Source organism: Loxodonta africana, chromosome 4, assembly GCF_030014295.1.
Source record: "Loxodonta africana isolate mLoxAfr1 chromosome 4, mLoxAfr1.hap2, whole genome shotgun sequence".
In the NCBI taxonomy this organism is placed as follows: Eukaryota; Metazoa; Chordata; class Mammalia; order Proboscidea; family Elephantidae; genus Loxodonta; species Loxodonta africana.
Genome location: NC_087345.1, coordinates 96,089,325 through 96,211,220, shown reverse-complemented (window position 1 = coordinate 96,211,220; position 121,896 = coordinate 96,089,325). Strand labels below are relative to the sequence as shown.

Sequence of the window (121,896 nt, the reverse complement as noted above, 5' to 3'; positions counted from 1 at the left end):
TCAACTTTTTATATTGAAAAATTTTAGCCTTATAGAAGAGTTAGAAAAATACTATAAAACACACACCCACATACCTTTTACTCGGATTCACCAATTGCTAACATTTTGTCGCACTCATCTGCTCTGTGTGTGTGTATGTGGTACCACTTAAAAGCAAGTTGCAGACCTGGTGACACTTCTACCCCTCAGTTGTTCAGCAGGCATGATCATACCCATGAAAAGTTAAGTCGAATGGCCAGGTTAACTTCTATATGTATACATTTTTGAACAAAGCTTCTTTGGCTTATTGCTTAACTGAAAAGCAATATAAGCTGTTAAGTACAAACACACAAAATAAAACAAAACCACAGCTGCTACAAAAACCAAACCAAACAAACGAAAACTGTTCTCATATTCAGTTATCTATGAATCAGACTTGTCTCAATTTAGTGAAAACAAAACAATGAAGTAAATTGAGGACTGAAGTTATTTTAAGATTTGCATAACTGTCATGAATAGCCTCCTATTTCAAATTTTTTGTTTCTTAAAACTCATTGTTTGCATGGATTAATCTTATAATAAATGCACATTATAAATTTAAACTAAAATAATCTAATAAGAGAGATTTTTTACAATCTGTTTTCATGTTGTAGATCCACAGATGATTGGATTTGAAAACCACATTCAGTTGACAATCAAAAAAGATTGAAAACCATTGGTTAACACTCTTGCCCTTTTGCGTCTCATTTTCCAGCCATAGAACTTGTCATTGTAAACTCAGTGTCAAATAATTCCTGTCCTTTGTGCTGGAAATATCTGCAGAGAAGAATTGTAGACTCATATAAGTGAAATTCTAAACAATACTAATTATTTGCTTACATGCAATGCAGGGGTTATTAAGATAAAGCAGGGTGGGGACCTAACCTACCCAGGCCAGGCATATCGTTCATGTGAATATGAAGGAAATGATTCATTGACAACGAACCTGAAGGATTCATGGCTCAGTATTACACAATCAAGCATTCGAAAACAAAGTTCCTGTGGAAACAGTTTGGTAATCAGTGCCTTTCATTTTCTCTTATTAGTTAATCACTTGCTTGTGTTAGCAATAGTAACCACCACTTGTATTTTGTTTTGCAGTTTCGTAAGCATTTCGCAGACACCTTATGAAGTGCTGAGGTAGGTAGCATCACTCTCATTTTATGGTGAGGAAAGTGAGGCTGCGAGTGGTTGAGTAACTTGCCCAATGTTGCCCAGTCAGAAAGTGGTAGAGCCAGAATTCTAAATCCAGGCCTGCCTAGGAAGTGGGAGGATATAGATTATATAACTTGGTTTCTTAGAAGCTCAATTTTCTGATCTGTACAATTAGGATAATACCTATTTTGCAGTATTGTTATGAAGATGAAATGAAATAATGTAAGAAAAATGTCTCTATCAGCATTTAATATATAGGTGGAGTTCAATAAATAGTTATTTCACTGCCCTTTTAGCTCTCTCCTTCCCAGTACCATGTTCATAGTCCTATAGTAGTGGCCTTAATCACTACTTTGAAATTTTCACTGCCAAATTCCTTGTACACCACAGTAATAAATTATGGTACGACTATATGGAATCCTCAATATATTACTTTTCCTGAGACTAATTTACAAGAAATTTCTTTGGTATATTAGTTAGTAATACCTTCCCCCACTTTTGGGCAAAAGGCCAAGAGTATTTTGAGGGGATTGTGATGAACCTACAATTTATTGAATCATACCATTGGTAAATAGGGTTAAAGAAGAGTTCTAACACACTTACAAGGTGACATACCTGAAGGGGCCATAAGCAGCAGGCATAAGCAAAATCATAAAAATCCATTTATCTGTCAACACATTTATGTTAAGAGATTACAGGACCGGCCAGGAATTTCCTGCTGTATGTCATTTCCCCCCCCCATGGAACTTTTCAATAGCTTGTAATGGGCTCTTGTGCTTCCTCTTCAGGCTTGGCTGTTATCAGTTCCACTCAGATATTCCTTCCTATTCAGTTTGGAGTACTTTGTGACACTTATGAATGAGTGTACCTATTTATTTTAACTATTAGAATGTTGATTTATATCATAGTACAGTCATCATTTCTGCTTCCTAACACATAGGACTTCTACAAGAATTTACTCCTTTGAAAGCTACATTAATTATTAGAACCTCTAGGAAAGGGTGCCATAAAATCGAAAGCTATATACGAATTTTATAAGAAATAATTTCCTACTAAAATAATATGCACAGGTCACAACTGAGGAAACTTTCTAGGAGGGAAATGTGTTAGTTTCCCAGGGCTGTGAGAACAAAGTACCACAAACTGGATGGCTTGAAACCACAGAAATTTATTGCCTCACAGTTCTGGAGGCTATACGTCTGAATTCAGGGAGTCAGCAGGGCCATGATCTCTCTGAAGGCTCTATTGGAGGATCCTTCCTTGTCTCCTCCAGCTTCTGGTGGTCCGAGGCAGTTCTTGGCTTGTGGATGCATCACTCCAATCTCTGCTTCTGTCTTCACATGGCCATATTCCCTCTATGTGTCTGTCTGTGTCTCTTTTCCTCTTTTTGTACAGACACCAGTCATGTTGGAGTAGGGACAGCTTACTCTGGTATGACTTCATGTTAACTACTTACATCTGGAAAGACCTTATTACCAAATAATGTCACATTCACTGGTACTGGGGTAAGGACTTCAACATATCTTTTTTTAGGGGACACAATTCAACCCATCATAGTGAGAAAACAAATTTGAGTGTTTTCAGTTGAGATAACTCCAAATGAAAGGAAGCACTGTGGAAAGAATACTTGATGTGTGGTAGAAAACCAGAGTTTGAGTCAAGGCTCTGCTGCCTACTATGCAAGAATAGGCAAGATACTTGGGTCTTTGGAGTCTTATTTTATTTAGCTGTAGAAATGAGCACTACATGATTGTTCTTAATCTCTGTTTTATTTTATTAGGACAAATGTAATACCCCGGAAAAATCCTGGTTTATAGACATGGTATAAAACTTCACTTATGTAGCCCTATTTCAATGTGCTTGAATATGCGAGTTGAATATTTAGCTATTGAAATGTTTCTACAGGTAAGTGACAAATGAAAGGTATTTCTAAAAAGATACAGGCAGACTTAATGTTTTCTCGTTTTTTTTTTAATTTTTATTAAGCTTCAAGTGAACATTTACCATTCCAATCAGTCTGTCACATGTAGGTTTACATACATCTTACTCCCTTCTCCCACTTGCTCTCCCTCTATTGAGTCAGCCCTTACAGTCTCTCGTTTCGTGCCAATTTTGCCATCTTCCCTCTCTCTCTATCTTCCCATCCCCCCTCCAGTCAAGAGTTGCCAACACACTCTCCAGTGTCCACCTGAGTTAATTAGCTCACTCTTCATCAGCATCTCTCCCCCCCCCACTGACCAGTGCTTTTCATGCCTGATGATTTGTCTTCGGGGATGGTTCCTGTCCTGTGCCATCAGAAGTTCTGGGGAGCATTGTCTCTGGGATTCCTCTAGTCGCAATCATACCATTAGGTATAGTCTTTTCATGAGAATTTGGGGTCTGTATCCCATTGGTCTCCTGCTCCCTCAGGAGATGTCTGTTGTGCTCCCTGACAGGGCAGACATCGATTGTGGCCGGGTACCAACTAGTTCTTCTGGTCTCAGGATGATGTAGGTCTCTGGTTCATGTGGCCCTTTCTGTCTCTTGGGTTCTTAGTTGTCGTGTGACCTTGGTGTTCTTCCTTTGCCTTTGCTCCAGGTGGGTTGAGACCAATTGATGTATCTTAGATGGCCTGTTTTCTCGTTTTTGTTGGAGAATCATAACTTTATGTATAAAAAAATTAGATTCATCAGTAGCTGATTCACTGAATTACTTAGCTTCCTAAACATAAACCAACTTAAACTTCTTTTCTTTTTTATCAGTTTTACACCAACAAACTGCCAAGAAAGAATGACTTTGTATCAGTTGCATCATATCAGATATTTTGGTTCACATAAATTAAAATTTCTGGTATATTATACAGATCTAAGGATTTTTAAATTTATTTTCTTTATATAACTTCCTCCCTGATTATAAAAATGGAGTTAATTTCCAGAAATGCAACTATGGGTAAATACAGGAACTCTCTTGATATATTTCATTGTGCTAATGGATCCAAGGAGAAAATAACTAGAGATGTATACCTTTGGAAAGGATTTTGCTTTATCCAAGATGTTTCAGGAACAATTCTGTGGCCTAGAGTGAGGTTATTCTATAGGTTTGTTGGTTGTATGACACCAAGAAGTTAGACAAACCACTGATATAATAACAAAAATATTTCCTATTTATATAATATTTTACAAAATCCTTTTCTAGGCATAATTTCATTCAAGTATCCCAACCTCCTGAAATAAGGGATGGATTATTTATTTCAATTTTAATGGCTCAGAGAGAGGTTAAATGATTTGTTCAAGGCTTCCCTTTCCTAATGGGTTCTCACCAGGACTCAAATCCCAGTTTTCTGATTTTACATCTAATTCTCTTTCTCTTCCTCTCTAATGGACCACCTTAACTCCTCAGGATTTGAGTTCTCTAGAAATTAGTAAAATGGCATTTCATTGGGCCTTTGTGGTCTTAGATTGCGGTGTCACTGCAGCACAATATTCTAGTCTGTACAGAACAGATTGATGTTTGCTGATAATAACAGTAAACTTCATTTAGCAATGCCCTCTGGTGTTGTTAAATACTATCATTACTTTACTTACACAACTCTACATGAAGTCAGGATTTTGGCAATTTCTGGTTAACTTGATTGATTCTGACTCATGGCAATCCCATGTGTGTCAGAATAGAACTGTGTTCCATAGGGTTTTCAATAGCTGAATTTTTGGAAGTAGATCATCAGGCCTTCCTTCTGACGTGCCTCTGGGTAGACTGGAACCTCCAGGAACTTCAGCTTAATCAAGACAAACCAAACCTGTCACCATCAAGTCGATTCTGACTCATAGCAACCGTGTAGAACAGAGCAGAGCTTCCCCATAGCGTTCTAAGGCCATAAAATTTCACAGAAGCAGACTGCCACATCTTTCTCCCACAGAGCGGCTGGTGGGTTTGAACCACAGACCTTTCAGTTAGCAGCTGAGAGCTTAGCTGCTGCACCGCCAGGGCTCCTTAATCAGGTAATTCATGCTTTAAAACATTTTTCTTTTTCTCTCTGAATTATCAAAGAAATCATGGAAAATTAAACATAGCAGCAAAGATGCACAGCTTTGAAGTTTTTTTTTTTTTTTTTTTAACAGTTTTACCATCCAAATTTTTTTCTTGTCAATATTATTTATGGAGAACATTAAGGACAACTGAAGAGGAAAAAAGTCCCAGAGAACAATTTCCTTGGGCTGAGCCTTAGGAGTTCCTGTGATACATAAGATGCCATTTCTTTATCCAGTAAAGCAAAGCAAGACTTCTTTTTACGCACTTGACCTCTTTGAGTTACTTATTGATATCGAGGGTATCTGCAATGTATGTTTATTCATATCTTTTCAAGATCCACAAAGTTCTCAGTTACCAAGGGAATTGTTCCGTAGAAATCTATAACCAAGGCTTGAGGTATTCCTTATCCTCGATCTTTTACCGACTGAGGTGGACTGGGGATTAACCTAATCTATAACTAGAGATTGATTGGAGGAGGGCAAGAGGAGATAGAACACGACTGGAGTCGGAGGAGAGGTGGGGAATGTTGGACTGTTTGGGAATCAAAGCATTGTAGCCGTCTGAAGGCTGTGGATGCTGCTCCCTGACGCTTCCTGTGTTGCCGGCTCTGCTGAGGGCTCTACATGCATCTTCTTGCTACTCTTCTTAACGATCCTGTGAGGTGGCAGATATTTTTATCCACATTTTAAAAGCGAGGAAACATGCTTAGTTTCTTAGTGCTGCTATAACAGAAAATAACACAAGTGGGTGGCTTTAACAAACAGAAATTTATCTTCTCACATTTTAGGAGGCCAGCAGTTGGAATTCAGGGTGCTGGCTCTAGGGGAAGGCGCTCTCTGTATTCTCTGGAGAAAACCTTTGTCTCTTTCAGCTTCCTTGGTTCCTTGATGATCTCCACGTGGCATCAGCCTTTCTCCATTTGTGCTTCCTTGCTGTTGTGCCAAATCTGCTCTTTTTACATCTCAAAAGTGATTGGTTTAAGACACGCCCTACACGGGTATGGTCTCATTAACACAGCAAAGAAAATCCTATTCCCAAAGGGGATTACATCAGCAACTTTAAGGGTTAGGATTTACAACATATATTTTTGGGAACATAATTCAATCCATAACACTGGCTCAGAGAGGTTTAGATTAATGACCCAAGGTCAAATAGCTAGTAAACAGCAGAATCAGGATTTGAACACAGGAATGTGTGGACCCTAAGCTTTCCCACGATGAATACTATCACCTGAACAATGCTGACATCACAGTAATTTCTCCCAATTTGGCTTTTGGTTAACTGCCCAGAATTTTTCTTTTTTTTTAAACACAGTGGCACATGGTTTGGTTTATTTTTATTTAAAGATAAGATTATGTAGAGAGATGTGGGTCCTTTTATGGTTTGTTGAAATTTATTCTGAATTTAGTCCTTGTTGTACATCAGAACTACTTTCTTATTTGCAAAATAAAACTCATACTCATTGTCATCGAGTCTATTCCGACTTATGGAGACCCAACAGGACAGAGTAGAACCACCCGATAGGGTTTCCGAGGAGCAGCTGGTGGATTCAAACTGTCGACCTTTTGGTTAGCAGCCAAAAGCTTAATTCCTATGTGGGATCTGAAAAACATACTCTGTGTAGATTACTAGTTTTTCCTTTGGAGTGTGGTAATTTGCATTTGTCTCTGCTCCTATGGTTTGGGAGGAGACCTGGTGGTACAATGGTTAGGCTGCTAACCGAAAGGTCAGCAGTTCAAACCCACCAGCAGCTCTGCAGGAGAAAAGACCCGGCAATCTGATCCCGTTCTACTCTGTCACTTGGGGCTGATATGAGTTGGAATCAACTCCACTGCACCCAACAACAACCTGTGCTTTGGGCAATAGCCAGAGACTTCAACTATTAACGAGCTATCGCATATGATTTTCTGTGTTGTACAGAAGAGACTATAGGGTCTCTATGAGTCGGAACCGACTAGACGGCACTGGGTTTAGTTATTTTTTTGGCATAGAAGAGAAAAGTGAATCTAGGGGGTGGATCCGAGTGATGTGAGATTCCAGCTGGAGTCTCATGCCCTTCCGGAGAAAGTTCATAGCACTCTGAAGGTATATAAGATGGCACTCTGTTGCTATTGGATTGCTTGGCAATCTCTGGCAAATAACACAGGGAAAACATGATTGCATGCTTGAGCAGTTTTTCTTCTGCAGGAGAAAAAAAATCCCAAGTTTGAAAAAGCATTTGGCTTTCACCACTTATGAAAGTGTCTCATGTCTGATTATCATTTATTCAACAAATATTTGTTGGATAGTAGGCGCTGTTCCTGCTTTCAAGAAACCCACAGGCCAGAGGGGCAGGCAGTATGTAAATAAATTCTACCCTGGGTGTCAAGGGCCATAATTATAGGGCCTTTTTTGAAGGCCAGGAGACCCTGGGTGGTACAGATGGTTATGGCACTTGGCTGCTAACCGAAAGATTGGAGGTTGAGTCCACCCAGAGGCGCCTTGGAAGAAAGCCATGTTGATCTACTTCGAAAAAATCAGCTATTGAAAACCATATGGAGCACAGTTCTACTCTGATACACATGGGGTTGCCATGAGTCAGAATCCACTCAAGGGCAACAACAGTTGTTTTTTTTTTTTTTTTTTGAGGGCACCTAGGAAAAGCTTCACTGGAGGGATCAGGTACAACGTCACAGGGGATGGAACATCTATTCTGAGCAAGACTGGCTATATTATTTGCAGAATATAGTGGAAAACTGAAATGTGAACCACTTGTTCAAAAGCTATTAAAAATTTCAAGATGATGACAGGATGGCATTAAATCGAGCATGAGATACTTCTAATTGAATTTCCTTCCACTTAGGCAGTAACACCCACAATGGAAAAATTCCAAACCTTTGTTTAACAAAATGAACCCAGTCTCAGCATTTATGCCATTTGTTTCCTTGGAAGGAATTATTATTACATAAGTAATGCCTGCGGCTCTAAGAAAATATATTCAAATCATTTTGGCCATAAAATTTTGGTAGAAACCTAGGGTACATAAAAAAAAAAGGGTATAGAATGGGTCATTTATTGCATTTATGTCAGAAAAGAACAGTTTCTGGAAACTTCAGGGAATATTTTGATACTTTCTCCAGCAGCTTGTACCCCTGAAAGAAATAATTTATGTAGATGATAAAAGGCAAGTGTTAGTATATTTGTTGAAACTACAACAAGCCTTACCTGTTATTACAGAGGTCAGAGTACATTGTATCTGTGGAGTGTGTATTGTTCCTAATCACTCACTGCACTTGAAGAGTGTTTTACAGGCCTGCCCATAGTGTAGGATTTATACTGCCTCCCTGAGGGAGGAGTCTACCTACCCTCACCATTGACACTAGCCTTGGCCATGTGACTTGCTTTGGTCAATGGAGTGAGAGGAAGTGTTGTATGCCACATCTGAGCAGAAGTCCTGGGCAAACATTTCAAAGGCCATTGCACAATTTGGCTCTTTTTTTACCCTCTGCTATGAGTCCAACATGCTCCCTAAAGGAGATGCTCCTTCTGCCTGGATCCTAAACAAAGAAGCCACATGGAGCAGAGCTATAGCCTACACAGGAACTGTGAATGAGAAATAAACCTTTGCTGTTGAAAATCTACTAAGATTTTGGTATTTAGTGAGAGCTGGCTAATACAGTGTCATATATATAATGGGGCAACAATTTATAAATATGCTATTTGGCCAAAGGGCATTCAGATCCCATTCCTCCAGGGCATGACGTCACTCTAATAATGATGATTATTTTGCTAATGTCCTGTGTCCTAAATTCTTCCAGAGCCAGATACACTGGGGATTACATTGGTGGTAATCTGATCTGCTGGGAAATCAAGCTGAATCCTAGAGGCAGAAGCAACGTCTGATGTCTAACAACTCCAGCCCTTACTTCCCCTCCTGGCCCAGAAGTCTGTTGCCTACATGACCTTAGACAAATTGCTTAGCCTCTCAGTTTCCCCAGCTGTAAACTCAAAATAGGAATGCTGCATAAGGTTGTTAGGACAGTGTCAGTTTCTGTTATTTATTTCATATCAATGCCTCTTCTTCAGTTTTTTATCTCTGGTTCAATTGTTGTTAGGTGCCATCGAGTCAGTTCCAACTCACAGCAAACCTATGTACAGCAAAACAAAACACTTCCCAGTCTTGTACCATCTTCACAATCATTGTTATGTTTGAGGCTGTTGTTGCAGCCGCTGTGTTAATCCATCTCGTTGCAGGTCTTCCTCTTTTTCGCTGACTCTCCTTTACCAAGCATGGTGTCTTTCTCTAGGGGTAGTCCCTCCTGATAACATCTTCAAAGTACTTGAGATGAAGTCTCACTATCCTTGCTTCTAGGGAGCATTCTGGCTGTACTTCTTCTGAGACAGATTTGTTCATTCTTCTGGCAGTCCATGATATACTCAATATTCTTTGCCAACACCATAATTCAAAGGCATCAATTCTTCTTCAGTCTTCCTTATTCACCGTCCAGTTTTTCTCATGGAAATGAGGTGATTGAAAATACCATGGCTTGGGTCAGACACACTTTGGTGCTCAAAGTGACATATTTGCTTTTTAACACTTTAAAGAGGTCTTTTGCAGCAGATTTGCCCCATGCAATACACCGTTTGATTTCTTGACTGCTGCTTCCATAGGCATTGATTGTGGATCCAAGTAAAATGAAATTCTTGACAACTTCAATCTTTTCTCTGTTTATTACTATGTTGCTTATTGGCAGAGTGAGAATTCTTGTTTTCTTTATGTTGAGGTATAATCCATATTGAAGGCTGTGGTCTTTGATCTTCACCAGTGAGTGCTTCAAGTCCTCTTCACTTTCAGGAAGTAAGGTTGTGTTATCTGTGTATCACAGGTTGTTAATAAGTCTTCCTCCAATCCTAATGCTCTGTTCTTCTTCATATAGTCCAGCTTCTCGTATTATTTGTTCAGCATATGGATTGAATAGGTATGGTGAAAGGATACAGCCCTGACGCACGCCTTTCCTGATTTTAAACCATGTAGTATCCCTGTGTTCTGTTTCAATGCCTGCCTCTTGGTCTATGTACAGGTTCCACGTGGGCACAGTTAAGTGTTCTGGAATTCCCATTCTTTGCAATGCTATCCGTAATTTGTTATGATCCACAGAGTCAAATGCCTCTGCATAGTCAATAAAACACAAGTAAACATCTTTTTGCTATTCTGTTTTCAGCCAAGATCCATCTGACATCAGCATTGATGTTCGTTGTTCTTTGTCCTTTTCTTAATCCAGCTTGAATTTCTGGCAGTTCCCTGTCGATGTACTGCTGCGACCACTTTTGAATTATCTCCAGCAAAATTTTAGTTGAGTGCAATACTTAATAATATTATTGATAATTTCTGCATTCTTTTGGATCACCTTTCTTTGGAATGGGCACAAATATGGTTGGTTGGTCAGGTAGCTGTCTTCCAAAGTTCTTGGCATAGACCAGAGAGCATTTCCAGTGTTGGATCTGTTTGTTGAAATATCTCAGTTGGAATTCTGTAAATTCCTGGAGCCTTGTTTTTCGCCAACACCTTCGGTGCAACTTGGACTTCTTCCTTCAATACCATCAGTTCTGGATTATATGCTACTGAAATGGCTGAATGTCAACCAATTCTTTTTGGTACAGTGTATTTGCATATTCATTCCATCTTCTTTTGATGCTTCCTGTGTTGTTCGATACTTTGCCCATAGAATCCTTTAATATTGTAACTTGAGGCTTAAATTTTTTCTTCAGTTCTTTTAGCTTGAGAAATGCCCAGTGTAGTTTTCCTCAGTGGTGTCACTAGGGGGGAGTGCAAGGGTGTGACACCAAAATGACTATCTATAGTCATTTGTGTGGTGTTTTGGCAGAAATTTTTTTTTTTAATAAAAATGTTCCAACCTTACGTGTATCGATATACCTACAAGACTAACATTCTATGCTAATTTACTTTTTCATCATTCTAATGCACTCTGATCAGAGGTGTCATTATTACCTAATTACAGTGCTTCTTTGAATCACATGATTTTGTCTGCAAGTGCTGTAAGCATGCGCTGTTGTTTATGTTGCTGCCGGTGCTTTTATGTCACTGATGTTGTCAAATTTTCTGGTGTTTTAGCTACAATATTGTGGTGATTAGCATGGGGGCAAGTGACATCATGAGTTACTGCACAGGGTGACACCAACCCTAGTGATGCCAGTGTTCTTCCCTTTTGGCTTTCTATCTCCAGGCATTTGAACATTTCATTGTAATACTTTACTTTGTCTTCTCAAGCTACCCTTTGAAATCGTCTGTTCAGCTCTTTTATGTCATTTCTTCCATTCATTTTAGCTACACTATGTTCTAGTGCAAGTTTCAGAGTCTGTTTTGACATTCATTTTGGTCTTTTCTTTCTTTCCTGTCTTTTCAATGACCTTTTGCTTTTTTCATTTATGATGTCCTTGATATCATCCCACAAGACTTCTGGTCTTCAGTCATTAGTGTTCAATGAGTCAAACCTATTCTTAAAATGGTCTCTAAATTCAGGTGGGACATACTCAAGTTCGTACTTTGGCTCTCGTGGACTTGTTTTAGTTTTCTTTGGCCTCGTTGCATGTGAGCAATTAACATTCTGTTCCACAGTCAGCCCTTGGCTTGTTCTGACTGATGAATATGGAGCTTCTCCATCGTCTCTTTCCACAGATGTAGTTAATTCACTCCTGTGTATTCCATCTGTCGAGATCCATGTGTATAGTCACCATTTATGTTGTTGAAAAATGGTATTTCCAATGAATAGGTCATTGGTCTTGCAAAATTCTATCATGTGATCTCCAATGTAATTTCTTTCACCAAGGCCATATTTTCCAACTACTGATCCTTCTTTGATTCCAACTTTTGAATTCCAATACCAGTACTCAGGGGCAGATTATGCAATAGGCAAGATAAGCATAGTGCTTACTTTGCTTACCAGATCATCTGTAGTGAATATTTCACATGGATTTCACCACATCATGTGAAATTTTTCACTATAGATAAGTAAGGAAGCACAAGTAATCTCGTGCTTACCGGGTTATCTGTCCCTGTCAGGGATTATAAATTTCAAGAGGCTTTGTTTCTGTAGGAAGACGCTGTCAGGTTGGGAGAGAGACAGATGTTAGTCATACCTAGAAGTAGAATCTTTGATGTGGTGAAAAAATGTGAAATTGTTCACTACAAATGATCTGGTAAGTGCTTACTGTCATGGATTGAATTGTGTCCCCTCAAAATATGTGTTAGCCTGGCTAGTCCGTGATTCCCAGTATTGTGTGGTTGTCCACCATTTTGTTCTCTGATGTGATTTTCCTGTGTATCTTAAATCCTACCTCTGTGATGTTAATGAAGCAGGATCAGAGGCAGTTATGTTAATGAGGCAGGACTCAATCTACTAGATTAGGTTGTGTCTTAATTCAATCTTTTTTGAGATATAAAAGAGAAAAGCAAGCAGAAAGACAAAGGAACCTCATACCACCAAGAGACATGAACCGGGAGAATATCATGTCCTTTGGACCTGAGGTCCCTGAGCTGAGAAGCTCCCCACCTGAGGAAGATGGATAACAAGGATCTTCTCCAAGAGCCAACAGAAAGAGAAAGCTTTCCCCTGGAGCTGGCACCGTGAATTTGGACTTCTAGCCTCCTAGAAGTAAGAGAATAAATTTCTCTTTGTTAAAGCCATCCACTTGTGGTATTTCTGTTATAGCAGCACTAGATAACTAAGACACTTAACCTTGCCTGTTAGATAATCCACCCCTGTCAGTAATTATCAATACATCTTGATTGCCTCTGATTCAATCCCCTCTTTTAACTTTGTCTATCAGTTTTAATTTTATATAGAATATTTGTGAATTAATGTTGAACTTGTATTCCTTTCCAAATACCTATTTTCCTCCCTCTCTCTAAGGGCAACCACTATCTCATATTTGGTAGGTACTTTGTTTTGATATCTAATGATAGCTTAGAGATATAGTTTATGAAATAGATAATTTATTAGTATACACTGTATTTGGTATATATATATATGCATAAATTAAAATGTACATATAACCATATTCTTCACATAGGTTAAATTTATGACAAAAGAATGAGTAAAACATTACCTTTTGTATATATAAAAAAAAAAAGGTGGGGGAAAGTAGTTTCACCTTTCCTGTGAAACTTTTAATCCTTTTATGTCATTTGCCAATTTTTTTTATTTTTTATGGATCAAACCCTATATTAGGAACTGTGTATAAAGAAGGAAACAGGAGAGAAATGGGACTGTCCTCTTTGAGCTTACCTCTTAGTGTGAGGAGGCAGATAAGAAAAAAGTAAGCAAACAGACAAAATAATAGGTCAAAAAACATTAAGTAAGGGTTCTTGGGAAACCCTGGTGGTGTAGTGGTTAAGTGCTACAGCTGCTAACCAAAGGGTCGGCAGTTCAAATCCACCAGGTGCTCCTTGGAAACTCTGTGGGGCAGCTCTACTCTGTCCTATATGGTCACTGTGAGTTGGAATCGACTCGATGGCACTGGGCTTGGTTTTTTTTTGGGGGGGGTAAGGGTTCTTGAGATGAAGAATAGGTAAGAATGATGGTTAACGTATAATTGTTTCAAGGAAGAGAAGTAAATTTTATTGAGCATCTACTCAGTTTCAGCTAGTTTATCTCTATCATTTCATTTAATTCCGTATGAGTATACCCATTTTATAGATGAAAAGATTTGAGATTCACAGCAGTAAACTAACTTTCTGAAGATTACCCAGATGATAAACTGGGTACGCTTAAAAGAATGAACCTTTAATTCTTACCTCAGTCAAAAAAAGATGTATCTTTCTGTCTACCTTCATTTCTGTACATCCTCAGTTATGCTGGAGCCCTGGAGTTGCAATGGCTAAGAGCTCGGCTGCTAACCAAAAGGTCAGCAGTTCTAATTCACCAGCCGCTCCTTGGAAACCTTATGGGGCAGTTCTACTCTGTCCTATGAGGGTTGCTATGAGTCAGAATTGACTTGATGGGAAGGGGTTTGTTTTTGGGGGGGAGGGTTTTCAGTTATGCTATTATTAGATAGCAAATTATTTTATTTTTAGAATAAAGTTAAATTTCAGCCATTCTCTCCCCTTAAGGGCAGTATTCTTTAATAAACAGTATGCTGGACTTACATTCCAGAGGCCAGTTCTGCTACTTGACAGCTGTGTGATTTCTGGTAAGTCATTTAACCTCTCTGAACCTCTGTTTCCTCTTCTATAAAAGGAGAAAGTTCCAGCTTTAAGGTTTTATGGTCTGATGTTTTGAATGAGCAGAGTTTGGTTTAATGAATTTTACTATACTTTGTACACTGATATTGCACGCTGATACATGTTCCCTGAAGGGCAGGACCAGTTCTCTCTCTCGTGATGTGCACAATGGTTTATATGAGGCTGGTCACTTCCTCAGGGCAGTGGCTTGGAGCTACTGGAGAGCTAAAGACAAGAATCCCCAAGTCTGTGGTTCGTGAGCAGGAGGGGAAATAGTCGGCCTGTGGTACATATCTGCCCTGGAGAGTAAAGGGGTTTCGGAGAAATTTTAAGGCTTCTCAATTCAGGTAGAAACACCAGGGGATTCTATGAGTTGGAATGGACTCAACGGCAATGTTTTTTTTTTTTTTTTTAACTAGGGAATGATCTTTTTCTTCAACTATCTGAATAAGTGTAGCTGGAATAGAGCACAGTTCAGGAAGGCAAATCCACTTTGGAAGAAGCCTTGAAAGTGATTCAATTTCAAGTCACAAGATCAATTATGCAAGGTTATAGAACTACTGATACTGAGCATTAAAACAGATCCATGGCACAGGTTCAGAAAGTGATTCAGGATGTCTCTTTTCTTGGACATTAAAGCTCATTACCTGAAAATTACTCAGTCTTGGCCCTCAGGGAAATCTTAAGTGCCCAGCCCAATGGCATAATCCTATTTGAAATACCAAGATCTCATGATAATGAACAATGTAGAAAGAGAAAGGGCACTTGTCTGGGTCAGACCCAATCAATTTGATAACTTCCAATGGAGGACACATCTCAAGATAAATACATGCCTGTCATGTGAGGGGTGTGTGGATTTATAACCACGTGCTCAAGAAAACCAGGCAGCGGGTAGAAAGAGAGTGGAATAAATTCTCACTTTTTAATACTACTGCCTACAAACAGTCTCTAAGGGAAGTTAACTTCATTTGATGATAAATTCTACGGTTGCCGGTAAATTGGGATGTTAATCCTACCTCACAGGGGTGTGATGCAGCCAGTATGAGATAATGTAAATAAAGGCCTCCCATGATGCTTGGCCCTGGTAGGTGTGGAGTGGATGCCAGTTCTCCCCTCAGGCTTTGCTCATCTGATGTCTGTTAGGCGCCAGGCTCTGTACCTTGCAAACCTTAGGGGGGAGTGTGGAAACTTGCCCTCAGTGAGCCTGTAGGGAGGATGATATGCGTAAATTAGACAATTACTGAAGGAGTTTCGGGGAGTCCCAGAAACAGCATGCCTTTTCCTGGCTGATTGGGAACTAGAGAATGAGAGAGAGAGAGAGACCCAAGAGTTGCTGGCTTCTGAGAACGTTATATGGATCTGTCAGCCCAGGGGACTTGCTAGTTCTTCTGCCACTGGCAGTCTGAAGAACCACAGGCCTCCTTTCGTGGGACAGCAGAACGGGTGCAGGCAGGCTGACGCCCAAAGCTTGGGTGAAGGGCTGAGTGACGCATGCTCAAAAAGAGTTGGGAGTATTCTACCTATGCGTCAAAAAGAGATGGGAGTATTCTACTGCGGATTCTTCACGTAGAAGTATGAGCAGGTGTGAGTTTTTCTTCTTTTTTAAGCGTGTATCAGAAAAACCAGCCAAACATAAAATCAGCCTAATAAAATTTATTTTAAATCTAAATTGGAGGGCTAAGAATAACTGGCACTAATACTAATGTCTCATTCGGGTTGATTTATTTTGTTCCCAAGCGTGGCTCTGCGATAGAATCAGCTGCAGAAACTTAGAAAGTTAGATACACCTGGCTCCGCCTATGAAGATTCTGATGAGGAGGATTGGAAAGGAGGCTCAGACATCTGCATTTTAAAAACCCTCCACAGGTACACCACCACCACAACTAGCACTATACCAAAAACCTGTACCGATCATTCTGACAGGCATTCAGGGTTTTGACCCATGAGGTTAAGCAATGGTGGGTTTGGTTAATCTTTAAAAATAGGTTATTCTTCGAATGGCACCAACGTTAATTGCATACTCTTCTGTGTGAACAAACCCATCAGACTGAGTTATCCTTTTTGCCAAAACAAAGATAAGAAAAGCTCAACTGAGTAGATAAAAAGGTAAGTCCTTCCACTTTCGTGTAGTTTTTTTGTATAGAAATGACCCTGAAGGTACATGTTTTTTTGCTTATCTTTGTTCTATGCTTCATATGATCAAAGTCAACATTTCAAAATGTGGTCTTCCCTAGGACAATGAACAGGCATAGAATAAATTCAGTTGCAGACTTACCTTTTAAATGGGTGCCTAAACCCTGGTGGGAAGCCCTGGTGGCGTAGTGGTTAAGGGCTATGGAGGCTGAAGTCCACTCAGAGATGCCGTGGAAGAAAGGGCTGATGGTCTGAAAAAATCAACCATTGAAAACCCTATGGAGCTCAGTTCTACTCTGACACTTCAGTGTTACTATAAGTCAGAACAGACTCCATGGCAACTGAAAAAAAAAGAATGTGTTAGGAACTGTGCTAGGCAATGTCATGTATGTTTACAGGTAGGGGAGTCTGGCCTTAAATGTAGTAGGATTAATTAGTGAAGACATGTGAACTGGTGAGACTGTGTAGGGACCATGATTTGATAAAAGTTTATCCGCACATAATACCCAGGGCTGATGAAGGTATGGTGATACTGTTGCATGTATACGCTATTGGAGACAGTGCAAATTGGAACAAATTTTTAAACACAAATTTGGTAATATATGGTAACAGCTACCAAAACCAAACCAAACCCCTTGCCGTGGAGTGGATTCCAACTCATAGCAACCCTATAAGAGAGAGTAGAACTGCCCCATAGAGTTTCCAAGGAGCACCTGGTAGATCTGAATTGCTGACGTTTTGGTTAGCAGCGTTAGCTCTTAACCACTATACCACCAGGGTTTCCGTGGTAACAACTAGATCTATGTAAATGTTCTCTTGCCATGTCACCCATTAATTCAATTTCTAGAAATTTAAGAAAATACTTTTTTTAAAAAGTAACATTCTTACAGGCAAGAAGAGAATATTTTTTATTATAACAACATCTGGAAATCACGTAAACATTAATCATTAAGGAAATGATCAGTAAATTATTGTATATTGACTTAATGAAATGCTATATAAGCATTTAAACTGATAATTATAAAGCCTATGTAGTAATGGAAACCCTGGTGGCATGGTGGTTAAGAGCTATGGCTGCTAACCAAAAGGTCAGTAGTTTGAATCTACCAGGCACTCCTTGGAAACCCTATGGGGCAGTTCTTCTCTGTCCTATGGGGTTGCTATGAGCTGGAATCCACTCGACCACAATGGTTTTTTTTTTTTTTTTTTTAATATAGCAACAGGTAAAATGCTCATGATGAATGCTTAAAATAATGAATGAAAGAATATGTGCCAGAATATTATATCAAAGTTATTCACTAGCCCTGGAAGGGAATGTGAAAACAGAAAGCGATTGGTTTGTTACAGTAGTAGAATTCAGAGTGTTTTTTCCTTTGTTGATGTGAGTGGCCATTGTTCTGGTCAACTAGCGTCTCTTCCACCCTCCTCTGATAGTATTACCCACATTGTCTTTGTGGAACTGTGTGGGCGTGTGAACCAGGTTGGGCTAATAAAAATTCTTAACTGAGATTTTCTGTATGGACTCAAGAAAGAAAAATCTTGACCACTGGCCAATGAGAGGATGACGTGTGTCCAGTGTTGTTGGTGGCCTTGCCTTTTCCCCCCTGCCAAATGGAGGCAACGTGCCTTGTAGTAAGAGAGAAGGAAAAGCTAGAGGGATAGACCAGGAGTTGGAGAGACAGATGGAGGGATATATAGATTGGGGGGAGGGGTGTTGGGAGAAATAAATAGGCAGACTCGGTTGATGACAATTTCTGGGAATTATCTTGAGGAAAGAGATAACAATTTTTAAGACCCTGAGCCAAACCTAAATTTGTCACTTGTGAGAACCCACAAAATTCCTTTCCTTTATATGAGTTAACATTGTGTGGTTTCTTGCAATTGAAAGTATTCTGACAATATAATTGATTTAATTATAAGGTGCATTTACTCTATGTTAGAATCTGCTAAGCTTTCTGTTTCTTTTGTTGTTTGTTTTTAAATAAAACCCTCTTTACTGAAGTCACTGGAACAGTTTGTACTTGTGTGTAAATACTGCATTTGTGAATCATTTCCTATTAGGCCATCAATAGACTTTTGATGCTTATTGAACTGTCACTTCCTCTCAGGCCTCTCTCTTAGCTTTTCCTGCAACAATAGCCATGTTAGCTGTTTCCCCACATCCTGTTTCTGACAATAGCCACCCAAAGAATGCTTGAAAAGAACACTGTGAATGGCATCATGAATTCAAATCTGTACAAGGCAGCAATGTATGGGGAATTCTGAAATTAGTCCACAAATATTTACTGAGCATCTACTACATGCCAGACACCATTCTAGGTACTGGGGCTACAATAGTGAAAACAAAAGTAGGCAGAGCCCCTGCCCTCAAGGTGCTTAAATCTGTGGGTGCTTCTGTGTGTGCATCCTGGGGGTGCGGGAGCAGGGGAGTTCTAGTCTAGGAATTTACTTAGCAGCTATCACTTATTTACTTAGTAGCCTTGCACAGGGTGATAATCAACATGTATTGAATATTTACCCAGTGCCACACCTATATGTATTAATTATTAATGCTTGTAGCACCCAATGAGGGAGGTACCATTGTTTTGCCATTTTATCAGATGAGGATCCACTGATCATCTATTAGTTTGTCATACTGTGGTGGCTTGCATGTTGCTGTGATGCTGGAAGCTATGCCACCGGTATTTCAAATACCAGCAGGATCACCCATGGTAGACAGGTTTCAGCAGAGCTTCCAGACTAAGACAGACTGGGAAGAAGGACCTAGTGGTCCACTTCTGAAAAATTGACCAGTGAAAACCTTATGAACAGTAGTGGAACATCAGGATTGGAGGACCAAAGAATTGATGCATTTGAATTATGGTGTTGGTGAAGAATATTGAATATACCATGGACTGTCAGAAGAATGAACAAGTCTGTCTTGGAAAAAGTACAGACAGAATGCTCCTTAGAATCGAGCATAATGAGACTTTGTCTTACAAACTTTGGACATGTTATCAGAAGAGACCAGTCCTGGAGAAGGACATCATGCTTGGCAAAGTAGAGGGTGCTCAAAAAGAGGAAGATGCTCAACGAGAGGATTTGACACAGTGGCTGCAGCAATGGGCTCATGCATGGCAATGATTGTGAGAATGGTGCAGAAGTGGACAGTGTTTTCTTCTGTTGTGCATAGGATCGCTATGAGTTGAACCAACTCGATGGTACCTAACAACAACAACCAGATGAGGATACTGAGGCATGAAGAGTGTATTTAGTGTGCCCAAGATTAGAGCTAATAAGTGGCAAAGATAGATTTGAGTCTGAAGCAGTCTGGCTCCTTATCATTAGACAATACTTCTTACATAATGTAAGCAGTCTGCTCAGAAATGCTAGATCTTGCACTTAAACTCATTTTTTCAAATTTTCAAAATTTTTTATTAAATTAAATTTTGGTGGTGAGGTGTACAGCTATCCAGCCAGGATAAGGCGAAGGGAGATTCCCTTTTCAACGTGTTATAATTTGAGCCATAGAGAAAAATCTTCTGAAAAAAATGAATGCATCCATTCATTCTATTCAAGAGATGTTCACTGAGCTGATTTTGTAGAAAGCCCTCAGTTTAACAGGGGTAAAAGGAGAATTAATACATCCTTAAAAAAAAAAAACAAAAAACAGCTTGGTAAGTCCCATAATTAAGGAATTAAAATGGTGCTTTGGGAGCATTGAGAAGTGGAGGGAGGGGAAAGAGAGAAGGAAATGTCATGAAATGGTTAACAATTCAGCTGAGCCTTGAAATAGGAGTAGAAGTCCTTTAGTGGACATGAGGGAGGGACTGGAAGAGGAAAGGCCTTCTGGGGAAGGATCTGCTTTCAAACTCACTCATGGATGTCCTGGGAATTGGAGGTGGCTCTAAGTACGGCCCTAGAAAGATAGGTAGAGACTATGTAAATTAAGAGACAGCTTTTAGACTTATCTTCAAGGTCAGATGTCTATAAACTTTTTCATCTTCTTACATATAAAAGTAAAAATAACTTGAGCATGCACTCCTCAAATATGTAGTTATTCAATAATGCATTTTGATATTTATATGCATGTACTATCATACTAATCTGTTATATCCTTTATAAAACATACAGAGATAATATTTAAATATTTATAATATTAAATATATATTAAATAAATATTTAAACATATATCTAGATTTTTGTTCCCACAAAAATGTTATTAAATATTAGAATGACCAATGCAATGAAAATGCTTATATATTTTTGAAAACATTGGCTTAACACTTTGTGATAGGATAATCTAAAGGACTGGTTCTAAGTTTAAAGGACCAGTCCTGGTTTTAATCAAAAAATCATACCTCGCAAGGAGGTGGCTTTCCAATAGAAGAAGTGTTTGTTGGCAGGACTAACTAAATCATGATGCTACTTTTTTTTTTTTTTTCCATCTCAAGCACCATACTCAGGTTTTTCTTGAAATTTAATTAGTAACTTTCCATCTTCCCTGATGTTAATCAGTCATTCCTGCAAACTCTTTGGAAGGTGCAGCATTTTTATATTTTTAGCAGTTGGTTAAACCCATGGATAGTCTTCATCTGGGATATTTTAAAACAGGCTAGAAAATGTTTTTTTTTTTTTTTTTTTATGTGCAGGTAGGAGAGTTTTTTATGTGACACATTCACATTATTTTCAGCCATCAACTCATCAATAATGGGCAACGTTTTCCCAGTTGTGTTAGTTATCTCTTGCTGGGTAACAAATTATCCCCACAATTAGTGGCTTAAAACAACAAATGTTTATTATCATAGTTTCTGTGGGTCAGGAATCCAGGAGTGGCTTAGGTGTATTCTTTTGGCTCAGGGTCTCTCACAAAGCTTCACTTGGGGTGTTGGGTGGACCTTCAGTCATCTTAAGGCTGGCCTTGGGGAGAATCTGCTTCTAAGCTCACCCACATGTCTGTTGGCAGAACTCAGGCTCTCACTGATTGTTGGCTGGAGACAGCAGTTCTTTCCAGTGGACTTCTCCATAGAGAAAGAATGAGAGAGGGAGAGCATGATGGAAGTTACAGTCTTTGTAACAAAGTCTTGGAAGCGAATTTTGCCATAGTCTATTCAATATAAGCGAGTCATTAGATCCAGCCTACACTCAAGGCGGGTGGATTACACACGAACATGAATATCAGGAAGAAGTGATCACTGGGGGCAATCTCAAGAGGCTGCCTATACCAGTTGCAGTTGAGTTGACTCCTACTCAAGGTGACCACATGCGTGTCAGAGTAGAACTGTGCTCTGTACAGTTTTCAATGGCTGATTTTTCCAGGAGATCAGCAGACCTTTCTTTGGAGGAGCCTCTAGGTTCACTTGAACTTCCAACTTTGCGGTTAGCAGCTGAGTGTTAACTGTTTGCACCACCCAGGGATGCCCAGAGACTGCCTATTACACTCACTTTCAAAACTGCAAATTAATTTTGAAAAGCGGTTACTTTCTCATTCATCATTAAAACCTCATCTTTACTTTGAAGAGACATTCTAAAAATATTTACTTTTCTGAAAATATCTGCATAATACTGATAGCCACTAGTCATCACAAGAAAGATCAGATAGTGTGGGACCCTTGTCTTTTGTAAATAAAAAAAATTAGTAAATCATTTTACGTTGGACAACTCCTTTAAGTATTTTGCAGGGCTTCAAAGTGGTTCTACCCAGTTCAGTCATGGCCAAGGAAGTGTCACTGGAACAGACCTGAAAGATAGCTGCAATAGGAAAAATTACAAGCCAAAGGCCTCCTAGACAATCTCCCTCTTAGGCAATAAGGACAGCGTATGCGTTGCATGGCAACCAAATCTCTTGCCCTTGGATTTTGAGCACAGTCTGAAGCCCCGGTGCCCCACTCAAAGATGGTGGCTCCCTGCTCAAAGATGGCGACTGACCATGCTGCTTAGAATGTGTGTGGCTCTGCTATGGTCCTGCAAACAATCCAATCTCATGCATCAGGTTCCTGAAAGGATTCACTATGCCTCTTCTGAGTCTCCTACTCCAGGGCTTCGACCTATGAAAAAATTATGGGTAAGATTATGTTTAAAAAAAAAAAAAAAGGAATTGCAAAGAATCTACTTTGTAAAGGGCTTAGTGTTATAAAACTAACCACTGATGGTGTTCTGAACTATGTAGAATGCAATATATACCTATATACTGAAAAGTGAAAAAATGGAGAAGGATGCCACTGTCACGCCTCCCTTTTATCCTTTAAGGATCATTAGATATATGAGGTGAAAGTCACAGGGTGAGGACACCAGTTTTATTCAATACATTAAATATTGCTGTTGAGTCAGCTCCAACTCATGGTGACCTTATGTATAACAGAACAAAACATATCCTAGTCTTGTACCATGATCATGATCATTGGCATGTTTGAGTCCGGTTGGATAATATTCTGTCCTGGCTAGTATTTGGAAGTAAATCACCAGCCCTTTCTTCCTAGTCTGTTTTAGTCTGGAAGCTCTGATGAAACCTGTCCATCATGGGTGAAACTGCTGGTATTTGAAATACTGTTGGCATAGCTTCCAGCATCACAGCGACATGCAAGCCATTACAGTACAAAGAACTGACAGATGGGTGGTGGACATTAAATATTAGTACATTTTAATTACTTTCTAATTATTTTCATTGTAGTTTTGTTAAAAATATGGAAACGTGGAAGTGCTAATATTGTTTTTCTGAACCACCCTGGATCATCTGGTACATCCCTGGGATGCGTGCACACTCTTTTGGAGACCTCTGCTCTAGGACAATGGCTCTTAACTCAGGATTTATTGCCTATAGATGATTCGTTTTCAAGAAGTGAAAAGAAGTGGCCAAAGCTCTAATCAGATTCCAAAAAAAACGTTAAGCACCACTGGTCTAGGCAATGAGTAACCACTGAAAGATTTTAAGGAGAACATAAAGAGGTTTACAATTTAGAATGCTCCTCTTGTAGTGACCTTATATAGGGTCACTAGGAGTCGGAATCAACACGATGGCACACAACCACAACAACAGCAACAACAATGCTTGTAGCAGAATGGAGGGTAGCTTGGAGAGGGCAAGCTGGGAGACAGAGAGAGCAGTAGAAGTCCAGGTCCTTCAGCAAGGCAAAAAGTAATGAGGGCTGGAACCAAGGCAATGGGAGTGTGGTGGGAAAGGGGGGTCTTGTGGGTGCATGAAAATCAGCATGGGCCCCAAAGAGGTGAGAGGTCACTAAACCACTGAGCACTTTAGAAAGAAATCATATCAAAATGAAATGAGAAGTCAGGTCCTCTACCCTTTTTTCTTGGGGGCAGTGGTGGTTCAGTGGTAGAGTTCTCATCTTTCATGTGGGAGACCTGGGTTCAACTTCTAGCCAGTGTACCTAATGTGTAGCCACCACCCATCTGTCATTGGAGGCTGTTGTGTTGCTATGATGCTGAACAGGCCTCAGCAGAGATTCCAAACTAAGATGGACTAGGATCTACTGGTGATCTACTTCTGAAAATCAGCCAGCGAAAACCCTGTGGGTCACAATGGTCTAATCCCCTTGTACATGAGGTTTGATGGCAGCTAACAACAGCAATATTTTTTTCATAAAATTTCCCCTCCTTTATTTTTAATTAGTTTTTGGAGATTCAAGCTGGAAAAACAAGGAGAGATTTATAAAGGTGACATCAATATTTAAAAAATCTAGTAACATTGTAATAGAAGAAGGGTGTTTGGGAGGAGGGGCTGTCGGGTGATACTGGATCCTCAAATAAATCTGTAGTCAGGTAAACATTTTCTGAGTTGGAAAATATAATTGATTTGAATTCCAAGGATGTGCTTTCTTCAAGAAGGGTGGGATAGTTTAAAATATTTTTTTTTTTTTTTTTAAGATTTTAAATTTCTTTCCATCTATAATGGTCAGACTCACTTTGGTTTTGTCTTGGTTGAGCTTCCTTTCCTGATCAGTCTCTTATCTCTCCTAAGTAATAAACTCACATTTCTGTAGTGCTTTGTACCTTATGCAATGCCTTCACATACATTTTCTTATTTAACTAGCTCCTTGGGCAAAGCTCTGAGTGTCCAATGTAGCTAAAAATACCTCCATGGCATCATTGTCACAATGGATTTTCAGAGTAGAGGTGGTTGTTTTATTGGGGTTCAAATGAGTGGGCTGTAGGGGTAGTGGGCATCACGCTTGAACTCACGTGGGAAAAGAAGACTAGCAACTCCGTTTCAACAAGGGCCTCCTTCAGTCCTTTCATGGCCTCATGTTTCCCAAGGCCCAGACTTGCTAACTGGTCCAGAAATAACAATGTGAACCACTGGCCTTCCCCACTACCTCTGTAGAGGCTGATGTCATTCCTGCGTCTCATCCAGTGCACAAATCTGTGGAACACGGAGCCAGTGTACTGTGGAAATTGAGGCTGGTGTTGAAGTTGGCTGGCTCCCCTCCATCCATAGCCACTTCCCATTAGTAGTGGAGCCCAGGCTGGGCTGGAGGATGGGTAGGGAGATGATTTGTACAAGACCCATCTCTCTGAGTGGCAAGTGTAAGCAGTACATTGTGAATTGTTCCCTATGAGATTATCTTGACTCATAAGATTTATTTCAGCCGTGAGTGGTAATGAAGTGAGACCTCATGCTGCGGTTATTTTCACCGTGGTTGGTTTTAAACTTTGACAGCAGAATTCCTGGCACATGGATAGAGATTGTTATGAATTGAATTGTGTCCCTCTAAAACACGTGTTGTGAATCCTAACCTCTATGCCTGTGGTTATAATCTCATTTGGGAATGGGACATCTTTGTTATATTAATGAGGCAGGATTAGTGTAGGATGTGTTTTAAACCAATCATTTTTTGAGATATAAAAGACCTTAAACAAGCAAGTGAAAGAAGCAGAGATGGGGGAAGAGAGATGCCAAGCCACTTGAAGATTGCCCAGGAACAGAAGCTCAGTAGAGATAAGGACCTTCCTTCAGAGTCGACAGAGAGTGAAAGCCTTCCTTTAGAGTTTGCACCCTGAATTCAGACTTCCAGCCTCCTAAACTGGGAGAAAATAAACTTCTTTTTGTTAAAGCTCTCCGCTTGTGGTGTTTCTGTTATAGCAGCACTAGATAACTAAGAGGTGTTTGGGAAGTCTGAAGAAATCTGACCCTCATTAGATCACTACTCATTGGAAACTGGAGGAAAAGGGCTCTTAGCTGGCTTTAGAATCTGATTCCAATCTTGTGTGGTGACTGTTGGGACCGCTTTCACCCCTAAAAACCTGTTGCCATCATGTCTGTTCTGGAGCCTCTTTACTGGGTACTTAATTAAATTTTCCAGGACAGTAACTAAGATATTTGAAAAATTACTATAAGAAAAAGGACTATAAAAATAGATTTTTTCCTTTTATTTCTAAAATTTTGAGACATATGCTTAAGAGATTCTTCATGAAATTCTGGCTGATCCTTGAGCAAGACTCCCGTAACTGTAGTGAGGAGTTGGACAGAGCTGGCCTACAGTTTTATTTCAGTGACTTATTAATTGCCTGAATTGAGAAAATTGCTTTACTTTTCTAAGCCCCCGTTTCCTCATAGTCATGATATTTGCTTTATCACAGATTGGGATTCCTTAATCATCAGAGGGTTGGAAATGATGAGTAACGCACTACAATATTGCCTGTTACATTGAATGCATTCATCAAATGAGAATTATTATTTTGCTGTGTAAATTATCGTCTACGTGGCCTTTAGGGACTTTGTGGAGGAAGGAATCATGGTTCTTGAAAGGGATATGTGTGTGAGTCTTATGACCTGAATAAGGAACATGGGTAGCTTAGTCAATGAATATTTATAAAAGTGTCCCCTGAAAACATGGTGCTGTTGTATTAAACATTGATGTGCAAAAATATAAACTTTCTAGTCTTAGAAAGCTTGTGAACATATGTGGCAAGACATGGTAACAAAAAATCGTTTAGAAAAATTTAGTTTTTAAGAACTGTGCATAGTCCTGTAGTTCTCTAGCTCCTTCTCTTGTACTACTTTTTAATAGTAAAAACCAAGTACTGCCATTACCCTCCAGATATCCTTCCCTTTCCGTGAGTCTATACAAGGCCAATAATTCACTTCAGGGCTTTTGAAGTTATTTGTTTGACTTTGTGTTTGCGACATTCACATTACTAGTTGTGATAAATGCGAGTAGAAAACTGATTCCATTACCTGATTAATACAGCTTCAACATGCTGGGGGAAAAAGTGCCAATAATTTACATCTGCCTTCTAATCACATTTATTCAGCCCTTTGGTCCACTTTGACTTGTAGGAGCCACAAAGTGCCTCGGAGGAGTTTGCAAATTCCCTCATTTTGCTCACCTTCTCTGCTATTCCCTGCCATCTCCTCCTTGCTCTGTTTTGTCAACTCTGAAGTCATTTCTCTGCCATCACCCACTGTCCTTCAGAACTCTTTCCTTGACGCTTTTCCAAACAGGTGCTGTCTTACTTCAGTCATGACGGTCGTTCCGCCAATCCCTGTGTCTTATAGATGTTCTCCCTCCTGAACACTGACGTGTCTGTCTTTATATAGCACTAGCTGCCTTTGCGTTTCCATGTCTGCCACTTGGTGTTTGCCAGTATTTAGCCCATCTCTTCCAGTAGAGGGGACAGGGATCCCATGTTGCTATTCGTGGACGCTCCCACATTGTTATGGATTAAATGAGTTATAGAGACAGTGGATAAAGTGTGAATATGGAGGAAAGCTCAGTATGTTGCTTCTTTCTGTTTTTTCAGTTTCACAATTCTTATCTCAGTCTGGTATCTTACTATTAACTAAAAATGTATGAGGCAAGTTTTGGAATTTTATCTTACAGGAATGTGTACAAGTTAGGACTGGTGGATGACTCATTGATCCTAAGGAATTTGAAAGTGGTGGTTTACTAAGAAAGTCAGACTCAAAGTGTGTGTGAGAGCAAGTCCTGCAGACAGAACCCATTAAGTGAGGTATTCTGATTCCAATTGGTAACTCACCAATAACTCTCCCCGTTGGTGTGGTGCAGATAGCAGGAGGTGATAGCTCTGAGCCTATCTGGTGGGAGAATGAAAAATAAAAGGGGAGGGGGAAGAGAGGTTACTTCCTGCTTCTCGTCTCCTGTGTCCCCCTCAGTAGTACTTCTCCCACTGTCAGCTTGACTCTGTCAGCGGTGGTGGCAATAGGTATCATTTATTGAGCCCCTTAGTCCAGACAAATAGTTCAGACACTGCTTTTTTTTTTTTTTAATAAATACTATCCCATTTGATCTTCACAAACAACCTCTGAGGACTTATAATTTTATAGAAGACACAGACGCCTAAGGTCGCACACTTAAGGCAGAGTCAGGCTATGTGCCCAAGTCTGCCTAATCTCCAAACTTGCGCTAAATCTTATCGTCACCTATTTATCTATTCTCTGTTCATTTTGAATTTTGATTTTTTTTTTTTTTTTGGAAGGCTAACAGTTTTTAGCCTTATACTCAGGTTTATACTCTGGGCTTAGGATACTAAGTAGGTTGTTGTTGCTAGGTCTCATCAAGCCGGTTCCGACTCATAGGAACCCTATGTAGAACAGAATGAAACAGTGCCCAGTTTTACACCTTCCTAACAGTCATTGCTGTGCTTAAGCCCATTGTTGCAGTCACTGCGTCAGTCCATCTCATTGAGGGTCGTCCTCTTTTTCGCTGACCTTGTACTTTACCAAGCATGATGTCCTTCTCAAGGGACTGGTCCCTCCTGATAACATGTTCAAAGTAAGTGAGGTAAAGTCTTGTTATGCTCATTCTAAGGACCATTCTGGCTGTATTTCTTCCAAGACAGATTCTTTCATTCTTCTGGCAGTCCATGATAACACTATAATTCAAAGGCGTCAATTCTCCTTAGATCTTCTTTATTCATGGTCCAGCTTTCACATGCGTATGAGATAGTTGAAAATACCACAGGTTGGGTCAGGCACATCTTAGTCTTCAAAGTGACATCTTTGGTTTTCAACACTTTAAAGAGGTCTTTTGCAGTAGATTTGCCCAAGTCAATGTGTCTTTTGATTTCTTGACGGCTGCTTCTATGGGTGTTGATTGTAGATCCAAGTAAAATGAAATCCTTGAGAACTTCAATCTTTTCTCTGTTTATCACGGTGTTGCTTATTGGTCCAGTTGTGAGGATTTTTGTTTTCTTTGTGTTGATGTGCACTCCATAGTGAAGACTGTAGTGTGATCTTCTTCAGTAAGTGCTTCAAGTCCTCTTCACTTTCAGCAAGCAAGGTTGTGTCCTCTCCATATCTCAGGTTGTTAATGAGTCTTCCTACAATCCCAATGCCTTGTTCTTCTTCATATCGTCCAGCTTCTTGGATTATTTGCTCAGCATACAGATTGAATAAGTATGGTAAAAGGATACAACCCTGACCCACACCTGTCATGATTTTAACCCATGCAGTATCCCCTCGTTCTGTCCGAATGACTGCTTCTTGGTCTATGTACAGGTTCCTCATGAGCATAATTAAGTGTTCTGGAATTCTCATTCTTTGCAATATTATCCATAATTTATTATGATCCACATAGTCGAGTGCCTTAGCATAGTCAATAAAACACAGGTAAATATCTTTCTGGTATTCTCTGCTTTCAGCTAGGATCCATCTGACATCAGCAGTCACATCCTCTTCTGAACCTTGCTTGAGCTTCTAGCAGTTCCCTGTCAAAGTACTGCTGCAACTGCTTTTGCATGATATTCAGCAAAATTTTACTTGTGTGCAATATTAATGATATTGCTCAATAATTTCTGCAGTTGTTGGATTACCTTTCTTTGGAATGGGCACAAACATGGATCTCTTCCAGTTGGTTGTCCAGGTAGCTATCTTCCAAATTTCTTGACATAGACGAGTGGCCACCTCCAGTGCTGCATCCATTGGTTGAAACATCTCAATTGGTATTTTATCAATTCCTGGAGCCTTGTTTTGCCAATGCCTTCTGTGTAGCTTGGACTTCTTCCTTTGGTACCATTGGTTCTTGATCGTATGCTACCTCCTGAAATGGTTAAACGTTGACCAATTCTTTTTGATACAATGTTCCTTAGTATTCCTTCCATCTTCTTTTGATCCTCCTTGCATCGGTCAATACTTTGCCCATATAATCCTTCAGTATTGCAACTTGAGTCTTGAATTTTTTCTTCAGTTCTTTCAGCTTGAGAAATGCCAAGCATGTTCTTCCCTTTTGGTTTTCTAACTCCAAGTCTTTGCACAAGTCATTATAATACTTTTCCTTGTCTTCTCAAGCCACCCTTTGAAATCTGTTCAGCTCTTTTACTTCATCATTTCTTCCATTTTCTTTAGCTATTCTATGTTCAAGAACAAGTTTCACAGTCTCTTCTGATATCCATTTTGGTCTTTTCTTTCTTTCCTGTCTTTCGATTGACCTTTTGCTTTCTTCATGTATGATGTCCTTGATGTCATTCCACAACTGGTCTGGTCTTCGGTCATTAGTGTTTAGTGTGCCAAATCAAGGTTGTATTTTGGCTCTCATGGACTTGCTCCAATTTTCTTTAGCTTCAACTTGAACTCGCATATGAGCAATTGATGGTCTGTTATACAGTCAGCCCCTGGCCCTGTTCTGACTGATGATATTGAGTTTCTCCATCATCTTTCCACAGATGGAGTCGATTTGATTCCTGTGTATTTCATCTGGTGAGGACCACGTGTGTAGTTGATGTTTATGCTGTTGAAAAAGGTATTTGCCGTGAATAAGTCGTTGGTCTTGGTTGTATGTTTGATCAATTTTAGACTGCAGAAGTTGGTAAAGTTCTTCAATTTACTCACCTTTGGTGTTAGTGGTTGGTGTGTAAATTTGAATAATAGTCGTATTAACTGGTCTTTCTTGTAGGCATACAGATATTATCTTATCACTGACAGCATTTTACTTCAGGATAGATCTTGAAATGTTCTTTTTGACAATGAATGTGATGCCATTCCTCTTCAATTTATCATTCCTGGCATAGTAGACCATATGATTGTTTGGTTCAAAATGTCCAGCGCCAGTCCATTTCAGCTCGTTAATGCCTAGGATATTGATCTTTCTGCAGTCCATTTCATTTTTGATGACTCCCAATTTTCCTAGGATCATACCTTATACATTCCATGTTCTGATTATTAATAGATGTTTACAGCTGTTTCTTCTCATTTTGAGTCATGCTCTTCAGCAAATGAAGGTCTTGAAAGCTTTACTCCATTAAGGTTGAGTCTACTTTGAGGAGGCAGCTCTTCCCCAGCCATATTCTGAGTGCCTTCCAGCCTGAGGGGCACATCTTTCAGCACTATACCAGACAATGTTCTGCTGCTTTTCATAAGGTTTTCACTAGTCAATTTTTCAGAAGTAGATGATCAGGTCCTGCTTCCTAGTTTGTCTTAGTCTGGAAGCCCTGCTGCAACCTGTCCACTGTGGGTGATCTTACCAGTATTTAAAATACTGGTTGTATAGCTTCCAGCATCACAGCAACATGCACCACAGTATGACAAACTGACAGATGAGTGGGGATTAGGTGGGTACTCAGTACATATTTGTTGAATGAATGAGTGAGTCAAGTCCCAGTTGCTTTGTGATGGAACTTGAAACTGAGCACTCCAATGTCTGGGAAAGAGGCATGTTGAGGAGGGAGGAGGGATGCCTGGGTCCTTGTTTTTTCTCTCTTACTAGGTATGTGATCTTAGGCAAGTCATTTAAACCCTTTGGGTCTCAGAGTGTTACCTCTAACATGTAAGAGGGCTGAGGGATGATCAGTGTAGTCTCTCTAATGCATGATACTTGAGGGTGGGGAAAAGACAGTTCGATCCTTTAAGGCACACATGTCACAGGAAAAGAGGAGCAATGATGGCATCTGCCTGTTCCTGGGATTTGGGAATTCTGCTCTCCATTTTTATTTTGGAAACTTGTGTTTGTGATTTATTCTAAACTCTTCAATTTTCCTGTGCCATTTCCCCCATTTTCCAAGGAGATATTTCAACACTGCATCCTTCCTTGCTTAATATCTGCCATGTTCCTCAAAGTTCCATAGAAAGCAAAAATTTAATATTAGTATGAAGGATGTTTACCTGTGTTTTATTGACTATGCAAAAGCATTCCACTGTGTGGATCAGAACAAATTATGGATAACATTGAGAAGAATGGGAATTCCAGAATATTTAATTGTGCTCACAAGGAACCTGTACATAGATCAAGAGGCAGTTGTTCAGACAGAACAAGGGGACAGCGAGTGGTTTAAAGTTAGGAAAGGTGTGCATCAGGGTTATATCCTTTCACCATACCTATTCAATCTGTATGCAGATAATCCAAGAAGCTGAGCAAATAATCCAAGAAGCTGGACTACATGAAGAAGAACATGGCATCAGGATTGGAGGAAGACTCATTAACAACCTTAGATATGCGGATAACACAACCTTGCTTGCTGAAAGTAAAGAGGACTTGAAGCACTTACTAATGAAGATCAAAGACCACAGCCTTCAGTATGGATTACAGCTCAACGTAAAGAAAACAAAAATCCTCACAACTGGACCAATAAGCAACAGTATGATAAACAGAGAAAAGATTGAAGTTGTCAAGGATTTCATTTTACTTGGATCCACAATCAACACCCATGGAAGCAGCAGTCAAGAAATCAAAAGACACATTGCATTGTGTAGATCTGCTGCAAAGGACCTGTTTAAAGTGTTGAAAAGCAGAGATGTCACCTTGAAAATTAAGGTGCGCTTTTTTTTTAGCCCAAGCCATGGTATTTTCAATTGCATCATACGCATGTGAAAGCTGGACAATGAGTAAGGAAGACTGAAGAAGAATTGACGCCTTTGAATTGTGGTGTTGGTGAAGAATATTGAATATACCATGGACTTCCAAAAGAATGAACAAATCTGCCTTGGAAGAAGTACAACCAGAATGCTCCTTAGAAGAAAGGAAGACGAGATTGTATCTTACATACTTTGGACATGCTGCCAGGAGGGATAAGTCCCCAGAGAAGGACATCATGCCTGGTAAAGTACAGGGTCATCAGAAGAGTGGAAGACCCTCAACGAGGTGGATTGACACAGTGGGTGCAACAGTGGGCTCAAGCATAGCAACGATTGTAAGGATGGTACAGGACTGGGCAGTGTTTCATTCTGTTGTGCATTGGGTTGCTATTAGAGCCGACTCGATGGCACGTAACAACAACGTGATGAGGTGTAATGATCATTAAAAAGTAAACTCTGTAAATATCATCCAATGAAGACCTAGATCTAATACCTTCCTCAATCAGTAGGGAATGCCGAATTGTGATGGCATTTAAGCACAGATATTTTAATATGTGTTGCGGATTGAATTGTATCCCCCCAAAATGTGTGTTAACTTGGCTAGGCCATGGTTCCCAGTATTGTGTGGTTGTTCAGCATTTTGTGATCTGATGTGTTTATCATGTGTGTTGTAAATCCTCTGCGATGTTAATGAGAAAGGATTAGAGGCAGTTATGTTAATAAGACAGGACTCAATCTCATTAGGTTACATCTTGAGTCAGTCTCTTTTGAGATTTAAAAGAAGGAATTCAGCAGAGAGAGAGAGAGGGGACCTGATTACCACCAAGAAAGAAGAGCCAGGAGCAGAGAATGTCCTTTGGACCTGGGATCTGTGCACTGAAAAGCCCCTATACCAGGAGAAGATTGATGACAAGGACCTTCCCCTAGAGCCAACAGAGAGAGAAAGCCTTCCCCTGAAGCTGGTGCCCTATATTTGGACTTCTAGGCTCCTAAGCTGTGAGAAAATAAATTTCTGTTTGTTGAAGCCATCCACTTATGGTATTTCTGTTATAGCAGCACGAGACCACTTAGACAATTTGAAAATATCAGTGCTTGTAACAGTTGAAAAAGGCATCAAGACAATTACAGATTATCCAGACATAGACTAATCAGATACACAGTTATCCTAAATCCACATTATAATTGAATTCATTGATAATTCCTAACTTGAAATAATCTTCAACCACAAATTGTTGTAATTCCCAAAAGTAAATTCTTTTAGGGAGAGACTAGATTTCAGAGGGAGGTGATTGTCATTAACAATATGTAAGCACTAGTGTAGGATCAACTTTAAACAAATTGTTGGTTGAACTTGGTGCCCTTGCCCATCTTGTGGTCTCTTTCTGCGTTTGTGGTAGTCAGAATACATATATCCCAGAAACAAAAATGTCCTTGGGGAGTGACATGGAAACTTTAGAGTGAGTGACCAATGGGACCAGTTGATTATATTTGCTCCCAGGTACAGGAGGAAGAGAGACTATTCAGTGCCACTCTGCTTCTGAAAAATCAGCCATTAAAAACCTGTGGAGCACAGTTCTACTCTGACACACATAAGTTGCTATGAGTTGGAACTGACTCGATTAGATGGCTATTGATTTTTCTCTTGAAGGTGCCTCATTTGGCAGGTTTGCTTACTTCTGGAGAATTCTACTATTAAAAAGGTTTATGATGGATCTTGCTTCCAGGTGTCCACTTGAGGGATCCATATAGTCTATTGTTTTTGTATGCTGTCGATTCAATGCTGACTCATAGCAATTCTATATGACAGAGTAGGACTGCCCCATAGGGTTTCTTAAGCTGTAGTGTTTAGGGGAACAGATTGCAGGTCTTTTCTCCTTTGGAGCCACTGATGGGTTCAAACCCCTGATCTTTAGGTTAGAAGCCAAGTGTTTAACCATTGTGCCACCAAGGCTCCTAGTCTATTCTTAAAACGTTCCAAAGTACAAAATTCTTTTTCCTCCTTTGTTAGCTCTAATGTGTTCAGAAGTTTATTCTTGAATATATCTGTCCTTTGTTATTTTTGGGAACCCTGGTGGCATAGTGGTTAAGAGCTACAGCTGCTAACCAAAAGGTCGGCAGTTCAATCCACCAGGTGCTCCTTGGAAACCGTATGGGGCAGTTCTACTCTGTCCTGTAGGATCACTATGAGTTGGAATTGACTCAACAGCAATGGATTTGGTTTGTTTTTTGGTATGTTCTTTCTGCTATAATTTAAGCATACTCCCTCTTCTGCTGCTGTTTAATCTGATATCTCACCGAGTGCTGGTTAAACCCAAGAAAGATCTTTAGAGAAAGGTATGTACTGGAACACCCTCTTTCGACCTAGTTCTCTTCATAATCCCTTTTGCAGGAGACTGGTTGTCTTGGTCTCTCCTACAATTGGTTTGAAAGCCTGTTCAGCTGCCCCTGTCACTCAGCTTTCAAGGGGTACTTTTGTCATTAACCAAATATTGAAACAGGTGGAACCTGCCACCAGTAATGTGACCCACAGTAGAAAGAAAGTGACTCAGTCCTGGCAGTTTGAGTCAGATTTTGAGAGTGGTGACCCCAGGAGTTCAAATGCCTCATTGTGGCTTTTGCAGGAAATGTCCTGTGAATGGTTTTATTCCCAAAGAATGCCCAGTTCCAGTGTCATCAACGTGACTGACTAGTTCAGTGCAACTGGACTTACCCGACACACTTCTGCCATCTCCTACGTAAAGGCCCATTTCCAGAACTGGCTGCTGGAGAACATGGTTTTCCAGCACCTACAAGAAAATTTCCAACAACACAAGGCAGAACTGAGTTTGCGCCAAGGCTCTGCTACAAAGTGCAAGGCCAGAGCAGGTGTTTCAAGTGAGGAATTTCAAACTGGAATTGAAGTGAGGTGTTTCAAATGAGAAAAGAAGTTTATTATGAAATGCTCATGTTTCTCACCTTTTCTTAATTTTGATGACCTGCTAATGGTCTTTTATATGTTAATTATTGAATGTCAAAAAACGTAGTTTTCCCTCAGCCTTGCTTCCCCCTTCCTCTTAAGTTTCAGAACCTCTGCTGGGTCAGGTTAACTCAACCTCGAAAAATCTTGTTAGTGTTTGCCCAGGTGGTCAGTTCTTCCTGCCTAGCTGTCTACTATGATTCCTTAAATTTACGTTAAGGAAGAATAATCTAGTGGGGAAAATATATACATACTATATTAAGAGAAAACATGAGTTCCAAGCCAAATTTTATCAAGTTAAAAGTTATGTGACTTTGGGCAAGTTGCTTCATTCTTAGTACCATCAGTTTTAATTTTGGATAAGATGCTAGTCACATGCCTACATACAGGGGTGCTATGAAAAAGAATAAAGTAATGCATGCTAAGCTCTAAGAACTCTTTTGAAGTAAATCCTACATAAAGTCCGCAAATTGAGGCTATTGTTATAATGCTGTAAGTGGATGTAAATGCTCACCAACACTTAACTACATAAACATAGGAGAGTGGAAAAGGGGTGCTTTTGTGCTAAAAAGAGTAAGTAGCCGACATTCCCACCCTTTTTTTCTTATTTTTAGGGTGTGTGTGTATTAACATTTTTTAATTGCCCAATTCCATTCCTTCTTCTGAAGGTTTTGCTAAAACTAGTAAGTTTAGACTATCTGATGAAAAACCATATCCTCTTGTTATTGATGTTTCAAAATATTTAAGTGTTTTGACCTAAATTGCTAAAGAACAAAGTCAATTGTTTAACTACAAAGGTAGAATGTAAATATTTAGCACTGGGTATTCGAAGTATCTATTGTCACAATCTCAATACTTCCTTGCAAATGTTAGAGAAAGAGTTTTAATATAGCTCTTTGAAAAGTGTGGGAAATTAAGGATGAAACAAAAACCTGACCGTGGACTTCCTTCCTCCGTGTTGAACGCAATCTCAGTGAGGTGCTCTTAGAATTGGACATGGACTATATTAGCTTTTTATGTGACTTCTTCATACTACTTATTTTTTGAAAATATTAATTGCATTTGTTTCTTTTTTTGAATTGTACTTTAGATGAAGGTTTACAGAACAAACTAGTTTCTCATCAAACAGTTAGTACACATATTATTTTATGACATTGTTTAACAACCCCATGACATGTCAACACTCTCCCTTCTCAACCTTGGGTTCCCTATTACCAGCTTTCCTGTCCCCTCCTACCTTCTAGTCCTTGACCCAGGGCTGGTATACCCCTTTAGCCTCATTTTGTTTTATGGGTCTGTCCACTCTTTGGCTGAAGGGTGAGCCTCAGGAATGACTTCATTACTGGGTTGAAAGGTTATTCAAGGGCCATACTCTCAGGGTTTCTCCAGACTCTGTCAGGCCAGCAAGTCTGGTCTTTCTTTTTGAGTTAGAATTTTGTTCTACATTTTTCTCCAGCTCTGTCTGGGACCCTCTATTGTGATCCCTGTCAGAGCAGTCAGTGGTGGTGGCTGGGCACCATCTGATTGTACTGGACTCAGTCTGGTGGAGGCTGTGGTAGATGTGGTCCATTAGTCCTTTGGACTAATCTTTCCCTTGGATCTTTAGTTTTCTTCATTTTTCCTTGCTCCTGAAGGGGTTGAAAATATTAATTGCATTTTAATAGAGACATGGTTTACAGTGACTTAAGAGAAATACTGAATCACAATTCTTGGAAAAAAAAATGTCTTTTCCATTTTATTCCACTTGGGATTTATTTATTCCCAGGTTCTGCAGATAAATTTAAATGTCGTAATTTTGTTTGGTAGTCATTCACTTTCTGGTTTGTGCTTTTGCTTGTTTATCCCTTTATTTGACCATCTGTTAATTTACTTATATGTCTATCACCAAATATTCAATGACCTCATAATATGTGCCTGTCACTGTTCTAGGTGCATTTATATTTTATAAAGGCATAGATCTTCATTTAGACATATTTCTTTTATATTTGGCAAATCAATTTGTTTTAAAGCACACACTGAACACTGAACACTGGAGAGATATATGAATATGCCTCAGTATGGTAATAAGCAAATGTCTATAACTCTGCTTTTTGAGCATGTGAGGGAAGGCAGGCCAGGGGCAATAGCAATGATGATAATAGTTTTTACCACAGAGCCCTGCCATGTGCCAGGCACTATTCCAGGTGCATTACATGCATAAACTAGTTTAATCCTCACAATTACTTCTCGTATTCTCATTCTAGAGAGAAGGAATCTGAGGCAGAAGGAGTGAAGCAATTGTTTAAGTAGTGTTCTGAACTGTGCCTATTATTAAAAAAAAAAAAAAATAGAGCTTAAGAAATGTTGGAACCAGAACAATATTGCAAATCACAAAGTATTTTTGTGAAGATTAAAGTAGAAAAGTCATGTGAAGTCCTTACATCTCAATAACCATTATAAAAACCAATGAACCAACGAACCAACGAACCAGCCAACCAGCCAACCAGCCAACCAGCCAACTAGACAACCAGCCAACCATCCAACACAGCATACCATAGAATAATTGTTTTGGTATTTGTATCAAGTAACTTATTTAAAATGTAACCTCTGGGATGGGTTTGAATCTGCCACTTATTAGCTGTGTGACCTTAGACAAGTTGTTTAGCTTCTCTATGCTTCAGGGTCCTCGTCTGTAAACTGAGAAGAGTGATTATGAGGGTTAAATGAAGTAATAAATATAAGTAACTTAGCATGTGTCTGACATGTGATGAATGCTCAATAAATGTTAATTATTATTATTTCACTCTCACTAGATTTGCATGAGAGAGATAAAGGCTGGTTAAACAGCAAATTAAATTAAGGCAAAGTCTTTGATTAAAACAGTCAGCAACTTGAACATCATACAACTAGAGCATCATATTTTGTAAAATTAAAATCCCCACAACATATCATATAAATTATTGCAGTGCCAAATTATATAATGCCAAGAAACAATCTATTATGGAAGCACAGACTAGGCTAGGTAATAACTGATTCTTTACAATTCAGTTTGTATTTAGTGAGAATCTTCTGCGTTTCAAGCACAGTGCCTGGCATTGTGGAAGTAAGGCAGAGGCTCACAAGAGAGAACCAATTCATGGTTCTTCCACCCAAAAGCTTACTGTCTTATGGACAAGGCAAGTTATATACACAAAAAAGGTTGACTAGCAAGACAAGACAGGATGCGGAAAGTGATGTAATGATTGTCTCAGAATGAAAGGGAGAGGCAACGTGTGCAGAGTTTCAGGAAATCTCTGTGCAGATGATGGGACCACGTTCAGCTGCAAAGAAGTGAGATGGGTGTCAGAGGAGGCAAACAAGCCCACAGTAAGAGTTGAGGCAATTTAGGAGACAGGTTTGATGGTGCAATTGAAGAAAGTTGGAAGTATTTCAATTCCTTGATGTGTTTGAGCTCAGTTTTATTTTTGAGAGAGACTGCTTATAAAAATAAGTGTGGGCTTTGGATTTAGACAGTGTTCACATCTCAGTCCTTGCACTGATGACCTGCATGACCACATCAATGTATGTAACCTTCCTGAGTCTCAGTTTTCTCATCTGTAAAATGAACATAATTCTTCCTCTACCTAAGCAGGCAGTTATGAGGCTCCAACGAGATGAAGGACATGACAGTACCTTATAGGCCATAAAAAACTCTGCGAGTGTAAGGGATTTTACAATCGTGTCTGTTTTTAAAGGATGTCCTTGGGTGCTGCATACAGCTAAGCACTTGACTTCTGTCTTAGTTATCTAGGAGCTTCTTAGTGCAGGGACCCCGGGTCCAAAGAATGTGCTCTGCTCTCGCTCTTCCTTCTTGCTAGTAGGAGGTCTCTCTCCTCTCTGCTCACTTCTCTCTTTTATATCTCAAGACTTAAGATACAACCTAATCCTGTAGATTGTGTCCTGCCTCATTAACATAACTGCCTCTAATCCTGCTTCATTACCATCACAGAGGTTAGGATTTACAATTAGGATAAATAGATCACAAAGTGGAGGACAACCACACAATACTGGAGTCACAGCCTAGCCAAGTTGACACACATTTCTGGGGGACACAATTCAATCCACAGCAGCTTCTAACCAAAATGTTGTCAGTCTGAGTCCACCCAGACACACCTCAGAAGAAGGGTCTTTTGATTTACTTACTTCCAAAAAATCAGCCATTGAAAACCTATGGAACACAGCTCTACTCTGACACACATGAGTTACCCTTAGTGGGAAAGGATTCAGTGGTAACTGGTTTTGGTACCCCCTTGCCAGGACCCCAACTTGAGAAACATGTGTAGCCTAAATGGTATACAGAGCAAGCTTTTCCCTGGGCAGTAACTTTTTTTTTCCATGAATACTTCTGGGTTCTTTTGTAAACCACTGCCTTCTTTGAAGTCTTGAACTAGCCTTGATGTGGAAACTGGCTGTTGGGGTAGTGGTACATAAGTCAGTTTCCAAAAATCATCTTTGGAAAACGGTGGTCTCTTCTAGTTCTTTGTCATGGGTAACAACTCCCTCCTGCCACCCCCAGCTCCTAACCCATCATAGAAACACATCCTTAAATACTTTTAATTGACCACATCTTGCTGTTCTGTAATTCTAGCTTGCAAAATAAGCCCTCCTAAATATATCATCTGATGACTACTCCAGCTTGCTATGCTCTCAATTTCTCACATCTTGGGTTATTTGAAGATGTTTATATTTACCTAACCCCCTAGGCCGTCCCAGTCCCTGGGGAAGTAGGCTGCCATCAGACTGCCTGACGAGGACTGCACTCCTTTGCCAGAAGGGCCAAGATTCACTTCTCTTTGGTTTTCACACAGATGGCCACTTCTTTGACTCAGCCACACGCCTCTTCCTTTGTTATGCTCTTATTTGAATCATTGCTGCTTTTGATAACCAAATGCTGGGTTAGTTTAATTTGCTTCTATGGTCTGGGCTACTTATTGGAAAGCATAAACCTTGCCCTTTTCTTGTCACCCACCAAGAAAAAAACAAAAAACAATATAATCTGACGTTCAGAATCTGTGACTGTGGATTTAGTTAGTAAAATTAGTATTGTTCCACAGGGCGGGTATGGAGGAGGAGGGAAAGGAGCTGTCATTGTGCAACTGTAGGATATGTACAAAAATACACTTATAATTTTCATCTTTTTCCTATTCTTTGAAGCAATATCTCTTGTACTTCAGGGCTAAAATGTAGCTTCCTCTCCTAAAATGCTAGAAATAATCCCTTGCTCCGCGTATCTTTTTTTCAGGAAATTTTTCAGCCAAAAGCAGAGGCTGCATTGACCAGGGTAGATTAGGCAAACTTTGTTGTTGAAAGAAGACATTGATGGAAGGATTTAAGCTTTAATTGTGCCATGCGTTCTGACCCACCCCCCTCTTTAAGTCCCCTCCCCTCCCCCTCTCTTCTTCCTCTTCATCCTCTTCTTCCTTGTTCTCATTCTGATTGCAGAGCAAACCAAACCTGTTGCCTTCAAGTCAGAAGTCTAGTGGATTCTAACTCATAGCAATCCTATAGGATAGAGTAGAACTGCTCCATAGGGTTTCCAAGGAATGGATGGTGGATTAGAACTGCCTACCTTTTGGTTAGCAGCCGAGCTCTTAACCACTGTGCCACTGGGGCTCTACCACATTGCAGTGCTCCTCAAACACTGTCTCACCAGTGGTCCCTGGCCTCTGTGATCTAGAACTCCATCAAGGAGCCATTCTGCTTGGCAGTGTCTTCCTCTGGGCTTCTGTCAGCCTCAGATAGTGCCATCCGGAGCCAGAGGTCTCCCTCTAAGCAGTTAAGCTGCTGTGAGTGAGTTGTTTCCATGTGTTTGCACCAGCTTCCTGTTGCAGAGTTCGGGAAGTGAATCTAGTAACTGCCTGAACTGAAACACTTCCCCTTACTCCATGAGTCAAAAAGAAGTTACCTAAAATTGTTGTCAGTTTTTAGGAGTAAAGACAAAGCACTGTGTTTTAAGGAGGCCACAATGAATAAGGCCAGTACCCCGGCTTTGCCAGCCCAGCCTGCTTACATAACTTCTCTTAGGCTCAGTTTCCTCCTGCATAAGATGAGATGGTATCTCTTTTGCAATGAGGAGGCAATGAGATAATTTAAATGAAGAGCAAGTCCTTGTGGTGGTGGTGGTGGTGGCGGGGCACTCAATAATTGGTAGCCATTTCTCTTGTAGATATATATTCTGTTTAGTTTACATGTTGTGGACAACATCTCCCAAAGTTTGTATTTTGAGTTGCAGTCCTTTGATTCATATTTCTAATATCGCCTCTGTACTCTGGTTAGGTGTTTATATCCACTTTCCCAATAGACGGAAGGGAGGCCTGGTATGCCCTGGTGCTGGGGTAGAGAGCCATAGAGGGCAGGGCCTAAGAGCTCAGACTCTGGAGCTAGGTGGGCTGTCTGGGTTCAGATGCTGTTCCTCAACTACTATCTATGTGACTTTGGACAAGTTACTCTGCTTCCCTGTGCCTCAGTTTCCTCATGTGTAGAATAGAGTTAATAGTGGTATGCTGCCTCATAGAGTAGTTGTAACAATTAAATGTAAAAGCTCACAAATAATACATTAAGGGCTCAGGACAGTGCCTGGCTCAGCGCTTGCTGTTCCTATTCACAACACACATCTGACTGCCCACTGCCTGGTCAGTGCTCCTCAAACGTGGGCTTGTGGGGGAGCAAGCAGTAGAGCCTCTCTCTGCTTCTATGGAGACCCCAAATGGGGTGGGTGGAGGTAACTTTGGAGTCCCTGGGTGATACAAATGGTTGAACCTCTTGGCTGCTAACTGAAACGTTGGAGGGTTGAGTCTACGTGGAGGCACCTTGGAAGAAAGGGGTAGGGATGTACTTCTGAAAAATCAGTCATTGAAAACCCTATGGAGCTTAGTTCTACTCTGACATACATGTCACCATAAGTTGGAGCCAATTCGAGGGCAACATGTGGGGGTAACTTTAAAAGCATGAAACTGCATGCAATGATAAGCCATCAAGACTGTTTATAGGAGAACATTCCTGGAAGGTGGGGGAGTCAACATACCAAATCTAGCTCTGGACAGTTTGCCTCAGGGCATGTACCATGGACATAATATTTAGTGGCCACACTGAATGCTTGAGTCAGCTCCCTGACCTTCAGGCTGGACCTCCGTGGTTTCCTCTGCTGGAATGTTCTGTTTTTCCTCTTCTTCCTCTCTCCCCACACATCTCTCCCCAGTGGCATACTCCTCTTTCACTTGCCTAATTCTTACTTGTCCTCCGAGTCTCAGCTTAGATGAAACTTCTGCCAGGAAGCCTTCACCGTCTTCCTATGATCTTCCGTGGAACCTGCTCTTTCTATCCCAACAGGTACCCCCTGTTTCTATCTGTTTTGGTACTCTTTTCTGTGGGGTCAGGCACTATGTCCAACTTGTTTAATGTTATATTCTTAACTCCTGGCCTCTGGCATAGCAGATTCTAAAAATATGTCTAACAAATGATACGTGGAACACTAGAATGTGCTATTGGACGTACGTAGTTTCCAAGTGACATTATCTTTGTGCTCAGTAAGGTCAGAATGCTGGGCACAGGAAGGGGTGTGGGGGGATATACGAGAACACGGCTTTAGTGGGCACATATCCGCAAATATACAAATACAGGAAAAAAACAAATGTGTAAGGTCATAAAACCTGCTTTAAAAAAATAGTCTTGTTATATATAGTGTCAACCCAAAACTTTGGTGTTCAGTTTAGGGTAGAATTTGGGAAGAGAAATTGAATGGGAGATTCAGCACATAATAACCACACAATGAGGACTGATTATATATTGTAAATTTTTCTCCAAGTAAACTTTTATGAGCTGTTTCTTTACTATTAATTGATGGTCTACGTCTAGAGGCAACAAGCCCAGGAAGGCTATCCTATCATATTTTTAGAAGTACTTAAGTGAACTCTAACCACTCTAACAACTCCTTGAGAGTTATGGCAACATCCAGGACGTTTTGTATCTTTGTCAGGCATATGATATACCCTTGCCTGCCTGACCCTCTGTCTTTTAAGGAATCCTGAAGATCAAGTGTCAGACCGTGGCAGGAGATTTTTCTAAAACAACCCTCAGCCAGGTTGAAACAATATTAAAAATATTTCTACATTTGCTAAGAGTATTGTTCACAGTGCCTCAGCCCAGAGTTCTTTTCCTTTGCAACTTGGAGTTGGTTTCAAGGAGGCAGAGGCAACGCCTGTATCATGCCTGACACCTGATAGCGGGCCTCATGTCAGGTTGAGAGGTCTGCCTGTAACCCTTTCTACTTTAATGGTCACTAAAAAAGGCAAATCCATATTGCTCTTTGATTAGATACTCATAAGATTTTTTATATGCAAAAGTATTTATATCTTCCAGATAAAATGCGAATTGCGGTACAAATGATGTGCATATCAAGTATTCAGACATGCTGGGACTTTGGAACAGTTGTGAGGCCTTATATGAAGTGTGGAGCACCTGGGTGGCCAAACGGTTAAGCGCTGGGCTACTAACCAAAAGGTTGGCGGTTCAAATCCACCCAGAGGTGCCTCGGAAGACAAGCTTGGCGATGTGCTTCTGAAAAATCACAGCTATGAAAACTCTATGGAGCAACAGTTCTGCTCTGAAACACATGGAGTCGGCATGAGTCAAAATCCATTCGAAGGCAGCTGATGATATGAAATGTACATAGTTTTATAATTTTGACAAATGACTTGAAATATTATCCTTATATATTTAACTCCCAATTCTTGTTTTCTTTCTTAACTGGAGGAAACTAGGGGGGGAAAAAAAAGGACTTTGCTTTGGAATTGGGTTTATTTTAGGTTTATTTGTTGACTTTTGGATGTGTTACAAGCCCCTGTGGGGACAGGAAAGTCCCAGAGTGGGAGGACCAGACTTTCAATCCTGCCTCTGGCACCAAGGGCCAAACATACTTGGGCAAGTGACTTTCTGTCAGTTTCCTCATCTATAAAGCAGGGATAACAGCCCTACCTCACAGGATTGGTGTCAGTGTCCAGCACATACTGGGCAACAGTAATTTTAAAATCTGAATTTATGTTGTTTATTATGTACATATCTATAGAGAGATAACAGGTTTGAGCCAGAAAAAAAAAAAAAAGAGAGTCCAGGTTCTACTACTCTTAGTTTTGTGACTTTATGAACAAGTTAGCTTAGAAACAGAAATTTAGACTTGAAGGGGTTTTGGGAGATCATCCAGTGCCCTTTTGTAGCAGTAGCCTTGACTACAAATGCTAAAACTGAGGTCCAGAAAAATGAAGTCCACGTAGCAAGGTAGTGACCCGGCATTGAACGTAAACCAGAAGTCAGAGGCTTTTCCAGCCATACCGTCCTGTCTCTGGTAAAGAGCTCTGTGAACTGTTAGGATATAAACCCCTTTTTTTCCCCCTGGTGTTGACTTAATTTCCTATTCTGCAATGCCAAAAAAGCTGTTTTAGGATAAAAGAGGAAATTGTCAATCATCACTATTTGACCAGAAGAGAATTATAGAGTGGAGAGCCTTAGAATTCAGATATGGCTGAGGAAACTGAGGGTCAGAGAGGTGAATATCAGCCTGGGCTTGCACACAGACACACAGGGCCAGAGCTGTTGGTTCCCCCGTCTTCTCCCCCACGTAATTATGTTGCATAAATAGCTAATTCTTTTATATTGTTTGAAACCCTCACAGTGGCTGGTATAGTGCTAAGTACCACATGAGGCACTCTAAATTCCTTCTAAATGGAAGGAACAGTAAAGAACAGAATTTCAAATTCTCATGGACTCCAGATTTTCTGGAGCCATGAAGGCTGGATGAACTTCTGAAAATATTGGCCAGAGATAATCTTTAAAATTAAACCAAAAATATCCCCTGAAGTCTTCTTAAAACAAACAATAGTTTAGCTTAACTAGTAAAATATGTCAGCCTTGAGCATTTTGCTTTTTTAAGAACTATCTATATGGGATCAAATTGACAATGGCAACTTGAAGGATTAGATGGGAACCTTAGGGGGCAGTGAGTTTATGTTAATGGAGGAAGAACAACTCAGAAAAGGACGGTGAGGATGGTTGCACAACTCGAAGAATGTAATCAGTGTCACTGAATTGTACATGTAGAAACTGTTGAATTGGTGTATGTTTTGCTGTGTATATTCTCAACAGCAACAACAAAATAAATAAAATTGAACAAATAAACTGCTACCAGAATTTCCAGCATAGAGTGTTGGTTGGGATTTACAAATAGAACACACCTGTGTTACCAGCACCCTGATCCAGAAACAAGGAGCCTTGATGGCACAATGGATAAGTGCTTGGCTGCTAACCTAAAGGTTGTCGGTTTGAACATACCCAGCAGCTCCTCGGGAAAAAGACCTGGCAATCTGCTCCTGTAGAAATTATAGCCTAGGAAACCCTGGGGGGAGGTTCTGCTTTGTCATAAGGGGTCACTAAGAGTTGAAATCAACTTGATGGCACCTAACAACAACAATCCAGAAACAGAACATACCAGCACTCCAAAAAGCCTCCTGCATGTCCCCTCCCAGCACACCCCCACTGAAGATTACCCTATCCTCACTTCTAAGAGCATAGATTAGCTTTTTTTCCTGTTCTGTGCTTTATGTAAATTACGTAAATATGAAAACCAAAACCAAACCCTTTGCTGTTGAGTCGATTCCGATTCATAGCGACCCTACAGGACAGAGCAGAGCTGCCCCGTAGGGTTTCCCAGGAGCACCAGTTGGATTTGAATTGTCGAACTTTTGGTTAGCAGCCATAGCTCTTAACCACTGCGCCACAATATAGCATTTGATAAATAAGAGGGAGTAGGTATAAATGGGATTGAAACTTGCCCTTATTGCCAAGATTTTTGTACCTGCAATGATTCACTACATTTTATACTGAATTTCAATTTTTAATTAGGCCAACTGAGGTAGATATACAAAATTGAGGAAAGTGAAGAAATCATTTCCCTTGAATTTATTTTTTTAAAACAAATTTTTGGTTTTTATGGTATTTTCAGGAAAGAATGATGAGTTTTCTAAATAAGGAATCCAAATAAATAGAAACTCTTGAATAATTCCATACAGTTCTGTTTTACTTGTTTGTATTCCCACTCTCTAGCCAAATGCTTGGCACATAGTAGGTATTTAATAAATGATGGTTACTAGAATAAATGAATATATGAGTGATTAAGTAAGTTACAAAAAGATGACAAAGATATCGCAACTTTCTTCTTCTGGAGAAAATGATCCACTGAGTAAGGGACAACAGTAAAAGCCTTAACAGTCTTGATAGATGTTGGAAGAGTTTTGGAAGTAGTTTTGCCTTTGGTTCCATTTACCTTTTCCAGATTTGTACTTTCTAATTATTTTTAATTACAAAAATACATGTCCATTCTCCTAATACAGAAAACTCACGAAGTACGTTATTGTTAGGTGCTGTTGAGTTGGTTCCGACTCATTGCAACCCTGTGTACAACAGAATGAAACACTGCCCGGTCCTGCACCATCCTTACAATCATTGTTATGCGTGAGCTCATTCTTGCAGCCACTGTGTCAATCCACCTCTTGAGGGTCTTCCTTTTTTCTGCTGACCCTGTACTTTGCCAAGCATGATGTCCTTCTCCAGGGACTTACCCTTCTGACGACATGTCCAAAGTATGTAGGATGCAGTCTTGCCATCCTTGCTTCTAAGGAGCATTCTGGTTGCACTTCTTCCAAGGCAGATTTGTTTGTTCTTTTTTTGGCAGTCCATGGTATATTCAATATTCTTCGCCAACACCACAATTCAAAGGCATCAATTCTTCTTCAGCCTTCCTTATTCATTGTCCAGTTTTCACATGCATATGATGTGATTGAAAATACCATGGCTTGGGTCAGGTGCACTTTAGTGTTCAAGGTGACGTCTTTGCTTTTCAACACCCTAAAGAGGTCCTTTGCAGCAGATTTACCCAATGCAGTTTTGTTTTTTTTTAATGGGTCGTTTGATTTCTTGACTGCTGTTTCCATGGGTGTTGATTGTGTATCCAAGTAAAATGAAATCCTTGACAACTTCAGTCTTTTCACCATTTATCGTGATGTTGCTTATTGGTCCAGTTGTGGGGATTTTTGTTTTCTTTATGTTGAGGTGCAATCCATACTGAAGGCTGTGGTCTTTGACCTTCATTTGTAAGTGCTTCAAGTCCTTTTCACTTTCAGCAAGCAAGGTTGTGTCATCTGCATAACACAGGTTGTTAATAAGCCTTCCTCCAATCTTGATGCCCCATTCTCCTTCATATAATCCAGCTTCTTGGATTATTTGCTCAGCATACAAATTGGATGAAGTATATAGAGTAGAAAATGCCAGATTTCTCTCACCCTGCCTCTTTCTTGAAGTTTTACTTGGGAGGTAACCACTGTTTAGAGTTTGGTGGGTAACTTTCCAGAAGCTTTTCTCCACATTTGTAAAGAATTCTATTTTTAAGGTATTACTGCAGATTGTGAAGAGAATACTGCACACCCCATCCTACTTTAGTGAGAGAGTCCCTGCAGATGAAAGAAAGAGTGGAAGGTAAAAGTAAATTTGTATTGGATTGAATAAAAGCTCCTCAGAACACTTTTTTTCAGAATTAGGGCTTTTCACAGGCTGGAATTGTTTCTCCCTGATGTCAGGGTGTTTGGATGCTCCTCAGATGCCTGCATGAGCCCTGACTCTTCTCCATGACTGGGTAAGGTAGGAAGGGGATACATAAGAGCCAGGCACAGTTTTGATGGGAGGAGGCCGGAGAGTGTGTACAAGAAGAAAGGAGAAGACTGATCTTCAAGGGAATAATATCCCAAGATTGAGAGGTAAATACAGGAGAAACAGACGCTGTTAGGAAAGAGGCCTCTGAATGTTTCCACTAGAGAGATCTTCCACTTTTTGAGGAACTATTGCCAGATGACCAGAATCCTCTTTTAGATCTTCTCAACTTGTCATGGCAGAGCCAGTACATACTTCCAGAATGAAATAGCCCCCAGTTAACTCTAATAATCTCTTAATGTTAAGAAGAAAAATATCTGTTCCCAAGTCATCTGCTTGCTCCACATCCAGAGTCCTGTTTGACAGTGAAAAAGAGTCTGGCCATCCTCCCAGCCAGCAAGGATGCAGTGGGTAGGGCAGAAGAGGCCTGTCCAGACAGCATAATTGTAACGGAGTATCAGAAGAACGGGACAACCTTATATTTCAAGTTGTTCTTTTGAGATGTTTTCATTTTTGAGAGATATTAAAAAAAATGTTTCCATAGACAAAATTCCATTCTCCAGTTTAAAAAGTAGTGGGATGGAACACACTGACAACACATAATGATATCTTGTTTAAGTATGCAGAAACTCCAATTAATTTCAAGGTAAGTCAAGCTTGTTCCTGTGTTATTTTTAAGAAGAAGGGTTATCATTTTAATGAAGTTCGTAAGTAAATTAGCATACTTAGTTTTCATATTCACTTTCATTTAATAATCTTATATTTTATTCAATTGTCATTTTATATGTAAGCTCATCTTTGGTTTTTCATTAATTTGCAAAATGTTTTATGTTTCTTAGCATAAGAAGCTGAGTTTTATCTGTTCTAGAATTTTAATGTTTTCCAATGTGTTAATTTCCAATTATGTTGATATTATTTCACTTTTATTTTCCTTTGGATGGGTTCTTTTGTTATTTCTCCCATATGAAATTCAGTGAATGTTTAATTTAATTCTTATCTCATTTTCATTCCTGATAACAAAGAAATTATATTTTCAAAAGAAACCAACACAAATAAATTGTCTCATTTGGATAATGTCTAACTCTTCTAAATTTAGCTCTTCCCATCTCTTTTCTCATTTGATCCTCAGCTTGACCCCTAAAGTTTATATTTATTATTTATCAGTACTCCAAGAGACGAGTAAGCTAATTAAATGACTTGTTGAAGGTAGAATTACTAAAATTAGTGACAGAGTAAATTTTATGACAATTTCAATTATTTTTATTTCAGTACTGTAATAAACGTAGAAAGTCTGCTTTAGGAAAGTTGGCTGAGATTATAATGGAAATAATTTTTCATTAATAGTGCCTTTAACCCACTTGCAAGACTTCATCAGCCATATGTTAATAATTCCATTTTCATTTCTGCCTCAACCTCTCCCCTAAATTCCAGACTCATATCTCTAGTTGCTTTCTTGAATCTCCTATTGGATGTCTTACAAGCAGCGTAAATGATAAAAACAAAACTGTGATTTCAAATCCAGTCCAACAAGTTCTTGTAAAGTTACCCATGACCATAAATGGCAACTTGTTTTTTCCACTTGTTCAGGATAAAGATCTTGCAGTTATTATTATCTCCCTTCTTTCTTACATGCCCTGCATCACATCCATCATCAAATCCTATTGTTGCTACCTTCATGATATATCCTGAATGTACCAATTCTGCTGTAGGTTGGAATCCTGGGAAGCAGATTCAGACAACTGTTTTTGTGTAGGAAGTTATTAGAGAGTGCTCTGGGGATCACCAACTTGTGCATGGGAAGAGGTGGAAGCAGGACTGGGCTGAGGGAAAAGTTGGGCTACAGTGTGGTGTCAGGAGAGGTCTCAGCTGATTCCACAGGGAACTCTAAGATTGAAATGACTTTTCAGAAATGCCTCATATTGTGCAGAGGGAGCTTGCCTTTATACTGCTGCATGGACCAGTTAGTGGATACAGAGTGACTGCATGAAAGGGGTGTGACCTTGGATTAGGCAGCTCCCTCCCTCCAAGGGTAGTTTCCATAGAGGGCTGACAGTACTCCCAGCAGCTGAGGAATGAGTCCTTCAGTCCTTAGAGATTTGCTGGCTCATTCCAGTGTCCTCTGCAACTTCTCTCCACCTCTGTCTAAGTTATCTAGTGCTGCTATAACAGAAATACCTCAAGTTGATGGCTTTAACAAAGAGAAATATATTCTCTCATCATTTAGAGGCTAGAAGTCCAAATTCACAGTGCCAGCTTCAGGGGAAGGCTTTCTCTCTCTGTCAGCTCTAGAAGAAGGCCCTTGTCATCAATATTACCCTGGCCTAAGAGCTTCTCAGCACAGGGACCCCAGGTCCAAAGGACATGCTCTGCTCCTGGCTCTTCTTGCTTGGTGGTAATGAAGTCCCTCTCCTCTCTCCTTGCTTCTCTCTCTTATATCTCAAAAGAGAATGACTCAAGATACAACCTAATCCTGGAGGTTGAGTCCTGCCTCATTAACATAAGTGCCTCTAATCCTGCCTCATTAACGGCATAGGAAAAACCCCCTTTGCCATTGAGTCCGTTCTATTCTGACTCACAGTGACCCCACAGGACAGAGTAGAACTGTTCCATAGGGTGTCTAAGGAGAGGCTGGTGGATTCAAACTGCCAATCTTTTGCTTAGCAGTCAGAGCCCTTAACCACTGTCCCACCAGGGCTCCATTAATATCACAGAGGTTAGGATTTACAACATATAGCATAATTACATCAGATCACAAAATGGAGGAGAACCACACAATACTGGGAATCATGGCCTAGTCAAGTTGGCACATACTGGGGAGAAGCAGTTCAATACATAACAACCCCTATCACTACAGCCTTGGTTTACGCCACGTCATCCTTCACCAGAGCAATTGGTTTCCAGCTGGCTGTCTAATTGATCTATCTGCATCCAGTCTTGCCTCTCCAGAGTCTATTCTGAACATAGTCCAAGTGATCTTTTTTGCAGGTAAGTTAGATCATGTTTAAGGAGCCCTGGTGGCACAGTGATTAAGCACTGGGCTGCTAACCAAAATGTTGACAGTTTGAACCCCCCAGCCACTCCACAGAAGATGTGGCAGTTTGCTTCTGTAAAGATTACACTCTAGGAAACCCTATGGGGCAGTTCTACTCTGTCCTGTAATGTTACTATGAATCAGAATCAAATAAATGGCAATGGGTTTGGGTTTGGGTTTGGTAGATCATGTTTGCTCATCTGCTCAACACTTCCAATGGCTTCCCACCTCATTCAGAGCAAAATCTAAAATCCAGATAGTGGCTTACAGGGTTCTCTATGATTTACTCCTTTCCTCCTTTCAGCCTCAGGAATCTGCTCAAATGTTACCTAAATAATGAGGTCTTCCAGGATCACTCTATATATATTAAAAAAAAAAAAAAAAAATCAAAACTCCTGTCCTGACGCTCTTTCTCTTCTTTGCCTTGTTTTAATTTTCTCCACAGCACTTAGCAGCATCTGACTAACTATTCATGTATTGCTTATTTGTTTATTATCTGTCTCCCATCACCAGAACACAAGCTTTAAGAGGGCAGGGGCATTGTTTATTTTGTTTATTGTTACATCTTCTGTGCTTCAGATAATGCAGGCATATTGTAGGTACTCAGTAAATGTTTGTTGAATGACTGAATGAACTTAAAGGAAGGCAGCAAGATATAATAGAATCAGATGGATTTGACTTCAAGTGCCAACTTTACCACTAGATATTTTTGGTGAGTCTCTCTGAGCCTCAGTTTGCACATCTATAAAATGACAAAAGCCTTGTAGGGTCATGTGTTCATTCATTCAAAACAGTTTTTGCTTGCCTACTGTGTTCCAGATACGATTTAGGTGCTGGGGAGAATGTGATGAATAAACAAACACTGTTTTGACCCTTACAGAGCTGACATTTTAGTGAAGGCACACAAACAATAAACAAGTAAATCAGTGAGTAAATAGAATAATTTTAAGGAGAGATTACTTCCCTGGAGGAAATAACCAAGATGGTATGATACAGGGTCTGGGATGGGGAGGCTACTTTAGAAAGAGCAGTCAGGGCATGCTTATTTTGGGGGGTTGAGACCTGGAAAACTGAATGATGAGAAGTCCAGCTCTTCCAGGAGCTGGCAAAACACAGTAGGCTGGGGATGAGCTTGGCCTGTTGAGGGTCAGAATGAAAGGCAAGGTGGCTTGAGGGCACAAAGAGAGGGAGGGTGATAGGAGACAGAGTCAGAGAGGTAGACTTGGGCTCAGTTGTGAAGGCCATGTTAAGGAGTTTGGATTTTATTCTCACTGCAAAGGAAAGTCACGAGTGGTTTAAGCTATTTGATGCTCATCCTGGTTGTTGTTGGAGAATGATCATGAGGAGGATGTAAGGGAAGCAGGGTAACAAATTTTGGAATCTATTATAGTGGTCCAGGAAAGGAATGATTTTGACTCAGACTAGGGTGGTGGCCAGGAACTGGGAAAAGGTGAAAAATATAGAATATAGTTTGAATTAAAGCTAATGGGACTTGTTGGTGAATTGGATGTGGGATTGAGGAAAAACAAGGAATCAAGAATACCTAAATTTTGAGTTTGCACATATGGAGAAGGGTGGTTTGATGAAAGGATTAGAGACTTTGTATGTAAATGTAGTTAATAGATTTATATGATATTATAAATCCAAAAAACCATACCTAATGCCATTTTGAGTCTATTCTGACTTATGGCGACCACATGTATTAGAGAGTAAGACAGTTCCACAGGGTTTTCTTGGCTGCATTTATTTTAATTAAAATAATAATTGGTGTATTTTTTTGCTGCTCCACATGTTGACTTCTATGAAACTTGAAAAAATTGGTGTGCATTATTTTATGTTAGATTTATTTCTCTAGATGTAGGGGCCAGTTCAAAGAGAATCTTGCTAACTGTTTATGTTTAGATTTCACTTATAGTGATTGTGATTGCTTGACTTCCTTGCTTTGTGTCGGGTCAAGTTCACACTTCAACATTAGCCGAACAACTCCATGGACAATTTGTTTAAATAACATGGATTAGCTGTTTTAAACATTTCAGATGTATTTACATTCCAAACTTTGTACTTCTTACTAAAATCTGTGCCTCTTAAGAGGGAGTAGGGAGTGGACACATACTCATTTACATTAGATTCCGAGAATTATGTGATTCATTGTGCATCTAGAAAAAAGGAGCCAGCTCTGTTTGCTATTTTACATGGAGGATCTTAAGAAAAGGAACAGATGTTGACATAAGCCACTGATGAAACCTCGGAAAGGGCCTATGGAAGAATTCTCTTCCCGTGATACTTCCATTGACTTTTTTGGCCACGACACTGGACACAGTCACCGTGGTTCAAAGATGTGGAAAGGTCACTTAGTATGGAAGTGTGGCTCTAAGAGACCCTGGAATGTGTCCCAAGCTTGTTCAAAGATCTGACTTAATAATGCCATGGTGATTAATGTTTATTGCAGTGCTCGTGTCGGGAGGTTTGTCTGACAGCCCGGAAGACCAAAGTCTTCTCTGTGGAAGCTATGCAACATGAGTGACTGCACTGGAAGTATCATCAAGAACAGGTCAATGAGTGTGCTCTGTGCTGATCTGTAGGGATTCAAGGGCATGTAATCAGCCATGCTCTCTTGATCTTTGGCTCCTTTGCTGAATTTAATTACCTTTGTGCTATACAGGAACAGCAATGGAAGGTAACCTGAGTAGGAGGGCTATTACACACTGGTTTGTGTTGCCAAGGTAGGCTGCACAATCCATTTTCCTGACGGTTTTGGCACAGTCCTTCCTGGCACCTCAGAGATGGGCAATGCAATGTTACGCCCCCTTTTGTGCTCTGGTTATAAACCAGGGTAATTTGGGTGGAGATAAAACATGGAGAGGGACCATTTATGCATCGGGAGGAGGGGCGTAAATCACATCTCACGGTCCCACCCGTAGTGCTTCACCAAGGGAAATGTTCATGAGGATTTCCACCCATCGGTAAAATACTTTGCCATTTCTTGCCAAATGTTCCAAATGACAAACTACCTTTATTGCCCTTGTGTCACTACTGAAATAGAACACCATATAATGCATTCAATTTCTCTATTTGAACCAATTTCTGTGAAAATTTAACAATATATAACAAAATGAAAGTGAATTTAAAAAGCTTTTATGAGATTCCACGTGGAATTTATTTGGATCTGAGTCTGATCTTTTGTAGGACTCCATTTACCTAATTTTGGGGAAGCCATTATTTCTTCTTCTTATTTTTATATACACCATGTCCAGCTCTGGACTCTCATTTGCCTGTGAATTGAGAGAGTAAGGTGGAATCAATCGTTGGAGCTTCTGGATTCTGGCTTTCTGTCTCCTTTTAGCCTTCATTCATCCCTGAGAGTTTTACTCCCATCTATTCTCTAAAGACAATGACTCACGAAGAGTCACAAAAAATAAGGACAATGATAAAGATTTCTTCCTTTCAAAAGCCATTTAGTCAGTCAACGAACATTTATGAAGGACCAGCCATATTTTGATCTAGGTACTGGAGATCCAGGCACAATCTTTTTTTTTTAGGTATCGTATTTCCATTTTCTTCTTTTTTTTTTTTTTTATTGTGCTTTAAGTGAACGTTTACAGTTCAACTCAGTTTCTCATACAGAAACTTACACACACATTGTTATTTGACACTAGTTGCTCTCCCTATATTGTGACAGCACACTCCTCCTCTACACCCTGTATTCCCTGTGTCCATCCAACCAGCTCCTGTCCCCCTCTGCCTTCTCATCTCACCTCTGGACAGGAGCTGCCCACATAGTCTCAGGTGTCTACTTGAGCTAAGAAAGAACACTCCTTACCACTATCATCTTGTGTCTTACAGTCCAGTCCAATCTTTGTCTGAAGAGTTGCAAACAGTCTTGATTGTGCAGAATCAGTTGCTACTTAACATGAGGTTATTTGTGTGCTGGCAAGGGAGACAGAATGAAAGGAGGCAGGGGATTTGCACAAGAGTGATATATTCAGTTAGATTTTTTATAAAAATATATTTGAGATTTGGGATTGAACATCTCAAATCTAGAATCAGGGACATGCAGATATCTGCCTGTTTTATTAAGATCATTGATAGAATGTTAGCATGCGTTCCTGTGGGAGGAGGGTGATGGTCGAGGGCAGAAGGAGAGGAGCAGACCAAGGGGAAGCCATGACTAAAAAAAGGAAAAGAAAAAAAAATATTGTGTATGTGTATAAATTTGTGTGTCTGTGTATGTGTCTGTGTGTGTGTTTGGTGCATATCCATATCTAGAGATAGCGTAGGAATGGTTAAAAAAACACTTCATGGTTGTTAGAGCTGGGAATGACTTTAGAGATTGCTGGATTCAGAGTTCCTCCAGCTTTGGTGTACATCAGAATCTCCTGGGGAGTTTATGAAAAAACATTGATGCTCAGATCCTACCCCAAAACTAAGACATCTGCTCTCCAAGTGATTCTAAAACACACTAAAGTCTGAGAACCACTGATTTGCCCTGTTTTCTTATTTCACAGAGCAGGAAATTGGCATCCAGAGGGATTAATGTTACTTGCTCAAGGTCATATCGGTTCCCTCCCAATTTAATCTTAGGTGGCTGTATGCCCAGGTGAGGAAAAAATGCATCCATTTTGGGAAGTGTCCAGAGATTTTTTTTTCCATTTTACGATAGAAAAGAAAGGATATATACAAGCAAGTCAGGAAAAAGTCTCTAAATATGCATTTGTGAGAAGAGTTGAATATATATATTTTATAGCTACAAAATTTTGTGATAAATAAAACTACATATTTTTACTTTTCTATCTTTGCATATAATTTTTAAAAGATATTTACTTTATGAGCTACCCAAACCAGGACTTACATGGCATTAGGCTCAGTAAACTGAATTACACCACAACCCTAATAGGTTGTTGTTAGGTACCATCAAGTTGGTTCCAATTCATAGTAACTGTGTATGCAACAGAACAAAACACTGCCTGGTCCTGCACCATCCTTAGCAATCGTTGCTGTGTTTGAGCCTGTTATTGCAGCCACCGTGACAATCCATCTCGTTGACTGTCTTTCTTTTTTTCAGTGAGCCTCTACCTTATAAAGTATGATGTCCTTCTCCAGGGACTGGTCCCTCCTGATAACATGTCCAAAATACGTGAGGCAAAGCCTCGCCATCCTCCCTTCTAAGAAACATTCTGGCTGTGCTTCTTCCAAGATAGATTTGTTTGTTCTTCTGACAGTCCATGGTATATTCAATATTCTTCGCCAATACCACAATTCAAAGGCATCAGTTTTTCTTTGGTCTTCCTTATTTATTGTCCAGCTTTCACATGCATATGATGTGATTGAAAATATCGTGTTTTAGGTCAGGTGCACCTTAGTCTTCTAGATGACATCTTTGCTTTTCATCACTTTGAAGAATCCCTTGCAACAGATTTGACCAATGGAATATGTCATTTGATTTCTTGACTGCTGCTTCCATGGGCATTGATTGTGGATCTAAGTAAAATAAAACTCTTGATGACATCAATCTTTTCTCCATTTATCATGCTGTTGCTTATTGGTCATGTTGTGAGAATTTTTGTTTTATGTTGAGGTGTAATCCATACTGAAGGCTGTAGTCTTAGGTCTTCATCCGTAAGTGCTTCAAGTCCTCTTAACTTTCAGTAAGCAAGGTTGTGCTATCTGTATATCTCAGGTTGTTAATGAGTCTCCCTCCAATCCTGATGCCATGTTCTTCATCATATAGTCCAGTTTATTGGATTATTTGCTCAGCATACAGATTGAATAAGTGTAGTGAAAAGATACAACCCTGGTGCACACCTTTCCTGATTTTATACCACATACTAAGAAAAGAAAAAAAGAAGTTGTTTTTTTCTTTTCTTAGTACCCCTTGCTGTCTTTGAAAGACTGCCTCTTGGTCTATGTACAGGTTCCACAGGAGCACAATTAAGTGTTCTGGAATTCCCATTCTTCGTAGTGTTATCCATAATTTGTTATGATCCACACAGTTGAATGCCTTTGCATAGTCAATAAAACACAGGTAAACGTCTGTCTGGTAATTTCTGCTTTCAGACATGTTCCATCTGACATCAGCAATATATCCCTGGTTCCACGTCCTCTTCTTAAGCCAGCTTGAATTTCTGGCAGTTCACTGTCAATATACTTCTGCAACTGTTTCTGAATTATCCTTAGCATAATTTTACTTGTATGTGATATTAATGATATTGTTTGGTAATTTACACATTCTGTTGGATCACCTTCCTTTGGTATGGGCATGAATGTGGATCTCATCTAGTTGGTTGGCCAGGTAGCTCTCTTCCAAATTTCTTGGCATAGATAAGTGAGTGCTTCCAGAGTTGTATCCATTTGTTGAAACATCTCAATTGATATTCTGTCAAGTCCTTGAGCTTTGTTTTTATTTTTTTTTTCACTGCAGCTTGGACTTCTTCCTTCACTACCATCGGTTCTTGATCAGATGCTACCTCCTGAAATGGTTGAACATCGGCCAATTCTTTCTGGTACAGTGACCCTGTGTATTCCTCCCATCTTCTTTTGAATAATAGTTCCTGTGTCATTCAATTTTTTGCCTTAGAATCCTTCAATATTGAAAATCAAGGCTTGAATTTTTCCTTCAGTTCTTTCAACTTGAGAAATGCCAAGTGTGTTCTTCCCTTTTGGTTTTCTAACTCCAGGTCTTTGCACATTTCATTATAATACTTTGTCTTCTCCAGCTGCCCTTTGAAATCCTCTGTTCAGCTCTTTTACCTCATCATTTCTTCCATTTGCTTTAGCTGCTCGATGTTCAAGAGCAGTATAGGTAGGCCAAACTTACTTTTTTTAGATGAGGAAACAGGGAGAAGACATGTCATATCCAGCACTATAGGATAAATTATTAGAATTCTAATGAAAATAGAAAGTTTCTGACACCCAAGTTTGTGCTGGGTGCTGAGCCCATCGCCTCATTGTCCCCTTAAGGCCTAGAGTCCAATGTACCAAATTTTACCAAAATAAATTTGGATTTAATTTAATCGATCTACCGGTATTCCACTCTTAACCTTTCTGGCAATGATTAACACTAGTGATTAACCTAGAATGTTCTTTAAACTCTCTTAGCAAACATAAGATCATTTTTTCATAATGAACCAGCTCTCTGGGTGTTTGTAGCCCAGGGAATTGCTTCCCCAGTGGTGGAGATACAGAGTACAGCTGCCAGGGTAAACAGCCCACTTCTAGTGTCGCTGCTTAGAAATGCTGGGGGAGAAAATGTAAGAAAAGAAACTGCTTCCCTGCCTTATAAACAGTCAACTGTGTTTTACAACAGTGTACCAGTGCTCCCAATCATTCATCAGCTTGAGTAATTATGGTTAAATTGCAGTGCTAGGTTTACTTAGGAATCACATTAATTTTTCTCTTTGATGTAACGTGCCAGATTTCTTTGATGACAAGCAGTACACCAAAAGGCCTAAATACAGTCTTGGGAGTGAGGTTTTAATCTGGTGCCAATTTGTCTCAGAGGCCATTTTGACTTCTCCTTGAGCAGGGCCAGAGCACATGTTTGTCTAGTTTAACTCAGGAAAATTTGGAAATTTTTCCTTTGATTGTTTTTATTTTTCTGATTATATAATTGTTGTTAGCTGTTGTTCAGTTGGCTCTGACTCATGGTGACCCCATGTATAACAGAATGAAATGTTGCCCAGTCCTGTGCCGTCTCCATGATTGCTGGCATGCTTGAGTCTGTTGTTGCGGCCACTGTGTATTTTGAGTGCCTTCCAATATAAAGGGGGTTTGTCTTCCAGTGCTGTATCAGACAATATTCTGTTGTGATCCATAGGATTTTCATTGGCTACTTTTCAGAAGTAGATTGCCAGACCTTTTGTCCTAGTCTATCTTAGTCTGGAAGATCTGCTGAACTTGTCCACCATGGGTGACCCTGCTGGTCTTTGAAATACCAGTGGAATAGCTTCCAGCATCACAGCAACACACAAGCCACCATATACGTCAAACTGACAGACAGGTGGAGGATTATATAATTACAAATTATTAAAAAATTAACTCTCATTTACGATTGGAGGTAAGCCAGAGTCACATAGTGGTGGCTTGCAAGGAGGCTTCCGTGGTTCGTACATCAGCTACTTGTTTCATTCAGCTAACCAGGGGCAATGTTGCAACTGTCATTGCGTGTGTGTATTTCTATGCCCACAAGAACGTTAAGGTCATCCAGAATTCATATTTGAAGAGGAACTTCAGGCTTTCACATTTTGATCTCTAATCTTCTAGAGGTGATTCCAAGTGATCATTGACAGGCTCTCTGTGGACTGATGCAGTTTTAAGCAAACTTTATGTTTGTGTGAATTGGCACTATCCTTGTTTAGTTTGCTGGAAGTCGATATTTTTAACTGGCTAACATCTTTTAAAAATTCAAAAGGTCTACGTAGAACATGTTAAAAAGCAAATCTCCTTCCTTGTCTTATCTTCCAGCCATCTAAGTCCTCTACTAATCACTGTTATTGGTTTCTTATATATATTTCTAGAGTTTTGCAACATATTCACACACACACAGATATATACATATACTTTTCCTATAGAGATGGCACCATAGTTTGTACATTACAGAGGAGGAAACTAGCATCCAGCTGGGGTTAACCGCACTTGCCCAAAGTCATATCAGTTGCCTCCCCAATTTAATCTTTGTTGGCTGAATCATGCTTCTTCTCCATACATTTAAAACTGTCTTAATCCACCACTGAGGAGCATTTGCTTCCAAGCTTTTGCTGTTACAAACAAAGATGCATTCCCACCAATGGGAATGTATTTGTGGGGTAAATCCCTAGGAGTCAATTGCTGGCTCCAAGAATAAGTATACTTGGAGTTTTAGTGATTATTGTCCAATTGCCTTCCAAGAGGTTATGCTAATTTATATTCCCACCAGCGATGCAGGAATGTGCTTGTTTCTATAAATACTTGCCAGCATGGTGTTCTCGAATAGTTTCATCTTTGCCAATAAGATTATTGAAAGATGGTCTCTCATTGTAGCTTAAATTTGCATCTCTTTTACTGTGAACGGGATAGTGCCTCTTTCGTAAATTTTCCTTTTCTGTGGACTGTTTCTATCCTTTGCTCTTTAAAAGTTTCTTTCTTACAGATTTATAGATATAGATAGATAGCTCCTGTTGCATTGGCTCTGAATCATGGCGACCCCACGTACAACGGAATAAAACACTGCCTGGTCCTGCATCATCCTCATGATCGCTGGCATGCTGGAGTCCATTGTTGAGGCTATCGTGCCAAACCATGTCACCAAGGGTCTCCCTCGCCCTCGCTGGTCTACCAAACATGATGTCTTCCCCCAGTGATTGATCCCTCCTGATGATGTGTCCAAAGCAAGCAAGTCAAACAATATTCTCTTTTGCGTTTTCATGGGCTAATTTTCAGAAGTAGATTGCCAGACCTTTCTTCCTAGCCTCTGTTAGTCTGGAAGTTGTGCTGAAACCTGTCCATATCATGGGTGACCCTGCTGGTATTTGAAAAACTGGCAGCATAGCTTCTAACATCACAGCAACACACAAGCCACCACAGTAAGACAGACTGAGAGTTGGGTGGCGCTATTTATGGAGGTTCTTTATTTACGGAGGAAATTATTTCCTTTGTCTGTGATGTAAAGTAGAATTTCTTTTGATCTTGCCTGTAGTGTTTCAGGATATGAAGGAATTTTTGGCTTTTATGTAGCTAGATTTACCAGTCTTTGCTTTTATGGCTTCTGGATTTTATGGCAAAGCTTACAAAGGCCTTATTCACTTTGACCTTATTTAAAAACTCTCCTATCTTTTAATCTTCTAGTGCTTTTATGGTTTCATTTTTATTATTTAAATCTTGACCTATGTGGAATTTATGTGGGTGTGTGGTATGAGGTGGGGATCTACCTTTTTTCCCCCCAAGATGAGTGTGAGGGCCCTTCACGTACTTATTGAACTCCATGTTTTGGGCAGCCCTGGGTTAGGCAGGTGGTGGCTCCAGAGTGCAAAAAGAGGTCACACTGCCTTGTGGAACTGCATTGAACCCTAGAGAGCAGAAGGTGTCATGCATTCCACTGTGAGTGTGTCTGCAATAAAGACAAGCTAGGGCTCTGCAGAGGGGATGCTAAGGGACTTATGGGAAGACAAGGGTATTGACTCATTGCAAATGAGGGAGTGGCTGTGAGGGTGGTGACGTAGGTGGAGCAGGCAAGCATTGCAGATGAAGAAAAACAGCAAGGTCTGTTTTCACCACTGGAAATGGAATTCATTTCACTATTTTGTATTCCTATTACATTATTATACAGTGATGGAGAACATTTTAAAAATTTGATTTGTGACAGCTCTGAACAGGTCTCTGAAGGCTTATGTTTATCTAACTTTGAATACACCTTGTAAAGCTAACGTCGTCTTATGCGTCTGTAAGTGCAAGAACAGGCACTTTGAATGAATGCCTAAGACAGAAAAGAGGGTGCAAAAAGGGTACAAGTTTGGTTTAGATTTTGTACACTTGAGAGTCTGAAAAGTCCCGCAAAAATGCTTACAGTTTATTATATTTTTCTTCTCCACTCAGCTGGATGTTTGTTTCTTTCAGCTTTTAGTGTTCACAGGAGGGATGAGGTCAGGTTCTTATTGCTAAAGTCCTGATGTGTTAACTAGCTCAGATGGAGCAAGAGCTTGTCCAGACATTTCCAGGAAGCATGTTGACTGTGGTGCACTGAAAGTTCACAGGCTGCAGCTTCAGGGGGACCCTGCATGCTGCCCAGGGATCCTGGCTTCCTGTCAACTCTGTCTTCCACCCTCACCTGACTGGAGTCTGCGTTGTTGTTTCCACACCTTCAGTGCACTATGATAAAGAGAAGCTTTAGCTATTGATTTAGGAACGGGCTCTTCAGGGTTATACGCATCTGAATGTAGATAAAACTCGGTTGCTTATTATTTTCTGTAATGGAGATGATTTCACACCTTTCCACTTTCCTTTCATTCACAAGATCTCTGCTACTTCCCAGAGAAAATAGAGAACACTGGAGGTGAACTACTGCAATGTCTGCTTCCTGAACCCTTCAATTTCTATATGCTTTTCTCTTTTACCCGTTTCCTCCTTGTTAAACAAGAGGAGACATTTTTCCCTTTGTCCGAAGCCAATCTCTCCATCTCTTACCTGGATTTCATCATGTCCTGTTTTCTCAGGGACTCTGTTCCTTGAATTATTGTCTCTCTTTATAGCAACTGCTCCCTTCACATCAGTACACATTTATGCTCAGAATACTCTATCATAAAACTGTTAGTGTGCTTGAGTGCTACCAAAAAGTCGTCAGTTCAAGTCTATCCAGAGGGACCTAGGAAGAAAGGCCTGGTGATCTACTTCCAAAAAATCAGCCATCGAAAACCCTATGGATGGGAGGTGGAGGGGTCTCACTCTCTAGATAGCAAACACTATTTTTGGTGATGAGAAAGGTAACACTGAATGACAGTGAAGTGTACACAGCTTGACAAAGATAAATGATTTCACTAAAAAGTACACAAGAGAAAAAGACCTGTTGGTAATTGCTATGGCTTATATAACTTTGAAACAATAGCAAAAACAACCAAAAAACGTATGTACAGGTATATATGTATGTGTGTAGGCATATATGTGTATAGGTATGTATATGCGAGTATATATGTGTGTATATATATATATAAAACAATGCACATACGTGCATGTACATATACATATTCATAACCTATATATAGGTTATGTATATGTACATGCATGTATGTGACTGTGTGCACATATATTCATATATACAATAAAGCACATGGGGGCACAGTTAAGGCTACTTCTTAGACATAACGAAACACCTCACAGGTTTGGATTTCTGGGTTTAAAGGATTAGGACCATAGTCTTGTAAGAAACCTCGGTCAATTGGCATAACGTACAGGCAGTCCCTGGGTTACAAACGAGACCTGTTCCTAAGTCTGTCTTTATGTTGAATTTGTAGGTAAGTTGGAACAGGTACATACGGTTCTGATCTAGCATCAGTTAGTCAAATGTTTGTCTTAGTATCTAGTATATATTTTACCTTTCTATGAATGTAAAGGAAACCCTGGTGGCGTAATGTTTAAGTGTTACAGCTGCTAACCAAAGGGTCAGCAGTCTGAATCCACCAGGTGCTCCTTGGAAACTCTATGGGGCAGTTCTACTCTGTCCTATAGGGTCGCTATGAGTCGGAATCAACTAGATGGCACTGGGTTTGGTTTGGCTGATGAATGTACAACACTTAAGAAACTCTTCCAAACCGTGCAATGTTTTCATGAGTGTCACAAAGTAGTGCCTGTGTTCATTACTACAAACTATTGTATTTAACTCAAATTTTTAATATAATAGGCTAGGCTTTATGGCAGTCTGTTCTTATGTACGAGTTGTCTGTAAGTTGGATGTTCGTAACCCAGGGACTGCCTGTACTTCATAAAATTATATTCTACATTCTAGTTTGGTGAGTAGTGGCCATCTAAGACACAACTATAGGTCTCTACTCATTCAGAGCAAAATAGAAAGGAGGAAACCAAAGACTCACAGAAGAAACTAGTCTTCAGGATAACTAGTCTACACAAACCATGGCTTCATCTATCCTGAGACCAGAGGAACTTGGTGCTGCCCAGCTACCACTGACGACTGTTCTAATCAAGGCCACAATAGATGCACCCTGATAGAATGGGAGAAAAATGTGGAACAGACCCTCAAATTCCTAAAAAGAAAAATAAAACCAAACAAAAACAAAAATCCCACACCTACTGGACTGATTGAGATTGGAGGGCTCCCCCAGACTATTACCCGGAGATATTCTTCAAGTCTTGAACTGAAGGTAACCCCTGAATAACAAATTGGCTCAGAAAATAATATCACCCTTCAGTACTGTCTCCTTAAAAAAAAAAATCACATCTTTTAAAGGCCAAATGGTCAACAACTACTTTAAAACAAAGATGAGAATGTAAGGGCAGAGGGAAACTAGATTAATGGAAATGGAGCACCAGAATGGAAATAATGACAATGCTCATGCATTTTGAAGAAAACAAGCAATGTCACGGAAAACTTGTGTTGAAATTGCTGAATGGGAACCTAAACTGTTGCATAAATCTTCACCAAAAACATAGAAATATATATATATATATATATATATATATTTTTTTTTTTTTTTCAAAGAAGAAGGTAAGAAAACCCTATGGAGCGTGAGTCAAAATCAACTTGATGGTAACTGGTTTAAAAACAAATAGGTAAAAGCCCTATCTTGACCACACCTTATTTTCTTCTGTTCACAGGCAAACTTCTTGGAGGGTGTCTACATTCACCTTCGATTTACCATTTGGCATTCAGTGGCTTGGTTCTATCACTTCACCGAAACTGTTCTTGCCAAGGTCTTTAACAGCCTCCTCGATGTTAAATTTATTGAAATTTTCAGTCTTTATTTTCCTTGAAGTTGCGACTATTTTGCAGTGTAGACCACTTCACTGACATCCTACCTTTACGTTCCTGAAGTTCCTCTCTGGCTGCTTCTCTCTGTCTTTGCAACTCCTCTCCTGTTGCCCCTCTTCCCATGGTGGGTTTCCTTGGTGTCTCAGTCTCTTAGTGCTGCTGTAACAGGTGACTTTAACAAACAAATTTATTTTCTCACAATTTAGGAGGCTAGAAATATGAATTCAGGGTGCTGGCCCTAGGAGAAGGCTTTCTCTTTGTTGGCTCTCGGGGAAGGTTCTTGTCTCTTTTCAGCTTCTGTTCCTTGATGATCATAGTGATCTTCACGTGGCATGACATCTGTCTTCCTCCATCTCTCCTTGCTTGCTGCTTGTTTAATCTGCTCTTTTATATCTCAGAAGAGATTGACTTAAGACACATCCTACACTAGTACTGCCTCACTGACATAACAAAAAAGCCTATTCCCAAATGGGATTATAATCACAGGTGTAGGAGTCGGGATTTACAACACATATTTTGGGGGGACATGATTCAGTCCATAACATTTGGGGTTCTGTTCAAGCTCCTTATCTCTTTTCACATGACATAGCATCTCGTAGCCATGTCTGTAGCTTCTCATTCATGCTTAATCATAGTATTCAGAATCAGCCAGACACGAATTTGACTCTTACTTCCAACCCTTACAAGTCTGGTCATTCTTATAAGTCACAGAAGGACAAATCTGTCTTGGAAGAAATACAGCCAGAATGCTCCTTAGAAGCAAGGATGGTGACATACTTTGGACTTTGTCTTATTTATCTAGTGCTGCTATAACAGAAATACCACAAGAGGATGGCTTTCACAAAAAGAAATTTATTCTGTCACAGTCTAGTAGGCCACAAGTCCAAATTCAGGGCGCCAGCTCCAGGGGAAGGCTTTCTGTCTCTGTTGGCTCTGGAGGAAGGTCCTTGTCATCAATCTTCCCCTGATCGAGGAGCTTGTCAGTGGAGGAACCCTGAGTCCAAAGGCAGTGCTAGTCTCCTGGCTCTTGTTTCTTGGTGGCACGAGGTCCCGCCCTCTCTGCTGGCTTCCCTTGCCTTTTCTCTCTTGTAAGATAAAAGGTCATACAGGCCACACCCCAGGGAAACTCCCTTTATGTTGGATCAGGGATGTGACCTGAGTAAGGGTGTTTGTTACATTCCACCCTTATCCTCTTTAACATAATTTAATCTTGCCATATTAACTACAGGCAGAGATTAAGATTTACAACACTTAGGAAAATTACAGCAATCACAAAATGGAGGACAACCACACAATACTGGGAATCATGGCCTAACCATGTTGACACATATTTTTGGGGGGCACAATTCAATCCACGACAGACATGTTATCAGGAGGGATCAGTCCCTGGAGAAGGACATCATGCTTGGTAAAGTACAGGGTCAGCAGAAAAGAGGAAGACTGTCAAGGAAATGGACTGACACAGTGACTGCAACAGTAGGCTCAAGCATAATAATGGTTGTGAGGATGGTGCAGGACCAGGCAGCGTTTCGTTCTGTTGTACTTAGAGTCGCTGTGAGTTGGAACTGACTTGATAGCACCTAACAACAACAACAACAACATAAGTCACTTAGCTCTTGTAGCTTTAATTTTCACATGTTTAAAATGGGCATAAAAATTCCCACCTCACATGCTGTAGTTGGGAATTAATTAAATCAAATAAAGACTATACAGCACTTTATTCATTCAATCTTGTACATAGTATCTGTAATATAGTACAAGTTTGAACTCATACTATATTTCAGATACTGTGTACAAACTTGTTTTTTGACTCTGACATACAATAAGAAATACAATGTATAATGCCACCTAGGACACATAGACATATAAACAAAATTTTCATGAAGTACTTACAATCACTATGTGTAATATGATGTGCGTTGTTATTTTCCCTTCTATTTCATTAAAAATTATGCTGGTCACAATCCACCACATTTCCCAATCCACCAATGAACCATTGCCTACAGTTTAGAAAACGTGATTCTAGGCTCTTGAGACATAGGAGTGTCTGCCACATGGAGCTTACTTTCTAGAGCACAGGAGTCCATGAGGATTTTCTGCAATGATGGAAATGTTCTATATCTGTGCTGCCCAATGTGGTAGCCACTAGCCACATGTGGCTACTGAGCATTTGACATATGGTTAGTGCAACTGAGGAATTGAATTTTATATTTTCATTAAAATGTTTAAGTAGCCACATGTGCTAGTGGCTACAGTATTGAGCAGCACAATTCCAGAATGGGAAAGACAGACAAGAGAAAATAAGCAAATAACAGAATAAGATAATTTCTGATAGTGGAGGGCTGTGAAGGTAATATCTAGGATGGAGTCATTGAGAGTGACTTTGGGGAGACTTTAGTCTGGATAGGCAGAGAATATCGCTTCACGGAGGTAATGTCTGAGTTGACATCTGAGTTGCTAGGAGCCACGTGCTTGGCTATCTAAGTGAAGAGGATTCAGGTGGAGGGAATAGTGGGTGTAAAGGTCTAAAGGCAGAAATGAGCTTGGTGTGGTCAAAGAACAGAAGTCCTGTGTGGCTGGGTTATAATGGCAATGAGTGAGAATGGAGGTAGCTATGGTGGTGATGCTGCTGCTGATGATGGCAAGAAAATTTTCAGGCCAGAATAATCACTTTATTGAAGAATATTGCCACCTGAGAGTCTCACAGGCATTCCAAACTCAGCATGTCCTGTAACTGAACATTCAAAAGTTGTTCCTCATTTTTGCTTCGTATCTCAATGAGTGGCATCGCCATTCAGCCTGATATTTTCTCCCTCCCCTTCCTTTTCCTCACTCTACCTTCTAATCATTTACCAAGTCTTGTCATTGTCCCGTCTAAATATCTCTAGAATATGCCCACTTGTCCATATCCTTGCAGGCTATTTCCTTAATTCATAGACTCCTTATGGTTTCTTTGCCTGATCTATTCTCACTGCAGCCAGGGTGATCATTCTAAAACACAAATACAACTATGCCATTCTTTGGCTTGAATTCTTAACCGTAATCCTGATGATTCTTAGATTAAAGTATAAACTCTTTTAACAAGGGCTTATAAGGATCCGTATTACCTTCCCAGTCTTAGGTGCCTTGCTCAAACCTGTCTTCAGCAGCTTGAAAGTGTCTTGCTCTCTTTTCTTTGGGCATCTGTGAATAGTGTTTCTTCTACATAGGATTTTCTTTGCCTTATTCTTCCCAGCCTTTGGATGACATTCTTGGGATATAGCTTAAGCATCGTTTCCTCCAAGAAACCTTTCCTAACTTCCTGGCCTGTATTCAGTGCCCCTTCTAGATACTCTCGGTGCACCCTGACCTTCCCCCTCTGTAGCACTTATTATGCTACAATGGGATTGCCTGTCTACTTATCTGTAGACTGCATGAGGGTAGGCATCACGTCTACCATGTTCATTGCTACATCCCCAGCATCTAGCACAATGCCTGGCATCAAATAGATGCCCAATAAATATTTGCTGAATGAATGAGAAATAATTTGAATTCAGATATTACTATTAATAATATTAGCTACTGATTAATGTTAATAGCTAAAGTTTATTGAGCATGCTAAAGAGCCTCGATGGCATAACAGCTAAGAGTTTGGCTGCTAACCAAGAGGTCAGCGGTTCAAACCCATCCAGTGGCTCTGCAAGAAAAAGACCTGGGTATCTGCTTTCATAAAGATTACAGCCAGGAAAACTGTACGAGGAAGTTCTACTCTGTCACATGGGTTTGCTAGCAAAGAATTGACTCTAAGGCACCCAGCGACAACACTGAGGATGGTTAGCATTTCACACTATCTCCTTTATCCTTATAACAACCTATTAAAGATAAGCATTACTGTTCTTATTTTACAAATGAAAAACCGAGGTCCAGAGAGTTTAAAATAACTTGCCTAAAGTTACAACTGTTAGGTGACAAAGCAAGAGTAAAACCTGGGGCTACCTAACTAAAAAAAGCCATTCTCTCAATCCCTGCATCAGATATAATGAGCATTCTGGCTTCTCTTGCTCTAGTAGGGACTTCACAGCAAGTGATGGGTGTTTAATTTGAGAGGGATACTGCTCAAGTCAGAGTATTCCTAAACTGGGCCATTATCTGTACATTTGCAAAGCCAGCTTCTGTTTGCTGAACTTAAACTGAAGCTCAAGCCTTAGCTCTTTTCTTCAGTTGGGCTGGATATCTCAACAAGATTTCTGAGAGCAAGCCTCCAAGGAGAGGCTGACTGAATGCTCCCACAGTGGGCTCCTGTGTAACAGAGTGGCATTGATTGATGAGGCCCACGGAGAAAGGAAGCTAGGAGCCTAGGAACCTGAGGTGTTGATCGTGCTCTGGCAGAAGGCATTTTGCATTCTCTTTGTGATCACTAACCCATTTGGGATGTGGCCTTGTTTTTCATAAAATTTCAGGAACTACCACACCTGAATTGTGATCCTGGGATTTACATTATCACTGTAGCTTGATGGAAATTCTGATAGACTATTGTTTCAGGGTCATTTGGGGACTCACAGTCCAGTGATTCGATGTGACTGTGGGGATTTTGATTATGCTGTTTTCATCCATGCCTGTCATCTTTATGGTAAGCCTAACAGTTAAGTAGAGTGTCTTCCTCTTGCAAAACTTCAGGCACTTGCCAGATTTCATCTCATTAATTCTTCACTGCATCCGCCTTCAGCCAGCATTTGGCAATTGTTGGCTCTTTTATGCTGAGAAGGACAATGGGGGCCAGAGAGGTTAATTGGCTTGCTTCAGAAACATTCAGCTTGGAGTAGCTCATCATCATAAGATCATGTTTCTGAGTCAGACTGTCCATCTTAATGGTGAAGAAATGCATGCTTTATATCTAAGGATTTGCAATGCTTTCATGTATAAACATTCATTTATCAATTCATTCAATGACTATTTATTGAGAACCTACTATATGCTAGCCACTGGGGATGTTTAGTGGGGTAACAAGACAAACATGCTGTCAAGGAATTGACATTCTAATTGGGGAGGGGGAACAGGCAAAAAACAAGTAAACCTATACATGAATTTTTCATTTCCAACAGTGTTGTTCTCTGGATAAAATAAAAACAGAGTGATGGGATAGATTGTGCTTGGGGTGGAGGAAGAAACCAAACCAAACCAAACCAAACCAAACCAAACCAAACCAAACCAAACCAAACCAAACCAAACCAAACTAAACCAAACCAAACCCAGTGCCATCTAGTCGAATCCGACTCATAGCGACCCTATAGGACAGAGGAGGAAGAAAGAATCATCAAAAAGCTTCCATGAGATGATATCATTTGAGCTAATAGCAGAGGGCTGAAAAGGAGCCAATCTGGAGAAATCTGGGGGAGAGCACCTCAGACAGGGGAACAGCAAATGCAAAGGCCCTGAGGCTAGAACTAGATTGGAATGTTCAAGGGATAGGAATGCTCGAGTCTTTATGGACTGTGGTTCAGAGGGATACCTTAAGCAGAGGAATGATGGGATCTCATTTATGTTTTAACAAGATCTCTCTGTCTGCCATGCAGAGGTGAACTGAGGGAGGCAAAGGATGAAACAGGGAGAAGAGGAAGAGATTTTGACAGTGGTCCAAAGGAGAGATACTTTTATTTGTTTTTTAAATTGTGGTGAAATCGTAACAAAACATACACCATCTCAACAATTTCTACGTGCACAATTCAGTAACATTGATTACATTCTTCAAGTTGTGCAACCAGCTGTCATTTTCCAAATTATTCCATCACCACTAACATAAACTCAGTGCACCCTAGGTAAAAACAATCCCTTACTCTCTCTCTCTCTCCCATCCCTGGTAATCAGTAATAATTTTTGGTTTCTGTATATTTTCATATTTCACGTAAGTGAGATCATAAAATATTTGTTTATTTGCAACTGATTTATTTTCTCAGCATAATGTCTGCAAGGTTGACCCATGTAGTGGCATGCATCAGGATTCAATTTCTCTTTATGGCTGTCTTAGGCTGGGTTCTCTAGAGAAGAAAAACTAATGAAATGTATGTATACATATACATACATACATATAGAGAGAGAAAGAGAGGGATTTAACTCAAGGAAATGGCTCACTTAGTTGTAGAGGCTGGCAAGTCTCAAGTCTATGGGTCAAGCTGGAGGCTTCTCGTGACTCACATAGCTGCAGGGGCTGATGAATCCAAGATTGGCAGGTAAAACAGCAGGCTGCTGGCTCACAGGCTGTGGAGGTTAATTCACCCCAAGATCGGCAGGCGATACAGCAGGCTTCTGGCTCAATTACCAAGAACTGAAGGTTGGATGATGATGAGCCAGAGGCAGGATCCAGAGCAAGCAAAAGCCAGTGAGCTTTGCCAGATGTCCATATATATTGGGTGCAGGCCACACCCCCAAGGAAATGCCCCTTACAACTGATTGACAGATCGCATTAGCTCTCATCATGGAAGTGATTACATTATATCACAAAATGGAGACTGACTACTTTATTTTATAACTGCCAAATTGAATCACTGCAGAATTGCCAAACCACTGAGAATCAAGGCCCAGCCAAGTTGACACACAACATTAACCATCACAACGGCTGAGTAGTAAGAGATACTTTCCTGAATGCTGCTTACTGTGTGTCAGACACTGTAAGTGCTTTACGTATAAGTTTCTTTTTTAATCCTTACAATAATCCTATAATGTAATTTCAGATGTGGAAACTTAATGCTCGGAAGTTTAAATATCTTATCCAAGGCTGCTTAATGTAAGTGGCAGAACCAAAATTTAATTTCAAAGTCTGCTCTTAAATGGCCTGGCAGATCTTTATGGCCTGCTGGGGTGTTCAGTAAGAAGATCTGACACTTCCAACCTGTCATATCCAAAACAAACTTGTCTTCCCCTCCCCAAACCAACTTTTCCTCTTGGTTTCTTACTTCTATTAATGGTATCACTACCAATTAAGAATCTAGGCTAGAAACTTCAGGGTTTTCTTAACCCTGTATCTACACTGTCCTTTCCTTCATTAATCTGCATCAAATCCGTTTCAAAGTTTTATCCATTTAAACTCTGTTATCTATCCCCATTTCCATTCCTATTGTCATTGCCCTGATTCAGGCCAATTCCACTAGCCTCCAATTAGTTCCCCAATTCTGGCAAATCTCTACCCTGTCCAGTCTGCACTGACCCTGCCTCTAGGTTTAGCACTCATCCCCAAATCTGCTTATATTATCCTTATCCTCACCAAAAATCATTTCAAGGCCCCCATTGCCCACAGAATGAAGTTCATTCTCTTTAATATGGCAATCAATTTACCAGTGTTAGGTAGATCATTTGTTGCTCAGCAGATTGTTATTGTAGCATTGGACTTATTTGTTTTTGCAGCTGATAACTCTTACCACATATAAGCAGTCCTGTGAAGGGGAAGGTTAGGAACACGCAGTCCAGAGGATTCCTGATTGAACTGTTTAGAAGTCCAGCATGAGCTGTGCTAACCAATGGGTGAGACACAGCATTCGAGGGCCAATAAGGTGTTTCCATAGCCTCCTGGTAGATCTTGTTGACCCAACGGCTCTGGGAAGCTACTCAGCTGGGTACATTTTTGTTGGATTGATTTGCATGGATGGTATACAAGAAGATGCAGAGAAAGTCCGAACTAGCCCACAGACCCTCTTAACCTTTTACTGGCACTCCAGAAGGAAAAGGCAGCCAAAATCTTATGGATAGAAAGAATTTAATTTTGAAAAAAGTAAACGGAAATTTCTGGACAGAGGGAAATATCCATTCAGCGTGAGACTTATTCTAACCCCAAACTCAGTGCTGTGTACGGGCAACAAATCCTTGTGGGGCAAAGCACTGAATAAACAGAGAAACAGGGGAAATTGTGTGGTTATTTTCTGAGTTGAATTTGCAGTTCTGTAATTCAGTGATTAAATCTGGCTGTCAGCACCCAGCCAGTATTCTGTCTTTAAGTGCTTTTAGTCACAGGGCTAATACATGCCAAAGCATTTTTTTTTTTTTTTTGCATAGACCTATGAAGGATTTCTCAAATGTGTGGTGGTATTTCCAGTGAGGTTCTCTGGTCTACTGGATAATCAGAAAGAAAATTTAACAAAAAATTGTTTCATTCTTTCATTTCTCTTTTTGCAGAAAAAAATTTAAATTTTTGTCAGTGATGCCAAAGGAGGCAAATGAAATTCATTTCTGTCAATTTTAAGAACTATGCTAGGAATCATTCCTTGTTTTATTTTATTGAATGGTAAGTAATAGTTTTTATGATAAGGCAAAATAGTCACAGTTTTCCATATTCAATTTTAGGTGAGGTGTAATTTTTAATGTCTGTACTTTAACGTTAGTATGGTATGTATAAAAATTATTATTTTTCGCAGTATTTTAAGCATAATATATATGTTTAGTTGATAAATTATATCACACAAATAATATTATAACAACAATAACAGAAATCAAGCAAGAAAGAAAGAAGGAAAAATACCATTCCAAATCTCACCATTCTAAAAGCCAGCTGTTCTAATGTCTACTGCTGGTTATTGTCAATATGTTATCTAATTTTTGTATAGTTACAATTGTAGCATAGAGATAACTTTACAATCAGTTTTTTGTTCATAATGTTACATAAGCCTTTTCTCCCAACCACTCTGCATTTTTAAACTCTGATGTACTTTTACAATAGAATTTCTAGGCAATAATGGATTTTTTTCAGAAAGGTTCACCAAGAGTTCTGGAAGTGAAAGATTTTTATTGCTATTCTCAACATTACCATATTGCGGTTAGTCTTTCTCTTACTCTTTCAACTAAGACAAAAGTCTGTCAGGGGCCAGACAGAGCTCCTACGAGAGACATTCCTGACTCATATTGCAGTTAGTCTTTCTCTTACTCTTTCAACTAAGACAAAAGTCTGTCAGGGGCCAGACAGAGCTCCTACGAGAGACATTCCTGACCCTTTGTGTGCCAGGAGAACTTTACATCCTCCTTAACTGTTCGAAGAGAGTACCAAAAACAAGCAAACAAACAAAAAACCCAACAAAACCCCAATCATTATATTTTACCCTCAAGGCGTTCAAATTGCTGGCTCAGTTTAATGAACAGCAGTGGGAAGGCACCTGGGGCCTGTGGTTGCCTACCTTTCATAAAAAAAAAATAGATACTCAATAAAAGAAAGTGTCTATACATTAGCAACAATACCAAACTTAATGTTCACTCATTGTCATTCCAAAGCTCCTGAGCTGTTCCACTAAGGGAAAGTACATTTCGTGACTAGAAGCAAAAAAAAAAAGGGAGGAGTTAATCAAATGGCTTATATGCTGAAGTAAAGGAGATCTATAAGGAGTTACAGGATATTTTGTCTGCTTTTCCTCATATTTGTCAAGGATTGTATAAGAATTATCTGTGGGCTTAGTATTTGCTCATGAGCAGATAAAAAAAAGCAGATATCAAGAGAATTATTCAGAAAACATTCACTGGCATCAAACGTGAACAGAGTCGGTGGTTCTCCCAGAAGAGGCCTGGAGGGATGGTGAGCTGGAGGGAAGGGACATGAGCCCTGTATGCCACAGTCTGCAGTTAGAAGACAGCAAAGGTCACATCCAAGTGAGAGGTCCAGTTAGACATCTATATATGTATCCACAACACAGAAAATAAGATGGGCTAAAGGGAGATGGCTCCCTCTCAATATTTCTCACTTGGCATATGAGATGACCTTCGGGAGCTTCTGTTCTATACTTTCCACTTACTAGACCAATGTGTTCTGCAGCTTAATGAGCTAATATTCATAAGCCTTGTTAATTACAGGATTATCACCATTGTCGTCATCGTGTTTATCAACCTCAACCTTGGATCACCAGACGTCCTTGCCCAGTGAGGCCTACATGAGTATGAATTTTACCACAGACTCATTTGGTTTCTAAAAACTAAACAGTACTATTAACAAGTTACTGGCCTTCATGGATGAGATGACACACTGCTAATCTGGCCCTCACTCAAGCAAGGATCAAATGGCTAAATGACAAAATCCTGAGTTGCTTCATGCAGGGGCACACTGGATATGCTAACACTTACATCCTCTAACTACTCTAACAGCTAGGCTCCTGCTGTTTGCCCACTCATTCATTCATTGAACAGACTGCTCTGTGCCAGGCATTGTGCAAGCAAAGCAGGCATAGTCCTGCTCTCAAGCACCTTCTACCTGGTAGAGAGTACAGTTGTACTCTAAAAATCTTGTGGATAAATGCAAAGTTACCTCTGTGATAAGTGCAGGAAAGGAGAGTGCAAAAGGGCTGACAGTGCAGACAGAAGGATCATGTCCTGGTCAAGGACAGCTTCTCTAGAAAGTGATGATTGACCCAAGGAGAGCTGGAAGGAAGAGTAACAAAAAATAGCTGACATTTACCAAGTGGCTCTTATGAGTCAGGCCCAGTTTTTAGTGCTTTATCTGAGTTATCTCTGTGAGGTATGGACCCATGTTAACATATAGGTTCAGACACAGTAAGTAACTTGCTCAGGATCACCCAGCTGGGGAGTGAGGAGTGTGGGTTAGAACTCAGTTTGACTCCAAAGCCTGGTGTCCTACCCATTTTTCTACATGGTCTCCCATCTTGCCCGAAGTCAGAATTAGCCAGAGGATGATGGGCAGAGGACTAACAGGCAGGTGGAACAGCATGTACAGAGCCCAGAGGTGGAAGAAAATTGGCAAATATGAGGACATGAAGGGGGAGCAGGAAGTCTAGGGTATGCGGGTACGGAGAGCGTGTGAAGGGAGGCTGAAAAGTGAGCAGGACCAGGCTACATGAGGTCAGCCTCTGGTCTTGCCCAAGAAGGCCCCACTGCAGGGTTTCAAGCAGGAGTGGATGACACGATCAGACTGGGGTTTTGAAAAGGTCATTGTAGCCGTAATGTAGAAGGGGGCAAAGGTGGAAATTTGGAGAAGAATTAAAACCTTTTGGGAGAGTGAGGGAGATAGAAGTGCTAGGATAAGTCCTAACTTTCTGACGTTGCAATTAGATGGGTGATGATACCATTTATTGGGAAGGGAACACTGGGAGATGACATTGTTTAGAGGAAAGGGTCATGAATTTGATTGAGCTTGAGGTGCCTTTCAGATATTCAGGCAGGTTGTCTATGAGATAGTTTTATATATAGATCAGGAGCTCAGGAAGAGGTTAGGGAAGAAGACAGAAATTTGTGAGTTATGCCAGAGAGGTGGTAATTGTGCCCATAGGTGGGGGTGAGTGAGCCCAACCAGGGAGAGAATCTTTGTATTTTCACCACCGCTCCTGCGCTTTCTTCTTCAAACTTGCCTTTAAGGAGTGCGTGTCCCTTCTTCTTGCCACCTTAACCCCTCTATCCGCAAACCTGATTCCTTTATTGCTTTTCCCATCAATCTTTCTCTCTTTTATTTCCATCTTCATTCTGTATCCCTCCATCAAACTTCCTGAAGTCCACTTCTTGCTGTCTACCTGCTCATCCTTTACTGTCTTGAATACTGACTTCTCTATACAAAGGCCCACCAAAGTTTCTTTCTCCAAGTCAGTGAGAGACTTCCTAAAGCACTAAACCCAATGCCTCATTTCATACCAGTCTATACCTCCTTGACTTCTCCTTAGCATCAGACTGTAGATACCTCCTCCTTTAAACATTGTCCTTCTCTGGGTCCCTGATGCAATACTGTCTTAACTCTCAACTCTTTTCCCCTCACCCCTCTTTCTACTTCTATGTTATAAATGTAGGTATTCCCCAGGAATGTTTTCTTCATCCTCCTTCCATGCCTACACTTGCTACCTCAGCTATTGTGTCCAATCCCATGACTTTAACAGGCGCTCCCGTGTAGATAGCTCCAAAATGTGTCTTTTTTGCCAGGACCCCTGTCCTGAGCCCCAGGTTACCTAAAGCAGACTGAATGCCCCAGACTTGAATGTCCAGTGGCTGGCAACACACCTCCCCTCTATATCCCATGAACATCTCAAACTCAGCATGGCCCCCATCAAACATTTTCTTTTCCTTTCAGGCAAGTTGTGTCCTGCAATATTTTAGTTAATGGCTGCCCTTTTTTTTACATTCTCTTTGATTCTGTTCAATGCTACCGTATGAGTCAGAGACTCATTACCCCTTGCCTGGGACCTTTGCAATAGTCTCCTAACCAGTCTTTCTTTTCCATTTTTTTTGCTCTGAGTGAATCCTATACATTTGCTCTAAATGAATCCTATACATAATCCATATCACATCACTCTTCAGAACCAAATCTTTAATAATCACTGAATTAAGTACTGACCCTGTAGCCTAGTATTCCGGGCCTTCTTTCACTTGGTGCTAGTGTTGCTTCCCACCTTGATCTCCTACTACCACCTGACACAAAACTTATGAGTCAACTGTCTGCCTCTCCTCCAGGCTGTGTGACACTGGAAGGCAGAGATCTGTGCCCTGAAACCCTTTATCACCTATACTTTGCACCTAGAGCATAATGGTTACTTAGTAAAGTTTTGCTGTATGCATGGAAAAGCTGTTTTCTCATTCCTACAGTTGACTTGTGTTTCTCAGTCCTTGCCCTTGCTCATGGTGCATTTCCCACCTGGAGGGACCTCCTCCTTGTCTTAAGAAATAAGATACGTAAAAAAAAAAAAAAAAACTCAGTGCCATCGAGTCAAGTAAAAGTGCCATTTAAAATTACTAATTACCTATATTTTTGTTATTCTATTACTCCCATAAAACCCATTGCCGTTGAGTCGATTCCGACTCATGGTGACCCTATAGGACAGGGTGGAACTGCCCCATAGGGTTTCCAAGGAACACCTGGTGGATTTGAACTGCTGATCTTTTGGTTAGCAGCTGTAGCTCTTAACCACTATACGACCAGGGTTTCCACATTCTATTACTAGCTTATTAAAATCTTGGTCAACCTTCAGAACTCATTTCAGATGCCACTTCCTTCATGAAACCATTTCCTATCCCCTTGATTTAAGAACCATCCCTTCTTGGAATGTTCAAAGTACCTCTATTTTCTTTTTTTTTTTAAATTAAGTACTACAAATGGGATGCGAGGACATTTCAAGGGGGATGTGATCCCTAATCTTGTATCTTTATTGTCTTTAATCATTAGGTGTACTTTTGTTATTAAATCTTTTATTCTAAATGTAATTTGAAGACTTCTCATCTTCCCCTACCACGAGCAATCACACTTGGAGCTGATGGTCCTGACACTGGGATCTCCTGACTCTCAATGAAATGGTGCCCATTTAGGACTGAGCTCCCTGCTGTGGTTCCTATGCCCACTGTCCACCCTCCTCCTTCCAGCTGTGTGGCAATGAGCCACATCAGCCCACCAGTAATGCTTGTCTCATCTCCTGCTCCCTCAACCTGTTCCCAGCAACCGCTCACTAGATTTAACGTTTTGGGAACTGGGGCTGTGTCTCACTCTGATTTATACCCCTGAAGCACCTAGCACAATGCCTGGCCCATAGTAAGGTCTTAATATTTGTGAACCTGAATTAGGTGAAACGATACCTATTGCTGCCAATCCCTTTCATCATCAGTGAAGAATGAGTTAATGATTCAAAGCTGTGTTAATATTTTACTTCAATAGCCTGGGGATGAGTGACAATGCTCCTCTCGTACAACTAACATAGGGAGTGTGTAACCATATGCACCACAATGAATAACTGTCTCTGCCATCCAGTTTGGGGAATAAATGAAACCAAGCCATTATGAGGGTGGAAACATGAATATCATGCAAACATAGGTAGTTTGTCATTCCGAACTCGAACTCGCTGGCTCTGCTGGATTCCAGTTACCAACCAAGCTTGGGACAGGCATTCAAATGCATCCCAACCTGGTTTCTAGCATAGGGCCTGCTGAGGGAGTTATGCGAAAATACACTTTGTCTTAAGAATCCTGCATTTGTGATTTGAAGTTGGTCCATGACTTAGTTAATGGAGATGGGTGTCATTCTCAAATCTACTTAGATATCCCCCTAGATACAAAATGTTTAGGACCTTTGAGGACCTCTATCTCTAGAACATGACCTCCCCTCTTGTCTCTTTTTCAAAATAAACAAGGCGATGGCCAAAATCTTAGATGAAAAAAATAGCCTCGATGAAAATGTCTTGGACAGCTCTCTCAAAGCAGCCACTGAATTACAGGAAAAACATTTATGGGGAGAAACCACAGGGCCTGGGAAGCAGGGTGTAATTCAGTCATCAATACGTTCATTGTTTCTCTCTGGGAACTTCGTTTTTCCGTGGAAGTCCTTTAAAAGGGTTATAGCATTCGGAGAGTCACTTCAGTTCTATACCAGGTCCCAGAGAGTGACCTGGGGTGGTAAGTGGGAGGAAAGGTTTTGTTCTTTTGAGGAGGTGAGACAGGCATTACTAGTGGGCTGATTGGTGGCTTCCTGCAGTGCAGCTGGCAGGAGGCAGGTGGGCAGTGTGTGTATGAACTGCACGTGGAGGACTCCTAGCTGGGAAGGATTGCATCTGAGAGGTGTGTGACGACCACCAGTTCTAAGTGTGAAGCAAGGTATTTTATTTCTTTGCCCCGGGATATTCATTTGTAAGATGGATACAATAATTCCTGTACTGTTCCAAAGGAGCCCTCGTGGCGAAATGGTTAAGTGCTAATAACCAAAATGTTGGTGGCTCAAACACACCAGCTGCTGTTTGGCAGAAAAGACCTGGTGATCTGCTCCTGTAAAGATTTCAGCCCAGGAACCCATGCGGAAATTCTACTCTGTCATATAGGGTCTCTATGAGTCAGAATTGACTTGACTGCACAAAACAACAGAAGGTTTTACAAAGTTGTTGCATTGATCAAATCATACACAAGGGGAAAAAAAGCTAAAACTGTATCAAAGCATTCTGAAATACTGAAAATGTGACAGAAATACGTCATGCTCGTATGCCTTTATTTTTCTTTTTGAAAGAGGCGATACATGTTTGTGTTTGTTGTTAGTTGTTGTTGAGTCAGCCCTGACTTATGGTGATCTTATGTGTAACAGAAGGAAATATTGCCTGCTCCTGCGCCATCTTCCAGTACTACATTGGACAGCATTTTGTTGTGAGCCATATGGTTTTCATAGGCTATTTTTTGGACTTAGATTGTCAGGTCTTTCTTCCTAGTCTATTTTAGTCTGGAAGCTCTGCTGAAACCTGTCCACCATGGGTGACCCTGCTGGTATTTGAAATACCGGTGGCATAGCTTCCAGCATCATAGCAACACACAAACTACCACGGTACAACAAATTGTCAGACGGGTGGTGGTTCTGTTTATTAAACGCCGCTGAAGATTATCGAGAGCTGTTCAAATGGTCTGAGCCTTTAGGGGCAGAGTGAGTGTGAACTGGTGAACTTACAGCCTGTCTTCTGTGAATCGCGGAATGGTAATGAAAAGAGGCCGACCTATCCCTGCTCAATTTCAAGATGTTCTTCTTGGGTTGGAAACCGTGGTGGCATAGTGGTTAAGAGCTCCGGCTGCTAACCAAAAGGTCGACAGTTCGATTGTACCAGGCGCTCCCTGGAAACCCTGTGGAGCAGTTCTACTCTGTCCTATAAGGTCGCTATGAGTTGGAATCGACTTGACGGCAATGTTTTCTTTTTGCTTCTTGGGATTGAAGTCTGCCTAAACATGATTATGCAATGTTTTGAGAGTCAGTTCCAAGAGCTCTTGAATTGCTTATGAGATATTATGTTTATTAAATATTTTTTTGAAATCTACCAGGTTTTAGTGATTCATGGATTCATGCAAACATAGGCATGGCATTTAGAATTATAGAATTAGAGGGGAGAGATCATTTAATGCACCCTGCATTTACAGGAAGGAAACTGGGTGCCAGGGAGTCTATATGACTTGCCCAAAGCTATTCAATGAGTCCGTGGGAAAGCTGGGGCTAGAACCCAAACCTACAATTCCCAGTTCAGTGTTCTTTCTTTTGAACATATTTCTATGAATATTCTGATTATGCATGCTATTTCCACGGTCCATGCTAAATCCTTGGAGGAAGGCAAGAATGGCTTTTTTTCAGTGGTTTCAAAATAAAAGTTTAATTGTAATACACTGTGCTTTTAAGAATGTACAATTCTCTTTCAAATTTATAGCTCATAAAGTGCTTTACAACACATTTAATCCTTATAGTTCAGGTAGAGATTGTAATTAACACCAGATATGGAGATGGTTGAGGGAGAGGGAGTGGCTTGGTCAAGGTTACTCAAAATCAAAACTGGGACTTAAGAAAGGTGGGGTTTTCAATACCATTCTTGAAGTTTTTTATGCAACGTCAAAATTGCCACCTAAGTCTTTTTAGAAATGAGTGACTATTACTCATGGAGATGAGACTCTATCCACCTGTCACCTTTGTTTGGCTTTAAGCTGAAGCCTTGGTTGTGCAGTGGTTAAAGAGCTCAGCTGCTAACCAAAACGTCGGTGGTTCGAACCCACCAGCCATTCACTCTGTGAGAGAAAGATGTGGCAGTCTGCTTCTGTGAAGATTTCAGCCTTGGAAACCCTTTGGGGCAGTTCTACTCTGTCTTATAGTGTCACTATGGGTCAGAATCCACGTGATGGTAGTGGGTTTGGTTTTGGTTTGGGAAGCTAAAGCCTAGACTCAGCCTTCCTTTCTCCCCCATTCGCAACATAGTGACAGTCCAGTCAACAGTGGACTGAGTTTGCCAGTTCATCAATAAAGCCTCACTCACTTAAGAAAGGCCTATTTGAATAGCAGTAGTAGTAGCAGTAGTAATAATAGAAATACTTGACATTTATCAAACACTTATTGTTTGTAGATTTGTTCTAGGCACTTTATAAGTATTAGCTGATTTGATTTCCCCAGCAAGCCTATGAAGCTGGCATATTTATTATCTCAATTTTACAGATGATGAAACTAAGGCACAGAGAGGTTAAGTAACTTGCTCAAGGTCACACAGGTAGCAAATGACTGAGAAGTAAAATTTACATTTTTGTTTTGCTTATTTAAAAGGTTTATAATTATTATTTTCACATAATAACTATAATTAACTATTAATTCTTTGTGTTTGAGCAAAGATCCTTTTTTGAGCCTCAGTTTCTTAGCTCTCAAGCATTTACATGGAACCAGTTGATGTTGAAGGTTCGCTGTAGTTCTACATGTCTACTGGTCTACCACATTCTTTCATGGCCTATCTCATGTTCTGTGCTCCTAGTCTGTCCTATCATACCCTATTCTACCCTTTTCTACCTCCCTTCCCCTATCTCCTGGGATAAACAAAAGTCCCATATCATTAGCATTTTTATTTATATATAGTCATTAGACATGCTAATCCTTCAACATATTTGAACTTACTTTGGCAAAACAGGGAAACCAAATAACTGCCCGTCACTCCCCACTCTTCCCTCCCCCTTTACTTCTTAAAATGTTTGTCTTAGGAAGCCCTCTTCTCAAAGGTAATACAAAGCCTACCACAAGGAATCGTTGCTGCTGCGGTTAGGCGCCCTTAAGTCGCTTTTCCACTCATAGTAACCCCGTGTGACAGACTGCCCCATAGTAAAAAAAAACATTTTTTACAAGGTCGCAAATCCCACAGTTCTTTCCTTGGCCCCAACATGTTTATACAGACAACTAGGTTAAAAGGGACATGAGGATAACCTGAAATGGGGAAATAGGAAGGTGATGTCATCAAGTAAACAGCATAGTGTGCGTACAAGCATTTGCAGAAGAGGCCAAGCTCACCACTTGGTTGATGGTGCTGGAGAGCGCTCTGGGTGCACTGCGTGTGTTTGAGTTTCTGGTCTTTCTGGACATCAGCTAGTGCAGGGCCACCTTCCTCACCAACCCCTGAAGTGTGAGGTCCCAGAAATTTTCCCAGAAGTAGGAGATGCCCAGCTGTGAGTTCAGTGTTACAGTTTGGTACAGTTTTGAGCTGAATCATCACAAATTATAACTTCCTTGACTCAGAATCAGTAAATTCTTTAAAAAACAATTAATGATGTCGAAATTGGCACCTTTTATATGTGCAAGAGTTTTATGAGGCGCATTTACCAAACCTTGAAACAAACCCAAGGTTTTGGTAAGAAGTTAAGTTCAAACCCTATGGAGTGAACTGATGCTAAAAGAAGTGTAACTGTAATTGTTTACATTATGTTCTAACCAAACCCCAAAAAACCAAACCCATTGCCATCGAGTTGATTCCGACTCTTAGCAACCCTAAAGGACAGAGTAGAATTGCCCCATAGGGTTTCCAAGGAGTGCCTGGTGGATTTGAACTGCTGACCCTTTGGTTAGCAGCTGTAGCTCTTAACCACCGCACCACCAGAGTTTCCAAACATTCTAACCAGAAGGAGTTAAATCACTGCTCGAATAGATGTGTCTTCTCCCTTATGACTTAAGCACTAAAGTATGTCCACTTCGTCATTTCTCTCACACACCTAGCACTTCCCTTATTATGTCTTGTCTCTACTTGCCTGCAGACAGATCTCTCCATGTTTTGTTTCTGACTCTAGATAATCATGATCACTCATGGTGAGAGGGCACTGGTTAATGAGATGGCAGTGGGATGTTGAGAAAGTTCTGTTTTGTTTATAAAGCCGTGCCTGTCTTTTTTATAATCTAATTTTTATCTTCTGTCAGAGAACATCTGTCACACATCTACCTCTTCTGCTCAGTGCTTTGATTTGTGGTTGATGGTTGCTATTCAAAGACCTAATTTTTCAGACATGGAGAGCTGGGTTGAATGTGGAGACATTTCCATGGGGAGAGGCAGAAGTTTCTCCTTGCTACTTTACAAGAGTTTCTCACCACCCCTTTGCAGAAGGAGGTGAACTGTTTTCTAGAGGAAAGGTTTATAATTAACCTCTCTTTGGGGCAAGTACATACAGATGATACACAACTCAGTACCATTTGCTAACATCGTTTTCTTCCTTCTTTTAATATGAGAGCTTTGTGAATCAGAACAGGATTCTGTCAAATAAGAAGGTGTGAATGTGTTGAACTTGGCATGCACCATTGCAACAGAAGGGCCTGCTAAGCGAGGGTCATGATGACCTCCACCTGGGTTCTAGTTCAATCAATAACCCAGAAACAAAGGGGATTACTTCATGCATAATCGCCTCTTGAATTTTCTGCTCTACAGTATTTACAGTCAGAGGCAAACAAATTCTACAATTCTACATGTACATGCTTTCTATCAAGGATGTAGCACAAATGTAAGCAAAGTGTGTTTTTAAGTCAATATTTGCTAGGAAAAGGACAGGGTGTTCTCGGTATTACGGCACAGAAGACTCTACAAACTAATAAAGACATTGAATTTGCTACGTATTTATGTACAAGTAGCATGAGGCATAACAGAAAAAAAAAAGTTCAATATTTTAAGAAAATCAAATGCACATATGCTTCGGTAGGCAAAAAGGTTTGTACTTACATGTACCGTGGATGGAATCTTCTGTCCGAGCTCTCGTGGGGGATAAAGCAGCTTTAAATACTTCATTGGAAAACAGAGTTGCTTCTTTATTGGATTCTTTTCAGATGAAACTAAATAGATGAATAATGTATGTGTCTATCGGGTCACTATGAGTCGGAACCGACTGGGTGGCAACGGGTTTTGGTTTTCTATGCCAATTAAAAAAAAAAAAAAAGAGCCTTGTGATTTGTGTAGCTGTGACTGAGAGGAATCAATTGACACTTGAAGACAAACAAGATGGAAAACGAGAGAATAAATGGTTGGAAAATTCCACAATTCAAAATCCCATCCTTTCTTAAGGACAAGATTGTTACTTGAGAAGGCTCTGTTGAATTTTTGGCATTCTTGCATTATCTCACTTTGAAGATGGAATGTGAGCGACTCTGAAGGAAGCTCAGTTAGGTTTGCTGGGGTTTTTTGGTAACGCTGATTTCCCTAAACTTAAATAAACAGTTAATGCTTCCAAAGTTATTAATCATCTCCTTCAGTGGAAATAGCAGCTTTACCCTGGGGAAGTCCGTGGTGAGTTTCCTTTTCATGGAATGTCCACTGTTAAGCCAGAAGGAGATTCACTCTTATCTACAAAGTCTTTGATGTTAAAATATACTTTATATTCTACTGTTAATCCTATGCAGTATTGTGAAAAGCTCTTTTGCTGTAGAAGTCACCAGGATTGCCAACAGGTGGACTTGGTGGAGGCTGAGTGAGTGCTGGGGTGCCAGTGACGAAGATATGTTTCTCTGGTCCTTCACTGTGTGCAGAATGGTTTAATGGATAAGTTGTGTGATAACATGTGAGACTATGAGGTTACTTTCATTATTTTCTGCTGCCCAGTTCCATTTGGTTATTTTCTAGGAGTCTGAAGCATTTTTGAATCAAAACCTAAATTACCAAAGCAAACATCTAATGCAATTTAGTCTCTTGGAAATTGCATGCTATAAAAGAGAAATTGAGATAGGTTTTGGGGGGCCTTTGTCTCTAAAAATGATTAATTGAAACATCTGGAATTTAAATTTCTCTCCTTGTGCCTGTGTTAATAGAACACAGATATTAAAAACTATGCTTAAACCTTTGTTGTTGGTCAACTTATTTAAACTAAATAGGAATCGTGCATTATGGTGCAAAAAGGGTCAGTTTTAAGGATTCTTAAAAGATCCTTTAGCATAAATAGAATAAGGGTATAAGTAGTAGAGTAATAAATTAATAGAGATTTATATATTGCTTCAGAGTCTCTCGGTGGCTGAAATGGTCAAGCACTTGACTACTAGCTGAAAGGTTGGCAATTTGAACCCACCCAGAGGTACCTCAGAAGGCAGGCCTCCGTGATCTACTTCTGAAAGCTCTACGGAACAGTTCTACTCTGTAAACATGGGGTCTCCAAGAGTCAGAATCAACTTGACAGCAACAAAAACAACAATGTATATTGCTTCAGGATTTAGAAATATTTCTTACTGGTTTATCACTGCAATTTTTAATGTCTGCTTTAATGTTTTCCAATATAGAAAGGATTCTGAGAAAAATGTCAGTATTCAAAACACACCTGGTCATTGCTGGAAGAACCTGATGAACCTCAGCATAGTCTGCTCACCTAGGACTAGGTTGTATGTTCGGGATGCCATTTAAAGGATTGCTTCAATGGCATGAGCTTGGCCTACAGGACCTTTCAGGCTACGTTCTTCTTTTAGGGTTACATTCGATCCCTTAGCATCGACCCTGTCTTAGTCATCTAGTGCTGCCATAACAGAAATACCACAAGTGGATGGCTTTAACAAAGAGAGATTTATTTTCTCACAGTCTAGTAGGTTAAAAGTCCAAATTCAAGGCATCAGCTCCAGGGGAAGGCTTTCTCTCTCTGTTGGCTCTGGAGGAAGGTCCTTGTTCTCAATCTTCCCATGGTTGAGAAACTTCTCAGGTGCAGGGATTCCGGCGCAGTCTGCACCTAGTGCTTCTTCCTTGGTGGTATGAGGTCCCCAACTCTCTGCTTGCTTCCCTTTCCTTTTATCTCTTGAGAGATAAAAGGTGGTGCAGGCCACACCCCAGGGAAACTCCCTTTACCTTGGATCAATGAGGTTACCTGAGTAAGGGTGGTGTTAAAATCCCACCCTAATCCTTTCAACATAAAATTACAATCACAAAATGGAAGACAACCACACAATACTGGGAATCATGGCCTAACCAAGTTGACAGATATTTTTTGGGGGGACACAATTCAATCCATGACAGACCCTGAGTAGGTACCCATGAGACTTCAGAATATATACTAAACCAAAAACCAAACCCGTTGCCGTCGAGCTGATTCCAACTCATAGCTACCCTATAGGACAGAGTAGAACTGCCCCATAGGGTTTCCAAGAAGTGGTAGGTAGATTCAAACTGCCAACCTTTTGGTTAGCAGCCGAGCTCTTTACCACTGAATATACATTATTTTCCTTAAGAAAAGAAAAAAAAAAGGTGAAGAGGGTTTTCTTAGGAAGTTGTCCCTTCTTGCAATTTAGACTTCTAACAAGGATGCAATCAGATTATTTCCCTTCTTTTTTTTTTTTTTTATTATATAATGCATTGTATAACTCAGGAAATGAAATGTCCTTAATGACAAGGAATGCCGTTTTTGAGGAATCTGAACAAACAAAGATAATATACTATTCACAGTTTTTGAGAAAATTGCTGCACTATTAGTTAGGGAGGTTCTTTTGGTAAGAAGTCATGAAAGTTACATAAAAGTAGGTAATTTATTAAAATGATTCTGAAGACTCTCAAAGGCTCTAAGGAAGAATTGAACAGGCAGGCCTTGGGAAGTGGTGGTACCATGAAAATCTAGGAGCTGCATCAAGTAGGAACCACATCCACGTGACTGCTCTAGGGACACTGGGTCTTTTAGTACCAAATTTCAAATCTTGGGAGACAGCGTCTGATTGGGCCAGTGTGAGTCAGTGTCCACCTTGGACCAAAAAGCTACGGTGGAGAGGGACAGTGTTGCACAGCACAGACCTGGCTTCTAGGGGCCCACCACCACAGTGAGCAGGGCCCCAAGAGGGAGAAGCTACGTGACTTACCACAGCAGGGCAGTCATCGTGAAAGGTTTTGAATTTAGAAATTATAGCTTCCAAGTTCTTTGTTAAATGTTTAGCATCAATATATATCCCCAGGTAATCAAAAGTCAGGCGGTTTCTTATACTCTCAGTATGTAACAGTTTGCATAGTTATAGGGAGAAATGTTATTGCAATGCCTGGTAGTGAGTTTCAAGGAATATCATCTTTGCTAGCATAGCTCAACCCTCTTGTCAGATGCTTAGCACAAGGCCATTGGAATAGAAATGTAACGGATGGGAAATAGCATAAAACACATATTTAGTGAGTAAACACGTATACAAGCTAAAATGTCCCGGGCCATCAAAACTCAAATCTCTGTATGTCCTTTGCTTCACCTAGGGGGCTTGAAAGCCCTTGTTAACTCAGTCACTGATTTGATTCACCTCTATTGATGTCCTGCTCTGTGGCAGCCTCCGTGATAGTCACCAGGAACTCAGCAATAAACATATCATAATCCTGGCTCCCAGAGGGTTTATAGCCTAGAAGGGCCTTCAGTTGAATGGGCTGGAGCTAGAGTTTAGGGTAAGTAGATTTTTTTTTTTTTTTTAGAGTGTACTATTAAGGCAGGCAACCTCAGAGCCCAACACTTCTAAGAGATACCCACTCTGGCTTATCCTCCTACACAGAGCAGAATAAGCTGCACATTCTTTGGAAATTGTCCTTGACAAGATAACCACAGAACGGGCCATAGATGACCTCAACCCGCCTCTGGGTGAAGACTTAACATCCTAACGAAAGAATATCTACCCCTTCCTCCATCCTGGAGAATGGCACCCTTGTCTAGAAAAAAATGCATAGTCATCCCCAAGCCCTGAGTGCCTGTGTGAAGGTCAATCCTGAATATTCACGATAAATTTCCATTTCTTTGTCTGCTCTCTGTAAAAGCCCCCCTCCCCAAGCTGCCTGTGAGCAGTCTTGGAGGCAATAGCCCCAACTGCTCCTTTCTTTGTACAACAGAAATGAAGGTGTCTTTCTGATCTCCCACCTGGGCCTCTTGTTTATTGGCTGTAACAAGTCACACTGAGCGAAACCTGGGGCTTTCACCGGACAACACTATGGCAGTACATTTCAGAGACACCAACACATTTATAGGGGTTTGGATACCAAGGAGAAGTTCTGGAAAAGTAAACATGTGAACAGAAACTGAAGGAAAGTGGAGTTGGGAAGAAGGCAGACAGCAGGCAACGATAAAATACTTCAGCCAGAATGTGCAAACTCCTGGAAGCAACAGAGGGTATTTTTTCACTTGGAGAAGTGCAGTTAGAACAGTATAGATTATGGAGATTAAGATGGGGAATGTCGTCATCTGGGGCTAAAGAGATAAGCAGAGGAGAATGAAAAGAATGTGAGTCACGTCACGGAGTTTGCATTTGGTTTTGAAGATAATGGGATCCTATTAAAAGTCAAGCGTTTTTAACTGGGGGATACATGATCAGATTTTTGAGTTAGGAAAATTACTACAGAGATTGGCCTAGAGCAGGAAAACTGCAGGTGGGGGCATTATTTAAGGGAATAACAGGAATCAAGTGAGAGAGAGCGAGCAAGCAGAGGACTGGACCAAGGTAGCACTAGTGGTGATGGAAACAAATGGATTTTATTCTTGTTGCCAGCATTATCATCACCATCATCATCATCTCATAACAACTACCATCAAAGCACCTCTCAGTATAAACTATATGTTTACGGTACAAAGGTATTAGAGCTAACTCTAGGTTTCTGTAGGACTTTGTAACACACCCACACCCACACCCACACCCACACCCACACCCACACCCACACCCACACCCACACCCACACCCACACACCCTCCAGCCCCCCCCCCCCCGCCACGGAGCCCCGTAGATGTAAGGCAGCTGATAAAGACATGGCAAGAGTAAAGTCTTCTCAAAAAGGCAAGCTCTGTGTTTTCGTTGCTCTTGGGAGCATAAATATGTTGGATCGTTTACCTTGGGTAGTGCGAAGGGTGGAAACCCTGGTGGCGTAGTGGTTAAGTGCTACGGCTGCTAACCAAAGGGTTGGCAGTTCGAATTCGCCAGGCGCTCCTTGGAAACTCTATGGGGCAGTTCTACTCTGTCCTATAGGGTCGCTATGAGTTGGAATCGACTCAATGGCACTGGGTTTAGTGCAAAGGGTTATCATGCTTGGCTGCTAATTGAAAGGGCAGTGGTTTGAGTTCATCCAGAGGCACCTCAGAAGAAAAGTCTGGTGATCTACTTCTGAAAAATCAGCCATTGTAAACCCTGCGGAGCACAGTTCTACTGCGACACACGTGGGATTGCCGTGAGTCATAAGCAAGTTGACCACAACTGGTTTTTATTTTTTTTATTTTTATTATTGTACTTTCGATGAAGGTTTACAGAACAAGCTAGCTTCTCATTAAACAGTTAGTACATGTATTGTTTTATGACATTGATAAACAACCCCATGACGTGTCAATACTCTCTCTTCTCGACATCAGGTACCCTCTTACCAGCTGTCCTGTCCCCTCCTGCCTTCTGGTCCTTGCCCCAGGGCTGGTGTGCCCCTTTAGTCTTGTTTTGTTTTATGGTCCTGTCTAATCTTTGGTTGAAGGGTGATCCTCAGGAGTGTCTTTATTACTGAGCTAAAAGGGTGTCTGGGGACCATATTCTAGGGGTTTCTCCAGTCTCTGTCAGGCCAGTAAGTCTGGTCTTTTTTGTGCGTGAGTTAGAATTTTGTTCTACATTTTTCTCCAGCTCTGTCTGTGACCCTCTATTGTGATCCCTGTCAGAACATTTAGTGGTGGTAGCAGGGCAGCAGCTACTTGTGTTGGACTCAGTCTGGTGGAGGCCGTGGTACTTGTGGTCCATTAGTGCTTTGTATTAATCTTGCTCTTGTGCCTTTAGTTTTCTTCATTCTCCCTTGCTCCTGATGGGGTGAGACCAGTGGAGTATATTAGATGGTTGCTCACAAGCCTCTACGACCCCAGACCCTACTCACCAAAGTAGAATGTGGAACATTTTTTTAACAAATTATGTTATGCCAATTAAGCTAGATGTTCCCTGAGACCACCGTCCCCACAGCCCTTAGCCCAGTAATTCGGTCCCTCAGGGAATTTGAATCTGTTTACGGAGCATCCATGACCTTGCCTTGGACAAGTTGTGCTGGCTTCCCCAGTATTGTGTACTGTCTTACCCTTCATCAAAGTTAACACTTATCTATGTAGTGTCTCCCTCTGGCCCCTCCCCTCCTTTGTAACCATCAAAGATTCTTCCTCATGAGTTTTTATAGTAGTGGTCCCATATAATATTTGCCCTTCGTGATTGACTTATTTCACTCAGCATAGTGCCCTGCAGATTCATCCATATTGTGAGGTGCTTCACAGATTCATCATTGATCTTTATAATTTCGTAGTACTCCACTGTGTATGTACTATAGTTTGTTTATCCATTCATCTGTTGACAGGTGATTAGGTTGTCTCTATCTTTTTGCTATTGTGAACAATGCTGCAGTGAACATGAGTGTGCATATGTCTATTTGTGTGATGGCTTTTATTTCTCTAGGATATATTCCTAGGAGTGGGATTGCTGGATCATATGGTATTTCTAGTTCTACTTTTTTAAGGAAGCACCATATCATTTTCCAAAATGGTTGTGCCATTTTGGATTCCCACCCGCAGCGCATAAAAGTTCCAATCTTCCTGCAGCGTCTCCAACATTTGTTATTTCCTGTTTTTTTGATCTGTGCCAATAATGCTCAGGCGAGATGGTATCTCATTGTGGTTTTGATTTGCATTTCTCTAATGGTTAGTGGTTGTGAGGATTTCCTCGTGTGTTGGTTGACTTCTTGACATCTTCTTTGGTGAGATGTCTGTTCATTCCCTTTGCCCATTTTTTAAGTGGATTATTTGTCTTTTTGTTGTAGAGGTGTTAGATTTTCCTGTAGATTTTAGAGATTAGACCTTTGTCAGATTTGTGATAGCCAACATTTTTTTCCCAAGTCTGTAGGTTCTCCTTTTACTCTGTTGGTGAAATCTTTTGATGAGTATAATTGTTTAATTTTTAGAAGATTCCAGTTATCTAGCTTATCTTCTGGAGTTTGTGTGTTGTTAGTTATGGTTTGTATCCTGTTAATGCTGTGTATTAGGGCCTGTAGCATTGATACTCTTTTTTGTTCTATGATCTTCATAGTTTTATATTTAGGTCTTTGATCTACTTTGAATTAGTTTTTGTGTATGGTGTTAGGCATGGGTCCTGTTTCATCTTTTTGCAGATCGACATCCAGTTTTGCCAGCACCATTTGTTAAAAAGACTGTCTTTTTCCCATTTGATGGACTTTGGGCCCTTGTCGAAGATCAGGTGACTGGACGTGCATGGATTTACATCTGGGTTCTCAATTCTGTTCCATTGGTCAGTGTATCTGTTATTGGACCAGTACCAGACTGTTTTGACTACTGTAGCTGTACAGCAGGTTCTGAGGTCAGGTAGCATGAGTCCTCCTACTTAATTCTCCTTTTTCAACAGTGCTTTACTTATCCCGGGCCTCCTCCCTTTCCATATAAAGTTAAGGATGAGTTTTTTCTATCTCTTTAAAGAATACTCTTGGTATTTGGGTCAGGATTGCATTGTATTTGTAGATTGCTTTGGGTAGAATTGTCATTTTCACAATGTTGAGTCTGCCTATCCATGAGCATGGTATGTTTTTCCATTTATGTAGATCTTTTTTGTTTTTTTTGCAGTAGTATTTTGTAGTTTTCTTTGTACAGGTCTTTTACATCCCTGGTTAGATTTATTCCTAAGTATTTTATTTTTTTAGGGGTTATTATAAATGGTATTATTTTCCTGATTTCCTATTTGTCATTCTCTTTATTGGTCTATAGGAATCCAACTGATTTTTGTATGTTTGTCTTGTGTCCTGCTATTATGCTGAATCTATTAGCTCCATGAGTTTTCCCCTGGAGTCTTTTGGGTTTTCTATGTATAATATCATATTATCTGCAAATAAGGACAGTTTTACTTCTTCCTTACCGATTTGGATGCCCTTTGTTTCTTTTTCTTTCCTTATTGCTCCAGCTAGGACTTCTAGCACAATGTTAAATAGGAGTGGTGATAAAGGGCATCCTGGTCTTGTTCCCCTTCTGAAGGGGAATGTTTTCAGCCCTTCTTCATTAAGGATGATGTTGGCTGTTAGTTTTGTATAGATGCCCTTTATTATGTTGAAGAATATCTCTAGGGGTTCCTTCTTGTGCTCTCCACTCACTTCTTATTTCTCAGAATGGCATGGGGGTGTTTAGTAGGGGGGATTGGAGGCAAGGCCCAGATCTTCTTGAAGCTGATATTTCTTGGGTAGAATGCTTTTAATTTCTTTGGTACTTGGGACTCCAGAATTGTGGGGGGGGGGAACCCTAAAATTCTATCAACAAATCTTCACCCTTAATTTCTGTAATATCTTCCTTATGCTAAACTCATTTTGGAAGTTATTGGTTTTTTTAGTTAATAGTTAACTGCTAGGGGAGGAAATGCCATTAATGGCTAGCTATATCAGTTTTTTTTTTTTTTTAAATCAGTTAGGAGCCCTTGTAGTGCAATGGTTAAAGAGCTCTGCTGCTAACTGAAAGGTCAGCATTTTGAACCCCCCAGCAGCCCCACAAGAGAATGACATAGCGATCTGCTCCTATAAAGATTTCAGCCTGGGAAACCCTATGAGGCAGTCCTACTTTGTCCTGTAGGGTTGGTATGAGTTGGAATAGACTTGATGGTACACAACAATGTATCAATTAGGCAAAGATGTCACTTTGTTGACTAAGGTGTATCTGACTCAAGCCATGGTCTTTTCCGTCACCTCATGTACATGTGAAACTTTGATAATGAAAAAGAAAGACAAAAGAATTGATGCATTCAAACTGTTGTGTTATTGAAGAACATTGAATATACCATGTATTGCCAAAAGAATGAACAAATCGTTCTCTAGAAAAAATACACCCAGATTGTTACTTAGAAGTGATGATGGTGAGACCTTGACTTGCTTACTTTGGATACATCATCAGGAAAGACCAGTTGCTAGAAAAGGTACTTATAGTTGGTAAAGTAGAGGGCCAATGAAAATGAGGGAAACCCTCAATGAGATGGATTGACACAGTTGCCACAACAATGGACTAAAGCATACCAATGGTCGTGAAGATGGTGCAGGACCAGGCAGCATTTTGTTGTGTTATATATAAAAAAAAAAAAAAAAAAATTTTTTTTTTTTTTTTTTTTTTTTTCTTTTTTTGGTCCCCATAAATTGGAGCCGACTTGATGGCAACTAACAACAACAACACATCAATTAGGAGTCTTTCAGTTGCAAGTAATATAATATCTAACACAAAGTAGCTTAAGCAAAGCACAAAAACTTCCACCTGGCTTCAGGCCTGGCCGTAAACAGGTCTCAGTGATGTGGCCATGGGGAGTTCCTCTCATCAATTTTGGTTCCCCTTCCTCTAAGTTGGTTCCATTTTCAGGCAGGTCCTTCTATCATGGCTACAAGAGACGTACTAAACCAAAAAAACCAAACCTGTTGCCATTGAGTCAGTTCCAACTCGTGGTGACCACGTGTTGCAGAGTAGACCTGAACTCCATAGGGTTCTCTTGGCTGTAATCTTTATGGGAGTAAATCACCAGGCCTTTCTTCTGCAATGCTGTTGGGTGGTTTTGAACTACCAATCTTTAGGTTAGTAGTAAAAAAAGAAAAAAGAGGGACTGTAAAATCCTTGCAAGCTTAAATCCTGCAGAAAAAAGTAAGAATCTTTGTTGTGGCATCCCCATCTAAAGTCTCATTAGTCTCATTGGCTATGATTGGTTCATGCGACCATCTGTAAATCAGTCATTATGACCAAGAGTATGGGAAATACCAATTAGCTTAGACTTTGTCTTATACATGGGCTAGCTTGAAGGAGAGGTTGCTTATCCCAGGGGAAATCTGTGTTCATTTACCAGGAGATGGGTGAATGAATGCTAAGTGACAAGAATAATCAATGGCATGTGGTCCACTCTTCTCATCTGCACCCACAGCAAACACTGGGAATCAATCATGTACTTTTTCTAACTGTACCTGGACCTGGCTTTAGCAACCTTGTCGATGCAGTGCTCTAGTCAGCCACTGACAATCCAGCAGGATTAGCAAGTAAGGTGGACACTTTATGCCAACAGAGGTCTAGATGCAGAAAATACCTGGGAATTATTAGAGAAAGGCATGCTTTTTCTCACGGTGAATCAAGGCAGAAGCAGACAGACTACATGAATTCTATAAAAACAAAACAAACCAACCCAGTTGCCATGGAGTCGACTCTGACTCATGGCAACCTCATGTATGTCAGAGTAGAACTGTGCTCCATTGGGTTTTCAATGGCTGATTTTACAGAAGTAGATTGCCAGGCCTTTCTTCCAAGCTGCCCACTGGGTGGACTCAAAACTCCAACCTTTCGGTTAGCAGCTGAGCATGTTAACTGTTTGCATCACCCAGAGATTCCAGAATAATTCTATAGTAAGGCTAGAATTTATCATTGATAAGCATTTTCGGTGCCCATTCCCCCCCTTTTTTGTTTCTGTGGATATGTGTGTGCATGTGTTCAGTTTATTAATAAGAAATATTTTGTTTATAGGTTCTGGGAAATTCTCTGGAGTTGTGGAATAGTAATAAAATTGTTCTCAGGGTGGTCATTAAAAGCTTTGGAAAACGTTCAGTGATTTCAGTGGGCACAACGTGGCCAAAATAACTACGTATTTTCCTACAAGAAAAATGCAAAACATAAACAAATGAAATCAGACTCAAACAGATGGGTTTCTCTCTGGGGCCCAGTGGTCAGGATTTCAGAGATTTTAAGTCTGAACGCTGCCTCCCCACCATTGCCCCCAGGACTGGTATGTAGGTGACCACCCGTGTGACCTCCAGAGGCCTGGCTCTCCTCTGTCATCTTCCCAAATGCTTCCAGCCCTGACTTGCTTAGGCCAGAAATTCCACACCTAAACTCATTCTTGGAATTTTAAAGCTTTGCTTCCTTTGTCTTCTCTTAAAATGCCCTTAGAAGAGTTCTACTGGTGCTTTACAGCTCCATAGTAGGAGTGTTGGCTTGTCCTTTGAAAGCAGGTTTTATTATACCAGAAGTGAGAAGAGTTGGGGCTGGGGGACAGGATGTGTGCCCAAAAATGTCCAGAAAGGAGAGGCTGAGAAAGCCAGACAAACTTTATCTACCTCTCACTTTGTTATGGGGGCTTGGCTGCATGCAGCCTTGGGGATGCACTTTAAGACCACATTTCAGTGTATTTATTCTGTCCATCCATCTCATGTTAGTTTAAGACATTTATCGAGCTTTTTTTTTTTACTATGTCCAAGGCACTGAGAAGAGAACAAAGATGCCGTTTCTGACTGAGGAATCAGTGACCTAATCACTAAAGGTGGAAAAATACTAATGTTGCCCTGCTTTGCATAGCATTTCAGAATTTTTCTAGCCCATGGTCCTAAAATTACTCTATAATTATTTGTATTCTCCAGCCTAGAAAAGTATGTTATTTTATCAATTATAAAGTGTTGTACTGTCTCAATATTCTTTGGGAGTTGAGCAAGTAAGCCAATATGGTAACAGTAAAAACATTTCCCTTTGTCAATTCTGTAGTATATTTATACAGTTGTCCTCAGTAATATCTCCATCTCTCTCCTCTGCTCTCTTCTTCTCTCTCTCTCTTTCCTTTCCTCCTTCCCTCTGCCTCTCTCTCCCCTACTTTCTATCACCCTTTCTCATTTTTCTTTTTCATAATTCTCCCTGCCTTCCTCTTTTCTCTCTACTCTTCCTTCTTCTCCACCCTCTCTTCCTCTCTTTGGTCCTACTTCTTCCTCCCCTCTTCTTGTTTTTCTTCTACTCTCTTCCTCTGTCTTCCGTCTTTGCTCCTTTTCCCCTTTTCACCCCCTCAGTTCTGTTTCTTTCAAGGTTTGACCTCATTTACTCCCACTGCATACAGACTTCCTTGTGTGAAGAAAGGAAGAGTTTGACCTCTCATAGCTTTAAATTTACACCAGTCCAGCCTTGACCACACAGAGAAAGAACCCCACTCTTCTAGTGTCCATCTATAAGTTACTTCAATCTAACCTGGCTAGGGTCATGTCTATGTTGCTTAGTCAGTCATCCAGTTCAGGGGGACAGTCACCCTGTTCACCTGGTTGTGGGCCCACCCTGCAGGGCCCTGTGTTTACTGTGATTAGCAGTTCCACCAGAGCTAATTGGAGGTAGAGAGAGTGATCCTTCCCAAAGCAGGAGTGTTATTACCAGGAGAAATTGGGGAAGGATACTTCAGTCCCCCATCCCCTCCGCCCATGTCTAGAAGAAATTAGTTTTGACATCATATATCATAAGAAATACCTTAGGCTATGAAGTAACTTTTTCTGGATAAAATTCTCTAAAGACAAACTAAAGTCAGTGCATATTTATTTTCATGCCGTCCTGATAAATTGACATTGAGTTCAAGTTATTATCTCTTATTGAAGGTGGTAGCCAACATGTTATTTAACAAACTGTATTAATCATCACAATTCCCTTGGGGAACTTTAATTATCCCTCCCCTTCCCGCAGCACTGTGGCTGCGAACCAAAAGGTTGGCAGTTCGAATCCACCAGCTGTTCCTTGCAAACCCTATGGGGCAGTTCTACTCTGTCCGGTAGGATCACTATGAGTTGGAATTGACTCTATGGCAACATCCCCCCCCGCAACACACACAACACACAGAGTCCTGGTTCTCACTCCATCTTGATGTTTGTTAACATTTGACACTGTTGCAGTTTAGGAGCTCCAGAAAGCAGACTCTGAGACATAGTTGGATTGCACAAGGTTTATTGAGGAGTAGCAACTGTGAAAGGGGAAAGAGAAAAAGCAGGATTGGGAAGACCTGCCGATCTGATAGTCTTTGTCAGTCAAATGGAAAGTTCTGAAGCAGTTTGCCTGTTAGAGGGGTACCTAACTGGGTGGAAACGGCCAGGCCCTTGTACTACCACCTTGCTCAGTTGTTGTCTGGTGGATGCCAGGGAAGAGGGAGACCTTGGTTTGAAAGTCGAGGAGCTAACAGTTGGGGGCTGTCAGCTAACCACACTCCTTGCAGCTGGGAGGTGACGCCTTTCTTGCAGGGGATCTGAGCTGAACATTTCTGTCTCTGCCACGGACGATCTTTAAGTATGTCGATTTGTGTTGGATATTTACTTGTTCTATGTCTTTAGATCTTACTCCACTATCTAGAGTAGTCAGAGCACAGTAGAGAGCCTGATTAAGTGTCAGGGTCGTCTTACTGATTTTTTTTTAAAACCCCTTCCAGAAAACAACACATTAGATTTCCTATTAGACAATTTATTGAACTGGGGGGAAAATAACTGAGTGCTGTTGGAGTAAAAAGGATGATAGTCTTTACAATATCCAGAGAAGGGAGGTAAATATACCTCTCCTAGAGAAACTTGACAAGTTGGAACTAAGAACACATGATAAACATGGGCTTTCACTGCAAATATTTAATGTCCTGGTGGAAACAAATTCTTGAGGTTTGTGCTTTGGAAGATGAATAAGTCTAGCCAGTCACAACTCTGGGATTTAGACGATATGATTCACCAAGAGGGACAGCCTTACACAGAAGCTCACTTTCCATGCTTGGGTGACTGGCTGGTCTTGATGTAGGTTACCGGCCCTTAGACTTCTCCTAGTTTCCATTCTGGCTGCCCCAGAACTGCCCCCGAATACTTCTGCAATTCTCTGTAGCTCAGGGAATAAATTTGGGGAATATCTCGCTGGAGGAGGAGATGGGAACTGAAGTGTCTGTGACTCCAGATATCTCTTATCATTCTGCACGGCATTTCCACATGTTTAATCTTCCTGTCATTATTTTGAAATAACAGCTAAAGGAGCCACTCCTGCTTACTTCGTTTTGACAGTACAAAAGCTTTAAAATATGATTCCCCTGTGGCAAAAAGCGCTTTAGAAACAGAGCTCTATCCTTTAAAATGCAGTTTTTAAAGCACAAACAGCTGTCTTCCATTTTTGGCATAGAAAGGGAGCAACAAAAATGACTAATCTCACTAAGTATTACAATAAAAATGCCGACAAAACCTTAACTGTATACGTCACATCTTTAGTAGCCTTGTAGTTACAGCTCTCCTTTAACACATACACACACACAACACAAAGGAAACCAAGCTTCTAGAACACATTTAGCTACTATCTGCCTTTATCACTGTCTTCCTTCCCATAGGAGTGTTACACTTTCACACTGATGCCCAATACCAGTCACTTATTTGTCCTGAAAGATGAATATGTTTTTAAAATAAACATTTTTATTTAATTCCACTTATGTTATTCTAAAAGATACCTGGATCAACCGTAATTGATCAGAATTGGGCTTGAATATATTCGTAAATATGCTGCCATATCTACTCCATTAATGTGTCCACCTGCATTTGTTTTCATCTTTTCCTGCCCAAATCACCAAGTTTTGTGGATTGTATATCAATGAAACAGAAGCCTAAAAATGAAAATCATCTCCAGGAAATTGTTTTAGAAAATGTTCATTTAAAAAGATGTTTAACACGTTGACCAATGGAACAGAATTGAGCACCCAGATGTATACCCATCCACCTATGGTCACCTGAACTTTGACAAAAGTCCAAAGTCCATTAAATGGGAAAAAAGACAGTGTTTTTAACAAATGGTGCTGGCAAAATGGAATGTCCAGCTGTAAAAAAAAGAAACAGGACCCATACCTCACACCATACAAAAAACTAATTAAAAATAGATCAAAGACCTAAATATAAAACCGAAAACTATAAAGATCATAGAACAAAAAATAGGGTCAATGCTAGGAGCCCTAACATATGGCATAAATAGGATACAAACCTTAACTAACAATACACAAACACCAGAAGGTAGCTGGATACCTGGGATCTTCTAAAAATTAAATACTTATGCTCATCAAAAGACTTCACCAAAAGAGTAAAAAGAGAACCTACAGACTGGGAAAAATTTTTTGGTTATGACATTGAGCAAAGGTCTAATCTCTAAAAGCTATAAAAATTCCAACACCTCTACAAGAAAAAGACAAATAATCCAATTAAAAAATGGGCAAAGGATATGAACAGACCTTGAACCAAAGAAGACATTCAGGCCGCTAACCACACGTGAGGAAATGCTCACGAACACTAGCCACTAGAGAAATGCAAGTCAAAACTACAGTGAGTTACCACTTCACCCTGACATTACTGGCACAAATCAATAAAACAGAAAATAACAAATGCTGGAGAGGCTACATGGGGATTGGAACGCTTATATACTGCTGGTAGAAATGCAAAATGGTACAACCATTTGGAAAACAATATGGCACTTTCTTAAAAAGCTAGAAATAAAAATGCCATGTTTGTTGTTAGGTGCCGTTGAGTTGGTTCCAACTCATAGCGACCCTATGCACAACAGAATAAAATACTGCCCAGTCCTGTGCTATCCTCATAACTGTTGCTATGTTTAAACCCATTGTTGCAACCACTGTGTCAATTCATCTTGTTGAGGGTCTTCCTCTTTTTTGCTGACCTTCTACTTGACCAAGCATGATGTTCTTCTCTAGGGACTGATTCCTCCTGACAACATGTCCAAAGTGTGTAAGACACAGTCTCACCATCCTTGCTTCCAAGGGGCATTCTAGTAGTACTTCCTCCAAGACAGATTTGTTCTTTCTTTTGGCAGTCCCTGGTATATTCAATATTCTTTGCCAACACCATAATTCAAAGGTGTCAATTCTTTTTTGGTCTTCTTTATTCATTGTCCAGCTTTCACATGCATATGAGCCAATTGAAAACACCATGGCTTGGGTCAGGGGCACGTAAGTCCTCAAGTCTCTTGCAGCTGATTTGCCCAATGCAATCCGTCTTCTGATTTCTCGACTGCTGCTTCCATGGATGTTGATCGTGGTGCCAGGTAAAATGAAACCCTTTTGACAACTTCAATCTTTTCTCCGTTTATCATGATGTTGCTTATTGGTCCAGTTGTGAGGATTTTCGTTTTCTTTATAATCCATACTGAAGGCTCTGGTCTTTGATCTTCATCAGTAAGTGCTTCAAGTCCTCTTCACTTTCAGCAAGCAAGGTTGTGTCATCTGCATAACGCAGGTTGTTAATGAGTCTTCCTCCAATCCTGATGCCGTGTTCTTCTTCATGTAGTCCAGCTTCTCGTATTATTTGCCCAGCATACAGATTGAATAGGTATGGTGAAAGAATACAACCCTGACACACAACTTTCCTGACTTTAAACCATTCCCTTGTTCTGTTTGAATGACTGCCTCTTGATCCATGTACAGATTCCTCACGAGCACAAGTTTAAGTGTTCTGGAACTCCCATTCTCTGCAATGTTATCCATAATTTTTTATGATCCACACAGTCTTATCATAGTCAATAAAACACAGGTGAATATCTTTCTGGTATTTTCTGCTTTCAACTAAAATCTATCTGACATCAGCATTAATATCCCTCGTACCATGTCTTCTTCTAAAGTGGGCTTGAATTTCTGGCAGTTCTCTGTTGTTATTCTGCTGCAGCCACTTTTGAGTGATCTTCAGCAAAATTTTGCTTGCATGTGATATTAATGATATTGTTTGATAATTTCTGCATTTGCTTGGATCACTTTTCTTGGAATAGGCATAAATACGGATCTCTTCCAGTCAGTTGGCCAGGAAGCTGTATTCCAAATTTCTTGGCATAGATGAGTGAGCACTTCCAGCACTGCATCAGTTTTTTGAAACATCTCAATTGATACTCAGTCAATTCCTGGAGCCTTGTTTTCCACCAATGCCTTCAGTGCAGCTTGGACTTCTTCCTTCAGTACCATTGGTTCCTGATCATATGTTACCTCCTGAAATGGCTGAATGTCGACCAATTCTTTTTGGTGTCATGACTCTGTGTATTCCTTCCATCTTCTTTTGATGCTTCCTGCGCTGTTTAATAGTTTCCCCATAGAATCCTTCAGTATTGGAACTCAAGGCTTGAATTTTCTCTTCAGTTCTTTCAGTTTGAGGAATGCTGAGGGTGTTCTTCTCTTTCGGTTTTCTAGCTCCAGGTGTTTGCAGGTGTCATCATAATACTTTGTCTTCTTGAGTCTCCATTTGAAATTTTCTGTTCGGCTCTTTTACTTCATCAGGTTTTCCTTTTGCTTTAGCTATTCTACATTTAAGAGCAAGTTTTAGAGTGTCTTCTGACACCCCTTTAGGTCTTTTCTTTCTTTTCTGTCTTTTTAATGACCTCTTGCTTTCTTCATGATGTCCTTCCACAGCTGGTCTGGTCTTTGGTCATTAGTGTTCAACGTGTCAAATCTATTCTTGAAATGGTCTCTAAATTCAGGTGGGATATACTCAAGGTTGTACTTTGGCTTTCGTGGACTTGTTCTAAATTTCTTCAGTTTCAACTTGAACTTGCATATAAGTAATTGATGCTCTGATCCACAGTCAGCCGCTGGGCTTTTTCTGACTGATGTTATCGAGCTTTTCCATCGTCTCTTTCCACAGACATAGTCCATTTGATTCCTGTGTCTTCCATCTGGTGAGGTCCATGTGTGTAGTCACCGTTCATGTTGGTGAAAAAGGTATTTGCAATGAAGAAGTCGTTGGTCTTGCAAAATTCTATTATGTGACCTTGTTTTATCACCAAGGCCTTATTTTCCAACTACTGATCCTTCTTCTTGGTTTCCCACTTTCCCATTCCAATCACCAGTTATTACCAGTGCATCCTGATTGCTTGTCAATTTCAGACTGCAGAAGTTGATAAAAATCTTCAATTTCTTCATCTTTGGCTTTAGTGGTTGGTGTGAAATTTGAATAATAGTCCTATTAACTGATCTTCTGGTAGGTGTATGGCTATTATCCTATCACTGAAAGCATTGTACTTCAGGATAGATCTTGAAATGTTCTTTTTGACAGTGAATGCAATGCCATTCCTCTTCAAGTTGTCATTTCCGGCATAGTAGACTATAGGATTGTCTGATTCAGAATGACCAATGGCAGTCCATTTTAGCTCACTAATGCCTAGGATATCAATCTTTATGCATTCCAGTTCTTTTTTTTTTTTTTTGACAATTTCCAATTTTCCTAGATTCATACTTCATACGTTCCAGGTTCTGATTATTATTGTATGTTTGCAGCCGTTTCTTCTCATTTTGACTTGTGTCACATCAGCAAATGAAGGTCCTGAAAGCTTGACTCCATCCACATCCTTAAGATTGACTCTACTTTGAGGAGGCAGCTCTTCCCCAGTCATATTCTGAGTACCTTTCCAATCTGAGGGGCTCATCTTCAGATAATGTTCTACTGCTATTTGTAAGGTGTTCACTGGCTAATTCTTTTCAGAAGTATACTGCTGAGTCCTTCTTAGTCTTAGTCTGGAAGCTCAGCTGAAACCTGTCCACCATGGGTGACCCTGCTGTTATCTGAATACCAGTGGCATAGCTTCCAGCATCACAGCAACACACAAGCCCCCACCATATGACAAACTGAGGAACACTTGGGAGAGAAATACTATAGGATCCAACAAGCCCATTCCTAGGAATATATCCTTGAGAAATAAGAGCCATTACAAGAATAAAAATGTACGCATGCACGTTCATTGCAGCATTATTCACAACAGCAAAAAGATGGAGACAACCTAAGTGCCCATCCACAGATGAATGGATAAACTATGGTACATACACCCAGTGGAATACTATGCAATGATAAAGAACAATGATGAATCTGGGAAACATTTCACAACATGGATGAATCTGGAGGGCATTATGCTGAGTGAAATAAGCCAATCACAAAAGGACAGATGCTGTATGAGACCACTATTATAAAAACTCAAGAAAAGGTTTACACACAGAAAGAAACCATCTTTGATGGTTACGAGGGAGGCGAGGAGTGGGAAGGGAAAAACACTAACTAGACAATAGACAGAAACCCTGGTGGCGTAGTGGTTAAGTGCTATAGCTGCTAACCAAGACGTTGACAGTTCAAATCTACCAAGTGCTCCTTGGAAGCTCTATGGGGCAGTTCTACTCTGTCCTATAGGGTCTCTCTGAGTCAGAATCGACTTGATGGCAGTGGGCTTGGTTTTTTTTTGTTGTTGTTGTTAGACAATAGATAAGTGGTAACTTTGGAAGGGTAAGACAGTGTATAATACTGGGGAAGTCAGCACAACTTGACCAAGGCAAAGTCATAGAAGTTTCATAGAAACATCCAGAGTCCCTGAGGGACCAAGTTACTGGGCTGAGGACCTGGAACCATGGTCTCAGGGGACATCTAGCTCAATTAGCATAACATTGTTTATAAAGAAAGTGTTCTGCATTCTGCTTGGGTGAGTAGCATTTGGGGTCTTTAAAGCTTGTGAGCATCCATCTGAGATACATCTACTGGTCCCACCCTGTCTGGAGCAAAGGAGAATGAAGAAAACCAAAGACACAGGGAAAGATTAGAGCAAAGGGCTAATGGACCACAACTACCACAGTCTCCACCACACTGAGTCCAGCACAAATAGATGGTGCCTGGCTACTACCACCTACTGCTCTGACAGGGATCATAATAGAGGGTCGTGGACAGAGCTGGAGAAAAAGGTAGAACAAAATTCTAACTCACAAAAAAGAGACCAGACTTACTGGTCTGAGAGAGGCTGGAGAAACCTGAGAATATGGCCCTCAGATGCCTTTTTAACTCAGTCCTGAATGCACTCCTGAAGTTCACCCTTCAGCCAAAGATTAGACAGGCCTATAAAATAAGTATATGTAGTTCAACCATGTAAAAAAAACAAACACCCATTGCCATTGATTCGATTCTGACTCATAGCAACCCTATAAGACAGAGTAGAACTGTCCCGTAGGGTTTCCAAGGAGTGGCTGGCGGATTCCAATTGCTGACCTTTTGTTTATCAGCCGAGCTCTTAACCACTGGCCCACCAGGGCTCCAAATTCAATCATGTATATGAAGCTAAATGGGTAAAACCAGCCTAAAAACAAAAGACAAGAAGGCAGGAAGGGACAGGAAAACTGGACTAACAGAAATGGCAAACCCTAGGTCAAGAAGGGGAGAGTGTTGACACATCGCCGGGTTGGCAGCTAATGTCACAAAACTAATTGTGTATTGTTTAATAAGAAACTAATTTGCTCTATAAACTTTTACCTAAAGCACAATACAGAAAAGAAAAAAAAAAAAAGATGTTTAGGGTTAACAAGCTGTAAATTGGGGAAGATTTTTATTGATTGTGGTAAAATGCTTATCACGTAAAATTTGCAGTTTTAACCATTATTAAGTGTACAATTCAATTGTATTACGTTCACCATGTTGTGCAGCCATCACCACTAAAACTTTTTCATCACCCCAAACAGACCCATTCCCCCCTCCCCGGCCTGTGGTAACCGCTAGTCTACTTTCTGTAGCTATGAATTGGCCTCTTCTAGATATTTCTTGTAAGTGGGATCGTACAATATTTGTCTTTTTGTGTCTGGCTTTTCTTAGCATAATGTTTTCAAGGTAATGTTTTGTAGCATATATCAAAACTTCACTTCTCATTATGACTGAATATTATTCCACTGTATGTATAGGTGCCACATTTTGTTTATCCATTCATCTGTTGATGGACATTTGGGTTGTTTCCACCTTTTGGCTGTTGTGAATAATGCTTCAGTGAGCACTGGTTTTATACGTATCTGTTTGAGTTCCTGCTTTCAATTTCTTTGGGGTATATCCCAGGTGTAGAACTTCTGGATCATATGATAATTCTGTGTTTAACTGAGGAACTGCCAAACTGTTTTCCACAGCAGCCGCACCATTTAACATTCTCACGGGAATGGATGAGAGTTCCAGTTTCTCCAAGTCCTCTCCAAAATTGTTATTTTCAGGGGAGAATTAAAAAAAAAAAATCAAATTGATCTCTCTATCACTTAATACATTTGGGAATTATTCCTCAAAATATCATCAATGCCACAGGTAAGTTTGCAGTCACAGCTGCCTTTCAATTCCATATTTCATTTGAAAAATCTGCAGTGAGGAGGGAATAAAGGGAGTTGGGAAGTGGGGGATAGGGAGAGATTTGTATATATCTGATGTACTTTGAGACTCACCCAGGGAACACCAGGTGTTATGACCAGTGTCTGTGGGTGTTTCCATAATTTTCAGTCCCACCTTAGGTGTCTCTGTTGTTTCTAGCGTTGGGGTGTTGGTCATCCCTGAGAGAACTTCTGGAGGCCTCTCACTGCATGCCTACAGGTAACAGTGGCATGTCTTTGTCCTCTCTTGTCAGATTAGACCTAAGACAACATCCCGGGTGTGGTTAGGAGCACAGACTTCTAACCACACGGAATGGACTTGGGCCCCAGGTTTAACACCTGGAAAAAGCATGACCTTGGACAATTTTACTTAACCTTTCTAAGTCTTAGTTTTCTTACATGTAAAGCAGAGATAATCATAGTACATCACAGGGCTGTTTTGAGAAGAAATGAGATAATGTGTGTAAAGCTCTTAGCATACTGCCTGACACAAACAAAGCATTCAATAAGTGATAGGTATGTTTACCATTATAAACAAACTAACAGAAGACTCAGACAACAAAGAAACATGTCTGGAAGAATTTTTAGACATAGAAATCTATTTTCAGGAAGAATGTACTTCTGTTAAGACTCTTTTGGTTGCAAAGAAACAAAGTGTTCAAACTAGGTTCAGTCAGAAAGGGCTTTAATGAAAGTTTATAGAAGAATCTCGCAGGATGAAGGACAAAATGTAGAGTCAGATTCATAGAGTGGAGCTGGGAACTGGAAGCCATGACTAGGATAACTAGTATCTCAGTCTCCACATGGCCTTTTGATCTCTGCTTCTTTCCATACTTCTGACTCCTCCTCCTCTCTCTTGACCAGAGTCCTCTGCTTACTAATTCTGCAAATGGTTCCAGCCCCTTCCTCCCCTAAGCCACCTATGACACCAACAGGCTGGGGTGTCTCTTGTGAGAAAATTTGTGAGAAAAATTCTGACTGACCCTGCTCATCTGTTTGAGCCAGGTCATGTGTTTCACAGGCCATTGTCCAGCCAATGGACTGGCTCCTGTTTGGTCAGCTGTTCAACATGATCTAATCAGCAGTGGTACCTGGGAGGTAGAGCTGCCTCTCTCAAGCCAGTGGGAAGAGTAGGTTTTCTAGAAAAGAGTAGAGTAGGAAATACCTAGTACAGGGATTTGGTAGCCCTACTGATACCATCTTTTCTAATTGAATCCTAATGGTGAGGGCCCAATCACAGAGAAATAGGAAAGTTCTGTGAAAACTGGTGGTTCTCTTCCTTCCTCCAATGTGGCTGGTGTCAAGATAGTTGCTCAGCAAAGAAATATCTTTCTTTCAGGGCCGTAGGTCAGAATGAAAAGGATTATGCCAAACTTTTCTATGTGGAAGGATGACTTTTCAGAAGAGGTTAGAACAAGTAACAGAATTGAGGTACCTCAGGGTAGGAGGTACTTCTGGCGGGCAAGGTAAGTGGTGCTAAATCAGTGTGGCCGAGGTTGTTAAGGAACTGTGATTCAGACAGGTCAGAGGAAAGTAGGCAGGGGAGGTCCTTTGGGGCTCAGGGAAACAGTTGACCCAACAGAGAGAGGGCTTCCTAAATTTCTCTGGCCCAGAGCCCAAGGGGCCTGGTTTTCCTCTCTGTTCTGTCAAGGGAGGAGGCCTCATCCTCCCATGGGGAATTGAGTTCTTTGGAGAACTGGGCCAAGGCAGCAGATTAGTGAGGACAAGTGTTCCCCAGATTAGCAAGTCCTGGGCCAAAGTAATTCTCCACATTCTCCTTATGGAAAAATAGTCTGGAGGTTGCAGCTATAGTTAAAATAAGACAGAAGGAAGCCTGTTGTTGTGGGGGTATCTGAAGTGAGCCTTAGCCCTTGAAGTAACTGATAAATTACCCAACGTCTTCGTTCCCAGTTCTGTCAAGTCCTTGCATCTTCCCTTTGGCCAGGGGAGATGGTAGCTTGATTACGTGAAAATCTCCCCATCTCATTTGGTTGTAATTGTCTTTTAGAAAATAATGTGATACATTTGGTTAAGTGGATGGGAATGGGGATTCTCTTTTTTCCTGAGCGGTAACCAAATGGCCTTGGCCAAGAGAGACAATAATTTGAGTTATGGACCAGTGCCCTTATGGAGGTGGCAGAGAAGGGAGAGAATGATAACTGGGAACATGGTGAGGGAAAGTCTAGGGAAAGAGATCCTCAGTGGATCGAAATAACAATAGATACCTACAATAATAATAGCTACCATTTATTTAACACTAACTAACTATCAGGCCCCATGGGTCTGTCAGTTTGTCATATTGTGGTAGCTTGTGTTTTGCAATGATGCTGGAAGCTATGCCACTGGTATTTCAAATACCAGCAGGGTCAGCCATGGTGGACAGGTTTCAGTGGAGCTTCCAGACTAAGACAGAATAGGAAGAAGGACTCGGCAGTCTACTTCTGAAAAAGTTGGCCAGTGAAAACCTTATAAATGGCAGTAGAACTTTGTCTGATATAGTGTCAGAAGATGAGCCCCTCAGGTTGGAAGGTACTCAAAAGACAACTGGGGAAGAGTTGCCTCCTCGAAGTAGAGTTGGCCTTAGTGATGTGTTTGGAGTAAAGCTTTTGGGACCTTCACTTGCTGAAGTAGCATGACTCAAAATGAGAAGAAACAGCTGCAAACAACCATTAATAATCTGGACATGGAATATACAAAGTATGAATCTAGGAAAATTGGAAGTCATCAAAAATGAAATGCAACACATAAAGATCGATATGCTAGTGAACAGAAATGGACTGGTATTGACCATTTTGAATCAGATAATCATATGATCACCTATGCTGGAAATGACAAATTGAAAAGGAATGGTGTTGCATTCATTGTCAAAAAGAACATGTCAAGATCTATCCTGAAGTATGACACTGTCAGTGATAGGATAATATCCATATGCCTACTAGGAAGACCACTTAATATGACTATTATTGAAATTTATGCACCAACCACTAGTGCCAAAGATGAGGAAATTGAAGATTTTTACCAACTTCTGCAGTCTGAAATTGATCACACATGCAGCCAAGATGCTCTGATAATTATTGGTGATTGGAATGTGAAAGCTGGAAGCAAAGAAGGATCTGTAGTTGGAAAATTGGTGCTGGTGACAGAAATGACACCAGATATTGCATGATAGAATTTTTCATGACCAACGACTTATTCATTGCACAAACTTTTTTTCCCCAGCAACACAAATGACGATTATACACGTGGACCTCACTGGATGGAAAACACAGGAATCGAATCGACTACATCTGTGGAAAGACGATGGAAAAGCTCAATACCATCAGTGAGAACAAGGCCAGGGGCCGACTGCCGAATAGACCATCAACTGCTCATATACAAGTTCAAGTTGAGGCTGAAGAAAATTAAACAAGTCCTTGAGAACCAAAATATGATCTTGAGCATATCCCACCTGAATTTGAAGACGATCTCAAGAATAGATTCAATGCATTGAACACTAATGACCGAAGACCAGCCAAGTTGTGGAACGACATCAAGGACATCATACGTGAAAAAAAGCAAGAAGTCATTAAAAAGACAGGAAAGACAGAAAAGACCAAAATGAATGTCAGAAGAGACTCTGAACTTTCTCTTATAAGTAGAGTAGCTAAAACAAATGGAAGAAATGATGAAGTAAAAGAGCTGAACAGAAGATTTCAAAGGCAGCACGAGAAGACAAAGTGAAGTATTATAAGGAAATGCTCAAAGCCCTGGGTTAGAAAATCAAAAGGGAAGAACACACTCGGCATTTCTCAAGCTGAAAGAGCAGAAGAAAAAATTCAAGCTTAGAGTTGCAATTTTGAAGGATACTATGGGCAAAATATTGAACTATGCAGGAGCATCAAAAGAAGATGGAAGGAATACACACAGTCACTATACCAAAAAGAACTGCTCAGCATCCAACCATTTCAGCAGTTAGCATATGATGAAAAACCAATGGTAGTGAAGGAAGAAGTCCAAGCTGCACCAAAGGGAATGGCAAAAAACAAGGCTCCAAGAATCGATGGAATACCAATTGAGATGTTTCAACAAGCAGATGCAGCACTGGAAGTGCTCACTCGTCTATGCCAAGAAATTTGGAAGACAGCTAGCTGGCCAACCAATTGGAAGACAGCCATATTTGTATGCATTTCAAAGAAAGGTGATTCGACAGAATGCAGAAATTATCCAACAATATCATTAATATCTAACTCAAGTAAAATTTTGCCAAAGATCATTTGAAAGCAGTCGCGGCAGTACATCAACAGGGAACTGCCAGAAGTTCAAACCTGGATTCAGAAGAGGGCATGGAACAAGAAATATTATTGCTGATGTCAAATGGATCGTGGCTGAAAGCAGAGAATACCAGAAAGATGTTTACCTGTGTTATATTGACTATGCAAAGGCATTCAATTGTGTGGATCATAACAAATTATGGATAACATTGTGAAGAATGGGAATTCCAGAACACTTAATTGTGCTTATGAAGAACTTGTACATAGACCAAGAGGCAGTCATTCCAACAGAACAAGGGGATACTGTGTGGTTTAACAACAGGAAAGGTGTTTGTCAAGGTTGTATCCTTTCACCGTACTTACTCAATCTGTATGCTGAGCAAATAATCTGAGAAGCTGGACTATGTGAAGAAAAACATGGCATCAGGATTGGTGGAGGACTCATTAACAATCTGAGATATACAGATGATACAACCTTGCTTGCTGAAAGCAAAGAGGATTGAAGTACTTACTGATGAAGATCAAAGACTACAGCCTTCATTGTGCATTACACGTCGACATAGAAAAAAAAAAAAATCCTCACAACTGGACCAATAAGCAACATCATGATAAACAGAGAATAGATTGAAGTTGTCAAGGATTTCATTTTACTTGAATCTGTAATCAGTATGCATGGAAGCAGTGGTCAAGAAATCAAAGGACATATTATATTGGGCAAATCTGCCACAAAAGACCTCTTTTGAGTTTTGAAAAGCAAAGATATCACCTTGAGGACTAAGGTGTGCCTGACCCTTTGGCTTCATATGCATGCGAAAGCTGGACAATGAATAAGGAAGTTCGAAGAGGAATTGATGCCTTTGAATTCTGGTTGGTGGAGAATACTGAATATGCGTACCAACGAACTGCCAAAAGAATGAACAAGTCTGTCTTGGAAGAGGTATAGCCAGAGTGCTCTCCAGAAGCAAGCATGGTAAAACTTCGTCTCATCTTCTTTGGACATGTTATCAGGAGGGACCAGTCCCTGGAGAAGGACATTATGCATGGTAAGGTAAAGGGTCAGTGAAAAACAGGAAGTACCTCAATGAAATGGATTGACACAGGGGCTGCAACCATGGGTTCAAACATAGCAACAATTGTAAGGATTGCGCAGGACTGGGCAGTGTCTTGTTCTGTTTGTACACCTAGCATTGCTGTAAGTTGGAACCAACTTGACTGCACCTAACAACAACAGCTGTCAGGCAGTGCAGTGGTGGTTCGGTGGTAGAATTCTCGCCTTCCATGCAGGAGACTTGGGTTTGATTCCTGGCTAATGCACCTCATGTATAGCCACCGCTCATTCATCAGTGAAAGCTTCTGTGTTACTAAGATGCTGAACAGGCTTCAGTGGAGTTTCCAAACTAAGATTGACTAGGAAGAAAGGCCTGGCGATCTACTTCTGAAAATTAGCCAGTGAAAACCCTACAGATCACAACAGCCTGATCCTGTTGTGCATGGAGTCGCCCTGAATCAGGAGCATACTCAATGGCAGCTAACATTAAGTATCAGGCACTTTGCATACATTTATTTCTCCTCAAGCTCTGCAAATAGCTATTGAAATATTCATTGTACAGAAGAGGGAACTGAAGTTCAGAGAGATTAAATAACTTGCCCAAGTCCGTGTAGCAGCCGAGTTGAGATCTGACCCTGTCTGATGTCAGTGCTGACGCACACTCTTCTTACCATTTGCTACTTCTCCAGACTGAAACAGGTCAGGGCTGTGGAGGGAGTTAAGAAGGACTTGTGGGAGTTTCACCCTAAAAATAATAAGGATGGTACAAGCAGTAATAAAGAAAAGGAGTTTCACTTTCAGATCTGAATGGAGAGAAAGAAGGAAGATGAGAATCCAAGTAATCTAGCAAAGAAAGAGGCAGGCTCAGAAAGAATTTTGATATTAAATAGATTTTCTGAATGAAAGGTTCATGTCATCTGGTTGGCTAAGTAGAGATGGGCAAAGGTAGAGGGAGTTTAAAACCACTGTGCTTGGAAAATAAATAAAGCTTGGTTGGAGGACGGCAAGAAGAGTAGAAAAAAAAATCTGTGTAATCTTTGCAGGATTGCCTGAATTGCAGACTAGTTGAAATTAGCTTTCTAAAAAGTCCAAGAAGAAAAACTAGCTAGCACCTCATGGGTATTTTTTTCAGTGCCAAGAAGAGATGTACTTGCCTTCACCAACGTTCAAGTATTCTGGATGGGACTAAATTTCTTCCAAAAGCTCTGGGTAGCACACAGGTGCAATGCCACATGCAACAGCTGACCAGCAACCTCCCTGCTGTCCAGTGCCCCACCCCTGCTGTACCCCTCACTGGAGCAGGGATGCTAACAGTTGGTCTACTGAGATGGCCAAATCTAAAGTTACATGCCAAGAGCTAATTCACGTTGTGGACTTCCAGAAAGTGAACTGTTCTCTTTTGGGCACTTAACATTTTTGTGGAAGAACTATCCTGTATTAAGAAAAATTTCTAGATCCATTTCTGTGTTCTGGTGATAAAGTGGGAAAAGCCCCAACTTTCTTTTTTGTCCATCTTCTCTACTAGGGTTTTTATATCAGAGTCTCCTCGTTAGGAAAATAATAAGTCAGGAGAACTTGGGAACTGAAGCTTTCATCCTAAAGAAGGATGCCTTGTTTCAAGGAATATCAGCAAAATCCTAAAAGCTTTTGATTTTCTTTAATAATAGCAAGGTAGTTCTATATATGACCATAACTCCACCAACAGTCACACAATCTGCCACTTTCCTTTGCAACACCAGGGATGAAGTCATTGAGTCACGGAGCAGTGTAGAATGGTGAGATACATAATTTTCTAGAATGTGTTCTAGAGCAACTACGTTTGAGGAAAGTTCCTTGAAAAAAGGTTACCATGTTTAAATACATTGCAGGGCTGCTGTGTATAAGAAGATCATCTCTTATCAGTTCACGATGCACACAAGCTTATCAAAGAGAATCTGTTTAAGTCTGTTGAACCCAGCATTTCCCAACTGCATTAGACTAAGAATACTCTGCAGTGGTAGTACTCCACCTGGCTTTGCACTCTGTGCCTACCTGGGACTTTGTGAAGTGAACTCTGGGAAACATTGATGTCACGTTTCAGAATGGATTCTGAAGGCAGACAGGTGTGGGTGCGAATCTTGTCTGTGTCACGAATTAACCTTCTTAAAAAAAAAAAAAAAGCCTCAGCTTCTCCACATACGTTAAGTAACAGCTGACTCTGTGAAAATGCTATTGTTTACCCAGTTTTTCACTTACGCATGGGCATTTATGTTTTTCCCTATTACTGCAGAGTGGTGAACACATCTATGTAAATACGTTTTGATTGTAACCAATAATTTCCTGTCTAGGTTAGATTTCTAGAAGAGGAGTAACTGGGTGAAAGGTTATAAACTTTTTCAAGCCTCTTTGTATATATTGCCAAGTTCATTTCTAGAAATCAGTTTATCCTATGAGTGTCACCCTGTTCTTGCTGCATGCAATATTATTTGTAAAAAAAAAAAATGGCTTTGTGAATTTCAAAGGTAAAATCATAGCATCTCATAATTTCAGTTGGTATTTCTTTGTTTAACAATGAAGTTGAATATTTTTTCTTATGTGTAACTATCATTTGCTCATTTTTCCACAGTTCCTCCTCATTCTCGAGAGACTGGTTTGGGAAAAAAATCACATTTCTATCTAATTTTAACAATTATTCCCCTTTGGGGATTAAATCTTTGTTCCCCATTCTGGATGTGGCTCTTGTTTCTATTACTGGTGTAATAATATGTGCCTCAGCATTGCTCCTATAATTACAGCATTGCAGTGGGAGCTTCTCCAACTTACCAGAAGGAAAAAGTTACATTTTCAGAAATGTCAAAAATACATGAAATAAACTCTGTAAATTGTGAAAAATAAATCACAGATCTGTGTGTTCTGGGTCAATGTAAAAATAACCAGTTTTACAGAGGCCAACCCATAGTGTGTCATACAATCTAACCATCTTAGTCACATTGTTTGTGATTGCTAATGGCGAAGAATATGGAATATACCATGGACTGCCAGAAGAATGAACAAGTCTATCTTGGAAGAACTACCGCCAGAATGCTCCATAGAAGTGAGGATGGTGAGACTTCATCTTACTCATTTTGGACATGTTATCAGGAGGGACCAGTCCCTGGAGAAGGACATCATACTTGGTAATATAGAGGATCAGCTAAAAAGTGGAAGGCCCTCAACGAGATGGACTGACACAGTGGCTGCAACAATGAACTCAAAGACAATAACAATTGTGAGGCTGGCACAGAACCGGGCAGAGTTTCTTTCTCTTCTTGTACACGGGGTCGCTATGAGTCAGAACAGACTCAATGGCACCTAATAACAACAACGATGACTCAACTTCTAAGTCTTTCTATCATTCTTAAGATGAGTCTGTCATGAAGATTAAATGAGAAAAAATATAAATATCAGGGCAGTGATGGCACATAGGTAGATCCATAAATATCAGTTCCCTTTTTCTTTTCACCACTAGTCCTCAGTTTTCATGGGTGGTATAATTTAAAGCTAAATAACATTATAACCCAAGTAAAGGAAGGGGGAGCAGCTTAACAGCACAAAGAAAATACAAATTAAATTCTCTTTTGAAATATTTAAGAAATATTTAAAAAGTATACAGAGAATAATATAATAAGCATCTATACACATACTGTTCAGCTTAAGAAAAAAAATTTTACAAATAATGGAAGCCTCTTCTTTTGGCCCTTAGCAATGCCATTCCACTCCCGACTAGCCCTCGTCATCACCGCTCCAGGGAATCGCTATCTGGAATCACTATGGTGCTTCTCTTCCCCTGCAGGGCTATATACCTATCTCTTACCTTCATTTGAATATGTAGATGAAAGATATATATTACTGTTTTGAGAGTGTTAAAATTTTATATAAATAGCATCATCTTGTAGATATCCATATGAAACTTGCTCTCTTCGCTCAAAATTAATATTTGTGAGAGTTATATGTAACTCTAGTTCATTTTCAATTTTGCATAGTATTCCATGGTATGAGTATACTCAAGCTTGTTTATACATTCCCCTATTGATGGATATTTAGATTGTTTCTTTTCTTTTCTTTTTTGCTATTACAGTGCATCAGTGAACATTCTCATACATGCTACTTTGGAACATGTTGGAGAACTTCTCTGAGCCAGCAGCCCTTAAACTTTTTGGTTTCAGGATCCCTGTACATTCCTCAAATCTATTGAGGAGCTCTCTTTATGTGAGTTATGTCTATCAGTATTTATCACGTTAGAAATTAAAACAGATAAACTTAAAAAATATTTAATTCAGTTAAAATAACAAGAAACCTACTATAAGTTAACATAAATAATATTTTTAATATCTACAAATTATATTATAAAATAGTACAGTAAAATAATAATATTTTACAAAACAAAACAAAATGTAGTCAGAAGAATGCCATTGCCATACATTTTTGTAATCTCTTTAATGTCTGGTTTAATAGAAGGTAGCTGGATTCCCATATTTGCTTCTTCATTTATTCTATTGTGCTATTACATGTCATATAGCCTCTGGAAAACTCCACTGTACCTTTGTGAGAGAATGACAGTTAAAAAAATAAATAATGCCTTATTATTTTAAAAAATAGTTCTGATCGTGTGGATAAAAATGAAAAATCGTGGGGACCTTCGGGAGTTCCTGGACTACACTTCGAAAACTGCTACTCTGAACCATTGGCATTCAAACTTTTTTGACCTTTACTCCCAGTAAGAGTAAGTTTTACATATTGTGCCCAGAACACACATTTGTACATGTGTAACTATATACCGACCTGCTTATTTTTAACAAAAGCTTCACAAAACGATACTTTCACTATTTGCCACTCTATTTATTTTATTTCATTAAAAAAAATTGTTGGTTGCAATTTACTAACTTGACTTCACATCGGTTGAGTTTGAAAACCACTGCTTGAAGAAGTATATATTTAGGAGTGTCTGTGTCCATGGTACATTTCCAAAGTGGTTATGCCAATTTATTCCCCACTCATTTCTCCACATCCTTGTCCACACCTGGAATTGTCAGACTTTTTGATTCTTTTTAATCTGAAGGACATCAAGTTTTAATTTTCATTTCCCTAATGGCTAATTCATACATTTCTTGGCTATTTTGAGTTGCCTATTCATACCCTTTGCCCATTTTAAAACTGAGTTATTTATCTTCTTCCTTGATTTGCAGGAGTGCTCTATTTATAATATAAATAAATTGTCAGTTTTATGTTTTGCAAGTATCTTCTTTCAATCCGGGGTTTGTCTTTTTACTTTTTACAGTATTTTTTATGTTTAGAAATTTAAACTTTAATGTAATCATATTTATCAGATTGGTGCTTTGGTGTCTTGTTTAAAAATATGCCCTTGCTCCAATGTCATAAAAATACTCTCTTATATTTTATTCTAAAAAATTTAAAGTTTTACCTTCCCCATTAGATTGCTAATCCACTTGGAATTGATTTTCACATATGGATTCCAAATTTCCTTTTTTTCCGGATATTTCAGCATCTTTTATCAGAGAGCACAACTTTCTCCTCTTGATTTGTATCCTGTCTTGATTGAATACTGGTTCATCTGATCCAAGCTATTATCTCTCTTTCCTGAATTATTATAATAACTTCTTAAGTGTTTCCCTATTTCGGTCTGTGTTCCCTATAATCTATTTTTATCACAATAGCTGGAATGATCTTTTAAAAACCTAACTCAAATCATGTCATTCCTCTGCTAAACCCTTCAAGTTTTTCTATCTCACTAAGCGTAAAAGTCAAGATTCTTTTTATGACCTGTATGACCGCATGTTATCTATTCTCCTCCCCCGCCCCTTACATCTCTAATTTCTTCACTACTTCTCCCCCATTGCTCCTCATTGGTTTGACTAAGCCAGGCCTATTCTTGCCACGGGGCCTTTGCACTTGCTGTTCCTGGCTGAAATGATCTTCCTGCAGGTGTCCTCATGGCTAGTTAGTTTCTCAGGTTTTCATTCCAACACTACCTTCCTAGGGGGTGTTCCTTGGCCACACTAAATAAAATTTCAGCCTCTCCTTAATATTTTCTGTCACCTTTCCTTGCTTTTCTCTGACAGTTAATACTATGTAACATACCACATATTTACTTATTTTATTTTCTCCCACTTTACAGTAAAATTTTTATGAAATCAGGGACTTTTATCTTTTTTTCTTCACCATTTAGCTCATTCTCCTAGAACAGTACCTAGCATATGGTAGGTGTTCTATACATAGCTGATGAATGAATGAACAGGTATAAATGTATCAACCTTCTACACATGTGTGGGTGTGTCTGCTTCTGGGCTCTCTATTTTGTTCCATTGTTCTAATGGTCTGTCTCTGCACCAATATGACACTGTCTTAATTGTTGTAGCTTCGATACAAAAAGTCTTCATATCTGGTAGGGAAAGTTCCTGGCTCTCCCTCACTGGAACCCTGTATCTTGACCTTCTTCAAAATTCCTTGTCTATTATTGGCCTTTTGCTGCTCCGTATATAATTTAGAGATAGTTTGTCAAGAACTCTGAGAAACCCTATTGAGTTTTGATTTGGAATTTCTAGATTAATTTGGGGGAGAATTCATATCTTCACAATATTAATGTTTTCATTTCTGAACGTGTAATCAGTAGTTTAGTAAGTAAGAGAGCCCAGTTGTGAAAGTGGGTTGGCCAGCCTTCTCACACCAGTCCTGTTTCCTTCTGTTGAATTTTGTGGAACCGATTATACGCGAGGCAGGGCTCTGCTTAGTGTCATAATCACTTCATAAAATGCTGGCTGGTTATCCTCCTTCATTTATTGCTGTTCCCTGCAGATGACTGAGGGGGCCTGTTGTCATCCTGCAGTCCAGTGCAGTCAGTCTCCAGTCTTCTCTGAGTGTGGCAATGACCTTACCTGTAGAAGAGGCTTTTAGTTATCCTGGGGGGAGGGCTTTTGATTAACCTTTAAATTAATTACTTCAGGAGTAAAAGTGAAAGTTTAAAAGAAGTTGGTGACATAAATCACCCAGGCCCTTTTTTACTTCATTGTGCCAGCACATTCCTAGTGCCCCCTAGGAGTCATTAAGCCAATATTTGGAGTGCGTTAGCAATTCCTTGAGACACTGCAAGTTCCTGTTATGTGTGTTGCTTCTCCCCATCCCATTCCAGTGGCAGACATTGCTAGTCAATCACTGCCCTCTTTTCCAGTGAACCTTAGATCAGGTCTCAGAATCCTTTCAAGATGGTGCTCCAGTAAGCTCGACTAATTGATTTGCCTTGGCATAGAAATGGAATCTATTTGACAACCTTTTTCTATTTTAGTCTAGTAAGTTTAGAAGCACTTAAAACTGGGGGGGAGGCCAAAATCAGGGGCTGCTTTTTAGCTCAGAACATCAGGGAAGCACCAAAAAAGAATGTCGGTTTCTCTGCCTAAAAGTAGGAAGCCTTGAGAGGAGGAGCATGTTATTTACCAACTGAGTTTGTAATAGCAAAGGTTTGGTTTTGATGATGGATGCCCAGAGGGTGCAGAGAGAGCTGGGCTTCCTAGCAAAAGCAGTATACCAGGAGACAGGCAGATGACCCAGCAGTGTTGGTACAGAATACAACTTTTCTCCAAGAATGCTAAGGGACACTGCAGCCCTTGTGGGTTGGGGTGTAGGACTATTGTCGTGTTTTGTTTTTGGATAAGGCTCAGGAATCACTGGTTCCCGGCTGACGGCCAACAGCCACGGAGGTTTGTAAAGCCCAGAGTGTACTATGGGAGTATGTTTGCTAAAATACATCCGTAGGTGCTGGTTTTTGTCAAATTGTAGAGCTGGAGCACTGAGATATGAAGGTTTATTGTCTAGTTTTCAAGCAAACACAATTTTAATGAAAGTAATCATTCAGGGACTTTCTTTACCATATTTGCTTTTTATGTCTGGACTGCTTTTATGAAAGAAAATGGGAAGAATAATTTGGGGATCTAAAATAAATCAGACTTTATCTGTTGAATATTTTTTAAACTGTGAGCATATAAATGGTGGGATTTACAATAAAATAGGAAACACTGGTGACGTAGTGGTTAAGTGCTACGGCTGCTAACCAAAAGGTCGGCAGTTCGAATCCACAGTAAAATAAATTGTATGGAAATAATTGGCTCTTTTAAATCAATTTTTAAAAGCTTTACACTCAAGATAGTCCGTCTACAGTGGGAAGCCATTGGACTTAGTGGAAAGATTAAGAGTCTAGTCCAGCCCTGCCACTAAACAGCTCTGAGATATTACGATTAGTGCTATCACTAGCAGCTTTTATCGAGGGCTTACTACATGCTAGTTATTGTGTTGCAGGCTCTACGTGCATGAGCTGTTTTCACCTTCATTACACTCCATTACTGCTAACGAAAATGTTGGCGGTTCAAACCCATCAACATCTCTGAAGGGGAAAAGACCTGGAGATCTGCTCCATAAAGATTACAGTTTAGGAAACCCTGTGGGGAAGTTCTACTCTGTCACGTAGGGTCACTACGAGTTGGAATCCTCTCTACGGCGCACAACAACCACACTACCCCACCGGAGGGTTGGACTAGATGAGCCCTAATACCTTTTCAATCCTTCAGTGTGCGCAGAAGACATGTCTGCTGTCAGACCTTTGTTCTACTTTGGGGGAGTCAGGAAGTGAAGGAATCTTATTCTCACTAAAAGAGGTGTGTAGACAAGCTCCTGGCAGCCTGATTTGGAACTCAGAACCATTTTCTATTCCAAACCAATATATATTCTATTATATATTATAATCAGGTGTGTGTTGAGTAGGTTTTTCTGGTGGCCCAAACATCTGATAACTATAAGTAGCATTGTTTTCTTGGATTACAGCCTGTGTAAGCTGGTCAAGAGAAAAAGGCGGCTTGTATTGTCTCCTGGCCTATTAGTATGGGGTCTTGTGTTTGACAATGCAGTCCATCAGTGCTGCCAGCTACAGCTGCTAAAAACAGGTGGCATGGTGTATCCCCATCACAGTAACTCCGCCACCTCATATTTATAAAGTGCCTTGGGCTTTTAAATACATCTCCTCAACTATGATCTCGTTTGTTTCTCTAAACCTAAACCCAATGCTGTTGAATCAATTCTGACTCGTAGCAATCCTATAGAACATAGTAGAACTGCCCCATAGGGTTTCCAAGGCTGTAATCTTCGCAGAAGCAGACTGCCACATCCTTCTCTAGCAAACCTTTTGGTTAGCAGCCAAGTGCTTAACCACTGTGCCACCAGGGCTCCTTCTCATTTGATTACTAGTCTTCAGTGTTGTTGTTTTTAGTTGTTGGCGCTGACTCAGACTTATGGCAACCCCACGTATGACAGAATGAAACATTGCCTATTCCTGCGCCATCTTCACGATCATTAGTGTGCTTGAATCCATTATTGTGGCTGCTGTATATTTCAAATGCCTTCCAATTTAGGGGGCTCATCTTCCAGCACCATATCAGACAATATTCTATTGTGATCTAGCTGGTTTTCATTGGCTAATTTTTGAAAGAAGATGGTCAGGCCTTTCATCCTAGTCTGTCTCAGTCTGGAAGCTCTGCTGAAACCTGCCCACTAATATGGGTGACCATTCTGGTATTTGAAGTACCCTTGGCATAGCTTCTAGCATCATAGCAACATGCAAGCCACCACAGTATGGCAAACAGTCAAATGGGTGGTGGACTCCTCAATACTGTATCATATTATTCCACGTTTGGAAGATAAGAACTTGCAGAACATGACTTTGTACCATCTGAGTGCAGAGCTGTGCCACCACTCAGTGGACCCGAAGGGGCAGGGAGGGGGATAAAATCCAGTTGATTTATTCTCAGTTTTGACTTAGCTGTCAGAAAGCTTTCACTGCTTGATGGCTTCTCTACTTTGGCCGTATGGCTTTGATCCAAGGAGCCTTTCTGATATGGGATAGCTTGGTAGGCCGAATCCTATTTATCTGTTTTTAAAACAAGTTATCCCACGATTAAAGTGTAAGGGGATTGGGGAGCATGTGCCACTGCCACATGGAATGGGGCCTCTTTCATGCACAGGCAGGTTAGAGCTCCCCCTCCTCCTTTATCTTCCTAAAAAAGTCTCTCACGATACACTCAAAGGGAGCTTTCAGAATTCCTAGGAAACTGAGCTGGATGTTTATTGAACTCTGTTACTTTCCTGAGCTCATCTTTCTTACTGTTTACACTTTAACTTGTTTTGTACTGATTGGGAAAGAATTTTTTTCTGCTAGGTTTCTGTTAGAATTTTTAATGATATTATTCCCCTGTCCTCCATTAGAAAATAACTGCACATTAAATAGCTCAGCAAATAAGAAAGATAAAATTGTTGTTGTTAGGTGCTGTCGAGTCGGTTCTGACTCATAGCAACCCCTTGTGCAACAAAACAAAACACTACCCGATTCTGCACCATCCTCACAATTGTTGTTATGCTTGAGCCCATTGTTGCAGCCACTGTGTCAGTTCATCTCTTGGAGGGTCTTCCTCTTTTTCTCTGACCCACTACCTTACCAAGCATGATGTCCTTCTCCAGGGACTGGTCCCTGCTGATAACATGTCCAAAGTACTAGAGATACAGTCTGGCCATCCTTACTTCTAAGGAGCATTCTGGCTGTGCTTCTTCTAAGACAGATTTGTTCGTTCTTTTGGCAGCTCGTGGTATATTCGATATTCTTCTCCAATACCATAATTCAAAGGCATCAATTCTTTGATCTTCTTTATTCGTTGTCCAGGTTTTGCACGTATATGAGGTGACTGAAAACACCATTGCTTGGGTCAGGCGCACCTTAGTCCTCAAAGTGACATCTTTACTTTTTTAACACTTTGAAGAGGTCTTTTGCAGCAGATTCGCCCAATGCAATACGTCATTTTATTTCTTGACTGCTGTTTCCATGGCTGTTGATTGTGGATCCAAGTAAAATGAAATTCTTGACAACTTCAATCTTTTCTCCGTTTATCATGCTGTTGCTTATTGGTCCAGTTGTGAGGATTTTTGTTTTCTTTATGTTGAGGTGCAACCCATACTGAAGGCTGTAGTCTTTGATCTTCATCAGTAAGTGTTTCAAGTCCTCTTCGCTCTCGGCAAGCAAGGTTGTGTCATCTGCATATCGCAGGTTGTTAATGAGTCTTCCTCCAATCCTGATGCTGCATTCTTCTATATATAGTCCAGCTTTTCATGTTATTTGCTCAACATACAGACTGAATAAGTATGGTGATGCACACCTTTCCTGATGTTAAACCACACAGTATCCCCTTTTTCTGTTGGAACAACTGCCTCTTGGTCTATGTACAGATTCCTCATGAGCACAATTAAGCGTTCTGGAATTCCAATTTTCACAATGTTATCCATAACTTGTTATGATGCACACAGTCAAATGCCTTTGAATAGTCAATAAAAACAGGTAAATGTCTTTCTGGTATCCTCTGCTTTCAGCCAAGACCTGTCTGGCATCGGCAATGGTATCTCTTGTTCCATGTTCTGCTCTGAATCCGACTTGAACTTCTGGCAGTTCCCTGTTGATGTTCTGCTACAACTGCTTTTGAATGATCTTCAGTAAAGTTTTACTTATGTGTGATATTAATGATATTGTTAGATACTTTCCTCATTCTAAAAGATAAAATTAATCAGTGTTTAAATCAGACCTGCTGA

General features: G+C 40.2%; 2 long non-coding RNA genes across 2 annotated transcripts; both read right to left on the bottom strand.

The window, feature by feature from the left end:
• Positions 1-467: 467 nt before the first annotated feature.
• Positions 468-17,339, bottom strand: LOC135231214 (uncharacterized). Its single transcript, XR_010321865.1, has 4 exons — positions 16,677-17,339; positions 15,418-15,605; positions 12,732-12,827; positions 468-3,815 (listed from the first exon to the last, which is right to left on the bottom strand). It is a non-coding gene; the product is annotated as an uncharacterized LOC135231214 (long non-coding RNA).
• Positions 17,340-21,289: 3,950 nt separating this feature from the next.
• On the bottom strand, positions 21,290-84,335 carry LOC111752341 (uncharacterized). The gene is made up of 3 exons (XR_002787302.2): positions 83,810-84,335; positions 27,509-27,566; positions 21,290-22,560 (listed from the first exon to the last, which is right to left on the bottom strand). It is a non-coding gene; the product is annotated as an uncharacterized LOC111752341 (long non-coding RNA).
• Between the last annotated feature and the right edge of the window lie 37,561 nt (positions 84,336-121,896).